At 29.9% G+C, this 144,179-nt stretch overlaps 12 protein-coding genes and 2 long non-coding RNA genes across 20 annotated transcripts; 5 read left to right on the forward strand and 9 right to left on the reverse strand.

The window, feature by feature from the left end:
• Positions 1-3,886: 3,886 nt before the first annotated feature.
• On the reverse strand, positions 3,887-5,214 carry LOC108485524 (transcription factor MYB123-like). Its single transcript, XM_017789378.2, has 3 exons — positions 4,973-5,214; positions 4,739-4,868; positions 3,887-4,645 (listed from the first exon to the last, which is right to left on the reverse strand). The coding sequence occupies exons 1-3, from the start codon at positions 5,178-5,180 to the stop codon at positions 4,033-4,035; spliced, it is 951 nt and encodes a 316-aa protein (XP_017644867.2). The 5' UTR covers positions 5,181-5,214; the 3' UTR covers positions 3,887-4,032.
• A 6,650-nt stretch (positions 5,215-11,864) lies between these two features.
• Positions 11,865-13,673, reverse strand: LOC128295173 (uncharacterized). The gene is made up of 2 exons (XR_008285504.1): positions 13,602-13,673; positions 11,865-12,235 (listed from the first exon to the last, which is right to left on the reverse strand). It is a non-coding gene; the product is annotated as an uncharacterized LOC128295173 (long non-coding RNA).
• An 8,458-nt stretch (positions 13,674-22,131) lies between these two features.
• Positions 22,132-24,376, reverse strand: LOC108469676 (trihelix transcription factor GTL2-like). The gene is made up of 2 exons (XM_017770661.2): positions 23,910-24,376; positions 22,132-23,822 (listed from the first exon to the last, which is right to left on the reverse strand). Exons 1-2 carry the CDS (start codon positions 24,374-24,376, stop codon positions 22,508-22,510), a joined length of 1,782 nt encoding a protein of 593 aa, XP_017626150.1. The 3' UTR covers positions 22,132-22,507.
• Positions 23,592-24,529, forward strand: LOC128295188 (uncharacterized). Its single transcript, XR_008285524.1, has 2 exons — positions 23,592-24,033; positions 24,133-24,529. It is a non-coding gene; the product is annotated as an uncharacterized LOC128295188 (long non-coding RNA).
• Positions 24,530-42,339: 17,810 nt separating this feature from the next.
• On the forward strand, positions 42,340-48,874 carry LOC108454800 (F-box/LRR-repeat protein 15-like). Its single transcript, XM_017753381.2, has 17 exons — positions 42,340-43,256; positions 43,345-43,567; positions 43,665-43,797; positions 44,117-44,216; positions 44,307-44,504; positions 44,590-44,860; positions 44,955-45,053; positions 45,152-45,240; positions 45,393-45,492; positions 45,582-45,752; positions 46,056-46,208; positions 46,330-46,490; positions 46,574-46,772; positions 47,523-47,977; positions 48,065-48,128; positions 48,341-48,427; positions 48,543-48,874. Exons 1-17 carry the CDS (start codon positions 42,811-42,813, stop codon positions 48,621-48,623), a joined length of 3,030 nt encoding a protein of 1,009 aa, XP_017608870.1. The 5' UTR covers positions 42,340-42,810; the 3' UTR covers positions 48,624-48,874.
• Positions 48,875-49,635: 761 nt separating this feature from the next.
• On the reverse strand, positions 49,636-53,892 carry LOC108470263 (uncharacterized). Its single transcript, XM_017771560.2, has 7 exons — positions 53,622-53,892; positions 53,485-53,524; positions 53,331-53,401; positions 52,199-52,296; positions 50,977-51,044; positions 50,050-50,160; positions 49,636-49,935 (listed from the first exon to the last, which is right to left on the reverse strand). The coding sequence occupies exons 1-7, from the start codon at positions 53,791-53,793 to the stop codon at positions 49,797-49,799; spliced, it is 699 nt and encodes a 232-aa protein (XP_017627049.1). The 5' UTR covers positions 53,794-53,892; the 3' UTR covers positions 49,636-49,796.
• A 4,109-nt stretch (positions 53,893-58,001) lies between these two features.
• Positions 58,002-62,365, forward strand: LOC108457422 (F-box/LRR-repeat protein 4). The gene is made up of 6 exons (XM_017756481.2): positions 58,002-59,517; positions 59,738-60,171; positions 60,252-60,413; positions 60,529-60,604; positions 60,815-60,970; positions 61,107-62,365. The coding sequence occupies exons 1-6, from the start codon at positions 58,219-58,221 to the stop codon at positions 61,248-61,250; spliced, it is 2,271 nt and encodes a 756-aa protein (XP_017611970.1). The 5' UTR covers positions 58,002-58,218; the 3' UTR covers positions 61,251-62,365.
• On the reverse strand, positions 62,002-63,639 carry LOC108457430 (ylmG homolog protein 2, chloroplastic). Its single transcript, XM_017756493.2, has 3 exons — positions 63,241-63,639; positions 62,936-63,150; positions 62,002-62,387 (listed from the first exon to the last, which is right to left on the reverse strand). The coding sequence occupies exons 1-3, from the start codon at positions 63,589-63,591 to the stop codon at positions 62,114-62,116; spliced, it is 840 nt and encodes a 279-aa protein (XP_017611982.1). The 5' UTR covers positions 63,592-63,639; the 3' UTR covers positions 62,002-62,113.
• Positions 63,640-77,334: 13,695 nt separating this feature from the next.
• LOC108489107 (LRR receptor-like serine/threonine-protein kinase ERECTA) lies at positions 77,335-84,664 on the forward strand. 6 transcript variants are annotated; one of them, XM_053030315.1, is made up of 28 exons: positions 77,335-77,603; positions 78,091-78,180; positions 78,501-78,639; positions 78,806-78,877; positions 79,029-79,100; positions 79,189-79,260; positions 79,359-79,430; positions 79,519-79,590; positions 79,725-79,796; positions 79,909-79,980; positions 80,072-80,140; positions 80,232-80,303; positions 80,392-80,463; positions 80,618-80,689; positions 80,854-80,925; positions 80,999-81,070; positions 81,160-81,231; positions 81,338-81,409; positions 81,484-81,555; positions 81,641-81,712; positions 81,791-81,862; positions 82,115-82,183; positions 82,272-82,343; positions 82,457-82,530; positions 82,818-82,946; positions 83,120-83,467; positions 83,587-83,957; positions 84,032-84,664. In XM_053030315.1, the coding sequence occupies exons 1-28, from the start codon at positions 77,486-77,488 to the stop codon at positions 84,401-84,403; spliced, it is 3,075 nt and encodes a 1,024-aa protein (XP_052886275.1). In that variant the 5' UTR covers positions 77,335-77,485; the 3' UTR covers positions 84,404-84,664. The 6 variants fall into 6 exon arrangements, with proteins under 6 accessions (XP_052886275.1, XP_052886274.1, XP_052886277.1 ...); XM_053030314.1 differs by having other exon boundaries at positions 77,335-77,554; XM_053030317.1 differs by having other exon boundaries at positions 77,337-77,988.
• Positions 84,665-85,493: 829 nt separating this feature from the next.
• Positions 85,494-86,913, reverse strand: LOC108489146 (protein OXIDATIVE STRESS 3 LIKE 1-like). Its single transcript, XM_017793455.2, has 2 exons — positions 86,262-86,913; positions 85,494-86,171 (listed from the first exon to the last, which is right to left on the reverse strand). Exons 1-2 carry the CDS (start codon positions 86,582-86,584, stop codon positions 85,727-85,729), a joined length of 768 nt encoding a protein of 255 aa, XP_017648944.1. The 5' UTR covers positions 86,585-86,913; the 3' UTR covers positions 85,494-85,726.
• A 9,246-nt stretch (positions 86,914-96,159) lies between these two features.
• On the reverse strand, positions 96,160-99,835 carry LOC108489121 (fatty-acid-binding protein 2). 2 transcript variants are annotated; one of them, XM_053030908.1, is made up of 11 exons: positions 99,610-99,835; positions 98,671-99,266; positions 98,342-98,564; positions 98,028-98,103; positions 97,816-97,918; positions 97,579-97,647; positions 97,362-97,398; positions 97,196-97,270; positions 97,069-97,120; positions 96,813-96,857; positions 96,160-96,688 (listed from the first exon to the last, which is right to left on the reverse strand). In XM_053030908.1, the coding sequence occupies exons 2-11, from the start codon at positions 99,141-99,143 to the stop codon at positions 96,591-96,593; spliced, it is 1,251 nt and encodes a 416-aa protein (XP_052886868.1). In that variant the 5' UTR covers positions 99,144-99,266; positions 99,610-99,835; the 3' UTR covers positions 96,160-96,590. The 2 variants fall into 2 exon arrangements, with proteins under 2 accessions (XP_052886868.1, XP_017648913.1); XM_017793424.2 differs by having other exon boundaries at positions 98,671-99,835.
• Positions 99,836-117,677: 17,842 nt separating this feature from the next.
• On the forward strand, positions 117,678-119,931 carry LOC108489138 (serine/threonine-protein kinase RIPK). The gene is made up of 5 exons (XM_017793443.2): positions 117,678-118,236; positions 118,314-118,449; positions 118,726-118,862; positions 118,950-119,073; positions 119,156-119,931. The coding sequence occupies exons 1-5, from the start codon at positions 117,847-117,849 to the stop codon at positions 119,635-119,637; spliced, it is 1,269 nt and encodes a 422-aa protein (XP_017648932.1). The 5' UTR covers positions 117,678-117,846; the 3' UTR covers positions 119,638-119,931.
• Positions 119,932-131,818: 11,887 nt separating this feature from the next.
• LOC108481172 (copper transporter 5.1-like) lies at positions 131,819-132,509 on the reverse strand. The gene has a single exon (XM_017784334.2). The coding sequence runs from the start codon at positions 132,372-132,374 to the stop codon at positions 131,958-131,960; it is 417 nt and encodes a 138-aa protein (XP_017639823.1). The 5' UTR covers positions 132,375-132,509; the 3' UTR covers positions 131,819-131,957.
• A 6,023-nt stretch (positions 132,510-138,532) lies between these two features.
• Positions 138,533-139,538, reverse strand: LOC108481135 (uncharacterized). Its single transcript, XM_017784303.2, has 2 exons — positions 139,206-139,538; positions 138,533-139,104 (listed from the first exon to the last, which is right to left on the reverse strand). The coding sequence occupies exon 2, from the start codon at positions 139,092-139,094 to the stop codon at positions 138,672-138,674; it is 423 nt and encodes a 140-aa protein (XP_017639792.1). The 5' UTR covers positions 139,095-139,104; positions 139,206-139,538; the 3' UTR covers positions 138,533-138,671.
• Positions 139,539-144,179: the final 4,641 nt, after the last annotated feature.

The following is a 144,179-nucleotide window of genomic DNA, read 5'->3' on the forward strand; positions in this document are numbered from 1 at the left end:
ATGCATATTCAATTTACATTTCATTTCCATTCATTCACCCACACATATATCAATTTATTGAGGCCACATTCATATATATATATATATATATATATATATGTATACCAAATTATACCCACACAAGCCATTCCAATCGCTAATTATAACAAAAACATTTACATGCCAACATTGGCCAAGTTAACCTATACATGCCATTATAACCAAAATGAGTTTACTATATATATACCGAAAAGGCCGATAAATAGTTTGATGTCGCTCTGACCAGCTTCCAACCAAATTGAGCTTCTGAATTACTATAAAACAGGAAAAATAAAACTGAGTAAGCTTTTAAGCTAAGTAAGTTCGTATAACGAAAAATTAACTTACTATCCATTTACATTTAAGGTAAGCATACAAAATACATCCAAAGCACTTTGGCGAATAGCCTAAACACATATCCTCATCAAACATGTTAGTCATGTATTCCATATAAATTTCAATAAACATGAATGAACTCATCAAATATCAAATTTCCATGTTCATAAACTTTCCACATCTTATGTTCATACATCAATTCCATATATTTCGAGTATATACTGGTATAATTCATTTCAATTTCATGTTATCTCATGTCAGAACTTTACCCGTTGAATCATTTAAAATATCGATGGATACACGGGTAGTATACACGAAATGTACAAATATGTAATCCGTCAATTCATATTTAGGAATGCTCATAAGAGCACATAACGGGAAGCTCAATTGAGCTGTATATTGGAAAGCTCATAAGAGCTGTAATCGGGAAGTTCAAGCGAGCCAATATCAGGAAGCTTCGGAAAGCCATTAATCGGGAAGCTCATAAGATCCAGTTAACAGGAAGCTCCGAAGAGCCATATATCGGGACGCTTATAAGAACTGCGATGTGTCCACAACATATGCAGGATCACAACCAATCGTTACGGTGTGTCCATAACACATGCAGGATCACAACCAATTGGGATGCTCAAAAGAGTTATTAACGGGAAGCTCGCAAGAACCATATAACAGGAAGCTCGTGGGCGCCAAATAAATGGATGCTCATGAGAGCTAATAACAGGACGCTCTTTTGAGTTGTGGTATGTCCGCAACACATGCAAGACCACAACCAATTCAGAAACCCTGTATCCATCGAATTTCATTTGTTCAAATAGGACTTAATATTTGTCGAACATTGTCGAATATGTGACTGACTTTCATAAATGTCAATTACATAATACACATACATAACATTCAATTCAAACATATAATTATACAATTTAGTTACACGAAGTTATCTCGACAAGAGTTCGTGTATGCAAAATCTACTAATCCGACACTTTTTCTTTTCCACGATCTAACTCCGTATTTGGCCCATCCGGATCTATACGAGTAAATTTAACTTAATTTAATCCAATTCATATTCAATTCAATCAAATTCACATCTTATGCAAAATTACCATTTTGCCCCTATACTTTTGATTAATTATAATTTCATCCTTAGGCTCGGAAAATGAAATTCATGCAATTTAATCCTTATTCCAAGCCTGGCCAATTTTTACATGTAACAATAACAGTCCATGTATTTCATAAAATTCAAAATTTCCAATGAATTTTATATATTTTTAATTTTGTCCCTAAATCATAATTTCATCAAAATTCCCTTAACAAAAGTTGTATATCTATCAACAACTTTTCATTTTCTTCCATAAAACTTCATAATTCATACATACTTTTCCATGGAAAAACCATAGTACTTTTATAACTTTGCAAATTAATCCTTGAGGTAGCTAGATTAAGCTATTACGGTCTCAGAAATATAAAAATCATTAAAAACGAGACAAAGATACTTACCCAAATAAGCTTGCTACCTTCAAGCTCTTCTAACTAGGGTTTCCATGTAAAAATAATTTGGGAAATATGATAATATGATTATATTTTCATTATCTAATCATTTATCATCTTTTATTATTTTACTTTCCAATTTAGTCCTTTTTTAAATAAATTTTCCATTGATAACTAATCATACTTATCATCTAACTCCTCTAAATGATATATTTGCCATATAAGGACCTCAAATTTTGAATACTATAGTTATTTGATAACTTTAGCTACTAAAATTCAACTTTTGCACTTTATGCAATTTGGTCCTTTTTATCAGATTAGACATGAAATCAGTAAAATTTCTTAACAAAATTTTTATATGATATTCCTATCATACTATAGACTATAAAATAATATTAAAATAAATTTTCTTCAGGACTTAGATTTGTGGTCTCGAAACTACTATTCTGATTTCACTAAAAATGAGATGTTACAAATTGAATACAGAACAGAATGAGTCCCACGATGCGTGTCCTTCACATTCATGAATATCCTTTACGCATTTTGTGGGACTAAGTATTTATCATGTCATGTCACACCAGTGGACAAGAAGATCTCTCCTATAAATAGGTTATAATGATATAATGTGATATAATCAGAATATAAAATTAAGTAAGTATGAATTGCGTCCTAGATAATTTTGATCTTAATTATCATTTTCCTTGTTAGGCCTACATAATAAAATAACTTGAATTTTCAAATTTCAATATTATTTGATTTTTAAAATTTTAAAATATGAAATCATACGATGTAATATTAACCTAATTCTCTTATGGACAAAACAATGATGTTTGGGAATTGCAATTGTTTTTGCATTACACATTTTTCATATACAATTTCTTTTGGTCCATTCATCATACCTTATTATGACATAAGTTTCCTAAAATCATCTACTTTGTTAATTATTTTAGTTAATTTAACGGGACATTTTCAAATTAAAGATTTAAAATTAAATTTTTAATCGAATCTTAAAGTATGATATATCAATCAGATTTTTCAATCAATTTTTTTTTCTGGGTAAAACGTTTATTATATTAAAATAAAAGTCAGAAACACTGTCAATCCAGAACAATTCCTAAAGATACATCACAAAAGGTAAAACCAACGCAACCTCAATCAAATACTACAAAGCAAAAATACACCATATCAAACAATATTTAGCAAAAACTCAATCCTATGGACACCAACATTCATCAAAATTCGATCTTTGGATGTCCTCGAATTCTAAAAATACATTAGATAATTGTTGGAGAAAATCTAAGATGATAAAGAGAAGAGGTACTAAAAATGGAATATTAAATTTATATGTACTTCTAGCTTTCTTTCATACTATGACTTCATTACTTACAATCTTTTATATACATGTTTCAGGTAAAAGTATTATGCAAATCTCTGTATTAAGAGTCAAATTGCATTTTGCTCTCTTTACTAAAAAATGAGTAAATTAATCACTGTATATTAGATCAAAGAGTAAACTGGCCATTTTGTTAAAAATTTCGTCTATTTCTATGGTTAAAAATTAGTCATTGTACGTCAGTATGAGATACACATGACACATCAATGGATGAAATTTTTAATAGAAATGATTAATTTGCCCTTTAATCTAATGTACAGGGACTAATTTTTTTTTTTATGAATAGAGAATGTAAATTGCAATCTAACTCTTAATACAGGAGCTTCCATGGTACTTTTACTAGATGTTTAGATTCATGCATCTTAATTAACATGACTATTTGGTCTAATACATTCATACATCTTAATTAAATGACTTTCCTAAATACATTCATCTTAATCACCTTAATTAAATACAAAATCTAATAACATCGCAAAAAGTTAAAAAAAACCTCAAATGCAAAAGCAATTATTGACTTAGCACCCATCATCTTGGATAAATGTCGGCTTCATATGATATAAAGACAAATTCAGAAACGCGTGATTCGCTTGAGTTAAAAACAAAAACTTCCAAAGATCAAATGGATGAACAATTCTAAAAACATCAAGGTCAGGATTAACCATACTCGTTTATGAGTTTATTATATTCAGCTTCAAATTTTACTCCAGATTTACAGCAATAACTCGTAACATGCAGCTTGCAACAAGCAAAGTAGCAGTATTTTCTCTAAGAATAGATACAACCAAAGATTAATTTCCACCCTATGTTTGGAAATTGATATTCCTATAAAAGCCATATTCATCCGTCTCGAGCAAAAAGGCCAAAGAATCAAAATCCATGGCGTCTTTGCCATTAAGACAAGGATTTACGGTCCAATTCTTGAACATTGCCTCATCAAAGGCTAAGGGCTGCATAAGGTTCTCCTCAAATTCAACATCGCTTTCCTTTAGCTGCTCATTTAACAAATCTGAGCCGCCACCATCACTGTACAACGAATCAATCATTTGGGTTCCATTGTGAGCTTCCACTGTTGCAATATCACCACTCATTTCTTGATTATTATTTGTTGACTTAAGCTGACCATCTCGAAGCTTATCAATTTGCTGAGCTGCAGGTAGCTGTGTTGGGATCCTGACCTTGCTGCTGGACCTAGTGGCTTTAGTTAGAATCACTTTGATTTTGGCTTTCGTAGCCCGGGGTGAACGCAACGGTTCACAGACTCCAGACTCGGTTGATAGCATTTTTTGTGTAGATTTGCTTGGAGGAGTTCCAATGGATGCTTGAGCTTTGGCTCTCTTTCTCAAAACAGTGTTCCAGTAGTTCTTGATTTCATTATCTGTACGACCCGGTAACCTTCCAGCTATTAACGACCACCTGCACAGCATCACACAATGAGAAGTAAGGAACTCTGTACCTCTTAATTTCGATTCCCATTGTAAAAAAGAAGGGGAGAGAGAGAGTAAAAACCTGTTTCCAAGAAGATTATGGAGTCTGATAATGAGTTCTTCTTCATCATGGGAGATGTTGCCTCTTTTGATATCTGGTCTAAGATAATTCAGCCATCTAAGTCTGCAACTTTTGCCACATCTTTTCAAGCCTGCATTTTGGGGGATAATAAACCATCCAAAGGCATCAATTGAAAAGCTTAATTACAATAATTTCACTTTGGGGTTTTATATATATATATATATATATATATACCAGCTCTCTTGGAGAGGTCGCTCCATTTGCCTTCCCCATGAGTTTTAATATATGATGCAAGTAATTTATCCTCCAATGCAGTCCAAGCTCCTTTGTTGAGTCCTTCCTTGGAGCAAGATGGACTCCTCCCCATATCTCTCGTATGTCTCTCTCCCTCTACCTTAAAACCATTAAAATGGAAGAGGACCTTTCCCCTTTTATAGCCCATAGTCTTTGTGTGTGCATATATATATATATATATATATACACAGGGTGGTGAATTGCACTAAGTTATCGCGTCTAATAAGAATTTTAAAATTTTAATAATTTTTTTAAAGTGAAGTTTAATTAAAATTTTGGTGAAATTAAATTTTCAAAATTTTGAGAGAGTTTAATTGAAAATTTTAAATATTTCAAAAATAAAATCTCAGGAGGCTAAATCCTCATGCCCTTATAATATATATTAGAAAAATTATGCCTATGATTTTAGTTAACTTTTAGAAAAGAATATTTAATTCTTTAGAGATATTATATAGTTGTTCACTTCATCATATGATTAAAAATTTAATCTCTATCTATAAAATTAAAATACATTTCATGATCAATTTTTTAAAGAGCATCCACAAGACGAAAATTAATCATTATCACCTATCATCAATATTTTGATTATGATAAAAATAATAATATGTAATTAAGTAGCATGGAGAAATGAATAAAGCCTAGTCCATAGGTGTATGATATGTTGCACAGTGAATGGCAAGTGGCACACACGATGAAGTCCCAAATCATTTGTCAATTTAGGATCTTTTCACAAGCATATTTTGCATTGTAGAATCATATCTTTAACTTTCGAATAATTATTATAAATATAATTATTTTATTCCAAAAGATAGAAAATTAAACTTTATGAAAACATTAACATGGAATACATATATAGAGTAAAATTAAAATGAATTTTTCTTATAGGGCCCCAAAATGAAATCAACTGTATGTTGAAATGAGAGAAAGAGATGGGTTCAACTTTATGTCTTCCAACTTTGTTTTATTTCATTAGTTATATTTATTTTATTATTAAAAATAGATATTTTTAACAAAATAATTAAATAATATTTTATATGTACGTCATGTTAATATACAATGAATATTTATTAACAGTAAAAATAGATAAAAATTTTAATAAAATATTATTTTATTCTTTGATAATTTGAATTTTCTATTTTCTTTCATTCTTCTCTTTTATCTTATTGCAGCAACATTCACCATCTCGGTTTTACCTTTTATGTTTTGCATTTGGACCACTAAGCATATTGATAATGCATGGGGTGGCTCTTATATTTCGAGCAAGTTGCTTTTTTCTAAACAATTATTAAAAGCTTATCAAGCTCTTAATTAATCATTTCTTAGCAGCTTTTTTTTCATCAAAATATTATAATCCTTTTTTAAAAAACAAGTTACTTTTAAAAGCCTACTACTGTCGGTAAACTCGACAATCATACCACTGCAAAGCAATTGAGATGTGACTATTTAAAAGCTGAGATCTGAAATATGGTTCGTAGGTTTTTAGAAATCTACGGTGGGCTCGAAGAAGAAACTAAAAGGTTAAAAATTTTAATATTGGAATAACGTTAGAAATTTTGTATATAAATGAGTTTAAATAACACTGATAGTTACATCGTGATGTTGGAATCTGAAAACAACCTTTTATCTCTCATAATAAAATTATTATTCATTAAGATTATTTAGCATATTATTGAATTTTTTTATCGAGTTAAATCATTGGCTTTTAATTTTGAATACTTTGAATTAGGAATATATGTTGAAAATAAGTTAATTTTTTTAAAATTTAAGAAAATAATTTGATTTTAAAAATAAGTTGTGAAAGTGCGCCTAGTTGTTAATTATATAGAAATTTTAACCGTTACCATTAAAAAAAAACGTGCTTAACTGAATATGCTTTCGTACACTCTTTTCAAAATTAATTTATTTTCTTAAATTTAAAAACAAACGGAGTATTTGACCAAATATTTTTTATTTTCGACATAAAACCATAATTTAGTCTAAAGATTTAGGTTTTGGACTTAGAACTAGTGACAATGTTTTTGAAAAGTGTTGTAGAAAAGTGCTTTTAAGAAGTACTTTTGAAAAGTTTAATTTAAAATTTAAATGTTTAGCATTACTGTCAACAAATGCTTTTGAAAAATAAAATGTTTATTTTAGACATGTTATTATCAAGTAATAAATATGCATTTAAATAAAATTTAAATTAGTTAATATTATTATTTTTTCGTAAGAATATAAAAAATTATTATAACTTGTTAATATTTTAATATATAAAATATAAATTTTAAATATTTTCAAGTAATAAATATTAATTATTTATAAAATTTAATTAGAATATATAAATTTTAAGGGTAAATTTGGATAGACGATACGATACGGTCGTTTAATTTATTTTTCATCTTGCGCTATAATATTGTTACAGTATTTAATCTCACTATCACCGCTATTTTTACATTAACCATAAGTAAACATACCGTCCATCTAAACTTACCCTAAATTAAAAAAAAAAAGTACAAGAACCTCTAACTTATTTAATTCTTTTAATAGTTTTTTAAAGATACATGGGTATGGCGGGCTTAAACAATTTTTTTCATTTTAAAAGTTCGTAATATTACACGGGGGCCACAATTTTAATAACTCAATTGAGTTATGACCAAGTTAATAGGTCACACGAACTCCCGACAAAAAATACATTCATATTAATATGTGTTATTTTATTAAAGAAAGGATTTTCAGTAATTGTTCAATCAAGTTGAGATCCTGATATGTGATACCAATTCAATCAGTTGTTTAAATATATCAAATTTTGTCACACTCGTGACATGGGTGAAAGAAATACATGTGTAGAAGCCTAAATTGCCCGGGTCTGATTTCATCAAAATCCAACCAAACCTCTAAACCCACTAAAACCTTTAACCCATATCCATTTACATCTACCCAAACCCATTACAAAACCCAAATATTAAACCCAATTCAAAAAAACCTAACCCCCCCCAAAAAAAACCAAGAAACCCTAGCCACCTAGCCACTTTCCCACTTGCCCCATTTTTCCTCCCATTTTTGATATCCATTGTCTACCACCATCACCTACAAAATAGAAAAAGAAATACTAGAAAATCATGTAAAAGATGGCTATAAAAAGCCATTCAAAAATCATGTAAAGAGAGGGGATTTTACAAAGATTGAAAAAGGAGACAAACACAAAAATCCCTTCAAATTTTGAACACAAAAGAAACATCAATAAAAATGTTGCATTTTTTCTTTTTTTCCTCTTCTTTCGAATCTTTTTTCTTTCTTTTTTTGTGTTGTTTTTTTTTCTTTCTTTATATATATACATATATTGTTAAGAAAAAAAATTTTTACCTTTTCCGGCCACCGTGGTGGTGGCTGGCGACGGCGGCGACCGACGATCGGCCGGTGACCGGCCCCCTTGGTCGGATTTCCTTTCCCCTCTCTTCTCTCTTCTTTCTCCCTTTTTTTTTTCTTTCTCTTCAAAATGATTTTTTTTGTCAAAAATTGGCCTTAAAGTATGTAGCGCTTTGCGATTTAGTCCCTCTTGCTATGTTATGTTTTGAGGAGAGGATTAATTGTGTTTTGGTCCCCACGTTTTATCGCATTCTAATAGGTCCTTTCTCCTTTATATTTTTTAAAAATTAGCCCCAAAGTTTTGATTTTAATCCAATTTTGGTCCTTTTTCATTTATTTTTCAGATTCACCTTGGATTTCATATTATTTTGCTATTTAATTCAACTTTCAATATTAATCATGTTATATATGTAATATTGTTATCACTATTATTTTATATATTGTTATTATTATATTATATTTAGCTATATATATATATTCTTTATGTTTCGTTTCTTACTATTATATGCATATATATCTATTATTATATTTATTATTAATATTGTTAGCATTAGTACTTTTACTTAATGTGTATATAGATATACATGTATATATTAATAGTTTTTTTATCATATGTGTATATTGTATATATTATATTTATATTATGTATATATTTTTTATGTACGTTTCCTAATATTTTCTTTTATTGTAGATATTATTATTATTACATACTTTTATTATATGCCTAAATATATATGTATATTTTTTTACATATTATTATTTTATATTATTATTACCAAATATATCATTTTTCCTATTTTATTATTAGTACATGATTTGTTTTTGTTTTTATTTTTGTAAATATCATTATTATTATTCTAATATTCTAGTATTCCATGTTAATATTTTCATTAATGATATCATTTTTTTAAGTCCTTCGTCTATTTTAATTTCTCACTTTAGGAATATATTTTTTCATGTTTTAATTAATTTCAAAAATAAGGCAATGTACCGATTTAATATTAAGCCATCGATTTCATCGCTATGTTGGGTGAAATTAAATCGCTTGTGTTAAAAAACGGACACCCTTTCTAAAAAAATCGAAAACTAAAATTCTCATTTTTCAATCGGATCACGATTAAATATTATATTGAACTCGTATTTTGAAAATCAAGTCAACACATGTTTATGAGATACCAATTTTGAGCGTCGCGAGGTGCTAATACCTTCCTCACAGAATCGACTCCGAACCCCAATTTTTCTCTCGGACTTTCACGTAGACCTAAATTTGGCCTTCTTTTTGTTTTAAAATAATTAGGTGTCCGATCACACCTATAAAAAGGATCGTGGCGACTCCTTTGTTAATAAAATCGAAAGTTGATTTTCAAATGTTTAATAAATCGCCACAATTAGCGACCAAGCGAAACTAATTTTTTTTTTACGTCGCTACAACATGTATCAAAATTTTATTTAAAAAAAAACAATAATTGAGTTATAAGTATACCTAAAATTTCTTTAGGTTTCGATTCAACCTTTAGGCATTGTATTTTTAGTTGTTTCATATAAAATTAGTAAAAGACAAAAACACCATTTATTAATATTATATTATTGGTTTCAGCATATCAAAGGTCTTTGAACTCTTTTGAAAATTTAAATTTAGTCCTTATACTTTAATTTTGAGATATAAAGTCCCTATCTTTACTTATATTAAAGAGTTATTTTATCTTTCTTATAGCAACCACATCATCAATTCTAATAACAAAATTTAGGGAGGGACTAAGATTTTAAATAAATAAAAAAGGAATAGGGACTTAATGTTTCAAAATTAAATAGAAAACTAAATTTTAAATTCTAGAAGAATACAGAGATCCTTGGCATATTTATACCTAAATTCTTTATTAAAAAGGCCTTTGAAGTAATTTTTTGTAATGACCCAAAATTCACGGTCATCGGAAAAGTACATTATCGAGGCTTCGTCTTAGTAAACCGAGTCCGTAAATAATTATTAGGAGTAATTATGAGTCTAGTTATGTGTCTAATTAAGTTTTAACTAGATGAATTTAGTTTATTTAAGAGAAATTAGGAAAAGGACTAAATAGAATAAGGTGTAAAATTGAATTATAGATTAAAAGAAAGTATAAAGGGCCAAAAATGGGAATTAAGCCAATTCATAAATATGAAGATATTACATGATATTTAATTAAAATTAAAAATTATAATAATTAGTATTATATTATGAGATAAGTTAAATAAAGACAAATGTATGGTAATGATTTAATACAAGTGTATTAATTAAAATACATACAATTGTAATACATGTATTATTCAAGTATAAGATATTTAATATTTATTTTTTAAGTAAAAGATAATTATTAGATAATTAATTGAATTATACATGTGTATGGTATAGATGATATTGTACATTTATGAATAAAATATATATGTACATTTGTAATATTATTATTTGTTGTTAAATAGATTTCTATTAAATAAATAAGATAATTGACAAATATATGGTACAAAATTTATACAAGTGTAATAATATAAATATGTACAAATGTAATTAAATAATTGATTTACTTAAAATTTAAGCATAAGATATTTTATATTATATTATATTAATTATTAAGTAATTAAAACAATAAAGTAAATAAAATAAAATAAATAAAAGAAACTAAAGAAATAAAAGAAAAAAAAATGGTAAAAGAAGCAAAAAGAACAACAGAAGCCATTCGAACAGGGAAAGAAAGAATAGGAAAGAAAAATAAAAGGGAAAACTAGGGATTTGAAGCTTGAAGTTTAATTGGTAAGTTAAATTAAGTCTTTTTTACTTAAATTTGATATTTTAGAAGTTTTAGAATAAAGTTTTGTTGAAATTAAGTTGAGGTTTTGGAAGTTTTTAGGTTATTGAACATAGTTCATGCTGAACAAAATAATTAATTTGTAACACCCCGTACCCGAGATCGTCGCCGGAGTCGAACACGAGGTGTTAATAGACTTAATTCATTACTTAAACAGCTCAAACAATTTATTTTTAAAATTTTCAGTCAAGCTAACAATCTGCGTCATAGTCGCTTAAAAATTTATATCTCGAGTTATGAAACTCGAAATCCAATTCCGTAAATTTTTCCTGAAACTAGACTCATTTATCTATTTACTAATTTTTTTATAGAATTTTTGGTCGAGAAAATTAGTACAATTTATTAGTTAAAGTCTCCCCTGTTTCAGAGTTTGACTACTCTGACCTCTGTGTATTACGAATCAAATATCTCCCTGTACAGAGTTTCAATGACTATACCGTTTGCTTTTAATAAAACTAGACTCAATAAGGAATCTGTAAATATAAATTATGACTTCTAATTATCTTTGAACAATTTATGGTGAATTTCCAAAGTCATAACAGGGGATCCAGAAATTGCTCTGGCCCTGTTTCACAAAAATTTAAACATCTCATAAAATATAACTCATATACCTGTTTTGTTCCATCCATATGAAAACAGACTCATAATTCTTCAATTCCATATATTATTCATCATATAATTGTATCTCTACTATTTGTAGTGATTTTTCAAACTCACGTCACTGCTGCTGACTGAATCTATTTTATGGTAAATTTTACCTATTTCATGGTTTCCATGGATTAGCTAGCAATTTAGCATACATAACACCAAATATGATCATGATTAGCCATTCCAATGGCTAATCATTACCGAGCATTTCCATACCACTCAATAACCATATCATAAGACCATATACACAAAATGATGATAAAGCTATACATGCCATACTCAAAATATACAAGCCATTATGCTAAGATGGTATACGGATAGTGTGAGCGTGCCTCTGACCGTTTCCGATTTCCGAGCTGGCTTGTCAACACTACAAGGAATGAAAAGGAGGGAGTAAGCATAAATGCTTAGTAAGCTCACATGCAAATAGCAAGTAACACAACTATATGCGCAAATATAAAACATCATTTGCATAATCATCACCGAGACATTCATATCACATTTTCATTTATCATCTTACCATATTGTTGTTATATCGAGTTTTCAACCCGAGGGTTAAGTACATACCTATTCAAAGTATCCATTTCACAACACTTACCAGTACGTCCCTTTCATCTCGAGTATTCCTCCATTTGAGTAGAATTTTACCCGTTGAACACATCGGAATATAATTCGGATACATAGAAAGTTTGCACGTAAGTGCCACATATGTAGCCAAGCTACCATGTAACCCGCCTATAAGTGAACTCGGACTCAACTCAACGAGCTCGGGCATTCGCATCCATAAGTGAACTCGGACTCAACTCAACGAGCTCGGATGCCTAGTTACATCTCTCGAACTCGGACTCAACTCAACGAGTTCAGACATTTGCATCCATAAGTGAACTCGGACTCAACTCAACGAGTTCGGATGCCCAAACATCCTAGTGACATGTCACTTGTATCCTAATCCATTCCTAAGGTTCAACGGGACCTTTTTCCCAATCATGTGTCTCAACCATCTTCTACGGAATGCTGATACCGATACTCGGTAGTATTTCACATTTTCCAAGTATATCACATAATTTGACATATTATCAAACAATTGTCACAAGTATGATATTTCATAATAATTATCATATCATTTAAATAACATTAAAACATTTAAAATAATAACTATGTTACCAACATTTACGAACTTACCTCGTATGCGAAAATGGCTACTTTTACCATTTCGTCCACAACTTGGTATTTTACCCATTTTAGCCCGAATTTTAGTTTTCCTTGCTCTATCATTTAAAATATAGTCTAATTAGGACTCACATTATACAAATTGACCCAAAATCATATTTTGGCAAAATTATATTTTTGCCCCTAAACTTTCGCATATTTACACTTTTGCCCCAAAGCTCGTAAATTAAACTTCAGCCTATTTTCTTATGTTTTATGACATGCTGATCATTTTTCCCTTCTATGGCAACTTCAAATTCTCACTCTAACATGTACTTATGACTATTAGGTATTTTTACCGATTAAGCCCTTTTGCTAGTTTTCGCTTAAAACCGAGTAACACAAGTTGTCTAACATAATTTAAAACCTCATATTCTATCATAAAACACCAAAATACACAAATTTCACCTATGGGTATTTTTCCAAATATAAACTCTAGGTTAAATTATTGCTAGCATAAGCTAAATCGAGCTACCGGGACTCCAAAAACGTAAAAATCATTAAAAACGAGGCTAGAACGGACTTACAATCGAGCTTGGAAGCTTGAAAAACCCTAGCCATGGTTTCTCCTTGCTATATTCGGCCATGGGGTTGAAGATGAGCAAAATTGGCCTTTAAATTTTGTATTTTAATTCTTTTTACCCCTAAATGACCAAAATGCCCTTACTACTAAACTTTCCAAAAATTCCATCCATGTCCAATTTTTGTCCATAGACTTAGAAATTGGTAAAATTGCTATTTAAGACCTCCTAATTAATATTTCAAAACAATTTCATACTAGAAACTTCTAGAATGCAAGTTTTGCAAATTATTCGATTTAGTCCCTAATTTCAATTTAAGCACTTTATGCATAAAATTTCTTCACGAAATTTTCACACAATCATGCAATCATATCATAGGCCTAAAAATATAAAATAATTATTTCTATCTCGGATTTTGTGGTCACGAAACCACTATTTCGACTAGGCCCAAAATTAGGATATTACATAATTAGGGGTTTAATTGAATGAATTATAAGTTAGAATTGATTAAAGGATTAAATTGTAAATTAGGCTATAAGTTTTGTGCTGTAGGGATTAAATTGAAAGAAGTTTTAAATTAGGATTCTATTATGAACATTAGATAGTTAAGTAGAATATGGAAGGAATTTGAATAAGAATGAAGTATAAATTAAGTTAGTAAAGTGAATGAGTTAGTAAGGACCTAATTGAAAGTAAGGTAGAAATTGAATAAAAATTCAAATTTTCAATACAAATTAGTGTTGTATTAATAATATAAATTATTTTTATTTTTATTTTTATTTTTATTTTCGTAGTTAACAAAGAACCGTAGACATCGACAAAAAAAGGAAAAGAGAAGGTTGACGAAGAGTAATCCGAGAATTACGGCTTGTATTTCTATAAACCGAACTTAACATTTAAATTTTTTATTTTATTATTTGATGTACATGGAAAGATATTAAGGTAAGTATTAGTGTTTTGATATTGAATTGAATGTATGTGAATTTGTGATTATTGTAAAATAGATATTGAAATAATTAATTACTGTGAATTGAGAAATGAATTGAATACCCTATTAACTGTATTGGGTTGAGTCGGATATAGTTGGCATGCCATAGGATTGGAAGTGTTCAGGAATACTTCGGCCTTCAGTCGATGAGGAACTATAAGTGTCGTACTGTTACTTCGACTTCGAGTTGATGAGGCACATTGTGTGTCGTACTGTTACTGTTACTTCAGTTTAATCCAATGAGGTACTAAGTACCGTACTACTACTGTTTACTTCGGCAAAGCCGATGAGGCACTGAGTGCCGTACTGGTTTGTTGGTTGGATTCATATATCTGTCTAAGTCCGAGTTATGTTAATAGGGGTAAACAATTGCACTGAATAATTGAATGACTTTATTACTGGACTGAATAACTGATTGATATTGATAGTTGGATACTGAATAACTGATTGTTATTGAATAACAATAATCAAATAATTGTTATTGAAAAATAATGATTGATACTGAGTTTGAATTAAAATAGAGCACTGGATTGAAAGTTGAATATTTAAATAGTTATTAAATTTGAGTAGTGTTATATATGTATTTTATAGTTATTTAAGTGTTGGTTTATAGAAATACCACTGAGTGCATACTCAGCGTATAGTTTGTTTCCGTGCGTAGGTTAGGTGCTAAAGTGATTAACGACTCAGCATCCAAGCCAATCCCGAACTCAAATACGTGGTGATGTACTTTTCTATTTTGAAAATGGCATGTGCCTAGGTTGTAATTTGTTGTTATTTTGATACATAAATATTAATGATAAATGATGATAATGGTTGCTCCATACAATTATATATGTCTTAAACATAGTATTGGGCAATTTTATTAAATGATAATCTAAATGAATCAATTAGACATTTTATGTTAGATTGTTATAAACATAAAAATGTTAGAACTTTATATTATTATTAGTTTGTTATAATTAGAGATGTATAAATTCATGAATTGATTTGTTTGGATTGGTCTTGATTTGAATTTGCAGGGAAAGTTAAATATTTATAAAGGGGTTATATTGAGTTCGCACAATAAAAAAATAAAAATCGGAGTTCCCGGATAAGTCCCGATTCAATTCTAACGTGCGAATTGGACCTTGAGGGTCCATTATAGGGACTTTATAATTAAATCAAGTTATGTATATCATTTATTTTGAATTAATTGTAAATTGTTTGATAGATCCGGTAATGCTTCGTAACCCTGTTCTGACGACGGTTTGGAGTTAGGGGGTGTTACAATTTCTAACTGAGTTGGTGTTAAGTTAACTCTTGACATCGATTTAAAACACTTTATATAAATATAAATATAAATATAAATAATTTACTAAAATACAATATTTATTTCTTCTTAAAGATTTATTCTTTAAAAATCCTCCAATTTCTATGGATTTAAATCATGTTCTTCTTAATACCATACCAATATATTTTATTTTATTTTATTTATGGATATAATTCATATTTGTTTATAGAATTTAATATTTAATTCCTATATTTTAAAAGTTAAGAATTCAATTTTTCAATATTTTTATTTTAAAAATTTCAGTCAAATTATTATCATTGTTGGTAGTTTTATCAAAATTTGTCAACTTATGTTTATTCCATTCACCATACGTAAACAATCTAATCAAAATTCCATGTTGAAAAATTTGGATAAAAAATATTTATGATTTTGATGATTGTGCTAAAAGTTTTAAATAAAAAAATTAGCTAGAGAATTTAATTTTCAACTTGTTAAGCATAATGACTAAATTTGAATTTCATTAAAATACAAGGGCTAATAGTATATTTTAACCTTGATTTTATTACAAATATAGGTTATGAAGAAAGAGAAAGAGATATTCACTTTGTGTACGGTGGATGAGGAGATTAAAAAGGAGTAGTACTTTAAAGAGCTTGGCAAAGGCGGATACTTGTTGGAGCCTTTTAGGTTTTGGCCCCTCAGTTTCTGAAAATTTTAATTATCTCTACCCTAAATTTTTGACAATTTTAAAATATTTAAATTAGATTCCTCAGCTCGTATGGTTCAAAAACATAGTCGTATGGTCAAATCGTGTAACAATCTATGCTCATGTAACTCAGGGTCACACAGTCGTATTCTGAAGCCACACGGGCTGAACTCTGTCACACGGCTTGGTCATACGGCCGTGTGACCCTTGTTTTCACTTTTAACTCAAATTTTTACAAAAAACTAATTTTAATTCAGAATTGTTCCCGATTTATTCTAAATGTTCTGTAAGTTCAAATTAAATTCCGTTTTGATTGAATAACATGGGAAATAATTGCAAATGAATTGTTTAGTTATTTTATATTAAATTTTGAACAATGTCAAAATTTTATCGTTATAACATTTTATAGCTCAAATTAAGCGGTTGACCGAATATAGAGTCACATCAATTCAACCTAACAATGGGATGAACTTCACAAAATCTAATCATGAAAATTTTACAACCCACATGCAACCTAACACAATCATCAATCTACCTCTTTATGAATGATTGGGTTTGAAGGAAATTACCCCCAGCTCTGGGAAGTTCTGCTGCATGCTAAAGAAAAATTTAAGAAAACATTCAATCAAATAAACTATTTATAAGTTAATATTAAAATTTCTAATTTGATACCACCGATTCTGATACGATATCAGTGTTTTTAAATTTTTAATGGATATTAAAATTCCTAACGTAATACTAAAATTTTTAACGTGATATCAATACTTCTAAGGCGATACCAAAATTTTTAACTAATACCAAAGTTTCTAACGTGATATCAATACTTCTAATATAATATCAAAATTTTATAATGGATATCAATATTTCTAACATGATATCCAGATTTCTAAGTAATACCAAAATTTTAATGGATACAAAGAAGAAAATTTACCAATACTAAAATTTTTAACACGATACCAAAATTTCTAAGTGATACTAGAATTTCTAATGTCATTAGAAATTTAAGAACACATATTATTAAAAAGTTAGAAAATTTATTAAAATTTATAGAAAATTGTAAAATTTATTAAAATTTGTAAAAAATTACTAAAATTGAAATTTTTTTAAAATGTAAAAGTTATTAAAAAATTTAAAATTGTAAAATGATTAAAAAGTATTTTCAAGAGCTTATATTACTCATGTTGAGTTTATGGGTTGTTGTTTTTGTTTTGCTCTATTTACGATTTGTAAAAATTATATATTTTTATAACTTTTAATAATTTTACAATTTTAAGTATATTTTAATACTTTTTTACATTTTATTATTTTTAACAAATTTTTAAAAAATTAAGAATATATATAATTAAAATATATTTAAAAGTTTTAGAAATTACTAAAAGAATTATAGAAATTACCAATTTTGTTTTGTATAGAACCGGAAATTAGAATTTATGTGATCAGGGACCAGATTGAAAACAGTGTAACAAAAGTCGAGGAATAAAAAAAATAGTTGAAGAGGTTTTGTTGAATACTAGAGAAAAAAAGGGGTATACCAAAAATTCTAAGTTAAAAGCAAAATTTCTATTAGCATATGCTTGTTTTTATAGAATTTCGCTGATAGCTGACCAGCTTCAGGGTATGTGGGCAAGGTTATCCAAAGGTTGAATTTTCAAAAATTGCTATTGATGGGTTGGAATGCATGCATGTATGGTTATGTGGAGTTAAAAGTTTGGTAGGAACAACAAGAAAACTTTGTAACCAAATATTCTTAATGCAAGACTTAATTTATGTTTGCAGAGTTTTATTTAAAGAACCAATTTATTAAGATTGACTCAGTACAAAGAATAATGATTTGAGCCTAACTCCAACACCAATAAGTTATGATCTTATTTTTGTATTTTTAAGTGTAACTCTCACTAACACAATAAGTAATCAATCAAGGATTACGAGATATTTTCAAAAAATAGTTCCTAATTTGAAAAATGTACGAGAAACTTAATGTTCTCTATTAATAAAGGAGTTATGTTATTTAAGGATACTTAAATTTAGTTTTATTTTATTTTATTTTTATGATTTTTTAAATAATTTATTTAATTAAATAAGATTAATCAATTGAAATGATTAAACCACAAAATGATAATTTGAATGGTTCAACCATCGATCTTTTTCTAGATACCTTTGCATTATTTCAAGAAAATTTTGCCTCACATTTCTTCATTTAATTAAGGATAGAAAAAAAATCATAAAACCAAGTAGATTTAACTCAATAGGGGCTGTTTTTTAAAATAAAAATTGGATTTCTAGAGAGGACGGGTTGAGTCAAGTTTAGTGTGAAAACTGCATCGAAATATATTTAATATTAATTAGGTTAAAAAAACCCTTAAAATTGATCACTAGCAACATTATTTTACCACCTTTACTCCCATTCACACCAGTTTATTTCCTCATCTCTTTTTAATTTATTTTCCCAAGTCTCCCTCTCATTTTCGTTCCTTATTTTTTCTTCTGTACGTGATGTATTTTTTTTACTTAAAGCATGCTCTTTGTTGTAAAGCATAGTTAGCTCAAAAGTAAACCATGAACGTAGCAAATTCAATATTGAAAATAAAAAAAAAATGTAAAAAGTTCAATGCGAAGAGATGCCAAAATATTTTTTTTTTTAAAATGAATTAATCACAATTTAAAAAAAAAATTAAACTCTGATATCAAATATACACTTAATTTTCAAATTCATGACAAGTTAAATGTTTTTAAAATCAAAATTAAGACGTGAGAATAGAACATATAATCAAGTTTGGGGCATGCAATAATCCGACACACCTTACCCCATTCAGCGTCGTTACCATCACTAGATTTGATCCCATCCCAAGATTAATCAAACTATGACATTTGTAGTTTGGTGGTTGATAATTGTGGGAGATTAGATCACTCTTGACTCAATATTTAATATTTTAAACAGATATTAAGTTAGATGGAATATGTCTGAATCGAACACCTTTTTGTATCTTTCTGGTAAAGCTGCAACAAAGAAATCTATATGCAAAGTGGTGGAAGTGTGAAACGAAATTGGTGTATGATGTTGTGCTTTCTAGGATAATTTGAAATGGTCTTTTTCCCCGTTGAAGGTGTCTAAATAGAAATCAAAGCCAAGAAGCTCATGGAGGGACCACTATAGATTTAAATATTATGCACTATCTTTTGGAATTTTTATATATTTATTAATTTGGCATATAAGATAAAATAATATTGTTTTTGTATGTTTTGTATGTAAATTATTACATATATAAAAAGTTAGATTATGCATCTCTTAATGATCATATTAGTAGGAATTAATTATCGTTAATGTTTAAAGGCGATTTTTGTTAGTCAAAAAAACTACTTGTTAAAAATTATCAATTCGAAGGTTTAATTAGATAATAAAAAAAGGCATATTTGATTTTTGACATAATGACTTCTGGCGTAGAATACATGTGGATTGCAACATGTATATCACATTAGCAATTACTTATTTTTTTATAATTTTTTTAAAAAATAATTTTTAAAATTCTAAAAATTAATTAATTGTTGACACGGATTTTCATATGGATGCAACGCCAACAAAGTTAACAAACGTTCACTTTTCCATTCATTTTGGGTAATTTGACAAAAACAGCAAGTTCAATAGTTAAAAGAGGCTAAAAATAAATGGAAGGCTAAAATGAAATTTTTTTTATAAAATTAGAGGGCCAAATAAATTATTATGCCTATATTTTTCTAAAATAAAAATTATATCCTTAATCTTGAATTGTAATTGAAGGAGTTTAAATCCATAATCACTTGAAATTAGACTAGAATATAGTTTGCCCAAAACTCAATTATTAGTCTTGAGAGTTCAAACCTGAAATGATAAAAAAATCTAAACCTAGAAAAACTACAAACCCAATATGATGAAACTGGAAATAACATAAGATCCAAAATATCTTATTAATGTTAATTAAATATGAAAACAAACACAAAAAAAAACTCTAAAAAATAGGCTAATTAATTCATAAATTATAGGCACAATTACAAATTATTGATACAATGATAAAAAATTACAAAAGATTACAGTTTTATTATTATATTCATTATAGTTAAAGGTGCTTATCGCTTTAAATGTAGATTGATATAAATTACACTAATTATGTTTATTATTTGAAGTTTTTCTTATAATTCACTAAAAACTAAAATAAAATTTGGGTAAGCGAACCTAGTTGAAGTTCAATTTTACCCAACTCTAACCTATCTCTTTTGTGTAAGGAAAAATATAAATAATGTTTTTATATCTTTTGAATTCAATAATGATAGTAATATACATTAAAATAACAAAAAAAAATATTGAAAAATGAAAAAGCCAAAATTTTGATAAACCCAAAAAGAAAATTATTGGCTGTTGAAGGCTGTATGAGTTTAATTGCTGCTGGATACAAAGCAATGGAAAGGAAAAAGCAATGAAAGAAGATTGCAGAAAAACAAGTGGAGTGGTCTGCTGGAAAAGTAAAATATCAGATGCAGGCAGCCATGTGAGAATCGGGTCACAACCGTTCGTGCATGCTCTTCTTACAACGTTGATGTCATCTCTCATCTGTTCATTAAAATCAATATATACGTACTCAGTTTTTTCAGATATTTCATTTTCAACTCTATAATGGAAGAGTGAAGGAAACCCCCCACCATTCTCATATCATTTCTCTTCTGTGTGTTGTCTTGTCCCATGCCATGCAGAAAATAGGCCCCACACACACACGTACTTTCCATTTGCATGCACTGTTCTTCGGAGAAATTTCATTATATGCTTCTTTTTTACCCCTAAACAAAACTATACCATCTACATCAAATACAATATTAATGACATGCTAGCTTAGCATCTTCTTTAAAGAGAGTGTTGTATAGGTTTTATAGGTAAACGTATCATTAAGATCCGTATCCGTGTATTAGAAGTTATATTATATTTTATTTTTTATTTAAAAGAATAAATAAATTAATTTTATATATTAGATGAAAGAGTAAATTAATTCTTTCAATTGAAAATTTTATCTATTTCTATTATTAAAACTCATGCAGATGACAAACCAACTAGACTTACACGTGTGCTACATATACCTCATTTTAAGATACAATGACCAATTTTTAATTAAATCATATGTAATTACATATCATTTTGTATTTAACATGATTCAATTTCATGTCCTAATTATCAATTAAATGAAACTGTTCTTATTTTTTAAGATACAAGGGCACTCCTTATTTAAATAATTCCTCCTCTCAAAATTATCAGTTTTTCTTTCTACTTTAAAAAAATGGACCATTTTACTCAATTTTTTTTAATTGACAAAAACCTTTTTGCACAATTTGAAAGTAGAAAGACAGAAAAAATGCACCCGTGCTATTACAATGACATATACAAATGCTAACTTCATTTGCAAGTATATATTGAGTAGTGTTGTTTCTCAAGACAGTTTATATGTATATATATTCTATCTGTTTCATTAGTATCATACAAGCACAAACTTCCAACAAATAATTCAACTTGGACAAAAATAGATTCATCATAGCAGCCAAAGCAACGACATTATTATTATGAAGAGAAGAGGGAGACAAAAGATTGAGGTTCAAATTTTGAAACAAAATCTTTAGACAAAAACTACCCATGGTCCATAAGCAGATGATACAAAAGCAAAAAAAAACAAAGAAAAAGAGAAAAAGCAATGGCTAACACATCAAGAAAAGTTCAGATGTCCCCATTCACTTTATTTCATCAACTATTTTATATGGACTGAATCTGAAAGTACTAAATTCATATCCTAATTCCTTATAGACAGTCAGTTTGTAATGAAATTTTAGTTCAAACCCATAGTTGATGGCAACATTGTGGAACTAAACGCACCATCATATGGAACAGATACTTACCTTGTAGCTGACTGCTTTTTACCATTTGACCACAATTCTCATTCTCCCTTATCACTGTCATTATCATCACCATCTAGTTCACTTTCATGGCTTTCATTGTACTTTACCTTGCTTCCTTCTGCTACATTCTCACCAACTATGCCATCAAAATCCAATTTTGGGATGTTCATTTCAGAATCTTTAAGGTTCCCACTAATGTTTACTTGTGCAGTGACAAGGTCTCTCTCAGGAAGATAGGCTTCTAAAAAGTCTGAATCACCTTGCTTTTGTACCTCAATGTCATTGTTAATCAAAGGTGTTGGTGAAGTGGGACAAGTAATGGGTATTCTTGAGTAAAGCTGACCCAATTGATCAAAATAACTGCATGTTTTTGATTTTTGAGAACGTTTCTTACCACTTTCTTTGCTTTTCCTGAAATACTTGTTTATGTTTTCCCACTTTTCTTTGCATTTTTGGGCACTTCTTTGATAACCAAAGGAAGACATCAAAGAGCTCACTTGTTCCCAAACAGGTCCTTTTAATCCAGGTTCTCGAAACTTTGATTCTAAGTCACATCTCACTTGAATCAAGGCCTCAACTTCAGCTATAGGCCACCTGATACTGTTATCAACTTTCACTCCATTGAAGGGTTCCATTGCATTTCCAGGTTGCTGTAATGGAGTCTTTCCAGGAAGATTGATGCTTTCACCTGTAATTTTCTCCAAATAGGAAACTATAAGAGCTTCTCTACTTGAAGCTAAAGCTTGTTCATGTGCCCTTGCAACGGCTTCCCTATTGTGTTTTTCAGCCTCTTGTTGCCTCCATGATTCTTCTTTCACTGACCTTTCTTTCTCCATTCTTTCAATAAATTGCAAGAACCTTTTATGGAGACACTCTTGATGGTCAGTCACTTGCTTCACCAAGCTCTCGAAAAACACAACCATTGAACTCAATTGCTCCTTCATTTTCATCTTCCTCTTCTTCTTTTGAACCTTCCTTAATGAAGCTTCTTTCCCAATAGAAGCTTCGGATCCATGATCAACCCCAGTAGCAACAACATTACCACCCCCACCATTGGCACCTACTACGTCATGCTCTTGAAACTTAGTTAAGTTCATGGAAGGGCCAACATTTGCAGGCGAATTCTCGCCTGTGAGAGCAGACCCTGAACCAGCTTGAGCAGCTTCTCCACGCTTTCCAAGTCCATAAATTGCTTCAAGCTCACCAAACAGTCCATATTTACTATCCAAATTCCTGCTTCTCTCACTTGTAGATTGACCAGGTTGTTGCAAAACTTTGTTGTACTTAGTCCCCTCTATCATTTTAGCTCCATCTGCACTACACTGCCTATCATCACATCTGTTTAAGGGCTTCCTGGTAACATTTTAACAAACACATGGCTGACAAAGAAATCAACTTTGAAAAGAAAAGAATAAAAAAAGAGCAATCTTTATAAATTACCAAAAGGGTTCTTTGATGGGAAAATCTTCTTGAGGAGGCAAACAACGGGGCAAGAAAAGGGAATGTTGTTGCTGTTGCTCATTTCCATGGAGAAAAGTAGCACCATTTTGCTGATGATTCAAAGGTAAAGCAGCCTCTTTTTTCCCACTGTTTTCGTTAAGACCCAACTTGAAATTAACAGCCAAAAAGGGTTGTTGTTGTTGTTGACTATGATGATGAACAGGTTCTGGGTGTTGAAATGGTTGAAACTGATGGTGGAAAAGCTGATGGGTAACTGGATTTTCATGTTGTTTATTATGTTGTTGAGAAGGGTAAGGGAAAACAGGTTGTTGTTGGTGATTATGAGGATTGGAAATGAAGAAAATTGAAGCGGATGAAGAAGCATCATCATCCTCCATGAATTGCTGTTGTTGTAGATGATGATGATGATGGTGGTGATGATGGGCACCATATTTGATGGGATGCATTTCTTTTGAAGGTTTTTTTTCTATTTTTTTTTTAATGTTTATTGAACAACATTAATCCAAGAAGGAACCAAACGAGGGTCTTTCTTCATAGAAATGTTGAATTAAACACTGATTTTTTTTTAAAGGAAAAAAAGAGCAGCTGTTTTATGGGAATGGGATTATAAATTGTAACATTAGATATTTCTAGAAGTGGTATAGGGTTTCGGTTTATACAAAAATAAATAAATAAGTAATTTTTAATATTTAAAAATAAAATTTAATATTTGAAGACATGGTTTTAGGTACATTAAAATTTTTATTGTAATGAGTAATTTTAGATATTATGTTAAAAAAATATATAATCAAAATTTATAATGAAATTATTCAAAAAAAAAACAATGAGTTAATATATATAATTTCTCTTTCAAGTGATGCAGGGCGGTTCAGCTCCAGCAATAGGTGGTGGATCCGATTAATAATAATAGGGAAGAAAGAACAAGGTTTATACCCTATGAAAACCGTGAAGTACTATTCAATTAACGCATTTGGAAAATAATTACTATTTAGTGGATGGTTATGCAAAGTCTTAGTTTTGGTCACTACTTCATAGTCCTACCTTAGTCATCTTTCTCTACGAGTTACATTACAGGAAATCAATGATATAGCGGGGTCTTTTTCACCTTTAGCGGCATTTATAAAAGCCGCAAAAAAACTTAGCGACACTATCAAAAATGCTGCCCAGAAAGCCGCTAATATTATCGTCTAATATAGCAGTGTTTTGATCACCTATAGCGGCGCTCTGAGACTGCCATTGTAAAATATTATAGCGGTGATATTTGAGTAGATCTTCTTATTAGTTAATTTATTAGTTTGAGTTTGAAAGTTTGTCTAAAATTTTAAAAAGTAAGCTCGTTTAATATATGGGTCGAATTTGAACTTAAACATTCTAAGCTCAAGCTTTCGAGCCCAGCACAATTCAACCCAACCCGTTTTTGTAAATTTATACTATTTTATATAATTTATAACATAAAATGTGAAGAAATCAAATTGCAACACACTTCTCGGTTTGCAAATAGGATTGTTGATAACCTAGCTAAGATAGCAAGAAATCACCTCATAAGAATGTATGTTTCCAATCATGCACTAGAGGATACCGCTTCGATTCTCTTGCAAAATAGTGTAGGGATGAACATTGATGCTATTGTTTAAATTGATTGGTTTTTTTCTGTCCAGCTTCTTTCTTTTAACAAAATATAAATAAATCTATAGTACTATATAACACTACTATAATATATATACATTTAAAAATATTAAGATGACTGTATATGAACTTTTAATAAAAAATATAAATTTATTAAATATTAACTTAAAATTAATATAAATATATTTTTAAATTTTGTTAAAAATGATATGAACAGATCAAAAATGGACTTGAGTTAGTTATTTACAAATATGGGCGGGCTTGGACAATATTTAGACCCATATTTCGGTCAGACCAACCTTAATAAGTTTAAAATGTGTTAATATCATGCCTAAATCCGACCAAAACTCAACCTAACCCATAAACACTTCTAAATATATTTAAACCAAAACCTTATTTTTAAATATATTTTAAATGTATTTTAAAATTTATTAAAATTAGTGAGATTTTATATCACTATAAAAATAAGAGAAACTCAAATATTTATACTATTGTTTAAGTGTCTTACTAAATTTATGTCACTTACCAATTGATCTCAACTCAATTAGAAAATTAAAAGGAACAATTATTATTATAAATACATTTTATATTTTTTATATAAAATCTAAAAAATACACGAACTTAATAAGATTTAAATCTAAAACATCGTAACTTTTATATCTTAATTTCACCATGTTAATTAAAACCCCATTTATGTTGTATATATATTTTTAATTTTATTATATAATTTTTATTCACGTTGAATTGCAATCTAACATATATATTAAACTAGATTTATGGTTTTAAGGTATAGAGAACACGTGGAAAATTATATAATAAATATATTTATTAAAAATATAAAAATTAATTAATACTTTAATTATATATTTTATTTTATTAAATTTTTATTGATTTATTAAATAAAAAACTAAGATACTTTAAAATATATATAACTTAAATTATAAATATAAAAATATTTTAATAATTTTCATAATTGAATTAATATCCGTAATAACGATTTAATAAAATAATTCATATAAAAAATCCAATATTACGAGACAAAGGTATGGTGGGACCCAAAAGAACCGTAGTATTTTGGAATTAAGAACAGAAAAGGTGACACGTGTTAGAGTGCAGAAATTAGAGACAACATGGAATTGATGTGCACGTGAATCGGGTACAGTAAGTTGTCGTCCTGTCCCACACTCATCTCCTTCGTTTTTGACATTTCATTCAGTATATTCCTATACTCTTCTTTTGGGAATTTAGTTTCTTATTATAATATATAATTACTATAAGTTGAAGTTAATTCAATTGAAAATTTATTGCAAAATAATTCATTTATAATGAGTTTAGAATTCTTTTATAATTTTTATATAGAATTTATAAAAAATTAAATTATGTCATTAAATTATTAATAAGTTTATATTTTAATATTTAATTTTAAAATGTTATAAAATAGTCAATGTCTGTTAAGTTTTTTTTTTTTAAAGTACAATTAATTAGCTTCAAGCGATAATTTGACGACCGGTAAAGTGGATTAATGCCCATTGATGAGTAGAAGAACATATCTTAGATTCAAGTTGATTTGGCAATCAGTATAGAAGATCGAAGAAGAAAATTATTTGAATTTTGGTTCGCAGATTCAAACATTCAAAGTTATTTCATAAAAAAAATAAAATGTAAAAGAGATGGGAAATAAGAACTTTCGATTGATCAAGATGTGGGAACAGAGAATGCCATACAACGGAAATTTTAACTGTCTTGTAACTTAAATAAAAACTTTTGAATAGTCTAGTAACCATTTTGAGTGACCAAAATATAAACTTACTATCATGTAATTTTTAAACCATCAAGTTTTCTTAATTTTTCTCCCCACTGATAATATGAGTAAAAATATATTTTATGTAAAAATATTCTTCCCGATTTACTCAACAATAATTATAGTTAAAGTGGTAAAAAGAATTATATATAAAATTTATTAAATATATGTTGATTTCTTTGTTTCTTTTCTTAAAGAAAATGTAACTTTATTAAAACAATCAAAATAAGATAATATACAAATACCAAAGAAAAGGATAAATTAGATTTCAATAAGCTTATCCTGTGCACATTTCTTAACGTCATTCATCTTCATTAGTGAAATCAAATGTGGTATCACAAAATAAAATTGGGGAAAATCATTCAGAGATCAACCTCATTCAATGTGATTCACATAAAATAATGTCATCTTCGCAAGAGAATAAAATATTTTATTAGTAACCCGGTGCATCCAACAAAAAAGCATATTATAAAATTTAAGTCTAACTATTAACATTGTTAAGATTATTTTGTTAAATTTAAGTTCATTACAACGTCATTTTTTAGTTACATTGTTACCAAGTGGGTTTTTTTTTAAATTTCAAAATGTCACACCAACAAAATTAACAAAAACATTAACAATGTTAATAGTTGAACTTAAATTTTAAATCCAAAAAATAGATTGACTAATCCTAAAAATAAAAGTATAGGAACTAAATTTCAAATTTATATAAAGTATAAAGACTTATAACATATTTAACCTTTAAATTTTTATTTTTTGAAATAAGTATTTCAATTCAGTATTGCCACTATGTATATTCATACATAGATATTAAAATTTAAATTTCAATGGCTTAAAACTTTTGTCATTGGTGAAATGAACTATTGGGTGACAAAAGATTTGAATTTAAGTCTTCATTTTCAATCTTTTATAGAAAAATAATTGTTGTTATTGGGTCAAGACGTTGTTAATTAATTGTAATTCGGTTTTAAATAATTATTAGGTCATAAATATGTTTTTATTAAAAAATAAAATTCATTATAAATGTAATTAGTTGTGTTGGATATAATGTAGTAGATTGTTGTTAGGAAAGCCCACAATAAGAAAAAGCTAAAAACTCAAAAAATATTGTTGCTTTGTGTATGGGACTGGACCTACATCATTGCTTGGACTCAACTTCTTTAAAAAAGGGGAAAAATAGCAATGCTAATCAATCAAGGGTTAGGCCCATTTTATACTTGGTTAAAATTAAGGACATATTGGAAATAAATAATTTACAAAATTCAGTAAAAGTATTATTGACGACTTTATATTAAGAGTAAAGTCGTATTTTGCTCACTCTATTTAAAAAAACCGGTAAAGTAGTTATTGTACATTAGAGCAAAGAGTAAATTGGTCATTTTTGTTAAAATTCCATCCATTTGTACTGTTAAAAACTGATATGGCTAACAGAATAATCGGACAATAACACGTTCGTGCCATGTGTAGCTCATGTTGATGTGCAGGGACAAGTTTTTAACAAGAGGAATGAATGAAATTTTTAATAAGAGGACCAATTTGCTATTTGATTTAACGTATAGAGACCAATTTACTATTTTTAATAGAAAAAGAAAAATGCAATCCAACTTCGAATACAATACAATGGCTTCATAATTGGATAATATAAGTTTTTACAAGTTACTGTTGCAATAAAAATATATTTAAATAATATAAGGGCTTTCTTACATTTAATTAAGTACAACTAAATTAAGGTTTAATTGCTTTGATTGAAACATTCACTTTACTCTTGCACTATTCATTCTCATAAATTAATGGGGTTTAGAGAATTATGTACATATATTTATAATAAGGGTAAATTGTGCTAATAGTCATTTAATTATATTTTTCTTTTTATTTCTTGATCACCTGATTATGAAAAGTTACAAAAAGTCATTCAACTATTTAATAGTCTTTTTGGTCACCCGATTCTTTTTTATTTTGAGTATTTCTATTTTTACGTTAATTAGTGACAAAAAAGATAAAATTAAATAATATTTTTTTATAATTGAAAGACAAAAAGAAAATAAAATATAATTACTACTAACATAATTTAGTCTTATAACAAAAACTAATATGTAAAGTTATTTGACATTTTTTTACTCAGTATATCATAATTTAATCATTATATAAAAATTATTTTAAGAACCTTTAAAATTCTTTCAACTTGTAATTTCTTTAAAGTATTTGCTTCATTTTGACGTGATAATAATATTTTAATTATATTTAAATAAAGTTTATTGATGATGCCAATTGTAAATTTTAAGAAAATGTATTAATTTGCACATTTTTGAATGGGATAGTAAGTGGTCGGCCATTTAGGAAGAGCAAAAAATCAAACATTGTGTCCGGATCTCTTCCATATCTTTTTTCCACCGTTGATTATAGTTATTGGGACCCACATGTCTCCACATCAGGTGGCCATAGAAAACCAATTGTTTCCTACTAATCATGTTAATTATGTAAGTTGTTTTAAGACGTTAATTAACGATAACTAGAATTCATCATCTTCATATATATATATATATATATATATATAACTAAATTAGTGGATTTTTTATAGATAATTATATTTTTATTCTTATTGATAAGTTTATTGTAATTAAATTTGTTTAGGGGAGGTCCACTCCTTATAAGAAATCTTTGAAGTGTTATTTGCACAAGGCTAACAAACATCTCAACGGGTTTGTATTGCTCTTAATTTAAGTTTTGTCTCCTAACCTTATGGAGAGTTTGAGTGTCTAAGGCTTTCTGAAGAGGCGGTGAGTTCAATAGAGTCAGAGCATCTCACCAAAACAAGTCGTGATAGCATAGTTGCTCGCAAGTGCCCTTTATGTTGTAGAGCACGAGCTCAAAATCTACCAAGCACATATGCCCATATTTTGATAGGTGGTCATGTGTCACGTACAATCCATTTTGTAAAAAACTTGATAAGACGCTCTCACTTTGTTGAACCTGTTGCCTTTTTAAGCAGCCTCAAGCATTCAAGTTCTCATTAGAGTAAAGAGACAAAACACCAACCGTGGACAATATCGCTTTTTTGTTAAGGGGGAGACTGACTCCTTCGGGAGAAGTCTTCTTGGGATGGGATTTTGTCTTCCAGCTTTATAAAGAGTAGAGTGTCTGAGGCTACTTGAAAAGAGAACGGGTTTAATAAAGTAGGAATACCTAGTTAAAATAAACCATGCGTAGTGCTAAATTACCTATCAAAGAAATATGGATATTTGCATTTGATAGAGTTTGAACCTATGCCATATAGCATATAAGGCACTTGCGAGTAAAACGGAGAGCCTAAGTACCTAAAATTGTTTGAAGAAGCAACAGGTTCAATAGAGCAGAAATTAAACTTTGACAAGTCAATATCATTTTTTACGAATCTTAAACAATATAGCATTTTTTATTTAGAATCTAAATAAGTTTCCATGTATAAAGTTACTGTGAGTCAAGTTCATAGAATAAAATTGTTGTTTTTTGTTAAGCAATATAAAATCTTAAAATTTTTAAAAGGGTGAGAAGATTTGTGGTAATTATAATGAGAATTTTTAAAATGAGAATCAAAATGATCTTAATCATTAGATCGAATGAATGGTTCTAAGACTTAGATCTTATATTTATCTTACTTTATTAAAATAAAACCAACAACACCGATCTTTCCCTTCATTTTTTTCTTTTACCGTGTAATTAAAGTACTAGTGTGGAAAAATATGGATAATTTTTATTTTCAATTTTTTTAGAACAAAATTGGAGTGGAAAGAAAAAAGAATAAAAAGATTGGGTGTTGTTAGTTTTATTATGATAATGTAAGATAAATACAATTTAAGACTTATAATCATTAAATTTGATCAAATGGTTAAGATATTTCTGTTATTATAATTATTAGAAAAAGATTAAAACAAAAATAGGAGGGAACATATTTATGAAATTAGGAAAGAAAGAAATAATAAATTGGCTAGTGATGCATCAAGTGTTTCCAAAATGGGGAACTTAATTTTTGAAAGCATGATGTGAGAGAGAGGTGGCCAAAGTGATGAGTTAGGGTGTTTGGGGAGTACTAGGATTCTTTACTACTCGTCCCAACCAAGCGTGGAGCTTTGATGTCATTGTCTTTTCTCTTTGTTTCCTTCGATTCAATAGGTGGTTTGTAGTTTTGTACTAGTATAAACAAAAACCCTTTTTTTTTTAATTAAAATTTTGGATTACTTGGATTTTTTTGATAAATCTATTTTTTCATTTTTTTCAATTTAGGATATTTGAACTTTTTAGTTTTTAAGTCAAAGTATATATTTTATTTAAGAATTAGTATTTGATATATCGACAATGTAATTTTTAAAAATATTATCGCCTATTTTTTAAATATTTAAAACACTTGATTGTTAATTAATGATTCTCACTAATCGTAAGGATGAGTTATATATTTTGGCTACTAAAAGTTAGATCACTTGATCATCATTTAAAAAATATTTAGTCTGTAGATATGATAAATTGATTTAACTTAACGTTCATTGTAACTGTAGTTAGAATGAAAACAAATAGTGTAAAAAAAAAAAGACACTATCAATCTTTGTTTATGCAGTTCATACAAAACGGTCTTTCATTTGCGGAGCCTCGCTCAAGATAAATCTTTAATCAATCTTTCCTTATTGGCTAAAGCTCGCAACTCCTTTCCCAAACAAGTATATGCAGCTCGTACTAAGATATCTACACTAAGTTTTCCCCTGAAAATTTAGTTTGTAAGATTAAACGGCTCGATTAAGTTTTACTTAAAAATATGTACTCTCAAATAAGTTCATCATTGAACAAAATATAAGTGCTGTCTCTCACACTTTTTACTTACAGAAGCCTTTATTATATAAGAGTTTAAGGCTTGCTAAGATTCCTATCAATCACAATCAAAATTTCACTAAAATAAATTTAAAAAGGGCTTTGCAAGTATCCTAATAAATACAATGATAAATGCTGAAATATTATTGATATACTCCAATTTAGCATTATCCACTAATCCAAGAATCTTGACAATCATTTCTTCTTCTCTATTTGTATCTTCCAAAGTTCTATCATCAAACATGAGCTAACTATCATCAAACATGAGCTAACACACTTCCACGAGATCAACAAAATCAATGGTAATTGTTTTGGTTCAAAAGATTGGCAACAACAAAAATAGTAAGTTATAGTTCTTGAGTAGTTATATACTTATTCATAAGCTAACTAGGCACCAACTCAATTTAAAAAATTACTAAAATGTCATTTCATGTTTAGAATAAGTTATATTATTACAATAACACTTTTATCCTTTTTTATATTTTTATTACAATCAATAAAATCTTTTACATGACAGGACTTGAACCTATACCATCAACATTTACAAAACTTTACCTTTACCATTTCAATTAAAGCTTTATTTATTTTTTGTATATTTTAATATTATTAGACAAACTTTTTCATCCACGTTGTTTGTATCTATACTATTTTATTTAAACCCCTAGCCGAGTTAATGTCTCAAGTCAACCAGACACCATTTCAACCCAAGAAATTACTAAAATGTACTTTCATTTTTAAAATAATTTATATTATTACAATGGTACTCTTGTCTTTTTGTCTTTTTAATAAAACCGATAAATCCATTGCATGTGATGAGATTCGATATTAAAATGTACAAAACAAATGAAAATAAAGATTTAGTTGTAATGGTAAAATTAAGGTTTTATTGTTTCTAATGGCATGGGTTCAAATTTTAATATTTGTACATTTTTATTAATTTTATTTAAAAAAGACAAGTGTGCCCTCATATTGATTGAGTTTGTGTCACAAGTCAACTCAATATTGAATTTTCCTTTCACCAATATGATACCATTTTGACGTGTTGTAGAGAAATGACAATACCATTATAAATAATTATAATGCAATTAAAATTATTAATTTGATGTATTTACCTATTTAAATTTCTTTTTACTCACAACTTAAACTAATTTTTCATTTTAATTTTATACATATTATAAATATAATAATATTATTAATTTCAAATCATATATTTTTTATATTTAATATATATTATTTTTAAATTTAAATACATAATTTCCATACCCTATGATAAAAATTTTAGTAGTATATTATATATGTATGCATTCATAGGAATTCCAACAGAAATCCACATTACTTTCTCAACAAAAAAAGTTACAATTTAATCATTAATATTTTAATTTTTTTATCATTATGTTAAGTAACACATTTTAATTGATATAATAATAAATTTAATATTTAATATTTAAATTTTATTTTAAATTGACTTTGGTCATATATAAAAATTATTAAAAACTCAAAATCATTTTAAAATAAAATTTCTATATAAAAATCTAGAAAAATAAAATCTTCAAAATGTTGTTGATTATTGAATAGGAGTTGGTAGGCCCAACCCTTAAATGGAAAATTTATTTTTAGTCACTTTATAATTTATACAGATTTAAATTAATAATGGTAAATTTGAACTTTGTTTCTCTAAATGATAAAAGTTGATTTAATCCTTTAAAATTATAAAGATATGAATTATTAAAAAAGTTACAATTTAATCATTAATGTTTTAGATTTTTTTGTCACTTTGTTAAGTAACACTTTTTAATTTGTATAATAACAAATTTAATCTTTAATTTTTATATTTTATTTTAATTTGAACCTGATCATAAAAATGGTGAAATTGCATTTTACTATCATAAAATATACAACTTAACTTTACCCCTAAAAATTAAATTTTGGCTTTGCCCTTGTTGTTGGAAAACTAATATGTATGGAAAATAAAAAAAAATTATCATTCAATAGAATCCAATAACAATTTAAAAAAAAAAGTTAAATAGTTACATGCTTCCTCAATGTTTCTCGAAACCAAATTGGTAATATCTTTAAGTCAAATTTCATGCCCTTGAATAACATCCATAATTGGTATTATGGAGACTTGTAAAATAGGCTTTGATGTCAATTTTTTTAGCCAAACATACAAAATGTACCACAAAATTTCCTTTTTTAGATTCAATTCTAATTTTTTTTTCAAAACCCAAATTGTAAAAATAAATTATACTTTGATTTTTTTCTTTTCTTATAATGAAAAAGTTATGTCACGAAATAGAAGAAGTAAAAACAAATAAACAATTTTTTTATGTTTTTAAAGAAATTTAGAGGGTTTAAAAACAAGTTTCCTTGATTTTCTCTCACTTTATTTATTTTTAAAATATTTATATACGTTTGTCTAACTTTTAATTTTAAAATTTTCTATATAATTAAGGTCAAATTAATAGAAAGTATAAAATTGAAGACTAAAATTATTATTATACCAATTAAAAGTGCCACTTAATAGTTGGGTTAAAAAAAACAACTTTAAAAATATTAGTGACCAAATTATAAATTTTTAATTACATGACCAAAACTAAAATTTACCTATAATTACTAATGATGTAATTTTACCTAAAATAAAATCCATATTTTCTAGTAATAGTATGAACTCAATATAATTTTAAATACCATTTTAGTTTTTGGTTTTTTAAAAAAAGTAAATTGAATCATAAAAAACATATTTTTATGAAATCATAAATCATATTCCTTTCTAATCACAAAAAATGCATGAGACGGCATAATAATTTAGTTCATCCTCAGGAATTTCACAAAATTTATAACATAATCATGTTAATTTGCGTATATAATCATCATAGGTAATAAAATCCTTCAAAAACCTTCTCATTCTTATATTTCACTATATTTGGATAATTATTTTATAAAACCAGATATAAAAATAAATAGATTTTTTAAAAGGTTTGATCTCTAGTAACATTGATTTATTTATTAAAAACAATTCATTATATATTAAAATAAAATAATGAACATTACACTGCCCGTGAGGAGCTCATATTATTAAAAGGAAAAGTCATAAAACGGGCATAAAAATATTTTAGTTTAAAAATTAAATAAATAAGGTTTAACAAATGCTTTTAAGTTTAGTTTCATGAGTTAATTTAGTGAAAATTACATAAAAATTATTTAAAAAATATTGGTGCCTAATTAAAATTTTAAAAATAAAAAATTAAAGGTATATTTTTAAAACGGGGAAGGTCACCCTTCACCATAAAAAATAATGATCCATTCCATAAAAACCCTCAGAAAATAAAAATAATAAGAAGGAATCCATGTGATGGCCTGATGGTTAAAGGTGTTCATTGCTTTAGGTATGGCCTAAGTTTGAGTTGCGCTGGTTGTTCGGGCATACATTAATTAATTTTAGTCATGGGAATGGAGCACATTGCATGGTCAGCTATTTATCTATTTGAAGAATATTTGCGATGAAGAGATTAGTCACTGCTACTGACGGTGGATACCCTAATTATGAAAAAAAAAAAGAGAATAATTTTAAAAATTTATTGAACATTTATATAGACATTTTAGTTCTTCTCTTAGAATTACATAACAACATCAATTTAAATGGCTTAATTTATTAATAATAATTTTTTTAGTGATGTAATTTTATCAATTAAAAATTTTGTAACTTGTATTGCGCAAGATGCGACGTGTCACATTTGTGGTCATATTAAGGAAGATACTCTTCATGTTCTTAGAGATTGTTCTCTTGCGAGGGAAATTTGGCATAACATCATCCCTGCTAATCATCTTGGGAATTTCCTTTCTGGTAATATTTCGGAGTGACTTTTCTCGAATCTACAACTTCTCTTCGCAAACAAGATGGGTGACTCATCCTGAGCTTGTCTTTTTGGGATCATTCTTTGGCGCATTTGGAATAATTGAAATTTGTACATCTTTCAAGGTCATGTTATCCATCCAAAGGACATTATCAGTGTCTCTTATAGCTGGGCAAAGCGCTTTCTCTCCATCTATAATGAAGAGATGGCTTCTTAGCTGAAACAGTTTTCAGCCCATCATAATTCAGGTATGTGCGTTTTCCTTAATACTGATGGTGTTGTTCACCTTGTGTCTGGTCTTTTTGCTGCAGGTGGTGTGATACGTAATGGCAAAAGGGAGTGGATCTTAGGCTACAATCGCTTTTGAGGGGAATGCTTAATTGCGACAGCTGAATTGTGGGGCATACTGGATGGATTACATATTCTTCAAAAACAAGGCTATGATGAGGTCATTATACAATCAAACAATCTTGAGAACGTGATCTCAATCAATGATAGTAAAACGGGTGATCCAAAAAACTCTTTGATAAGGAGAATTCAACAAATTCTAGCATTTAAAGAGAAGTGATCCTTGAATTATGCTCCCATAGATACTAATCGGGTAGCTGATGCTTTGGCGAAAATGGCTCTGTCAAGTGCTGAATCTTTGAACATTATTGAGGAACCCCCGTTAGAGATTAAAAAGATTCTGAAGAATGATAGTTCTTTTGTTAACTTGTTTACGATTTTTTCTTTGTAATTTTCTTTGTTTATTTAATCAAAAAAAAATTGTAACTTACATAAAAGTTAAGAAAATTAATAGTTTAATTCGATGAAATTAAAGATTTGTAACTTATATGAATATATGGTGTTAAGTATAAACGTAAATTACTCTAAAATCACCAATATTTTAAAAATTTTATATGTATATTTACCTTTTTTTTTTTAACAATTATGAGGCATAACGATTTTTATCACCCACGGTATTGAGATTTAAATAAGGTTAAAATGTGCCTATAAACTTTTCAAAAATTAAGAATTTAATTCTTTTACTTTTCATTTTTTAAAAATTAGGTCAAACTGTTAGTCTTCTTTAATTTTTTTATAAAATTTGTTATTGTAACATTTTGAAATAACAAAAAAAAAGAACATACACATTTGTTAAACACGTAATCAGAAAAAGATGTTTGTAATTAACTTGAATTTTGAAATTTAAAAAGTAGATAGATTGAAAATACAAGTATAGGGACTAAATTCTAATATTCAAAAAGTAAAAGGACTATAAGCATATTTTAACCAACTTTGAATAATTATAAAAGTATTATATTATATATTTAATAAGATTATTAATCCTATATAAGAATGATAAACATTAATGTTGATCAAATGCTTAAAAACATAATAATCATTGTAGTGCATATGGTTATTAACTTTTGACCAATCTGATGATAAAAGTAAAAAGTAAAAATGTAAAATAAATGTGGTTTATGTTATTTAATGTTTTTCATTGCATGAGCAAAATTATTGGATTTGGAGGGCAGTGTATGTAGGCTTGTAATAATGAACCTTAATTCTGCTGATGAAATTTTAATGCAAACAGATACTTAGATTAATTGAAGCCCACTTATTTATTACTAGAATATGTTAGATGAAAATATATAAATATTTTTACATATAAATTTTTATTTAAAATAACTAATATTTAAAGAAATAAAAGGTTAGATAATTTTTTATTTACCGGAACTTTCAGTTACTTAAACAATATCCGTAGTCTTTCTATTTTATTTTTGAGAAATTTAATTTATTATACTTTTTAAATTTTAAAACTTAAATAAAATAATTAATACTATTAAACTCGCTGATGTGATTGATGGAAATGTTATTGCAGAAAAATTATTTTATAATATTTGATATACATTTAAAAACTGATTAAAATATAGAAAAATTATTTTACAAAATTACTCTTATAAAATAAAAGATAATATTCATGAATTTTAAAGAGGTCAAGTTTATAAGGAGAAAGAAGTAAGTGTATTGTTTTTGAAGATGAATACAATGATGTTTCCTCAGCACATTCTTGTAATTGCTATTAATAATTAATAAAAAAATAGTCTACTATACTTGATATTGTTCAAGCAACAACTCTAGCTCAAGATAATATCATTGAACTTTCCAATCAAGTACTAGAATTTATTCCAAAAGAATAAACTTTATGATCTCAAGAATTAATTTTATTAAGAAGATCCATAGGAGAAAGGAAAAGTGCAATACCATAAAATTATGTTGTTTTTTCTGTAAGAATATGAAGTTGACATTAGAGTGATGAAAGATAATCCCATTTGTAACGCCTCGAAATTTCAATATTGGATTTCGTGTCAATCCGAGATAAATTCGGTAAAATTTTTGAATAATTTACATCATTTATTCATCAATATTGGTCGAATAAATTATTCTTAGAATTTCGAATGAAAGAATAAAATTTAAATTTTTAGTATTTTTATGGATTACGGACAAATTTGAACATTTAGTTTACATTCGTGACTGAATTGAATTTAAACTTTATTTTAAGGATTAAATTGAAGTTAACCCTTTTTTTTTTTTTCTCTTAGTTGATCACACCAATTTCTCTTTGCCACCAATTGGTTTCGAATTGTCGTTGCTATTCTTGATCCATTTGATGCTATAATTTCGCCCACATAGCTGTCGTCATCTTCTTCAATTCGCACCAAGTCCCTTCCACTTGCTTTATTAAATTGTTGCCCAATTCTTCAATTCCATTGTCGACCAACATCCCTTAAAAGCTGATACCTCCATCATCCCATATTTTGTTACCTTCTTCCCTCAATTTGCTGTTATTTTTTGCTATTGCTTGGTGTCTCCTCATAGCCAATATTTGCTTCAATTGTGCCACTTCTCATTCTTGCTTTATCTTGTCAAATTCCTTGAGTCTTGCTACTTCAGTTAGATGTGGTTTGCTTCAATGTTGTTGCCCATTGCTTCAATTGCTAGGTGTTGGATTATCCCCTAATTAACTATTACCTAATACATGTTAGTTCACTAGTTTATGCCTTTATTAAATGGGCTATTAATTGTCTTTGGTGGAGTTAGAAGATTTAGAATTCATTTAGTTTAAATTTATGTAGGCTTGATTTAACTTTAAAGATGACTAATTCTATTGATAAATTTTACACACATATATATAGGTTGTTTAAAATTTTAGTGCTAAGTCATGTTATGATGTCAAGTTGATAATAATTTTATGTTTTTAGTTTTTGTTTAATGTATAATTCTAGTTTGATGTTGTTAGTTTTAATTTCAAGGATACCGATTAAATTTGATTAATTTGATTTATAATTATTTAAGTTAGGATTAAGATTCAATTAACATCAATTTAGATATAGAATTAGATTAATTTATCTTATAATAATAATAAATTGTTTAAGATTAATTGTCATGGAGTTGATAACTTAGATTTAATTTTAATAAATTCGTGTGTTTTTCTATGTATTGAAGTGAAAGAGATAAGTAAAGTATCGAAAGTAAAACATGTTATTTTTTTAGAACTTTAGTTGGATCGATTTGGAGCTTTGTTATGCTACCTTTCTATGTGGGCCATGGGGACATTTTCTTTTGAAAACATTGGTTGTATTGGTTGGAGCATTCTTAGTATTATATGGGTTGAAAATGCACGTATAGTAATATACTTATGTACATATTTAATTCTGTTGAGTGGAATTTTCAAGTATCTGACTCTCGATTCACTAAGGTTATAAATAGCTAAAAAGGAAGAAAAATATTTAAAATGTTAATAAAGATGAGATTTGTATGAGATTTGTATAACGATATCCAATTTGGAAAAAAAAAACTTACAAGATTATGAATTAGATTTAATAATGTTTAATACCCCATTGTTTATGAATTGAATGATGTTAGTAACTTCTATATGGTTTTGTAAAATTCGACCTTACCTGTCATCTAAGTCTTTAGAATTATTTTTATGTTACTTTTTTTTTATATTCACATTTGTCTAATAGAATCCCTCAAAGGGTAAGATAAGTATGATAATTCACATTTGGACTTATTAAATATACTCGTGAATTGTTGTTTTTGCACGTAGATATCGACTCATTGGAAGTCTTGAAGCTCTACTCAACCTATGACATCACACTATCATCAATACTTTCAAGAGTATGATAGTAGCTATCATCTATACTCAGGATGTCTACATACATAAATATGCTACTTTCAAATGTATCATGATACTTGGTATATTTGTGCATGCTTTGACGAGTTGAAGGTTATTTTGATATCACAATCAAGAGACGTTTAAAAATATCATCTGCAAAGGGATTATGTATGTTTATAGTTGTTCTTTTAAGTATGTTTCGAGATTATTGAGGTTTCAAAGATAGATAACGAAGAAAGGCATGTTGGGATTAATACAAATTATAAGTTTGGTTATTTAATTAAAAATTAAAAGTTTATTTGACTAAAAATTGTGTATTAATTTTGTTTAAGTCTCAATTGTTTTTACTTACAACAATAAATTGATTATTTTTAAGGTTAGTACCAAATTGAAACTTTTAACGCGAAATAAAATTTATTTACCATAAAAATATTAAATTAACAAAATTAATTTTTGAAGTTATACTTTGAACTATAAATTAAATAATAATTCTAATTAATATAATAAATGTTTTATTAGTTAAAATATATATTATAAGTTATAGATGGAAAAACAATTATTTTATTAATGAATTTATAAATAACATATATATTAGTGAAAAAATTACATTTCATCAAGTTTTTCGGAAAGTGATAAAAATAAGAAATAGGACCAAAATGATAAATGCGTAAACATTAAAGATTAAATTTATCATTATACTAAAAATAATACATATATAGTAATTTTTTACTTTAACTTTAAAATTGACTCGTGAATTAAATCTTGATTCTTTTATTGGCCCTTACCTTTCTTTTGTCATAAGTAATCCCTATTGTTATCTTTCGTCAACGTGTTTTGGCCCCTAACTTAAATTCTGTTAAAAAAATCATTGTAGCACATTTCAACAATAAAATCGTAACACATGAAATTTTTTTAATTAAATTTAATATAATTTTTATTTTTCTTCTTCTTCTTCCTCTCTCCCTCCCCATAACAATGTTTTCTTTTTCTTTTCCTTTTCTTTTCCTTCCTCATCTTATTATATATGCTTTTTTTTGACATGATTCTTAAAATTATCTATAGCACTTATTCAATCTATAAATAGGAGAATAACGTGCTTCAGTGCATTCGAACCCACATTCTTTTACATTAATCACAATGCCTATGCTAATCGAGTTAAGATTCAATCAACTGCATTATTTAACTTACACAACAATGACTCTATTGCAAAAGTCTTACTAAACTCGTCTTGCTTGTCAGCATCTCCCCATGAATTGCTTGCAATATATCATTCAGCTACAAGAACTGGAAGACACTTCAGCTATAAGAACCTCATTTGGGTTGCTGGGGAGAGGGTGAGAGGCAGAAGAACAAGAATTCACGATTTCATTTGGACAAAGTGCCACATAGATTCTTTTAAAGGAGTTGCAGTTCAGGGGCCAAAACACATAAAGAATGAAACCTTAGGGACTAATTACGACAAAAAGAAAAGACCAATTTGAGAACCGGACTATATAATTCAAGGATAATTTTACTATTAAAGCCTCCATTTTTTTATCTCACAAAATATAAATTTTAAAAAATACCATCATTATATCAAGTATAAATTATTAAATTTATTAAAATTTATTTATTTCATATAATAATTACACATAATTCATTCAGTAATACATATTTTCTCTGTAAATTTTTTCTTTTTCGGATTTTACAATGATCTCTAACTATCATGTGTTTTTTTCTAATAAAGTTTGTCGAACGGTGTCGTTTAACACGTAACGGAAAGAAAGGCTACCCTACAAGAAAAGAAGGAAAAGAAATGTCAAATTGTTAAAAGTCCCTGTATGATATATCTTTAGTAGATTTAGTCCCTCTATTATAATTTAATATTTCTATTTTTATTTTCAGTTTTAATATTAATTTTAATCAATTAATTTAGCTATATAATTTTCTTAAACTGTGATATGTACATTTCAATTTATTTGATGTAATGAACAGGAAAAAAACTTTATATTCGGGACTGAAAAACATATTTCAAAAAATAAAAAATAATAGAGAAATTAAATCCAATAAAACATATAGTACAAGGACCTTTTATAGAATTTAGCCAAAAGAAAATGAAAGAAAGAAACAAAGAAAATGAAAAAAGTAGTGATTTTTTTTCCTCCCCTCAATAAAAGCACGAATTCCCTCGGATTATTTTCAACCCATTAGCGCCGGTCTATTTTTATTTTTATTTTTATTTTTTCAAGCTTTGCTCAAAAAAAAAAAAAGTTCCTTTCTTTAACAACTACGAGCTCGTAAGATCCGATCAGATCCGGTCATGTCCCTCCCTCTCTACCTCTAAAACTTTCAATTTCTCTTTCTATATTTGTTTATTTGTATGTATCGATCGATTGTTCTTTCAATTGATGAAAAAGATTGAAGTTTCAAGCCGATTTTTCCCCCTTAGGGTTCCTCAAAGGCCGGAGCTTTACTTCTGTTTTCTTTAAAATTTAGGGTTATTTTTTTCGTTTTCTTGGGGGGGGGGATGGAATGTGGAGGATCGTGAGCTAGGTTTTCATTTTTCATTTTTTTTTCTTCTTGTTTTGGTGAGGGGTTTGGTTTTTGACCTCCGGGTGTATGAGGATTTGGTGCTGCCTATGGTTTATCGACGACGAAGAGGAAGGTAATCGACCGGGAGGAAACATGAAGGAAGGTTTTTTAGCAAATGTCGACGGTTTTGAGGGGAATATCGTGAATGACGACGACGACGATGACCGCGAGGAACGAGAAGAAGGGGAAGAGGAAGAAGCCCCCTCTACTGTCGCTGTCTCCGCCGCGGCGGCGGCTCAATTTTCCTTAACCCTAAACAGGCGAAGACAAGGAGAAGAAGGGTCGTTGTTGTTTGAAGAAATGGTCTCCGCCATGAGATGCGGTGGGAGCTGGGACGATCCTACGTGGCGCCCTTTGAACCGGTGCTCGCGTCTTTCCGAAGGTGAGACTAGCGCCTCCGCTTCGACTGCCGTTGAAGTTTGTGACAACCACGATTCGTACCATAAGCGAGCCAAAGTGTACTCCGGTTTTCAGTGAGTCAACTTGAAAGCTACAGACAAATTTAATAAATAAATTCTAGAATTTTTTTGTCATACTTATTCTGCAACGTTTTGACTGCAGTGAGAACACGTCTTGCCCTTCGACAGGGAGAGATTACAACATTAGCCAAGGCTCTTCGAATTCATCTAATAATGGGTTATTTGATCATAATTTCATTTTGAATGATGGGAGCGATGGGCATCCTTTTGATGGAAATGGTGGGATAGATGAGAAACATGAGGGTGGTTTGAGGGCGGAAGATTTCGAAATACGAATGGATCTGACTGATGATTTATTGCATATGGTAGGTAGCTTGAACTATTTCGTTTCTATTCTAGTTACTATAATTTTTCACATTGTTCCATTGTGTTGAACCTTGTCTTTTGTTTTCCTTTTTTCAGGTGTTCTCATTCTTGGACCATTGTAATCTTTGTCATGCTGCTATGGTTTGTAGGCAGTGGCGAGCAGCTAGTGCTCATGAGGATTTCTGGAGGTGTTTGAATTTTGAAAACAGGAATATATCTCTTGAACAATGTGAGTCTTGTATTTGCTTAATATCTTTGCGTTGTTCTTCATTTGGTTGAAAAAGAGAACTCCAAAAAGATAATAGAAATTAGCTGTCAAAATGAGAAAGATAGTCTAAATGGCTTAGGATGTTAATGAAAAGAATTAAGCAAGCATGCAACTATATAGAAGCAGTCCTTTTATATTTATATATGTTGAGATTGCCTTCTACAATGCTGGTTCCTAGGCAAGAAGATACATGCATGTAGTCATTTTTGTAAGGCAATTGTCCATTGTTAGTAATATAGTTGGATTCATAACTGCTATAATTTTGCATTTTATTTCTCAGTTGAGGACATGTGTCAACGGTATCCAAATGCTACTGAAGTGAATCTCAGTGGCACTCCTAATATGCACCTGCTTGTTATGAGAGCTGTCTCATCTTTACGGTAATATTTTCTCATCAGAATTTTTTTATTCTTCTAACCAAATGAATATGTTGAGCTTGCTGTTATTCATTTGAGTGTTCTGAATGGTAGAAATATCGAGGCTTTAACATTGGGAAGAGGGCAACTAGGAGATGTTTTTTTCCATGCGTTGGTAGAGTGTAGTATGTTACGGAGTTTGGATGTGAATGATGCTATTCTTGGAAATGGTGTTCAAGAAATACCTATTAACCATGATCGATTGTGTGATCTGAAAGTAACAAAATGCCGTGTGATGCGAATATCTATCAGGTAAAACAAAAGCTTTATTTGAATATTAACTTTTATCTAAGCGTCAATGTGCTTATCCTTATGCTAAAGTCTGAAACTTTTGCAGGTGCCCACAATTAAAAAGTTTGTCTTTGAAACGTAGTAACATGGCTCAGGTGGCCCTGAATTGCCCTCTTTTAAATCTGCTTGACATAAGCGCATGCCACAAACTTACAGATGCAGCTATTCGTTCGGCAGTGACTTCTTGCCCCCAGTTAGAATCTTTAGACATGTCAAATTGTTCTTGTGTTAGTGATGAAACATTGCGTGAGATAGCTCACAGTTGCGCTAATCTCCATGTTTTGAATTCTTCCTATTGTCCTAACATATCACTCGAGGTTGGTTTCTTGCCAATGATTAATTTAGTTCTAATGAGGTCTACTCTTTTGGTTGAGGTGTATTTTGATGCATTTGCTTTTTTCTTTGTTGAAGTCTGTAAGATTGCCAATGTTAACAGTTCTTAAGCTTGACAACTGCGAGGGTATCACATCAGCCTCAATGGCAGCAATAGCTCATAGTTATATGTTGGAGGTTTGAGTTTTTTTTCCTTGTATAGATTGTTATTACCTGGATATTTGAGGTTCTCTAAAAACTTTAGCTGAACATGCTGATTCTGTTGCCTGTTGCAGGAGTTGGAGCTTGATAATTGCCACATGTTAACGTCAGTGTCACTGGATCTTCCTCGTTTGCAGAAAATTCGATTGGTTCACTGTCGAAAGTATACTGTTAATTCATTTTATTCCCCTCTTTTTCTTGCCAAACCCAAAAGGATCTCCTCGACTCTTGCTTTTGGATGGATTATTTGCTTTTTTTTTTTTGTGCCTCTTCTCTTTTTGGGGTTTATAATGATTTATAATTTTGCCCATGCAGATTTGCTGACTTGAATGTACAATGTTCCATGCTATCATCTGTAATGGTGTCCAATTGCACTGCTCTCCATCGCATTAGCATCAGTTCAAATTCACTTCAAGTATGTTTTTTTGATGATTTGATCTGTTGTTGCTGTCTTGGTTGTTGATAAAAAATTGATTTTGTGCTGTTGATTTTATTAAAATGCAGAAACTAGCATTGCAGAAGCAGGAGAATTTGACGATGTTGGCCCTGCAATGTCAATGTTTGCAAGAAGTTGATCTTACAGATTGTGCATCTTTGACAAATTCCATATGTAATGTATTTAGTGATGGGGGTGGTTGCCCTATGCTAAAATCATTGGTTCTGGATAACTGCGAGGTTTGTGAATAGGGCTTTTTCTTTATGCTAAACCATTGTCTCAGTTATGCATGTGTATGTAGAAAGCCCTTTTATATCGGACATTCGAGGATTGGGTGATAGAGATCTATGAGATTAGCTTTATCAGCTGATTGATAACTTCAAATGGGACCATAGATTTATCTGTCTTAATTCTGGTCTGCATCTAGCATTGCTTACTTACCTTTTGTTGCTACTAAATAAATAGAGCTCCTTGGTCCTGCATTGTTGCATGTTGTTTTTTTGTGCTTTCTGACAAATATTTCTTGTTTTCTTGTTGCCCAGAGCTTGACAGCAGTGCAGTTGTCCAGTACATCTTTAGTCAGTCTTTCTCTGGTTGGGTGTCGTGCTATTACTACTCTAGATCTTGCATGTCCTTGTCTTGAGAAAATCTGCTTAGATGGGTGTGATCATCTCGAAAGAGCATCATTTTGTCCTGTAAGTTTAGAGTGACTGTAGCACACTTTCACTGATATTAATTTGCTTATGTATTATCGACTATTTGGTTCGCATAATTCCATGCTGTTATGTAAAAGCTGATTCATTTTGCTCCTTTTAGGCTGCTCTTCGGTCACTTAATCTTGGAATATGCCCCAAATTGAACATGCTCAGAATTGATGCTCCATGTATGGTGTCTCTTGAGTTGAAAGGATGTGGTGTATTATCTGAAGGATCAATAAATTGTCCTCTATTGACATCTCTTGATGCATCCTTTTGCAGGTTTGTTGCAATTGTGCTACCTTCTTTTTTATGATTCTTTGTTTTGACCCATGGCTGACGCTTCTATTTAATTTTATATGCAGCCAACTCAAGGATGATTGCTTATCTGCAACCACTGCTTCCTGCCCTCTTATTGAGTCACTAATATTGATGTCTTGCCCATCTATTGGTTCTGATGGTCTTTTCTCTTTGCGCTGGCTTCCAAATTTAACTACACTTGATTTGTCTTACACCTTTTTGACGAATTTGCAGCCAGTTTTTGAGTCTTGTTTGCAGCTCAAGGTAACTTTAAAATCCTTGATATATAAGCATTGATTAACCGTACAACACATTGGTTTATTCATGTTAAGTTCATTGTACTCCACAATATAGGGTTGGGAAAAAAAACTGAAAAAACAATTTGAATCATAGTGTTTGGTTCAGTTTTATTAAATTTGATCCAATTTCAGTTCGTTTTATTAAATTTGATTTTTATAATATAAAAATAAATTTTATTTTATTTTATTTATATTTTTATTTATATTTATATTTTATTTATAGTTTTGTATAATATAGAAATAAATATTTTATACATAAATTAGTGAAAATAACTTAAGAAGTATATAGGAATTTTTTAGAAAGATTTTAAAAACTGATGAACCAAACTGGTCCAAATAATTGGAATTCGGTTCCTTTTTTAAGAACCAGAATACTACAAGGCAACGGCAATCCTTTTCCAAACCCATTTGAACTGTGAACTATTATCGCCCCTACCACAATATGTGTGTCATATTGGTTTGTGCTCTTAGTGATTTTGTATTTTGATCTAAATTTTAATGCCATTATATTTACTTAGGAGGAGAGTTTTCTCCCATAACAAGCATTGTGTTGCTTCTTTTTCTACTAGTAAAGCTTGTTTCAACTTTGCCGAAAAAAAAAAGATGCGAGCAAGTTTAAGAAAATTTTCACATTCTTGTAAATTGTCTCAATCAAGCTTCCAGTGTTTTCATGATTTACTGCTAGGTTCTTTGGCTCACTTTTCCTTTATTGTAGGTGTTAAAATTACAAGCATGCAAGTATCTGGCGGACTCATCATTGGAGCCCCTTTACAAGGAAGGTGCTTTACGAGAACTCCGGGATTTGGACTTGTCATATGGTACCCTGTGCCAGTCTGCCATAGAGGAGCTTCTTGCTTATTGCACACATCTTACCCATGTGAGCTTGAATGGATGCATAAATATGCATGACCTAAATTGGGGTTCTACTGGTGGTGGATTTGAATCACTTAACGGATCTAGCATGTTTCCTTTTGAGAACATGAATGACTCAATTGAGCAACCAAATCGTTTACTGCAGAACCTCAATTGCGTAGGTTGTCCAAATATTAGGAAGGTGCTCATCCCACCAGCTGCGCGTTGTTTCCACTTATCATCCCTAAATCTTTCTTTGTCAGTCAATTTAAAGGAAGTTGACCTTGCTTGTTACAATTTGTCCTTTCTTAACCTAAGGTATTGATACAACTCCTTTCATGGTTATTATCTGTTTTTGTTTTATCTGGTACTCTTCTCAATTTTTCTGCCTCTTTTGTAAATCAGCAATTGTTGCTCTTTGGAAATTTTGAAGCTTGGGTGTCCTAGACTGACCAGTCTGTTTCTTCAGGTATGCATTCTCGGTCTATAGAACCATAGATGTTTAACTTTTAGGTCCTTTTTGCCTCTTTGCTCTACTGGTTTTCTATCATGAGTACAAACTTGCAGATGACTATATTTTTTTGAAGGTTTCTGTGAGGTCTTTGTTATATTTGTTTATTTCGTCACAAGGATATGCTTCTCATATGATGCTGTTTTATTTTGTGTATCGGTGTTTTGAAGTCCTGCAACATAGAGGAAGAAACCGTTGAAACTGCTATATCACAGTGTAGCATGCTGGAGACTTTGGATGTTCGCTTTTGTCCAAAGGTGAGAGCATTCTTTTTCCTTTTTGTTCCCCCTCCATTTTTGCTCCCATCTGTATTCCCGTCTTATACCATGCTTTGCTTAAATCATGTTCATGAATTTTTCACGTGTATGATAGATTTGCTCGATGAATATGGGGAGGTTACGTGCAGTTTGTCCGAGTTTGAAGCGTATATTTAGTAGCTTGTCATCTGCATGATGAGAATGTGATAAAAAGAATTTTTATTTCACTTGGGATGTGGATATTTGCCTCAAATTAATGGCAGCAACAGCTTGGTATTTTTGTTATGGTAGGGCTCTGTTTGTATGTAAATGGTCAGCATCCTTTCCTCTGTTTGTTTTGAATATTTTATATATAAATATAAAAAAAATATACATATGGGTACTTGACCTACTTGCATCCTTGTGTAACAGTGTAATAAATTATTACCAATATTTCTATATTCGCTATATTGGTTTTCCTTTTTCTTTGGGTTAAGATTCAATTACTATTCTGGAGATATTAGGGTTTATAGTAAGATAATTCAAGTGCAGAGCACATAATTAACTTGTATATGTGAGAAATTCTTAAAAAAGGGTTACCTGAACTCTTTTGTACTTATAGGTATGTTACTAACACTATTAAATTATGTTAATATGACATTGATGACTAATAGTACGGTGTTTTATATTTAGACATGTAATTTTTTTTATTATAAATTTTGAACTTCTTTTTACTTTTTGTTACATGTTAAAATGTGAGGTTGTGTCATTGTGTTATGTGTCACTATGTTGTTAGTTGTTGGTGCTAGAGTATTTCAAACGGTAAAAAATAAATAAAATTTAGATACCAAATGACTATGTTATTGGTTGTTGGTGCTAGAGTATTTTAATTTAAGTATTTAAAAAATATCAAATTTGATTTTTAAATTGAGAAATTGGGATACATATGAAATAATTTTCTTTAAAGTGTAATTTTATCAAGAGGCAAAGTCAATAATATTTTGTTGGGCCGAGATAAAGATATAAATGGGGTGAGAGTTACAGCTAGAAATCATATGTTAAAAGAGGTCAAAAGTATAATTTCAATATTTCATTTGGGGAGGCATTGGATTCATTCTTAGTTGTACATGCTTTCTTATTAATATTTTAATCATCTAATATAATTCCATGTATATTGATCCAATATCATCATATAAATTCAGAATACTTCATTAATTTAACAGTTGAAGTTTTTATATGATATAAATAAGATATTTTTAATTTATTTAAAACTCAACATGCAAAATCTATATAAATAAACCATTGAATATAAATCATACAGAAGTTACATAAGTACGCAAAATTATTTTAGCATTACAGTAAGTGAAACCCTCTATGGGATGGGTTGATATTATAGAATTGATTCCAATTGCTTCAGATCCGGATCTAGCTCCTCAGGTTGCTTCATGTCTTCATCATCAGGGGCTCTATAAGCATCAGCAATTTCCTTGCCTTGATTTAATACATCGGATGGAACAGTTTGAAGCAGGCTGCCAATGGAAATAGCTTATAAGGACATGAATTTTACTTTGTCCTAATCTACATGTTCCATGCATGACAACAATGATATACATACATATATGGAAAGTGTAAAACAATAATACCTGTCGAGGGCATTGAGGGCAGTACCAATCTTTGCTTTCATGACTTTTACTGAAGCATCTGGTTCATTTCTTGATGCATGTAGAAACAAGGAATCTAGTTCCTCCAATGCCCTAAATCAATAACAGTAGGTTACAATACACTCATAAGTTTGCTCTTCTTTTTTTTTTTCTATACGATTTGTACTTCTACAAATAACACCACAAATCCGTAAATCAGAAGATAATATGCGCTTAGGTACATTCTTACCCACATCCTCTTGTATGTTGCAACAACAATAATACCAACTAAACTAAAGTTCAATTGCATCAATTTGTTTTTTTTTTTAATCAAATACTTGTAGGTCAAAATATGTTATTTGTCCTTGTCTGAGATTTTGCTCCTGTACTTAAAAAAAAAGTTAAAAATGAAATCTTCCTTTTTTTTCTATTTAAAGATTATAGTCCTGGTCAAATAATTGACACTGTTTGTATGTTTTTCAAAATTTTTCATAAACACACTCATGTAATAATATAAACTTTAAAAACAAATCATTATGGACCATCTGATGGTAGGTAAATTTTGACAGAAAATACCAACAATGTCAATAGTTGGACTATAATTTTTAAATAAAAAAAGTAATAGGATAAATTTTAACTTTTCAACTATATGAACTAAATTTTAAATTTTGCCAAAGTACAAGGATTGGCATCACATTTTGACCAAACTTGTAAAGGTAATTTATTAAATCTGGTTTTGTTATGATTTTTTCCAAGAAACCATTTTTCTTAAAGAATATGCCAAATTATGACATAACAAAGCACTTAATATCCCCAACGTCCAGCCAGTGAGTGAACCCTGTAATTGATCTACTTAAACAAAATGGCCTTTGCATCTTATAAATTGAATACAATTGTTTTAAATTTTCATCCATTGCTTAAATAGAGTACCTGAGACATTGATCCACGTCTTTGAAAGCGTTTTCACCATTTCCAGCATCAGAAGCATATTGTGCCACCTGAACTTCCAAACAAAATTCCCAATACTTCAGCAACTCCAGAGTTATATGCATATATATATATATATATATTGAAGGAGTCTATAAGTGCAAGTACAGTCACAAATAATACATGTTCAAATATAACTAGAAACAAATCAATAAAAAGCACAATCAGACTGAAAACCGAAATATATTCAGACAGTGCTAACACATGATGACTTAAACTCAAAATAAACCTGGCAGAGGATTCACAGGTGATATTTACACATGATGGGACTTGAATGTTAGACATTGAGGTTTCTTAGGAGCTCAACCTTGACATAAGGCCTTATTGAGTGGAAAGCAAAAATTCACAGGCAAAGCTAAGATGATAACACGATATATTTGAAAATAGTAAAAGTATATAGAGGCTCATATAGTAGGAGTTAGATTGCATTTTGCCCCCTCTATTCAAAAATGGGTAGATTAGTCCTTATACGTTAGATCAAAGAATAAACTAGTCATTCTGTTAAAAATTCCATCCATTTCTACAGTTAAAAATTGGTCCTTGTAGGTCAGCTATTTCGTCAAACACACCGAATTTTAACAGTACAAATATATGCAATTTTTAATAGGAATGATTAATTTGATCTTTAGTCTAATGCACAAGGACTAATTTGCCCATTTTTTGAGTAGAGGGGGTAAAATGCAATCTGACTTGTAGTACAAGGGCCTCTATAATACTTTTACCATTTGAAAATCTAAAAAAAATCATTCTAAATCTGCTTGTGGAAATTTTTTTCTATGTATATACTAGATTAAATTTGGTTGAAATGGGAAGGTTGAAAGAAGAGAGATCACGATATCTGGGGTTCAAATCCCTTCATGTTCACTTATTGTCTGGATTTTATATAAAAATATAAAAAATACCCTCCAAAGTTATAGATATAGCTGCTGTAAACTAAATAGAATGAAAGTGCAACTGCAGATGGTTTAGCAACAAGCATAACCTATCTGTCATACACCATTCTCTGATGAGCAGAATTTCCTTAGCAAGTTGATAGTTTCAGAAAATGCAAAAATCCTTTTTCTTTTTCGAAACACGATTGCTGTTAGGAGTAGGAACGAATTCTCGAATGTGCCAACAATTAATGTAACAAAGAAACGAGAAAAGATTGAACAACTCGACTTACAGCTCGTATATTTACACGAAGAGATGCAGCCGGACCAGAACGTAGCAGGGATCTGCAGGTTGCATATTCCGGTTTATCATCAACTTCTAAAGTTTTCTCTGCAATGGTTAGATGATTATAAATCTAAGTTTCACAATATTCTTCAATCTTCATTTGATGAAACCACAACATATTCAAGAATTTTAAAATGAAAAAGAAAGGGATTTATAAAAAATGAAATGGGAATTCATTTTGTAGGATAAACATAGGTCATCATTAAAAATAAAATAGGACCGAGCAAAAGTTAGTTCAAATCAATTTAACTGTATTAGGGGCGAGAACAGGTCTTGGTCCCCTAAATATTTATAATTTCATTCTAGCTCTTCAAAAATAAAAATAAAAATGATAGTCTAATCTTTAAAATATGCCATAAGTCTCTATACAGTTTGAAAATTTGAAATTTAGTCCCTCTACTTTTCAGATTTCAAAATTCAACTGTTAACAATGCTTTTTTTTTTTGTTAAATTTGTTAGCATTGCATTTTGAAATAAAAATATACTGACTTGGTAGCCATGTAACTAAAAAAATGACGTAATGAATTTGAATTTAACAAATTAATTTTAACGCTATTAACCATTGAACTTGAGTTTTGAAATCTGAAAAGTAGAGGAACTAAATTTCAATTTTTTGAGGAGTATAGGGAATCTTATGGCATTTTTTAACCAATGGAAAATTATATTTTGATCCTTTCAAAAAATTATAGTTAAAATTTGGCCCTAGAATGTATTTCTTGCTTCACCTGTGTGCAAGTTGGTTATGATGGTGAATTTGATTTTATAGGTGATTATATAGATTAAGCCGGTTGGTTATCGGTTATGAATTTTTATAATCTACTTAATTGATCAAACTGAGAATGTTAAGTTAGCTCGGTTAATGAGGTCGATCGGTTGAGTCGATTTTTCAATCTTCTAATCGAACCAACCAAACTGACCAAATACTCTCCTCTACTTATGTTCTTCATCTCAAACTCGAAACAAGAAACAAAATTATTCATCCAGCAAAAGAATAAAGTAAAGTAGAGCAAGAATGAGGTTTAATTATGGAAAATTCCCATTTCAAAAAATCAAGGATCAAACCATAATTTAAGACTTACCCAGGTCTTTAATTTGTAATTGAGTCAATATAACAGCAGGCACATAAACCTCAAGCGGATCCAGCTTTTTCCTGTTAAATTGCATATCATTTAATTATAAAATAAATAAAACCCAGAGTATAAAATACAAATTCAAAAAGATGTAAGTGATTACTTTTTCACGTATTTATCCAAGAAGTTACCTGCAATCGCATCTGCATTGGAAAATAAACTATGATTTTAGCTTTGAAACTAAGTCTTTTTAAAGTGATAGATGCATAAATGGAAGAAAAAAAAAACAACGAAACGTACGTTTAGGTGCAAGGAGCAAGTGAGATAGAAACAGAGATATAGAAACCGACCGCCGGCTCTCCCGCCATTCCGGTGGTGACACGGCGGACCTGATGGAGTATTGCTTAGGTTTGGCGGAGGAAAGCGAAGAAAAGGGTAGCCGCCGATTGTGGCCGGTCCAACACAACAACATCGGTGGATTTGTCCGGAGATAAAAAAAAAAACAGTGACAAAAAAAAAAAAGAAAATCTTATCCGTTCGTGTATATATGTATATTTAAAAGTTATTCATAAATCACAATTTTAACTTTCAGGTTTTTTTAATAATTTGAAAAAATTGGTTGCCACTAGTTTTTAAACGTTAAACTATGATATAAGTCCCTGTACTCTTAGTAAATTTAAAATTTAGTCTCTATACTTTTATTTTACGAATTTAATCCTTTACTTTTAAATTTCAAAATGTAGGTCCAAATTTTTAAAACTATTAAAATCATTTTATTAAATTGAGGCTTATTACAACACTACTTTTTAGTTATATGCTACCGAGTAAGTTTTTTTTTTCTTAATTTCAAAATGTCACACAACTAATTCAACAGAAAAAATTAGCAGCATTAGCAATTGGATCTGAATTTCGAAATCTAAAAAGGAAGATCAAATTCCTGAAAATAAAAGTATTGTGACTAAATTCCAAAGATGTATAACATATAACCTTTTTAATCCTTTGGTTTAGATCTTATTTCAAACTGAACCTGAAAACCCAAATGTTAACAAGGTCATACTTGTAAGTTACAATAGCATTAGAAAAAATTATTTGAATGGGTTTTTATTTTATAGTAGCGTTGAAAAAATTTTGAAAAATTAAAAATGAAAATAGTTAACATCATCGTAATCACTTTGGTTATTATCACAAGCACTATTACAAATATTAAAATCTATAAAGAATGGGAAGAAACATACTAGATATAGATGCACGTTTATTGGGAAAATAAAGGGTTAAAAATAAGGACGGAATGTGTGGGAAAAAATCGTCATACCGATAATTTATTATGATATAAATAATAAAGTAAAAGAACAAGAAAAGGGACAAAAAAAGTACATATTTTTATTGATGAATAGAGATATTTACGATACTTCTTTAAAATCTATATTAATAGACATAAGATGTATAAATGAAATAAAACTCTACCTTTAATTAAATATTAGAGTCCTAAAATACATTAAATTCATCTTGATATTAATGAACATCCACTTAATAATAAAATATTCATAACAAAATTAATTTTATCGATTCTTAAAAATTGTTCTGATAAGTTTTCTCCTTTTTTTTTTCCTCTCAATTTATATGATTGAATAACAAATTAGTTTGATTTTTTTTTTATAATTAAGGTATTTGTTTTGCTGTCCATAAAGATTTTTTTATGGGTAATAAAGTTGTGCATGGGCCGAGTTGAAATGTGGCTTGATTTTAAAATATTTTCAACCTAGACCCATTTTTCGAGCCAGCTTGTTCAGCCTAAAAAAAATATTTTACTATTAAAATTTAATAAAATATTTAAACATATTTTTATATTATTAATATTTTTATAATTAATTTAAATTTAAATTTATTATTTAAATTAAGACATAAAATTATTATTTATATCGACCTAAATCAAACTAAACCTTCGAACCAATGATTCATAATCAAATTTAGTTGATAATCGATTGATTTTTAAATCAATGGTAAAACCTCTTCTAAAACATCATTGCTAAGAAATGAAAAAGAGTTATAAATGTTAATATTAAAATTTAAATTTATTAAGTATATTTATACAATGTTTTAAATTATTTATAATCCCTACTTAACTTTTAAATAAAAGAAAATCGCGCTTTAATAAATTTGAATTACGGACGGACGATAATATTAATGGGAACCAAATCAAGAATCAAAACAAAATCTATTGAATATCTAATTGTACAAACAAATTTAATTAAACCTCATATTCTAATTTTAGATTAAAGTACACGTCATGAAATTTCATAAATATATAAAAATTAAATGCGTGTAATTTTGTAAGATCAACTATTTTTAGATACACGTTACATCAACTTGAAAACAATTGTGATTAACGACAAAAAGGAAAGAAGAAAGAACATGCTTTACACTACAAAGGATGAAACTTGTAAAGTTCAATTTAGTGGTCAAATTCATAAGTGCCATGTGACTTTTATAAACAATAATGTTATAAGGTGGAATGAAGAGGACATCAAAATGATGTAGTGAGGGTCGGTTTATTTGTAGAGGTTGAGAGTTCGAATAATGATAAGAGGAGATTAATTGAAAAGATAAATATTCAAAGTAATTCTAGTTTATAAAAAAGATTAATCCCTTACTTGTAGTAACTCTAGGGTATAAAAAGGGTTAATCCCGTAATTTAGTTTCGTTAAACGCATAATGGATGGTTAATCATGGCCACGTATTATGAGATTTTATTTGTATAATGTAGCTAAGCTTAAATGGTTTCCTTAAGTGTGTTTAGGATAATGTTCTCTTATAAACACGGGTGATAGGTTTCATTTGAAGTGAGTCGGATGAGTATGCTTAGAGGGTCTATGCAAAGTCAACGATACCTTTAAAGCTTGACACGTGCCTATTTTTTTGGAGGGATATAACAAACCTAATGCATATTTAACAATGTTAAATTTAGGTTTTACTCCTTACATTATGTCTAAATTTAGAATTTACGAAACGTATGATCTACAAAATGTAATAGTACTTTTAAGGTGCGTTTATTTCATGAAAAATAATCTAGTCAATAAAAAATAACTTTCAAGCCGTGAACACAATTACAAACACTTAAAAACATGATACTTTGATGCATACACAAGTGACACAAACAAATGACGCAAACATATATAACACTTTAAAACATGACAAAACAATATAAACACACTTAACATATGATAGTCCTAATGACACAACTAACATACTTGGACAAGAAATAAACATGACAATAATAAGAGCAGGATATAAAAGCATGAATTATTATCAAACACACATTAGGACATAGAACATTAATGAATCCCATAATATAAAGATTGAAATTGGGTTGTTTCATTTTCATTTGAGCTTCACATGAGTTCGAGCCCAATTATGTTGACTCGATCCATGGTTGGCCTTTTTAGGCCCAACGCCTTTAATTAAAACGAAAGGTTGGTTAAATATTTTTGTTGTTTCAAAAGCCCATCTTGGCCCAAACAAATATGATTTGGGTGATTTGATCTAACTCCAATTAGAGGTCCAATAACATGATGTGGCTGTGATCACATCAGTTAAGTAATATTACATTCCGGTAATCCTATTATCAAAAATAATCTTACATTTTGTGAACAAAATGCCCCTTCTATATTCTGGAATCTTAGCACTATTATGAATGAAAGATTACTAGCTCAAGGTGAAATTTGGAACCCAAATGTGGGAATGTTACCCAAAATCTAACATTACCCCCGAAAATGTGAGATTATTTAAAAGTAAATGCTCACTGATTTTTATATTTTAATTTGGTATAATTTAATCATTCTTCTTTTATAATATTATTAGCTGATGCAAATTTTTTTTTAAATTTCAATGTGTTTATAAGAAACTTTTTTTTCCTGATCAAATAAGAGAGTAAAAACTCTATAGAATTAACTAGTAACTAATCTCAGAAATGCTATTTGAAGAGCATTTGTCGGTAACAATTGGGAGCAATTTGACATGTGGTCAACTTATTCATGCCTCCAATTCACCGATCCAACCAATTTAATTAAAATTTTATTTAAAATTTAAAAAACTTTAAAAAATATTGATTCAACCAGTTTGACTATTAATTTAACTAATTTTTTAACCAATTCATATCAATTTTTCGATCCAACCAATTTAAAAATTGATCAATTTTCGGTTCAATAAATCTATGTTGAAATAGCATTGATTGGGAGACACCATAAGGTGGTTCAACAAACACAATGAAGTCGTTCAAAAATTGAATGCTCCACTTGGCAAGCCAGTGTGCAACACTAATTTTCTACCTTGGAACATATCGAAAGCAAGCAATTCTAATCTCGACCTATAAAAACCCAGAGGGAATTCTTTTTTCCAGCAAAGTCCTCACCTTTTTATCTTTAATTCTCTTTTAATTTGATTGGATTTTATTCTACTTTTGACCCTTTTCACATCCAAACACCAATAATCTTTCAAGCCTCATTTTCCTACAAAATGTAGTCTCACCTTCTCACAACTTTCCCCATCAAATAATGTGCTTCAATTTTCATCAAAAAAGCACTAGTCATTATCATCCCCTAACAACACCAGTATTGACTATAGCTTTTACACCCACCGATTGATCAAAAGTCAAATTCCACGTGGCATCATCATATCACCCCCAACACAAACAAAACTAAAAATTTATGTTCCTAATTAACAACTCTTACAAGATGAAACTTAAAAACCCACTCTTTCTTAAGGTTTAGGTTTAGCACGGAACTCGAAATTTTCAGTTAATTTATTTTCGCGGGCGCTATTTAAAGAGCTTGATTTTCGTTACTAGGTTTTTAAAATTTTTTTTTAATAGCGAATATCGAAGAAGAACGAGAAAGTGGGGATGGGTGATGTAGGGTTTTTCGAGAAAACAGATTCTCGGGAAAATGAAGGGAATTTGGAAGAAAGTGAAGGAAAAAATAAGGAAAGAAATGAACATGAGGAAGAAGAAGCTGTCGTTTTTTATAGGCAGCAGCAGCATCAGCATGCAACGTTCTTAGGTCTCGATCTTAATCTGCAGCCGCCTGAGGAAATTGATTTCGGGAACGAGTTTTGGGGGTTTGATTTTGGGTTTCCCGAGAAACAAACGGAAAATTTCACCGAGTCACAAAGTGTTGTTCTTGGTGTCGATTTGGAGAGAAAGGAAAGAAGCCCAAGTGTTGAAATCGTTAGTCCTTCAAGTATAAAGACGAAAAGAAGCCCCAATGTCGTTTTTGATATTGTGTTTCCCGAGAAAGAAACAGAAAACTTCACAAACTCAGGAAGTGTTGTTTTTGGTGTCGATTTGAAGGGAAAGGAAAGATGCCCAGATGTTGAAATCGTTAGTTGTTCAAGTAAAAAGAGGAAATTTTCCGTTCAAGAAAAAGGCAAAGCAAAATTAGATGGGTTTGGTATTGAATTAGACGAAAAAGAGATTCTTCATGATTTGATGCAAATAGACCCAGAGAAATGGGTTTCGATTTTGGATTCACCAGTTGAAGAAGAGAAGCCAAATTACATTGAATTTCAAGGTTTAACACGTGATAACACTGTTAACCATGAAAGGGCTGATTTATTGGAGGATTTTCAAGAATTATTGAAAAAGGAGAAATCAAAAAGACAGCATGAGATTGCTAAAGATTTTGCTCAAAGGCTTGCACGTGAAGTTGATTCTGAAGGAGACCTTTTAAAATCTTCTTCTACTAAGGATGATGCTTCGAAGAGTGTTATTGTTGATGATGATGATAAAGAAGAATTAGGAACTCCTTTTAGTATAGCAATGGAGGTGATTAAAACTCGAATTTCGAGTTCAACTTCAAGAAGGAAGAAGTTATCAAGTGAAGGATTGGGAGCTGAGTTCAAATGGGTACCTAAGAATGTTAAAAGAACCTCTTTTATGGCTCGTGAGGTTCCTTCGTTGCTTGACCTTAGTTTGTGTGCTCTTGCGAAGAATGCCGAAGCAATTGTATCACTCAACCATGTTCCTGATATGCTGCGGCACAAGCTTAGTCGATCGGTGTCCAATTCTAGGAAAATGGATGCCCATTTTTTACAACTTCTTGCTAGCGGATCACCAACAGAGATTCGAGTCAATGACTGCTCCCGAGTCACTGAAGACGAATTCACCAAGATATTTGGTTGCTGTGATACTAAAAACTTGATTGTAAGTAAATTTTCTCACATTTTGTTCTATTTCTTACCATCTTGATTTGAATCCAAAATTGCCAGATGATCAATTGACTTAGAGGCATCATTTGACCCTGTTGTCCTGCATAAGTCCTGTTGCTATAATTGAAAGAGTAGTACTTAGCTTTTTCTTGCTTCCGCTATATATATATATATTAGAGAGAGAGATACTTATTTATACCTGACTCTGGAGGCAGGTGTTGCAGCTTGACTTGTGTGGATCATGTATACCGGATTATGTTCTACAAGATACGTTAGCTCATTCATCGAAAAGTCTTCCTGCTTTAGTTACCTTGTCTTTGAACGGTGCATATCGCTTGACGGACCAAGGGCTAAATGCACTCGCATTGTCTGCACCTGCTCTGCAGTCAATAAATCTGAGCCAGTGCTCCCTTCTCACATCATCTGGCATCAATGATTTAGCTAACTGCTTTGAATCTACCTTAAGAGAGCTTTATTTAGATGAATGTCATAATATAGAAGCCATGGTTGTATTGCCTGCACTGAAGAAGCTTAAATGTCTGGAAGTGCTGTCTATGGCTGGAATTCAGACTGTTTGTGATGACTTTGTCATCAAAATGGTCGAAGCATGTGGCAAAAATATGAAAGAGCTAGTTTTTGCTAGTTGTGTGTAAGTTCTCCGAGATCTAATTGATTCAGAGGTATATCTATCATCTGATGTAGTAACAAAAAAGTGTTTTTCTGATGCAGGGAATTGACTGATGTATCTCTCAAATTTGTGGGGAAAAATTGTTCCAAATTATGCGCCATTGACCTATCTTACTTGCGGAAGTTGACGGATTTATCAATGAGATATCTCGCTAATGGTTGTCGATCAATTAACAGGCTTAAACTGTGCCGCAATGGTTTCAGGTTTCCTTCTCTATATATATCTGTTCATTTCCGAGCCTCTGTAAATAATGATATATTTGTTTCAACTTTGAGGGAAGCGATACCTGCAATTGACGAATTTCATTTTGTGCCACAGCGATGAAGCTATTGCCGCCTTCTTTGAAGCCTCTGGAAGTTCTCTAACTGAACTTTCCCTAAATAATATTGCCTCGGTGAGATATGCCTTGCCTTCTTATGCTTTTGGACCTATTATCTTGCAATGATTGTTGATTGAATGACTCACTATTTTGTGCTTAAAGGCAAATGCTTGTATTGACATTCATGTTCCATCTCTTGAACCGTATCGGCTTCTCATATTTCATATTATGATCATGTGGTAACCGGTAAACAATTCATTTACCGCATTGAACAACTTGAAACAGGTGGGACTGAACACTGCTATATCGCTTTCCAAATGTTCGAGAAAATTGTTCAGTTTGGACTTATCATGGTGCCGGAATTTAACCGATGAGGCACTAGGGTTGGTTGTAGATAGTTGCTCGTCACTGAAGCTGCTAAAACTCTTCGGATGTACACAGGTAAACTTGCCGCACTTTCTCTGTCTCTCTAAAACTCATCCCATCACCGCAGGATTGCCGTAGTTTAATGCTAGATTTCTGTGTTTCTGCAAATTAAAACGCGCTTCTTATCATCGACTTTTTGAGTTCAATGCAGATCACCGACGTGTTTCTAAAAGGGCATTCGAATCCCCAGGTCCAGATCATTGGACTGAAGATGGCAACATTATCGGAATTTCTCAACGTGTTTGAACCCCGAGAAGCTCCATTGCGGTATTCACCGGTCGATAATCTCCACTAATTAGTTCCAGCTTGAATAACCTCAGTTTGCTAGCTTCAGCTTCATTCATTGACATATATACAAAAGCAATACTGATTCATTCAAAGCCTTATCAGAACATACCCTACAAAAATAATTACCATACACCAGACCAAGCTAATCTCTGTAGAGATACATACATCTCACTTCTTTTTGGTGTCCTATTACATTCACAATCATCCAAAACCTGTATAATGCTCAATGAAATGTTTTGGATAGTTCACATGATATGAATCAAATTGAAGAGATAGAAATTTTCTCCATTGTTGAGACTATTTCTGTTTATTCTATATGGTTGTCTTCTATTTTCATCTCAGCTGTAAAACTATGTAACTTGGACTCGGGTGTGAGTACCCAACACCAATATGGTTAGATTTTCTTAAGTTTTTATAGTATGTTGGACACGTGTCAAACATGGTAACTTCAAAAAGAATGAATTTCTTGTGGGGAGAGATTGGCTCCCCCAAGAGAAGTTTTCAAAGTGTCTCCTTGAGGATACGACTTGATCCTTCAACAATGGAAAGTATTGTTCCCTTCCATAGAGAGCTGTGTATGGTTCACAGAGGGGTGCCTCAACTGTACATAGACATATGGCCACCCACCCAGAGACGACATAAGCCTCTCGCTCTTCATGGATTTGAACCCCTGATCTATGAAATATAAGTCACTTGTTGAGAGCAACATAGTTGCAAAATATCCTTGATCCTTCAAGATGATTAAACAAAAAACAAAATGAACAAAATGGAAAATCGACTAGTTTTATAGCAAAAGAATTTCCAGTGATAAACTGATACAGAGTAAGAGGTTTAAAGGACCTTTATTTAACTCAAAAGAAAGTGCTAAGTTTAACTGGTGGCATTCGATTTGGAGCTCTTGGACCGGCTCTCGTTGAGTCGTCTCATCCATTTCTTCTGCGACGACGTTAAAGCAGTGAACAACGAAGGAGATGAAGCTCTTCTCAGAGGTTGTCCAGCCACCGGAAGCTCCACCGGGAGTGCTGCGGCGGTACTAGTAAATGCGTTGAGAACCAGAAATGCAAGTATTGGAGATAGATCCAATGTTCCTCCCAATGGTGGAATTATTCCCCGGAATATGTTCAGGTACGGATCACATATAGTACTGATCAATAATCAAAGTTAAAAAGCTTTAAATTAAAATATTTTATTTGAAATTTGATTGGTAAAAAGTATCTCCGGTCCCTTTCAATTTGAAATTGTGCGTTCCTCTTAAAAAAAAACCGTAATTTACTCCTGATAATTTCAAAAGTGAGCAATTAAAGATAATTAAGCACTGCATTAATATCTTTTGTCAATTGGACATAACTTTGATTAGTATAATGACAAATTTAATTACATATTTTATCATTTTAACCTCAATTTTAATAAATTCAACAAATTTAATCTCAACATTTACGTATTTACACAAATGTTACGGGATAAATTTGTTAAATTAAGATCAAATTAACCAAATGTGTTAATATTAAAGGCTAAATTTATTATTATACCAATCAAAATCATGTACAGTTGATGACTAAACCCTAAAAACATTAAACGTTATGAACAGGATTAAATTGCTTTGATTTTTTAGAGGGACTAATTTGCCAAATTTCGAAATTGAAAGGACTGAAAAGGTCTTTTTACCAATTTGATTATAGGGAGTAGAAATACCTGAGGGGACTAACAATGGCTGGAGGTGAGTTAGGGAACCAAGTCAAAACCAGCCTAACGATTAACAACGTATTGTAAATGTTTAAGAAATTTAGGATTCCGTTAGCAACCACGACCCCTGCTACTGAATCACCAGGCAAAACCGCAGCGAAATTGTGATTTGAAACTGGAGAATAATTCATAATATTCACGTACTCGTTTCTGCAAGTTTTCACCTGCCGAAAAAGAAGAGAGTAGAAATTAAAATCAGTAGTCAACTAGAAGTTGTAATTAAACAAAGTAGACAGATGATAGAGATGGGTTACCTCATTGAAGAAGCTTTGGAATTCAGTGGACAATGAGATGATGTTTTTGAAAACCGGATTTTGTTGGAGGGAATTCAAGAAGTTATCGGCGGTTGAAACGATTGAATGGTGAAGGTCACGAATTAGATTTTCGGGGACGAGATTGGGCTTTGATGGCTTCAAAATTGGAGGTGCGAATGGCGTTTGAATAAATGCCGAAGAGAGTAATAAAGATGTAGGAAATGAATTTAGGGATTTTGCTTTGGGGGTTTGTTCAGTAAGCTCGGTGACGGCCATTTCTTTTTGTAGCGTAACTGAGAGAAGCTTTGCTTTGAGTGATGATGAAAAAGAAGATAGCGTTTTCCCCTCCATTTTTTTAAGTGGATTTTGTGGATTACGATTTTTTTTTTAAAGAGAGATTTTTTGTCTCTCACGTGGCACCAACTTATTTGCTGGTTTGGACTTACTACAGGAGAAAAAAATAAGTTAAAATATGTAATTAGTCCTTATACTTCTTTAGAATTTGAGATTTAGTTCTAGTACTTTAAAATTTGAGATTTAATTCCTTTCAACGATGTTGTTTTTAAGGTCTGAATCAATATTTTCTTTTTAAAATGCAATATTACCACTACACTGAATAATGGTGGATTAAAAAAATTGAGAAATGAATTATTTATATGATTTTTAAATATTTGAAAAGACCTTACTTTCATTAAAAACATTATAATTTGAGAATTTTTACAGTTTCATCCTTGTATTATCTTCAAATTGAATATTTAATCCATATATTTTAATTTAATATAATTTGAGAATTTTTACAGATATAGGGATAAAGTTTTAGGTTTAAAATGCATATTAGCTTGATTGCACTGAGGATAGCTAGACAAGGATTAAATGTTGGGATTACATTTGGATATTTTCTAAATTATTTTTAAGAAGCATTCATCATTTATATGAATGGATGTTGTATTTCAGGATGGCCTCTAAGGATGGAAGCAATATCCACAGGCTCCAACTCAACTATTTCTAAGATTGTACGCATGGTTAGTGCCCTAGTGGACCTTTCTTATTGGTTTAATCATACATTCATGTTTTCACATCTGGTGCTTAATACGAGTCACTATGTATAAGCTGCTCAGGGTATAATTACTAGTAAATGTGCAACATCTTTTTCCAGGTTGAAGATGCTCAAGGACAATAAGCACCCCTACAAAGGCTTCCTGATGCAATAGCTGGGCCATTTGTGTACTGCATAATGAGTCTTATCAGCAGCAACCTTTGCCTTTTGGTACAGGGTTTGTTTCTTCTGATTGAATAACTTTGGATAGAGTGGTTGCAGTTAGATGCTTAAATTACATGGAGAAAACAGGATTCTAATTTATTTATTCAAGATGCATAACTGGTAGATGCTTTAACGAAACTAAAATGGGCAGTTGTTATTCATTTGAAATCTTATCTATGACCCCAGCATTCCTTCTACTATATACGTGCTTGTAACATCTGGGCCATTAATTTAAGTAAAAGATGAACAAGGTTTTTTCCTCCCAAAATTCTTTCATTCTACAAGTGTCATTCCTGCATTTACTGTGTTGGAATCTCAAGAATTGAGAAGTTCATCCATATATTGTTCATACACAGTATACATATTTATACAGCAACTGATTACAACTACTTAGTGACTGCATTATACCAGAGGCTAACTAAGACCATTAGACTGTTATTCTAATATTCCCCCTTCAGCATCTTGAGAAAGAACACCTGCAGCAACAACATGCATGCGTCGGCGACAGCGAGAAAAAACACCCACCGTTAACGGTTTAGTTAAGACATCAGCAATCTGATCACAACCAGGTACAAAACACACATGAAGCTGATCACTAAGAACCTTTTCATAAACAAAATGCATATCTAATTCAACATGCTGACTTTAGCATGTAGAACCGGATTTGCAGCTAAGGAAACAGTGCTAGCATTATCACACCAAATGACTGGTGTACCACTCAGCTTGACACTGGTCTCATCCATCAGCAAGCAAAACCACATCAACTCAGATGTGGCATTTGCTAAACTTTGATATTCTGCCTCAGAAGTAGACCGGGATACAACACTTTGTTTCTTCAACATTCAACCAATAAGATTATCACGAAAATACAAACAAATCCCAAGGTAGACTTGCGATCTTCTAGAGAACTAGCCCAGTATAATGCAGTTACTAAGTAGTTGTAATCAGTTGTGTATAAATATGTATACTGTGTATGAACAATATATGGATGAATTTCTCAATTCTTGAGATTTCAACGTACTGTACGTATTTCTTTAACCTCCCTTTTCTCCATACTAGTTTGTCACTCATTTCCTAGTGGCTTTTTGTTTTAGTAGCTTATACATAGGACGATGACTTCATCCTCACATCCTGATGATTGTGTGTAAGCTTACTTTTTTTCATCTTTCTCCTTGTTCCGATATTCAGGTACGATGCTGGAGATGTTTTGCTCGATGATATTGCTGGCCCTGATGGAGATCCCTTGGTACTAAAAGAAACAATTCATATCATCTTGGAAAGAAGGAAACAGGTTAAGAAGTTTTTCAATTCTGCTTTTTCCTGTTAAAAGTTTCAAATCACATTTGAGGAAGATTTTCTTGTAAGAATGGCTGCAGCCAAAATGCAGAAAAGATACATTATGATTAAATATTGAGATTTATAAGAAATTTCTTAGAGAATTGTCTTCCAGAATGATGTGTTTTATTTGTAGTTCCTCTAAATAATCGAGCAAAATAAGCTATTACTATCAGTTTGTGATGCTAGTTTTCTTTTCCCAGGTAGTTTCTTGTCCGTGTGCACTGCGTCTCAACATGCCAACAGCAGTCCTTGTTGGCATTGTCTAGAACTAATTTAGTGAATGTACTTTTTGTTGAGGGATTTTGACTCTACAAAGTATTGTTTGTTGAGAGTCAATCGACCCTTCAATAGGTCTAGTATTAGAATTGAATGTCTTTATTCGATTTTATTTTTGAGTTTTATTTATTGACAGATGTCTCTGGATTCTTCTGAAAGTTTAAGAAAATGAAAGGTTCACCGAAATAATAACTCTTCACCTGCCAAATAAATTTTAACATTTGCCTAGAACTCATACCATACATGGCATTTATTGGGCAAAAGGGTGCCATTTGATTTTAAGTGATGAAGAACGGACTCGTGAGTGAGGATGTCTTAAACGTCCTCATTATGATAAAGATTATAAATATCCTTATTATTTGTATGAATAAAAAGGTGGGACAGATTTTATTTTAAAAGGGTTTTAGAGAAAGTGAGTAGGACTTCAAAAAGTGGGAGCAAACAATTTTGTTTTACCTTTGATGAATTTTGATCCACTCTGATTAATTTAGCTTTTTTTTTTGCTTTTACAATGGCAAGTAGATTTGAACATCTTGATTGTTTACGATTGGATTTTTCATGCGAGTATTATAGTTCCGAGAATTCAATTTCAAAATCAATTTTGTTTTTAGTGATATTATCAACTTTTCTCTTTTGTTTAATTGAGATTACTTATTGTTAACTTTATTGGAGTTATATGCTTGTGATCTTGTAGCAAAAACTTTGAATACAGTGAACTTTTAATTAGATTCTCAATTCTGTGATTTTTACCCTTTATTTTAAAGGGATTTCCACATAATAATCATAATATTTCTCTTCTTCTCCTTTTTTTATTGTGATTGTTCAAAATATATTGTATTATTGTATTTGATATTTGTATCATATATATTTGGTCATGAATACATAAGTAAGGAAATTTAAGCATATTAGTATCCTATACATATTTTTTAGTCCAGGTGATAAAGCATTTGAGTTAGCTTAACTAAATAACTCCAAATTAAGGATTAATTTTAATTAATCTCTAAACTTCAAAATATTTTGATTGAATTTTCAAATTAAAGTATTATTTCATTTGTATCCTTCTATCGGTTTAGCTATCAACTTTAGCATTAATGTTGATTTCGATTCAATGCTATGCTTTTTAAAACTATTTGATTGATTACAGCTATGGTTTTATGTTGAGTTAATTATGAGAGCAATGTCATAAGCTGTTCCAATTACAGTTGACACTAAGTTAGTTTTATAACTTCCCTTATTTGTTGAGATATTTAACTAAAATATTTTGTTTATTTGCTTACATTGTTTTGAGGGTTTTGTGAAACTAATCTCGTGATCATAATTAGAGATGAAATTGGAATATATGTGCTGACTTTATGAAGATTTATATCAAACCTTTGTATTAATCAATTTGATGAGATTTGGACAAATTAGGATGAATTCAACTTTATTGGATTCTAGCTCTATATATGAAAGTCTTGTTGGAAGAGATTGTTGAGACAGTTACATGAGCGGTGCCAACTACACTTGGTGGCACTATGTAAGTCACGTAACTTGCTTTATTTGAAGTTGGTAATCTTTTAAACAAAATTAGTCGAACCATGACTTAGATGATTTTGTGAATGTGTGTTCACTCATATTTAAATATTGACCTTATGAAATAATAAATCTTTGAAGATTCATTTGAGCCGGATCAAGCAAATCGAATCTCTTGATTTATGAAAATTGATTTGAAGACATATTTTATAAATTTTTATATGTTCTAAACTTTAAAAAAATGTCTGTAAGCCTTTTATAAAACTAATTTAGTGGGATTGTAATTGATTGATAAATTAGCACTTTAATATGTTCTATTAAGAACCATTTTTCAGTACATTTAATTTGTAAATAAACAAGTGAATTATGTGATTTATAAATTAATTTTAATAGCATACTTAAAGTAGAGTGATCGGAATAATATTTTTTAACCTTAGATCGGGACTTACATTAATTTCTCATTCTCTTTCTTTTTAATTTAATATTTTGTATCAACAACATAAATTGATTTAATTGGTGGAATATCCATTAACACTAAAATTTCAATCTCATTAACAATCCGAATAAATAATCAATAATTATCAAAAGTCGATGGCATATCCTAACTTTACATCCCCTGCCTAAAGTTTTGGAAAAAAAAAAAACAACATTTATAGCATGTACCTTGACTGGTTCCTGTAAAAACAGTCCCCCATTGCAGTCCACCGATCACGCAATTGTTTGGTTCAATTAGTTTCAAAACAGATAGATGCCTTGATTCAGAGAATGATGATGGTGGTTGCCAATTTGCATAATAGATAAAGGGATCACATTTAAGTTCGAGGACAGAATGCTCCATTATTTTCTGGTAAGTTTTACAGGTCCTTTCTTTTATCTTTCATTAAGCTATCTGCCACACTATTGGTTTTGTCCCCTACTCCTGTTCCTGCTACCTAGTTTTAATAACATTGAAAACATCTTTCTATCGTTTCATCCCTATCAAGCCGCCCCCACATTAAAAACAAAAACACCCAGCCGATTTAATTTTATAGCATTAATGGCTATTAATTCTTGCATTGTAACTCCAACTTAAAATTTTAACCCGGGTTTATTTGATTTTAAAAAGTTTAATAAATATTGAGTGCAATGGTTGAGTCTTGAAAGTGAAGGTAAACTTGAACTTAAAATTATTCGAATCCGAAATAATTTGAATGGTTAGACATAAATTCTGAATATGAATAATATAATTGACATGAAGAATACTAAAAAAAGTTTAATAATTTGAACTCCAAATATTCAAAATAAGTAAACTTGGTAAACTTGAAAAATGAGGTTTACTCAATTCAAAGAACTTGATTGACATACTTGACTCAAACTCAAAATGATTCAATCTGAAATAATTTAAATTTGAAATTACACAAACAAGTAACTTGATATAACCAAGGGCAAAATCAAAAAATCATTTTTACCAGGCTAAAAATAAATAAAAATTTGTGAGGATCAAAATATAATTTTACCGTTATGCTAATTTATGAATTGCCTATATAAACAATTTTTTATTTCGGAAAAACTTGACTAACTCAAATAATTTAAATTAAAAAAATTACTTGAATTCGAGTTATTTTATATGTATTAACCACATGATATAGATAAATAAATAAAGGGATTCATATTTGAAGCAGTGTTATTTGTATCTAGCAATATCCCATAAACAGTAGAAAGAAAACAGGAGCTTTTTCATCATAATAGAAATTTTCTGTCCCAAACAGTGAAATTTGCTTTATATCCATGAAACAGATTTCAGGATATTCCCCCACTCTTTTTGAAAATTGAAATTAGATTGGGAGTCAGCTGGGCTGGGTGTTATCAATTCATGAAGAAAGAAAAAAGTAGGCCAGGCCTACCCCAAAAAAACAAAAACAAATAAAAATGTAAACCCTAATAATAATAATATACATTAATTAAAGGGGCACGTGATTGGGAAGTTATTTTGTTGGAAGGACTTTCATGCAAAAACGCTTTCCATGTGATTGCTGGCTCCACCTTACCCCCTCCACTCTTTATTGACTATACTTGCTATCCATTTCTTTTATTTTTAATAATTCGATTTTTTAGTAAAATTGATTTTTATGTTTTATTTTAATATTTTATAATAAATTTTTACTTATAACGATAATATTTATAGTTATGAAATATGTTATTAATTAAATTAATTCTCTATAATAATATATTATCTAAATTTTTAAGTGAATTTATAGTTTTTTCATATAAGTAAGCTTATTAATTATCATTTATTAAATAAAAATTATCTTAATTAAAATGTTGTTTTAATAAAGTGATTAAATTTCACGTGAAAAATAATCTACTTATCATATTTTTATTAAATGAAAACAATCTTCAATTAGTGGAATTTAATATATCAATTCAATAAATTGTTAAGTTCTCTAATTAAATATTCTACTATGAATTTGGATCATCGTAAACTTATAAATTGATTACTTGAATTTTGTAACTCGTAATAAATTAATTAATTTAATTTGATAAGTCATATTGATTAATTGAATTTATTAGATTTATAAACTTTATAATTAACCATATAAAATAATGTAAAATTAAAGATGCATAAAACCAATAATCTATGCACCGTTTTACGTTTTTTAATTTTGTTGATTTGATTCTCATTTTTCTTCTTCTTTTTAACATAATTCTCACTTTTTTATTTGATGGAAATTCACCATGTGAATTCAATGATAAGTTTACAACGATTATCTCCTTATAACAATATAGTCTATAGGTGAAAACCACCTCTTTATAATAGGCAAAATCTGGATAGACAAATAGAATGTTATAGAGAGAATTATTGTATTTGTAGGTTTACTTTAATTCTATAGTCATATTAAGTCTTGATTAAATTTAAAATTAAATTAGAAGGATAAAATTTTTGATACTGTTTTTCTATTCATAATACTCAATCCAATATATTACTTAAGAAATAGAGACAAATCCGAATTTTTTTTAACGAGACTAAAATTGAATTATAATTTTTATGTTAAAATATAAATTTTAAACATATTAATTTATAATTTTATTATTTTTAAAAATTAAATAATTTTTTATTTTAAAAGATAATTTTACTATATATTAATTTATAATCTAACCATTTATACGAAGTTAGAAGTGCAATTTTGTTTTTGAAGAAAAGATCTCCTTACCCTGAATTCACCCTTATTAAAAAGGACAAGTTTTAATTACTTGCTCTTAGAAAGAACAAAAAAAAAAAAAACTCATATAGGCACGAGGCCACGTTTCCACTCAGATTTGATATGTCGTGCATGTATATTATGACTTGAATTTACATTAATTATATGTTCAACATTAATTGTATACAAATAACTATAATAATTTACGAAAAGATTGGCATAAATCATTTAATTATGTTAAGACGGTTTTATATGGTTTAATACATTTCGTTTAGTTTTTTTCTGTCTCATGTTATAGTATTTAATTTTATTATTACTATTATTTTTATGCTAATAGTAGGTATATGTACTGCCATCTAAAGACACCCAAATCTTATTACGAATGTGATATATATGATATAAATTGTATTTGTTATATTTTCTTAATTTTATTAAATTAATCATACTTATATCTAATTTGGTTACTTATGTGGTCCTTACTCTTTCTAATTATGGTGGGGGAGTTAGAAGTAGAATTACTCTCAACAAGTATTTGAAGCTACAATATTTTAGTGATATTTTTATTTGAATTGATCCAAATTAGATTTTAAATTTGATGAATTGAAAATTTAAATATTTAATTTCAAAAGTATTGAATCTAAATTATAAAAATTATTTGGATTGTTGTTAAAATTGATATCCTATATTTTTATATTTATATTCAACACTAAATTTTATCTTATATTTTTACCATTAATTTTAGTTTTAATACAAAAATATAGGATAAAATTAAAATATTAAATATAAAAAATCATAAAATTAAAAATAAATATTTTTAACAATATCGAAACTAATAATAAAAATAATTAATTTAAAATATTGTGAATTTGATTTGATAATATAATGTAAAAGGAAAACAAAATATATAAATATAAATGGACCGAATATATTCTCCATTAGATATTGGAAGTTACCCTTCATCTATTTAATTTTTTTCGGTAAAAAACTGTCTGCCTTTTCAATTTTGATACGGAGTAAATTAGTTTCTCTTAAAAAATTTGAAGTAATTTAAATATTTGTTAATTTCGAACGGGAACAATTAGGAACGGTTAGTCTTAATGTTAATGTTTTCCATCAATTGTACATAAGTTTGATTGATATAATAATAAATTTAACTCTTAAATTTTAGACACTCTACCAATGTGGTCCCGATTTAACAAATTTAACCTACAACATTTGTCTAAATGTCGAGGCTAAATTTGATAATTTTTTTTATAATTAAAACAAAATTAACAAAACATGTAAATATTAAAAGCTAAATCTATTGTTACACCAATCAAAATAATAGCATTGTGATTAATTTCTTTAATTGTACACTTTTAAAATTGACCGTAATTACATTGCTCTGATTTTTTTCAAGAGGATCAAATTGCTTAATCTTGAAATTGAAAGAGACTAGAGAGGTCTTCTTACCTACTTTCTAATGATTTTTTATGAAAAATTCTATCAAATAAATTATTTATTTTATGAAACAAAGTATCCTTTCAAAGATGCATGGCCCCTTTAAACATTTAATTCAACAAACTGATCGGATCAAGTAAAAGTATAAAACTTCCCATAAGTGATAAAAGCCAAATTTGTTGGGTGGTATTTGTGATTATTGGATCCTAAACTAAAGCTGTCAATAATATTAAATTGATAGCACCAATTTGTTATACTTTGCTAGAAGTATACCTCACTCAAAGCATATTTCACTATAGTTCTCCAATTTAGACAATCACAAGTAATCTCATCACACTAGCTCTATCTCGCTAAGGAGCCATATTTTTCTATACATAATTGATGTACTTCACCACCTTTTTTGCTATTGAATTTTACTTGGTCCCATCACGATTTATTCAAACGAACTTATATAGACATAATCATTCATAATCATTAAAAGCACGTGTCTAAAGGACACCATGGCTCACCAAGCTTACTATATAGAAGACAACTAACAATATGAAAGCCACAAAAAGAACTCATAGATAATCAATTCAAAAACTTGTACATGGGACATGCAACCTCTCTCTCTATCTTTCTAACCTCTATAAATATTTTTCTCCGTCTTTCCAACATCGAGCATCTCTCAGTGTGCTTGCCATGTGAACCATTGTCAATTGCCATATCCAACTTTGTACCTCAACAAACTTCTTATGTATTTTAGTGAGATTGTAATTATTTAGCTTTGTACACTTGAATATGTCATCTAATTGTTATTACCTTGTTCTATAAAGTTATGTCCTTGATATTTTTCTTAATTAAATCACATAGGAATTTAATATAATTTTAAAAGTACCACATTAACTATCAATTATTGTATCCATTTAATGTAAAATGTTGTTATAAGGAATACAATAATATATCTTAACTGATCACTCGCCAACCAATTGAGCCTCTTCAATTAATGGTTAGCTCTGTAGTTCATGGCCTTTTATAATACGGGGAGTGGAAAATTTGGGTCATAGGCATTCTGGGTCCTTTTCCTAACATTCTTACATAAAAGAAATTCACTGTAATTGTTATTAAGTGTTTCACGAAATGGATGGAGGTCGAAACTCTAATTACTGCCACTAAAAATATCAACGGAGAATTTTGCCACTAAAATTATCAACGGAGAATTTTGTTTGAAAAAACTATCATATAATGGTGCAATGTTCACTTATTAATAATTGAAATTTGAATAAAGTTTGGACAAAAATTTAAAGAGATTTACAAAAAAATCTTTACATTTCTCTTGCTCATAGCTCAATAAAATTCCCCACCAACAAATTGGTTAGGTAAAAGCCACAAACAAGAATATAGGTTTGGAAATGTGCATGGCTAGATGAGTTTCCAAATATACTATAACCTATTAATTTGAACTACTTCACACACACGTACACATTGGTGAAACACTTTTCAATTTGATTTTTGGATCTAAAGCAATTATCCCAACGAATATAGGTTTGAAAACACATAGAGTGTTCCCTACGCCTGCGGAGACTAACTCAGAGAATGATTTTATTAAACAATTCATTTGGTACAACTATTTGTTTAAGCCCAATGTATCTATTCACAATGGATAATTGCAATCCTAAAGTCGAACTTAATTTGACACAATTACTCTCCCTAAAGCCTCATAATTCAATTAATAATTAATCTCCAATATATTCCCAAATACACAATAATCTACTTTCAATTTCTTAAGAAAAACACCCACAATAAGCACACCCTATTACATGAAATCAACATCCTATAAGTAGTCTTCAAATTTCTTCATCTCTAATTCAAACTAAGATAGCTCAACAACTTTCAATAAGTTCAATCCTACTTGAAGTAAATATAATAAACTCCTTAGCAAATAAGTCTCCCATTTGAAATAAAATTGATTAGCAACTTATCCTTTAAGATAATAAAGAGTCTTAGTTAAAGTTGAATTTCTAATTCCTTCAAGATTGTCACCATATGAAAAAGAACTCAATCAATGATTCAAACTTTTTTGAATCCGAACTTTTCACATGAATTATCTTGAATAATATTCAAATAAAACTCTTCATAAATCAGTTTCTTATCACATTAAAAACTCTTCTAAGAGATAAGAATAATAATACTTAATCATCTCAAACTTCCTTACTTTTTTTCTCCATATCGTTAGAATAAATGATAATTTAATTAATTTCATCTCAAACGTCCATAGCTATTCATTTGTTGCTTAACAAGATAGAATCAAAAGCCATGTAGCTAAAAAATTAAACATGCCAACACCAAAAGTATCACGATATTGTTCAATTATTGTTCCAACATGAAGTGCAACAAGAGAAGCAGCCAAGTTACTAACACTTTTCATTATGCACGAAGATGGATATGCTAAGATGGAAAATATTATTGATAGGCTGTTTAGGTATTCATGTATTTTTGAAATCGAGTTGATAGATTATAATTTTTGTTATGGAAGTAAAAAAAAAAATTACAATTACGCGTTTTCATAAAGAATCTTTGTTTTATTTCATCAAGATAATTTATTTAAAATTTTTTTAATTTAAAAAAGGAGACCTCATTAGAAAAATCAAGTAAAACACAAAGAGGAAAACCAACGAAAGGAGAGAACTAATCTAAACCCAAGCCAGTAAAAGGGAAACAGTTACAGTAAAAAACCAGGAGGACAATGAAAAAGGGTAGATGCTAGGAACGTTAACGGCGTGAGAGAGAGAAGAGGTGACGGCGTCAAAAGTGTCAGTAAAAGGTAGGACCCAACAAACGCTTCTATCATCAAAGCGAAGAAGGGGTTGCTGTCAGAGATTGTGAGGGGAAGGCGACAATTGACCTTCCCCAGGTTAAAAAAAACCACTTACAAAAATAATAATAAAATAATCGATTCGGTAAATTTTATTTTTTATTTAAAAATAATTTTAAACTATTTTCTTCCCTACTTCAGTGTACGAATTAGCCTTTTCTTGTGGCCCTTAATTTATTCTTTTTCTTACCATATATAATAATTCAATCTTTTTTTTCAAGATTCTGTTTTCCCTTATGATTGATTTTAATTTTAAAATTCAAAGGTAAATTTGTTTAATAATAAAACAGTTAAAATTAATTTTAAATAAAACTAAAGGGATATACATAATTGAGATGATGATAAGTATATATAATGTATAAAAAATTATAAAAATTAAATATACTTTACATAAAATTTAAGTTAACATTTAATGCATCAGTTAATAATTAGATTATTTTCTGACAGTCATATTTTAAATGCTTAATTAAAATATTTTAAAATACTTAAATAAACCATGGATGATATATTTGTATTGTTATCCGCTATTTTGATTTCTAATATAGGTTCGTAATCGTCAAAAAACGCCGAGTTAAACTAATAATACGGCGATTATTCTTTAGCGGGAGAGCAGTTAATAACGGAAAGTAACTTGTAACTGCCAAACAGGATATTTAAAATTATAAAATAAAAACAATCCCTATTTGTTTTACTATAAACAGTACACGCTTCCCTACATAAACAACATATACAAAAACCAAATATCACACTAAAAAAAAAAATCTAAATTTACACATTTTGATGATATAATAATTTTGGGTATATTTTAATTTCAAGTCAATGAAAATATTTTATATTAAAAATATATTTTATAGAATTATTTTGATAATTGATTTTTATAGAGTTATAAGAGATTTTTAAATAAATTTATTGATTTGGTATTCGATTTTTAAATAAAGTTTTTCCGTTGTTTTATATAAAAATTTGAAAAGACAAAAATATCATTATAATAATATTTTTAAAAATTTTATTATAATAACTAGTATTTCTACCGACGTAATATGGTATTGTCATCCATCTTGAACTAGTGTCAAGTTTACTTGTGACATCAACTCAAATAATAACATTACAATACTAGAAACCATATATTTAGAACACGATGCATGTTTAGAAATAACATACAATAAATAATAAGATGTATGCTTTGAAACTAATTAATAATAACACATGAAATATATACGATATTAAAATAAAAATAAATTAAATTGTCGGTAAAACAAAATTTAAACACATGAATACACGAGACTAAGAATATCTATATACATATTTCCTATTGTTCTTTTGTAAATAAGAGACTAAAGTATTATCAAATAATATAACTTATTTTAACTACAAAATGTTATTCTATAATTTTCTTAACCGAATTGGTGCCCAATTGATTCATGATACCAACTCATTTAGAGATTTTGTTAATAGTAATATAAATATACAATTATTAGAGGTAATAAAGTGTGCATAATAAAATTAAAATGTATAAATAAATTAAAATAAAACATTGGTTGAGTGATAATTTTAAAGCTTTTCAATGAAATTGACATGGGTCCAAATCTCGCATATTTTTAATTAATTTTAAATTAAAAATAATAAATTATCCTTAAATTATATAATTTATTTTAAATACAAAAGAGTTATTTTTGTAATTTTTCTAATTGACTTGATATCTGGTTGACTTATAACATTAACTCAATCAGATATTTATTAATAGTATAGATATTGATTATCCTTCAACATGACGGATATTTTTCAAGTAAAAGTACCATGAAAGTTCCAGCAGTAGAAGTTAGATTGCATTTTACTTATTTACTAAAACAATATCAAATTAGTCTTTATACATTAGTTCAAATATTATATTAGTCATTTTCGTTAAAAATTTCATTCATTTGTACCTTTAAAAACTTATGTTGTTGACGGAATAAGCTGACTGTAATATGTGATATGTTGTTGATGTGCAGAGACTAATTTTCTAACTGTAAAAATAAATAAAATTTTGAACAGAAGAATCAATTTACTCCCTAATTAAACATATAAAATTAAAATATTTAAATTTTAAATAAAAAGACAAAATATAATTCAACTCTTGTATAAATTGTTTTTATTAAATTATTATTGTTTTTATTAATAATTCATTATTATTTTTATTAATAATTCAAAATCTTACTAAAAGTAATGATATTTTTACTACTGGATCCAATGATACTAATCTTGAAAACATGACAAATAAGAAAAAAAATTAAAACAACCCCTTGATTGGTTTCATAATGTAAGAATGAATTAGTCTATTATTATTCCCTTAAATGGAGAACAAAATTAAAAGAAAGATAATAAGAGAGAGAGGGAGAGAAAGAGATGGGGTGTTTTTGCAGTATGCAGGGGAAATGGCAGAGCAAAATGGCAGAGAGTTTTTTAACTTTATATGTGAAAATAATTCTTCTTCTTCTCTCTTTCTTTCTCTATCTCTCTCTGTGTATGTGTTTTTTTAACAGTTTGTAAGTATTTTTTCCCTTTAGGAGGGAACTGTATAATGTACATAGGGAAGAAAGAGGGTGTGTGAAATGTGGCAGAGTGATGTGATATAACGAGCCAGAATCCCTCAGTCCTTTGCTGTTCTTCTTCTTCTTATCGTTTTACCTTGTAAAAGAAAAAAAAAATTGCATAAAATGAAAAAATAAATAATAACAATAGTAGGGTACAATATACTACAAGATCAACTATAACAGTGAAGTGTCATAAGAAAAAAATAAAGCTTTTTGTTCCTCTGTGTGTGTGTATTTTTTGGTTCTCCATCATCGTTTTCCATGTCGGTGAGTTCAAAAAGAAGAGGTTTTCTCCTCTATGGTTTTTTCAAAGTGGTTTATTTCCCTCTATTTCTCTCTCTTTGGCTCAGATATGGTGTTTTTGGGTGGTTTTGTTTTGAAAAAACTAAGGTTGTTTTGTTTTTGTGTTCTCTTAAGGTGAAATGATGACATCGGTATTTCATTTGGAGTTTGTCTTCTTGGTTTCTCTCTTTTGTTTGGGTTTTGCTTTTGTGGATTCTGAAGATGGTAAGTGTTCTTTTTTTCTTTTTCATATAAAAAGAATGTCTCCTTTTCTGGTTTTGTTTGGATGGTTTGAAAATACAAGAAAATAATGGCTAGTTAAGTCGAACTTTTCTTATTCAAAATTTAAAGATTAAATTTGCTGCTTTTTTCCTAACGCTTCAGGCTCATGCTTGCAGCAACAATCTTTTGATGTTTTTTTCTCTTCCAAAAGGTTTTGAACATGGATTGATTGTTTATGTTGTCTGTCTTTGTATTTAATTTAATTTTTTCTGCAATGAAACCAACATTTCTTGCTTTGGCCTATGTTATGTAATGTAATAAAGGAACAACACTGTTGGAGATAAAGAAGTCTTTTAAAGATGTGGACAATGTTCTATATGACTGGACAGATACACCATCTTCAGATTACTGTGTTTGGAGAGGGGTCACTTGTGACAATATGACCTTCAATGTCGTAGCACTGTAAGTTTTGATACTATAATTCATTTCTCTTTTCACTTGTTAGCCTATGTTGGTCATTGACATTCTTTATGGTAAGATATTTTCTTTCTTGGTTTTGCCTGAAAAGTTTAGTTTTTTTTTTTTTTAAAGCTGATCCTTGTTTTTTGTTTGGTTTCTGGTACTGTAGTAATCTGTCAGGTTTAAATCTTGATGGGGAAATCTCAACAGCTATTGGAAAGCTCAAGGACCTTGTTACAATGTACTGTTTATTTTTCATTGCCTTTTCTCTTTGAAATCCAATCTTTGTTCTATAATATGAAAAATTTTATATAAACTGTAAGAATATCAGTTGCTCTTATGCATGAAATTTGATTGAGACTGATAAAGGTTGTGTCTTTTTTTATTATCAGCGACCTTAGAGGAAATCGTTTGTCTGGTCAAATACCGGACGAGATTGGAGACTGTTCATCATTGAAAAGCCTGTAAGTAGTTTACTAGAAAAGAGCTCAATTGAAGTTTAGTTAAGTATCTTGTAAGTTAAACTGAACATTGTTTTGTTGGAGTTATTAGGGACCTGTCTTTTAATGAGTTATATGGAGACATACCATTTTCGATATCAAAACTGAGGCAACTGGAATTCCTGTAAGTTAATTCGAAGCATTTCTCACTATATATCGCGTCACTGCTAATTCTCGGATTGCTCAGTTCTTCTAATTTGAAACTTTTAAATGACTGTTCAGAGTTCTGAAAAACAATCAGTTAATTGGACCGATACCTTCAACATTGTCGCAGATTCCAAACTTGAAAGTTCTGTAAGTTCTTTCTTCTTATTACTTTATATTGCCTTATAATGCACCTGATGTTTTGATGGAATTTTCTTGCCCTGATATTTGTTTCCAGGGACCTATCACAAAATAAACTGAGTGGAGAAATACCAAGGCTTATCTATTGGAACGAAGTGTTACAGTATCTGTGAGTGTAAAATAGTTACTGCACCTTTTCTTTCACTGTATGACGGTCCGATTTATTATGTCTATCTAATCATATCTTCTCATAAATTCTTAGCTTGGATGCTTTTAATTCGTCTCTTTTCTTCCTCTTTGTAGTGGTTTGCGAGGAAACAATCTGGTAGGTACACTCTCTCCAGACATGTGCCAGCTAACTGGTTTGTGGTACTTGTAAGTTTCCTTACTATTCTTCTTCTTCTTCTTCTTGTTCATGACTGACTTTCTATCTTTTGACACGTAAGACTCTTTTCCGGTTTTAACTGAAACTCAATATTGTTTGCAGTGATGTGAGAAACAACAGTTTAACTGGTAACATCCCTCAGAATATAGGCAACTGCACAGCTTTCCAGGTCTTGTATGTACTCATCATTTAGTTCAATGAGGTTTAATGCTTTCAAAGTGCCTATATAGGTTAACCAAAAACATCCCTTTCTTCTGATTGGTAGGGACTTGTCATACAATCAGCTAACCGGGGAAATTCCTTTCAATATTGGGTTCTTGCAAGTAGCTACATTGTACGTGCCTGAAAATCCCTTTTGTCTTCCATCCTTTTTAGTGACAATGTATCTACAACCTATTTAGTTTCATATCCAATTTCCTGGTCAGATCTTTGCAAGGTAATCGTCTTTCTGGGAAGATTCCATCTGTTATTGGCCTTATGCAAGCACTTGCTGTATTGTAAGTGCCTTTAACCATAATTTGAATTGTCTCTTTTCATAGTGTTATCAATCTTATCTATGGTCGTTTTCTCGTGTATACTATCCAGGGATTTAAGCTGCAACAAGTTAAGTGGACCCATCCCTCCCATCTTAGGGAATCTGACCTACACAGAAAAATTGTAAGTAGGTACTTAATATATGTACATTTCAATATCATTTGTTAGTCCTGATTGCAACTTGTAAGTTTTAGAATACGGAACGCAAAGTATAATGACACAGCTGCTCGTATTATCCTTGAACAATGTTTTGATGGCCATATACCATATGCTGTAGATATTTGCATGGTAACCAACTGACTGGATCAATTCCTCCTGAGCTGGGAAATATGACAAAGCTTCACTACTTGTAAGATTAATTTTCTTTGTTTACGTTTCATATTTCTGGTGCTAAGTGGCCTCTGCCAAATTTCTTCTCTATGTGATATCTCAACCGTCTGCATAAAACATCAGTTATGTCGATACCTATAAAAGCAATTTTCAGCATCTCAAGCATCGGTTTACTTTGTGCAGGGAGCTGAATGATAATCATCTTACAGGACTTATTCCGCCTGAGCTAGGGAAGCTAACAGAACTGTTTGATCTGTACGTTAGTCCTACTGGTTGTTCAAATGTATAAGTTAAGCTATGCCGTAATCACTGATGCAACTTTTTGCAGAAATGTTGCCAACAACCATCTTGAAGGGCCTATTCCTGAAAATCTTAGCTCCTGTACAAATCTCAACAGCCTGTAAGCATTGATCTCATTTCCATAATTTTAATTCTTTTAAATTCGAAACAGTTTTAAGGTAGTTATCGATTGATTGATTTTGATGACAGCAATGTGCATGGAAACAAGTTGAATGGAACCATTCCACCTGCTTTTGAAAGGCTAGAGAGTATGACTTATTTGTAAGCTTCAGCCTTGTCATACCAAAATGCACGACTCAAATGCTAAGCATCTTGCATAATGTACCTTAGAAATATCATCGCTGTAATCATGAATTTTTTATCTCAGGAATCTCTCCTCGAATGATATCAAGGGTTTTATAGCAATTGAGCTTTCACGTATCGGGAATTTAGATACATTGTAAGTATTAAGTGCCATAAGGTCTTCCTGTTTGTTGATATTTTTTTCTTCTTATTTGTTAGTTTGGTTTTTAGGGACATTTCTGACAACAAAATTAGTGGCTCCATTCCTTCATCCCTCGGTGATTTGGAACACCTTCTGAAGCTGTGAGTACATCGGGAAAATCATATGCAACCTTCTAGTTTAAGTGATTAGCAAATATTTTTATCATTGCTTTATTTGTTCTTGTAGGAATTTAAGCAGAAATAATTTGACCGGAGTCATTCCAGCAGAATTTGGTAACCTAAGAAGCGTTTTAGAAATGTAAGAAATCTTGATTTTTCTGCCATGAAAATAGGTTAGAGCCTTAAGAAGTACTTGTTTTATGCTTCTACATTGCAGAGACCTTTCAAATAATCATCTCTCAGGCATTATTCCTCGGGAACTTGCACAGCTTCAGGACTTGTACTCATTGTAAGTTACTTTTTCAGCACCAATTCCGAACATTTTAAGTGTTGGAAAGAACATGCCGGCATACACAACACTTCCATTGATTGTATCTGTATTAATGAGAACATGTTGGAATAAATGGTGCCATTTTATGGCCTTCTCAAAACCTTAGAACCCTCTAGCAGAACACCTCATGTGGCTAAATATCTTATATGGTCTTGACTTAGAATAGAATATTTGCTCTTGTTTATAAGCTGCTGGTTCTATATAATGCAGGAGAATAGAAAACAATAATTTATCCGGAGATTTGATGTCACTGATCAACTGTATTAGTCTTACCAACTTGTGAGTTGACGGTTCACTAGATTTTGTACTTTATTTTCGGTTTAGGGTTGCAATATATAATCCCCTAACTTTCCTTGAAACATTGCAGGAATGTATCCCATAACAATCTTGCAGGTGATATTCCCACAAGCAATAACTTTTCAAGATTCTCACCAGACAGGTAAGATTTCGCTAGTTTGCATTCTAAACAAATATTTGTGAACTGAAAAGCTATATTTAGCTGCTACCCTTTTTTGCAAGAAAAGCTGAGTTCAAACTGCCATCTCATTGCAGTTTCATTGGAAATCCCGGGCTCTGTGGCTATTGGCTTTCTTCTACATGCCACGGGTCTCATCCCACGGAAAGAGGTATTGATTACCTTAGAGAGTGAAGTATTTTTATCTTATATGTTGATACTATGAGTGGCTATAAGCTTTAAGGCAGATGTTAAAGTTAGAAACTGAAAAGGCATTAGGACTAGAAAACGGATATCAAAACGATGAGCTACCACCTCATCGTTTGTTTTGGCACCTACACATGGAGTTCTTGGCAACTACCATTCCCTATTGTAGTTGGTCAATGTTTTCTTGGTATGTTTAATCTGTTGGTTGTCTTTGGTTGATTATTCATTTGTTTTGCTCACTTGTCTATGCAGTTTCAATCTCTAAAGCTGCAATCCTCGGCATTGCACTTGGTGCTCTTGTGATTCTTCTAATGATCTTGATTGCCGCATGTCGCCCGCACAATCCTACACCTTTTCCAGATGGATCACTGGATAAGCCAGGTGCCCTGCCTTCTCCTTTTATGTGTAAACCTATGAAGTCCTCTTGATTTGGAGTACATAGTACATAAAAATACCTATTGCGAACTGTTAGTCAGTTTTTGTTCCTTTTTCTTAAAGATACCTTATTGAAATTTATGGCCCTTGTTATTGATTCATGGACTTCTTGACGGCAGTTACTTACTCAAGACCGAAATTGGTGATCCTTCACATGAATATGGCACTTCATGTATACGAGGACATTATGAGGGTGACTGAGAATCTGAGTGAGAAGTATATAATTGGTAGTGGTGCATCAAGCACGGTCTACAAATGTGTTCTTAAGAATTGTAGGCCAGTTGCCATCAAGTGGCTCTACTCTCACTATCCACAATGCTTGAAGGAATTCGAGACAGAACTCGAGACAATTGGGAGTATTAAGCACCGAAATCTGGTCAGCCTTCAAGGGTATTCTCTCTCCCCGTCTCGGAACCTTCTCTTCTATGACTATATGGAAAATGGCAGTCTCTGGGATCTCCTCCATGGTAAGTTTGTTTCTAAGAACAAACCAGTTCCATGTGTTAGAATATGTTTTGGTGTTTCTTTAGCTTCTCTCTATGCTCATTTACGCGTCATGAATTACAAGTTTGTTATTTTCTTGCAGTTTCTACCAAGAAGAAAGTTCTCAGTTGGAACATTCGATTAAAGATTGCACTGGGAGCTGCACAAGGGTTAGCGTATTTACATCATGACTGTAGTCCACGAATCATCCACAGGGATGTGAAGTCATCAAATATTTTGTTGGACAAGGATTTAGAGGCTCATCTTACTGATTTTGGCATTGCTAAAAGCTTATGCATATCAAAGTCTCACACTTCTACATACGTAATGGGCACCATTGGTTATATAGACCCTGAATATGCTCGCACTTCTCGCTTGACTGAGAAATCTGATGTTTACAGCTATGGGATTGTTCTACTTGAGTTACTAACTGGAAGGAAACCTGTAGACAATGAATCCAGTCTTCATCATCTGGTAAGTTTTTATATCCATCTATATTTCGGGTTTGAAGTAGTTTAAAAACTATATTGATATCACATTCTTAACAGATTCTGTCAAAGGCTGCTACTGATGCCGTCATGGAAACCATTGATCCGGAGATCACTGCAACTTGCAAAGATCTTGGAGCTGTTAAGAAAGTTTTTCAGCTTGCCCTTCTATGCACCAAGAGACACCCATCGGATCGACCAACAATGCATGAAGTGACACGAGTTCTAGGAAGCCTAATGCCATTGGAACCCCCAGCAAAGCAACCAACCACAATCCCACCGGCACCACTTTCATCTACCAAGGTCACTTCTTACATGGATGAGTATGCAAATCTCAAGACTCCACACTTAGTCAATTGCCCATCTATGAGTACCTCAGATGCACAACTTTTCATCAACTTTGGAGAGGTTATATCTCGAAACAGTGAGTGAAAGGAAGTCCAATGTCGTCAAATTTAAAATCAAAATCAAAATATTTCATGAATGTGCATTAGATGATTGAAAGATAAAAAAAGATGATGGGAAATTGTGTATAAAGACTCTGGTAGACTGGTATCAATTATTGCAGCTTAGAGAGAAAATTAGCAAAAAGCAACCCCAAAGATGCTAGCTAGTAATAGTACTACAAATTCATATGGTTGTATACTGTACTATATCAAATTATGGTAGTAATTTTTGGCTTTTTTGTCTAAAGTGGGACCTCTGGCATTTAACAACCAAGTTTCTGGCATGGTGGGGGAAAGGTGTTGGGTGCTTTCAGCTCTGCATAAAAACCCCATTATATGTGTGACCAGCAATAATGCACTGATAAGCCCTTAGCTGTGTTCTGCCTCCTTAACTGGACCTTATCAGTTCCATGTCTTTTAACTTCGAATGCTGTGAGATAGGTAGCCATTGACTTGCTTTAATGTCACCATCTTACTAACCTTTTTGGGGTTTGTGCCTTTGTCCCATAGGTGGAAACTTACTGATCAATAAGTCTTAACCAGCCTAGGGTTTTTCCTTTACAGATTGGCACCTCAAAAGAATAATATGGTGAATTAAAAGATCCATCAAACCGGTAGTAATCACTACTCATCTTTAATTTTGTTTATGGTACAAGTCATCATATGTTTCATGAAGGCTTAAAACAAATACTTGTAGAAGATTTCACATGGTAAAAGTTTAAAACTTCATGGCATTTAGAAGATCTCACATGGTAGCTGCCAGGATTTTAGTAACTCTTGTACTAAGAATAAAAGATTACATTATATAAGGTTAAAATTTTCATTTATTTTAAAGATTAAAAATTTTTTCACCTGAAAATGATATATGTGAAAATACTAATTTAAAAGATAAAGACAATTTTATTTAATTTTCAAGTAAATAGAATAAAATTCAATTTAACTCCTATGATTATCTTTTACCCACTTTTGCTCCTTTTCCTTCTGATTGGCAAATGTGCTCTACTTTAAAATGAATCATTCCACTGAACTCAAAAACAAGTTTCATTGTGTATAAATACAACAAGCTAACAGGTTAATTCATGAAAAGCTAGTTCAATTGATTTATAGCTAACAAATCAAACACATTGGAAATCAATTTCAAGAAATCAAAGTTTTGATTCAAAAAAACTAAGCTACCGATAGGAAAATGAAATCGACACTTCATTAGCATCATATGATCTCAAAAATGAAAACTACAGACTAACAAAAAAAACCTTGTGGAGGAGCCAATCATAAAAAGTATATCAAACTCCATGTAAAACTATAACAGTCAGTTATATTCACGTACATCAGCCAATGAAAAAGACCGCCAGTTAGAGAAATTCCGGCCACCACTCGACGGTGATGAAGAAGGGGTAATACTAATACTATTATTATACAAAGAAACCATTTTCGTTTGTGGGTGTAATGGAGGTAGTAATAACCTAGGACTGGAAGTTGAAGAAGAATCCTCACCAGCGCTTGAAAAACTATCAGTCTCTGAACCACTCATTGCAACAGCAAGTGCTAATGTGCTTTTACTTGAACTTATTGGTCTAATGAACTTTTTGCTCCTGTTTTTATCCCATATATGATTGATTGCTAATAAATTTCTCCTTCTTCTAGTATAAGCATTTTCAGGTTTCGCTATGTCTTTAATGGATGAAGCTGATGATGCATCGACTAAACTCGTGTAAGACTTTGATTTTCCATTGTAGAAACTCGAGATGCTTCTCCTGCAAGAAAACCCAGATTTTTTTTTTTTAGCATATTAATCAATAAATTATAATAAAAGGAAATATATTATTTTTTTTGTTTTTTTTTACCTCATAGGCAAGACCTGTTCAAGGGAATTCATCATATCTAAAGGACCATTATAAGAGCTTTGAACTTCATTTTCCTCGCAATCACCACCGTCCGATGATATTCCGGATACCTCATCACTGTTCCTCCCGATCGAAGACGACGTCGTAGTAGACGACGAAACCCTCCAATCATCTTCCTCCTCTTCAACCGCCGCCGTCTCCGCCAATAACAACCGTTTCGTTTCCTTAACCGGCGGAGGCGATTCGAATTTAGAACTATCGCAAGCGCAGTTCATGACCCGCCCGAACCCCGCCGATTCTATCCGTTCCAACGCGATCGACATGATCAAAATTCTTCAATCTTTCACCACCCAAAATAGCAAAAGGATCAAAAAGAAGGAAAACCCAAAGAAAAAATCGAATGACCAAACGTAAAGAAAAGCAGATATGAATGAATGAAGGGATGGGGGTTGATTCGATTTGGGGATTTGTTTGTTTGTTGTTAATTATATATATAAATGGATTTATGAATTGAATTAAAGCAAGTGGGGGACTCTTATCCTCATCCACTCATTGTCAGAAAATTTTCCTTTTTTTTAAAACATATCGATTGAAAAAAAAAAAAGAAAAAGAAAATTTAGCTGGTTTCATCAGGTGTTTCCGTGTGCAGAATATCATGTCTGCAGTTGGCACCAAACCTTGCTTTTCTATATATAAGAATTTTGATTTTATTCTAGTTTTAGTCCCTGTACTATGCTGAAATTAAAGATTTAGTCTCTATTTTAATTTAGGCTAAATTCCATAAGTTATCGATTTAGTCATCATACTTTCTAATTTTTGAGATTTCAATCATGATAAGACGGTAACCATTATGTTCATCAAGCTAAATAATGTTGTCTCTATAATCTTTACAACAAATATATTATCACATTTATAATGTCATGTCAATGTTCTATTTTCACATAATACTCATAGAAAAAGTTACACTATTTTAATTAATAGATTTAACGACTATTATTTGAGCAAAGATTGAAATTTCAAATTTTAAAAGAGCATAGGGATCGAAAATGATCAAATTGGAGATTAGAGGCCAAATTCACACCTTATGCATGGTACGAGACTAATAATAATATTTATCCTAACAGATTTAACTACTATTGTTTGAGTTAGATTTAAATTTCAAATTTTAAAAAAAAGTACAGAAAAAAAAAGTTGATCAAATTAGAATACATAAACTAAATTTAAAACTTCCATTCAATGTCAGTAGCTACAATTAAAACGATGAAGTAATTTTCTAAAAACAAACTTAAGTATTCGACTAACATATAAATTTATTATTGGTTCAGCATGGTAGATTGGATTTTCACTTTATCTTGACTTGACCATGTGATCGAATAATAATATTCACATAATCATTTTAATGGTAGAAACTAACAATGTTATCGATTTGGACCTAATGATAAGATTATAAAATACAAGGACCAAATTATGTGAAACAAAAATCTAAGAATCAAATTGCATCATAGTAGAGTGACTAAAATCGAAATTAGACCAAAATCTCAATTATTGATTAATTATTTATCTGATAAAAAGAAAAAAGTGATAAAATCAAAACAAATAAAAACTGCATTAATTGAAAGATTATTGGTGATGTGCGTGCCACGTGGAATAGTATTAAGAAACAAGGTGGTGGATAAGGATATATATGACGTGGCAATGATGAGGGTCTTTGGGTATGGCGAGCCTTATCCATATTTGTGGGACCACGCGTTTAACCTTTTTTTTTAGATAATAATTATTTAATTTAATTTAATTTAATGTGTATGGAAGGGGGAAGGGATTGGATAAGAATATAGAAAAGATGAATGTCTCCCTTATGTCTAATCTTCCTTTTTGATAAGAACATTTGCAATCAATTGCTTTAAGGATTTGGTTTAGATATACTTAAATAATTCCTTCATCCTTGTTTGTATACTCCTTATTTTTATTAATTAAAATGAATTAAATAAGATTATTTTAGAATTTTAATTTAATCCTTAAAGTAATTTTTTTTACTCAACGAGAAAATTTATTTACTGTAATACGATCTATTTCTCTCAATCATCGTTCTCATTCATTCTATAGTATCAAATTTACATGCAATTCGTTTTGAGTTATGTTGAGTTAATGGAGGGATCAATTGGAAATATATAATTAGGACTCAAATAATTTGTGATTAAGTTTTGATTCTTCATCTATTAAGTGCAATATCATTTAATTATAGATTCATTCAACTAAAGTATCATGACTGAACTCTCGTTTATTATATACCATTACGAAAGCAACTTATAGATACTTGACAAATAACCTTGTCATAAGTGTGTTATTCCCACAATATATGTTTTATCTCTTTGGGTTAAATATGTTCATCTAATGCGATCTTATTGTATCTCGTGGTAATTAGTACTGTAACGCCCCTACCCGAATCCGTCACCGGAATAGAGTTACGGAGCATTACCGGAGTTACCGATTCATTTATCAGATATTTCATTAATCCGATATCTTTTCTTTTCCACGTTCAAGTCTCGTATTCAAGTCATTCGGATCTTTATAAAGAAATTTGATCGTCGTTTTCATTTATTTCATGTTATAATACATTCAACTAATGCTCTAAACAAAATTATTATTTTACCCCTAAACTTTTAATTAATGACGATTTCATCCTTAGGTTAAAATAAAATAAAATTATTGCAATTTAATCCTTATTTCCAGCTGTTATTCTCACACAAATTGATAACAACCTATGAATTCTATAAAATGTCAGAATTTTCCATAATTTCAACACTTTTCAATTTAATCCTTAAAACATGTTTTTCCGATCTTGAGCTAAATTAATAATTTCATTCAATTTTTAATTTAAATAATAAAATAATCCATTTCATGCAAATTGGTCATTTCTAACATTTTTTTAACAAAATTACCCATAAAATTTTACTTTTATTCAATTTAGTCCATGAGCCTAAAACATACAAATTAGCCATGCTAGCTGAATATTCATACATATTTTCCTCCTCCTCCTCTCCATTCCACATCCTTAATTTATATAACATGCAACAAGTAACATTATCAATAATTTCACTATTTACTTATGTATATTCAAAACTGTCCATTTGCGTCATGTCACTAAATTATTTATATCTTAAGATACAGAACTTGAAATTAAGATCCGCTAATTTTCCCTGAAACTAGACTTACTTATCTTATTACCATAAAATTTTCAGAATTTTTTGTTTAGCCAATAAGTACAGTTTATTCTTTAAAGTTGCCCCTGTTCTACTGTCTGACAGTTCCGACCCTTCTTCACTAAGAATTAATTATCTCATCGTACTAGATTCGGATGATGTTCCCGCTTATTTCTATTGAAAATAGACTCTTTAAGAATTTTAAACATATAAATTTAATCCTTTAATTATTTTTCTCCAATTTTTGATGACTTTCCAAATTCAGAACAGGGAAACCCAAAATCATTCTGACATTGTCTCACAAAACTTATTATATCTCATGATTTACAATTCCATTACTTACACCGTTTATTCTATAAGAAACTAGACTTAATAAGCTTTAATTTCATATTTTATTCATCCTCTAATTAGATTTTTAAAATTTTTGGAGATTTTTCAAAGTTAGACTATTGCTGCTGTCCAAAACTGTTTTAGTGCAAAATGTTGATTTTCATTTTGCCACAAATTTCACAGATCATACAATTCAGTCCTTACCTAATTAACCCCTCAATTAAACTAATTTTCTCAATTAATACTTTTCCTAGACATTATAAGTTATTTCATAACTATTGAAATTCAGAATTTTCACATAAAACTCTAACTTCAAACTCTTTTACAATTTAGGTCCCAAACATTCACTTTCTATTCAATTCTTTCAATAAAATCAACATATAAACAATTTAAAGCTCTAATTCTATGTCAAATCATCATATAATTCCAGCACATATTCATTGAAACTTTCAATTTCTTTTATAGAATCAAGAACTAATGAATTCAATAAATGGACCTAGTTGTAAAAGTCACAAAAACACAAAAATTTCAAGAAATAATCAAGAATTGAACTTACTTGCAGTAAAAATATGAAAAACCAGCTTAAGGGAACTCTTCCATGGTGCTTTTTCTGATGAGAATGCAGAAAAATAAAGAGAAATCTAGATAATTCCACTTTAGTCCTAGCTTTATTAAGTAAATTTTGCAATTTTCCAATTTTGCCCTTAATTCCCCTTATTTTCTTGGTGATTTCATGCTCTTGCAGTCCAGCCCAAATAGACCTTGGGTCTATTTGCCTTTTAAACCCTCTTTCTTTTATCATTTAAGTTATTTAATTATTTCTCACAATTTTGCATTTGATACAATTTAGTCCTTTTTGTTCAATTAGCTATCAGTACTTTAAAATTTCTTGACGAAACTTTAATACTAACTTATTAACACTCCATAAATATTTATAAAAATATTTATGGCTCGATTTAAAATTCCCGAGGTCTTGATACCTGGTTTTCAATTTTAATTATTTTAATATATATATATATATATATATATATATATATTAGTACATTTCACTATTTCAAAATTTTTCCTAACTTCACATTTAACTTATACTCACTAAATTAATAATATTTCCTACTCATTTGTCGGATTTAGTGATCTCGAATCACTGTTCCGACACCACTGAAAATTAGGCTGTTACAAGTACATCTTATTTAACTTTTTCATCTATCATGTAATGTTAATGAGAGGATATAATTTACCTTCAATTGGACTACGAATTTCACTATTGTAAATGAAGTTATGTTATATAGAAGTCGTATACCCAATGTATCAGCTTTTGATTCTTTAGTTATTTGAACTTAGGCTTTTAATACATTAAGGTAAGTCATAAGTGAATTAATCCATAAATGAATCTAGGATTAATTCCACTTGGATCCTGTCCAATGTATTGTTAATATAAACAATTACATCTTTATCTCTATCTTTCAGGAGTTAACTACTTTGATACCCAAAATAAAGTATCTCCCTAATTGGATTTAATAGGCGACATAATAGCCTCTTAACCAAATTGCTCAATTTCTATTAATTAAACTACAATCTTTTTAGGTTACTTATTAATATAAGTTGTCTTCTCGCATTACGATTCAACCACATAATTTAACTTAATATTAATTAAACGTTAAGTACTCAGTGAACCCAATTAACTTACATTCTGTTTTGTATGAAAAAATCGTTAAAGATAAATACAAATAATATTAATGTAAATAATTTAATTTTATTAAATAAATTTATTTAAAAATTATAAGTACAAATGACAAATAAATTACATTTAAGATACTTGATACTAATAGAGGCTAAGATTGCCCTTACCAATAGTGTGTGTTATATAAGAAATGCCTCCATGTGCAACATTTATGTTGCTCGCGACTTCTTTAACTTGCTTAGAGTTAATTTGAGTGTAGCACGTAACATTCTTTAATCATTCGATATTTGTTTTCTTTTTAGGGAGAGTTAACGTAGAGTCTTTTCTGTAAAAGAATATGATATCTAAAAAATATTAGTACAATTTAATTTTCTTGACTATAACAATAATATTTTTATTGTAAAATTAGCCAAAATCATTGAAAAATCAAATAAAAAGATATTTTTTTTATTTTCATATAAATGCTAAATAAAAAAATTTGATAAAGCATTATTAATATATATTTATCTAAAAATAAAGAAAAAAGTCAGCTGGAAGTGGAACTCAGTTATAGTAGGCGGCTTGCTTGAGGCACGTACCGGCCAATATGTTTAATACTAATTTAATTTGTAATTAAAAATTAAAAAAAAAGAAAAGGAAGACGGTAAAATTTATTATTTTTTGGGGGGCACTGACGGGTGACGGTTAATTTTAAAATCAATTGCATTAACGTCTTATTCTTTTGTCCGTCACGTGGTGATGAGTCACAGTCAATGTACGTTTACCCTATTCACAAAATGTAATAGTCACGCGCATTAATAGTCAATTTCTTAACAAATGTTGAATCAACAAAATATACAAGTTATTATGACGTAATATATCATTCTGATATTTGACTTGTTTTAGTCTGATAATTATATTATTTTTATTTAATTTCAATTATATATTTTAAGAATAAAAATAATTATGTTAAATTTTTAGTATTTAATTTAAATTTTAGGAATGATTTGATAAAATTAATTACTTGTATAATTAGGTTTGAATTTTATGATTTTGTTAATAAAATAAAATTAGTGTTAATAGTGAATTTGTTTAATTTTACATCTAATTTATCAAATATAATCTAATAATTGTTATTTATTTCAGATTTTAAGGTTGATTGTTGATATTATTAGTTAATTACGTATTTTATTAAATCAACTCTATAATTTAAATTAAACACTAAAATTAATATTATTATCTTTGAATATTAAAGTATATATTTTTATTAAATATTTAAAAAGGTCATATAAACATTAATATATATAAATATAATATTAATGTAATAATTATGAATATTGGCCTATGGGAAAATTTCCCTTCATAGGTGACAAAAGGAATAGAAGCAGCCACCTTTGATATTTAAAAATAAAAATAAAATAAGTTCCCAAATCCCCAAACATTATCTTTAAAATTTAAAGGTTATCTTCTTCATATATTATCAAATACAACCAAACATCTTATCCACTAAGGGTCTCTGTCCACATCAAACATACCCTTTTTCGTATAAAAACATGATAATAATAATAATAATAATAATAATAATAATAATAATAATTCAAATACAATATTAAAAAATGAAATGTATTTAAAACACTATATTTATTATATAAACTATTTGGTTGTTACATGTTAAAAAAAATGTTAGATGATTGAATCTTTAATTCGATTGGTATGAGTGTTATTGTCAATAAATGAGGATGTGAGTTTGAGTGTGCCGAAATATCTTATTTTCTTATTTACAAGTTAAAAAGGGACTATAAATATTTTTAAGCATTGTGTATTGAATTTGACAAAAAATAGAAAAATGATAAAGTAATTCTCAATAGAAAAAAAGAAAGAAAGTAATAAAGTAAAAGGAAATTATTTAATATATCGTTTATAGGGTTTTTAAGACCCTAATACGTGAATTGAGGGTTTTACAAGTGTATTATAAGATATAGTAAAAAGTTGAAAATAAATATATAAGTAAATTAAACATTTGTCATACTCTCAACCCATTCGTGGAGTCTAAAAGAACTTCGAGCGATATGTCAAATAATTACCCTAATATTTATATAGTTAAATTATGGACAATTAAAATTAGATCAATTGAAAAATCACAGGGTAAACTACACCATTAGTCACTAAATTATGGATAAGTTTTCGTTTTCGTCACTTAACTAAGAACAATTACAAATTGGTCATTGAACTATTCAAATGTTTTCATTTGAATCATCAAGTTATTAAAATCGATGCTATATGGTATTCTCTGTTCGCACTGATTGTAACAACCGAAAGCTCTCTTTCTTCTTCTCTTCAAATAACTTTTTTTTTTTTATCTTCAGCACTAATCGTTAAATCAACTTAGATCTAAGATATGTTCTTTTACTTGTCAATAGATACTAATCTATTGTATTAATCGCCGAATCGTTGCTTCAAATTCACTAATAAAACTTTAAAAAAAACTTAATATTTTAATAACTAAAATAAAAACTTTTAAATAACATAATAATTTAAATAAAAATTTTCGAATAGCTTACGCATACTAGCGGTTGAAAACCTCCTTTGCTGATAATAGAGGGCCATGGTGTAAAGAAGATAAGAGAAACCCTATTTAAGGAAACAACAAATACATTATTATGTGGACATGGTTGTATGTACGTTTTTGTTGAGTTTAATGTGATTTAATTAGACTTTGTATTTATTTATTCTTATTATTTTTGAAGTTAATTATCTTCAACATATGTTTTAATTATAATTTATTTCTTATAATTTTGGTACATTTCAAATTTAATTTTTAGTTTTTATTTTGATAATTTAGTCATTTGATTTGAATAAAACGTCTATTCGCTCTCCACGTATGTAATATTATATATTAATTATATACATGATTTTTTTATTATTTTAAAGTTACCGTATAATTCAATTTAATGGTAGCCACTTGATAATATTATCAACAGGATTTCAATTATTAAAAAAATTTAAAAATTTGAAAGTTAAAGTAGGATTAAGTTTCAAATGACAAAGAGCACAAGGACTAAAAGCAAAATAAGACCATGTTATAAACCATACTTAAAATTTATATTCTCGAAATGAGTTAATCCATGTTGACCCACAAAAGATACATCCTAAATTGGTAAAATTGCATTTGAAAACCTTCTAAAAACGCCGTAGTCTTTTATCCACGTCCAAATTTTCCATTTAAACCAAATGAAAATATGTGAACTGTAAAGAAACTTTCTTCTCTTCTTTTTTTCCCTAATAAAAGAATGGTTGAATTAATTATAGAAATTAATTACAGTACAGCAACAGCATTTACAGCTAAGTGTCGTAATCCTTACAGCTATGATTTAAATTAAATTAATTTATTTTATATATATTTTTAAAAAATAAATAGTTTGCTTTACAAAGCACGAAGTGGTGGGTGGAATCAATCAAAGTGTCTATTTTTGTCTCCCGACATTGAAACCCTTTTGGTTCACTCTCTTCAACCAAAAATCACTTTAGTTGCAAATTAATGGTAAAGTTTGGATAATATGAGTGAAACAAATCACTTATTTTCATATATATTAAATTATATATTGTATAAAAAAATAAAGAGGTAAGTTCCACTCAAAATAAATTTATGTTTTAATTACTTTATTTTAAAAAGTTATAAAATATTTATTGAATTATTCGATTATTTAAGTCGTTGAATTATTCGGATATTTTTTTAAATTATTGGGATAAGTTCCATTAGAAAAAAAAGTTCAGCATGCGAGCTTAGTGAACTTTAAGTAATGATTCGATAATCGATATGGTGGATCAAGTCTTCATCAACAAGTAGAAGAATATATCTTAGACCGAAGTTGATTTGACGATCAATGTAGAAGATTGGATAAGAAAGCTATTTGAATTTTGTTTCACAAACTTGTGATGTTCAAAACTGTTTCATGAAAAAAATAATTTGTGGAAGAGAAAGAGAATGATAGCTTTTGATTGGTGTAATAATAGAGAATGTCATATAACAATAATTTCAACAACACATTGACTCAACTTTCAAGTAGTTTAGTAACTATTTTATAACTTTTTGAAGTTAAGTAGTCAAAAATATAAACTTATTAATAATTTAGTGACTTTAGATAAATTTACCCAATATAAAAGCAAATTTAAAAGTTTGACTTATGCTTCCATCAATAGATCTAATAATTTGACCCAAATCTTCTCAAAATGAAATATCAAATGAATTTTAAACTTGAATGAATAGATGGTACATTTCATACACATTTGCTACACAAATTAATTTCAAAATTATGAAAATCCAAATAATTAACACTTTAATGAAAGAATGCAAGTAAAGTAGATTTGAAACTCCTTTATGAGTTAATATCTAAATTTGAGGTATTCATGAGTGGAATTCGGTTCGAACTAGACTTATATGTAATAACACACTTTATGTTTGTCTAAAAAATAACACACTTTATGTTTGTCTAAACCCAACTTAAAATATAAACTTAAAATTCGTTAATATTTGTAAATAATTAACGCAAGTCTATTTTAAATAAACTCATTATTTTTAAAAATATTTATATTATTTTAATTTAATATTAAATAATTTATTTTCTCATTTATTAAACAAGCAACTTTAACATTTTTTAATATGTTTATATTTTATTATTGTACCTTACTATAAATTTAATCTCATGTGTTATAAATATTATAATATATGAAAGTATCATAATATAACACACTATAATGTATTACAAACCTCAAAAACAGACTGAGCCATATTTGAGCTCAAAATCTACCCATATTTTAAATAGATTTGAATTTCTTACTTAAACCCATTTCTCAAACCTAATATTTTTACCTAAATTCTCGTAAATTTTGACTTAACTTTAGGGTTTAAGCTAGCAACTTAATAATAACAACATGACTGTGTATAAAGAAGAGAATGGGGATATACATATCTAATTGATGATTATCCTAAAAGCTACAAAGAATATGTTTCGTATAATTCTCCAGCAAACCCATTGCGTGGTTCCCACGGAATTTTCCACTGTCCCGTTGTGCTCATGGTAGTAGCTATTTGCTCATTTTAAAGAATTTGAGACAATGGCTGTGGTAAACAAAGCCATCTCAGCATCTCCTTATAATGTTTGCAACATTTTGCCCAATGTTTTCTTTAGCTTGTTCCGATACTGGGAGATCTCCTATGTACATACCGAAGAAAGCCCCTGGAATGGAAACCAAGTGTTAGGATCTCGAGCTTTTACTGTTAAAATCATAGTTTATGGTATAGAACTAATCGACACCCTTCAAAAGTGTAATGAAAGTGCTAACACAGAGACATTTACTTACTGCACAAATCCTTGCTTTGAACCACTCCAATGTGGTTACCTCCAACTGCACAAATATTTCTTTCACTATAAGATGTATGTCTACGGTATAGAGCTAATCAACAAACTTCAAATTTGTACCTCACAAAGAAAAAGAAGATACGAATCGGATCACTTTTTAAAACTCATTTTGCATGGAACAGAAAACCAAAGATAGTAGTATGATTAAAAATGGTTGTTACTGTTGCAGAAGGGATACAAAATGAGAGAGAACTTACTTTTGGTAAATAGTTGTCCGTCAGCTGTCCGCTGAAAGTCGATCACTGTTCCCTGCATATGCAACAGAGTTAAAGAGAGTTGCTGCTAGGTTAGATCATAATCATCCAAAGAGATACAGGGGGTTACCACAGGCAATGCGATATCTTGAGTGAATAAGGAGCCAAATGTACTTAGGCAATGATAATCGGTATCGGGATTAGCCTACGAGAAGTTAAGAACTTTGTCACAAGTTCAGCAGATAATGAAGAAATGAACAAGAGCGGCAGGGGACCTGCTAACTTCGATCACTTACCTTTACTAACCGTGCACGAAGGGATTTTTCAAATTCACTGAAACATACACAATTAAGCCAGTTAATGAGAAAACCAAAATGCAGCCTGTCCAAAAGAGCCAAGCACCTAATCAAGCGTATGGCTCTCATCAGACGCAGTTTCAAAGGAATGGTTCAATCGGGACAATCAAGTTGACAAAGTTTTCAAGGGTGTAATAGATGGGGAAAAAGAACTTACTCTCTTACTGCACTGGCTTTCATCCCATTGCAGTTAACCACTAGCCTAACAGTCATGCCAATGTCCTCTCTGCACACTCATATAAGAAAAGATTTGTAAGAAAATAGACAAGAAAATACAAGAAAGGCTGCAAAAACAAGAACAGAGGACAGAAACTAAAGACATAAACCCGACTAGCATTTGGTGGTAAGTAAAATTTCTAAATAAATTGCTAGCAGCATGAAATTTCTAAAGTACCTAAGAAGATCCTGATAAAAGTCATTGTGTTTGTTCGGTTCATTCCCAGGAATAGAAGCATACTTTGGTCCCAGTTTCTGGCATACGGAGAATGGATGAATATCTATAAGGGGAAGAAGAAAAATCAAGCATGAGTAAATGAAGCACTGGGAAAACCACATTACTAATAACAATAAGGTAAGAGGAACGATGCAAAATCAACTAGTACTTACAAAAGCCAAATGCATACACCTCTAGAGACTTGATTTTGATTAACGTTATGGTAATTGATCCAGTACCAACAAGCACCTGAGAGCATTAAACACTGTTACTGAAAAATAACCCCCAAACACCCCAACAATGTCAAAAAAAAAAAAGGTGGGATTATTTTGAAGTGACGGATGTTCCCTTTTCAAGTTTGGCCTAATAATGTTTTGTGTGTAAGCATATCGAACTGCAACGTGAATATTCAAAACATAAATAAGCTGCTAAAGGAATAAAGGCGAACAGATAGAGGTGTATAAGCAGTAAGGGCACAATGTTTTACCTCAGAAGCTAAACTGGAATTAATCTGTCTATCGAATACGTTGTCCAATGTTGTTGGGAACTCAATGCCGGTTCGGGGTTCAACAGCATGTTGTGTCCAATTTAAATCTAGAAAAGATGGACTACCATATCCTTGATGGCCAACTTCACAAGCCCTTCGATCCTTGCGTTCTTGCATTTGAACATCCGTGTTTTCCCGAGGAACAGGTAGCACCTTTGAACATCTGATCACAATAAACCAAATGGTTTAATAATAGACAAACTATGCGATTACACAACACGATCAGAAAGGTAAACGACTATGCAATATGGAAGATAAAAGAACCTTACAAGTTATCAAATGGCGGTATAAGAGCAACAGATAATGAAAGCAGAGGAAACGAACGGAGCACTTCCGCTTCTCCGAAGAAGTGTAATGATACATGTGTGGTGGCAGATCGACCTTTCGATTCGCAAGCGAAATGAAATCCCATAAGGTTATTCTTATAAGAAGCAATGTGCTTAACCTGAGCTGAAGATTTACAACTTCCAGATTTCAAACCATGTTGATTATTAGCCAATATATCCCTACTCAAATTGGAAGTCGACATACTAGAGAACCAAAAAAGCAGTGAACCGGCGAACTTCGACACGCAACTAAAACCTTCTCGAAATGCAAGACTACCAGGTAAATACAAGTGTCTAGAATAGTACAAAGAGCCATCAACAAATGAACTAAAATGTGAAAACAAATGAGTTCCCAAACCATTAGATACAAAGGACTCCATTGGAAAAATACATGGAGATTCTCCATCTAAATCCATGAAAAACAACCAATTATTTCCCCAATTTGGAAAACAAAATGCCTAATTCAGAAACCTTTTTACCTTTTCCCGAACTAGGGAAATTGGGGGTTCCATTTTACCACCCAAATTGATATAATGTACCTACAAAGAAAATTTGATATTCAATTCATGATCCATATAGTACAGAAAAACAATAATTGATGAGAAGAAATGAAATGATATTGAAAATTATTCAGAAAATAATTGATCCTTGCAATTAACCATTGTTATCATTCGATGCAAATGAAAAGCTAATTATTTCCTTCTTATAATTAAAACAAAACAAAAATAAAATAAAATATAGCCAATAAAGCTAATCATCGAAAAACAAGCTTAACATTACATTAATAAAATGCGATAAAAACAATTAGAAAATAAAAATTTCATGAAAAAGATCAATTAAACTACAGAAACAAAGCAAAAAAAAAAAAAACCCAGAAATTACGTGAAAAAAACTTGCACGTCGAGATCAAGAGATTTTCAATATACAAAATGGAAGTTTGAGTTTTTTTAAAATTATTATTCTATTAATAGATTTAGAGAAAATATTATGCTCTGAGACTCTGTAATAGACGATGGAGAACGAACATATTGAATGATTCAAAGCTACTTGAGGAACAAAATTAAAATTAAGTGATTTTGGGAGGATTTTAGGATAATAAACGATTTTAGGTGTCGATTTTATGTTTTTGTTTTGAGAATATTTTAGAAAATTCAAAGTTACTTAATTTGTTTAAAGTATTTTAGAATAATAAATTATTTAACGTGTCGATTTAGACTCGTGTTGTCTTAATTTGTTTATATATATTTTTTGTTTGTTTTTCTATTGTTTAATAAGTCTTCAGTTTTAGAAATTTTTGTCTGTTCTTGTAGCATGTTTCTTAGTCTTGTTTATGCATGTAATCTTAATTTTACGAGATTTAACAGATGATTTTATTGTCATTCTCTCTAATTTGGTGAATGCTTGAATTTTTTGTCGATTTTTGCTCACCGCTTTGGACTAGCCGGGGTTGATTTCCTTATCGTATTAAGTACTTGCAATCACTCCAAACATGTCGTGCTTGAGTTATGACAAAGTCAATTGTGAACGTGTCTTAATGTTCTATTGATATTAAGGTTAAAACATTTGTTCTGTTGATAGAGCTTATGCTTCACCATTTATGACAAGTGTTTGCTATTTTTTTTCTAAATTGTATAGTTTCATTCATTAAATGAATTAATGAGTTTACCTTTCAAAAAAAATTTAAAGATACTTATTTTAACAAAAAATTATTAAATTCAAATTTTATGTATAAAACATTAAAATTATAAAAAATTATATAAAATTATACATTAAATCAAAGTTGATTTATTCCTAAAAAAGTTAATGTAATATTAATATTATTATTGTTTTGTATCTTATCGAATTCGTTAAATACCATTTTAAAAAATTGATTCACTTTTGAGAAGGCCCAATTGCATATTTATTGGGCTTTAGCCCAATGGATATTTTCTAATCAAGGGAGGGAGAAGTTTTGTCCTTAATTTTAATCTCTCCAAAAAATTTTACAATTTCATTAATTCTTTCCAACTTTTGATAAAAATTGTCCCTAATTGTTAATTCTCTAGCTTCATCAAACTCAGCTTTGTCACAACTTCATCCGCTACACTTATACTACTCCAAGTTTTCTTTTATTAAAATATTTATTGTAATCATATTTTAGTTAAGTCGAGTTGGTATTGAGTTTAACTCAATATTTTAATCAAGTTTTCTTTTATTAAAATATTAAAAATAGTTTCAAACTCAAATTGACTCTATTTTTTGAATTTCAGGTTAATAGAATTTAGTTCTTCGGTTTTTTGAAGCAACTTAAATAAGTAATTTGGTTTTTATATTTGAGTTGAGTTGAATTTTACAACTCAAATAATTTGAATAATTCGAATAAAAATTAGTATAAATACCCTTATGTCCCTATAAATTTCAAAATGAACAAATTAGTCCCTTTCAAGAAAAATATAAAAAATTCAAAATATTTATAACAATTTACAAAAAATTAAAATATATTAAAATTTTAATAAAATTCTAAAAATCATATAAAATTTAAAATTTAAATTTCAAAACGATAAATTTAAGGCCTTAAACAAACAAATTACCAAATTAAGTTTACGATACAAAATATTGTTTTTTTTATCTCTTATTTTGCTTTAAAATTGTTTTCAACTATATATTTGGTCTCAATTTATGTGTTCTATCTTGGAATTAATCATTTTGTGAACAATAATTTAATTTGACCTGTTTTTCTTCTTCTAATTTTACTCAATTCTACTTTAATTTCATTTCATTTGATTCAATTTGAAAAACTTCAAATTAAACTAAAATGATAATATAATACTCATCAACTCGATTAATTCTATACTCGAAAAGACATGTTTAGAGTAGTATAATTCCATAACACCAATGCAAGTGATTTGGTTTGCTATTTATTTAACCATTGATGTTTTTGCATGTTTATTAAATGCTTTAATTAGTTTTCAAAATAAGACAGCATTCTTACGTTTAGAGAAATCTAGTGACATATTTGTTAAAACGTCCATGAAGTAAACCAAAAAACAAAAAACTTAGGGATCATATTTAAATATTATTTCATCTATTTATTAAGAATTTTGTAAAAAAATTAATTTAAAATCTATATTCTTAAAAATTTAAAATTTTCATATTTTCTAAAATTAATCAACCTATTTTAAAAAATAATTTCGAACATATTTAAATAAAAATAAAAATATACCAATGATATGTTATTTAAAATTCATTATCATTTTGATTTTGTCACATAGTGTAGGGGAAAGAGGTCAAATAAGAACAATATAATCACCAAAACACACAAGTGAGATATTGTTGGTCAAATTAGCAATAGTTTTGGGTAGGCAAGCTTGCTTGACATATAAGGAACAATGAACACTTTTTCTTATTTGTTCATTTACGGTCTAATTATGCTCTCAGTCAGTATATTTATTGTTCATTTAAAATTTAGTCCCCTACTTTTAATTTCATGAATTTAATTCTTCTTTAATAATTAAAGTATGAATTTAAAGTCCTGCAATTCATGAAAGCAAAAAAAGAAAAAAAAAATCAAGTTCTTTGAAATAGTGTTGAACCCTAGATATGATATTTCCATATTAATCATGTAATTTTTTTTTTTAATTTTCAAAATGCCACGTGAACTATTTTAGTGGAGTTCCTTGACGTCATTATCAATTGGATTTCCATTATTAAAACAAAAGAATAGTGGAACTAAATTCCTGAAATTAAAAATAAATGGACTAAATTTCAAATGTACAAAACATACAAGGGTTGAGAGAAGAATTAGACCAAAATAAGCCTGCTAAGACAAGACATGACAACATTCATTTCTTGCCCATGCAGCAACAACAAGATCTCAATAATTGAACACATGAAACATGTTCTTTGTATCTCTCCATTCACTGAATTTAGAAACTCAACAACCTTAGCTAACTACCTAACCATAATGTCTTTCGATCTTTGGGGAAAAATAATAATAAGAGAATATATATATATATATATATATATATATATAAATGTATAAATAATTTAAAACGATAATGTGCCTTCAATCATGTCTACTGATATATCAAAACCAAAACAATATTAAAAATATTGTATGTAATTTAAAACGATAACAAAGAATGTTTTTTTTTTCTTTTGTAAGAAATAGATAACAAAGAGTATTTAGCTATGCAAAGTCTGTTCTTAGTTTTCTGTTTTGAGAAAAAAAAAAGATGTGTAAGAGATAAGGCATGTCCTAAAATTTAGGGTTTTTAAAACGTGTCATGCAAAAATTTACTATAATACATATGTTTATCATACATAAGTGAGATACTTTTAATAAACACGTATAAATGTTTTTTTTTTTTCACCTCAGTCATTAATCTAATGTTAAATATTAACCAACCATTAATCTTGTTAAATTAGGGAAGAGATAAGGAAAAGACGGTGATGGTACGAACGATGTTGGTTCATCTACTTAGGCGGAGAGTTGGAAAAGTATAAGGAGGTAGAGAATGAGAGGCTATATGTTGAGGATGACAGAGGATGAGGGATAGTAAGAGCGTCCAGGATTCGATCCTTTATTCGTCATTCTTCGGCGTATTTATAGGTGTCGGGAGAAGGGGGGTCTTTGTCCATTTAAGCCATATCACCAACAATCTCAGAGTGAGGGTGAACATGTGATCGGCCAGGTGATAGGTTGGTTACACATTGGTTGTCGACAAATGTGTTGTATTGCTCTGACATTCTCCTTATTAAGATAGTACAAGGTTGTTATGCTTCACTAGTGATCCCAAACAAGGAGAGTGTCAAAGTAGTATCGCACTTGATGACAATCAAGATGTAACTAACCTGCCACCTAGTTGACCACACATTCACCATCACCTCGAGATTGTCAGTCATGACATGGCATAAATGGATAAATAACATCCTATAAATACCCTGAAGAATGAGAAAGAAGGGATCAAATCCTAGGCTCTCTTACTAGCCCTCATGGTCTTCCTTAACAAATAGCCTCATTTTCTACTTCCTTATACTTTTTCGACTCTCCTCTTGATTAGGTGAACCGACCTTTTTTTTATACCATCACCTTCTCCTCCTTAATTATCTCTTCCCTTGCTGCTACTTAGTATCAACAAGTCTCATGCTTAATATTAACCACTAGCAGATAATGTTTTTCTTTTTGTGGGTAAATCAAAATATTCTCCATGTTCGTTTTACGATTCATAGAGACTAATCATTTTAGGATTTGTGGTTATTTTTATAGCAATGTCTATTACAGATTTTTTATTAAACTAACATGAAACCACTAAAAAAGAAAAGAAGAAAAAGTTTTTAATACAACATGTTAATGTGTTATTGTTTTCCTCTTTGGTAACAGGCGCTTCCATCTTGGCTGCTGAGGAATTATTTTGTTTTTTAATATTAGCATTGATTTCAACATAATATTTATTAATATTATGTTAAAAATATGTCAATAATTTTTGTACTTTTCAAAAATTTACGCTTTAATCTCTGTACTTTTATTTCAGAAAGTTAGTGTTTTTACTTTTCAAATTACAAAATTCAAGTTCAACTGTACATGATAAATCTTGACATTAAGTTTTGGATGAGCTTAACTAAAACTTTTAAAAATTTTAAGGGTTTTAGTGAGGTTTTTAAAAAATGTTGGTCAGTTTGATTAAGACTAAAAAAATTTAGAGGTTTTTATGAAAATTTACAAAAAAAATTAATAATTGAAGAGCCTAATCGAAATCTTTAAATTTTTTCAAAAGTTTAATAATAATTTTAAAAAAATTAGGGGGCCTTGGTGAGGATTCGTCTCTACCAACTATTAGCACTGTTAAGTTTTTTTTGTTAAATTTGTAAGCGTGACATTTTGAAATAAAAAAAATACTCACTTGGTGGCAATGTAATTAAAAAAAATGACATTTAAATAACTTGAATTTAATAAAATAATAATAATATTAACAGTTAGACCTGAATTTTGAATTTTTTTTTGAATCAACTGATACTATTATTGATTTGAAGAATCAATAAGTGCGGTTACCAGCTTTAAAAGAAGGAAACAATAGCTGTCAAAAAATAACCGATCACCAAAACGATGCCTTGAAAACGCAAAAAGGAAACAGAATTAAAAACTGTTCAAAAGAACTTGCAAAGTAAAATGAATCGGCAAAAATGAAAGCTTAGCTCTGGTAACCCTTCTTCTTCAATGTTTGAAACCAAAAACACCCTTGTATCAGCCATTGAAGAGACCGATTTTCTCCCAAAATCAAACCTTTCCAGAACCACAGTCTCTGTTAAGATCACGAGTTCATCGGGCAGCCAAAATTCACTGAGCCCGAACTCTACCTCAGCATCTAATCTCCATAAACACCGTTTCTTCTCTCTTGATTCACTAGAACCTCCACTACATAGAAAAATTAAATTCATAAAAATAAAAATATATGAAGTATATTTTAAATTTTCAAAAAATACAAAAACTTATCGCCTATTTTAACTTCAACACAATGTTTGCCATTCCAATAGGAAATTTTAGGGCTATAATTTTCACCTGCATAAATTCAGATAACTTAATGTACAACTTTAAAAGAAATTAAAATTTTTATTTAAAAAATTATATTATCAATATAGATTTACTAATATTTATTATTTATTTTAGAATTTGAGTTCCATTCTGTAACACTCCTTACCCGAGACTGTTTCCAGAATCGAGCACGAGGCATTACTAAACTTATTCTATCCCTTAAATAGGTTTAAATTGTTTATTTAAGCATTTCGGAATGTGCTGCCATTCTGCGTCGTAGTCGCCTAAAAATTCATATCTTAAGTTCGAAACTCAAAATTAAGATCCGTAAATTTTTCCTGAAACTAGACTCATATATCTATCTACTAATTTTTTCATAGATTTTTACTTGGCCAATTAGTACAGTTTATTAGTTAAAGTTTCCCCTGTTTCAAAACTCGACTGCACTAACCTCTTGTTACTACAAACCATGTTTCTTCCTGTACAAAATTCATATCACTAAGACGTTTGTTTCTATTAAAACTAGACTCAACAAGGATTATAACCATATAAAGTATACCTTCTAATTAGTTTTGTACAATTTATGGTGAATTTCAAAGGTGAAATAGGGTTCCAGAAATTGCTCTGACCCTATTTCACTAAAACTCAGATATATAATGAAATATAATACCTTTACCTATTTTTCTTATTCCATAAGAAAATAGACATAATAAGCTTTAATTTCATATATTATTCATCTTCAAACTATGTTTATAAAATTTTTAGTGATTTTTCAAAGTTACGTCATTGCTGTTACTTGAATCTGTTTTTAGGTTACTTTCACATTTTCATAATTTTCATGTGATAATCACCATTCAATCATACATATTAATAAACATGCATATCATCGGCCATTTTATTAGCTAATCACTAGCAAGTATTTACACATCATTCATTGTTCATATTATACCAAAAGTGGCTAAGTTTCTATACATGCCATACACAAAACAAAACGTCTAATTATACCGAGTTATTTCTTTGATAGTGTGATCGGCCTCCGACGCTTTCCTTCGATCCCCGAGTGGCTAGATAAGTACTATAAGAAGAAGAAAATAAAGAGATTAAGCACTAGGCTTAGTAAGCTTACAAGCAAATAAATCACAACATTCAACATAATGGATAATTATGCATAATATCATCTAACATCATAAATTTCTTTACTTCTCAATTTCTATCTTCTTCTTTATTCCCTTACCTTCTTTCTTACGACCTTTCCTTTTCATAAGTATAATCTACTTTTCCTTTGCTGTTAATTCACTGTAATTTAACTCAGATCCTGACCCGTTGAACCACTCGGAATACTAAGGATACTAGGGTCGCTCTCGCTCTATCAATATCTCGCCAATGCCATGTCTTTGACATGGACTTACATGAATTATTCTGCTCCAATGCCATATATAATATGGACTTACATGGCTCAATCCTGTCTCCAAAGCCATATTTCTAATATGGACTTACATGGCTCATTTCGTTCATCTGTCAACCCTAATATCCTAACATTCCTAGGGTTCAACCGGCTTTCTAACACTTTTCCTCTCACTTCACCTTAAATTCGACTTTAAATATTTTCATAACATAAATATATAAATGCTGGAAATTGACAATAATAATGTAAAATAAAAGAATATTGCATTTATTTACTGTAAACTTACCTCGATACAAAATGTGACTAAACTTTACAATTTAGTCCTTTACTTTTTCTTTTCCCCGATCTACTCTCGAATTTCGCTCTTCTTGATCTATAATAGCAAATTTAGCTTATTTAATATCAACATTTATCAAAACAACCCTTTACTCAAACTTTGGAAAAATTACATTTTTGCCCCTAAACTTTCACATATTTGCACTTTTGCCCCAAGGCTCGTAAATTAAACTTCATCCTATTTTCTTATGTTTTATGACATGCTGATCATTTTCCTTCTATGTCAACATCAAATTCACACACTAACATGTACTTATGACTATTAGGTATTTTTACCGATTAAGCCTTTTACTCGTTTTCACTTAAAACCAAGTAGCACAAGTTGTCTAACATAATTTAAAACCTCATATTCCATCATAAAACATCAAAATACACAAATTTCACCTATGGGTATTTTTCCAAATTTGATTCCTAACTTAAATTATTGCTAGCATAAGCTTTATCGAGCTACTGGGACTTAAAAACGTAAAGATCATTAAAAACAGCCTTGGAATCACTTACTATGAAGCTTGAAAGTTGAATAAACCCCAGCTATGGAGAGAGGTAAGGTTCTGCTGGTAACTTGAAGAAGATGATACAATTTTATCATCTTTTTCACCTTTTTATTAATGTTAATAACCAAATGACCAAAATGCCCTCCTTACTAAACTTTCAAAAATTCCTTCCATGTCCTAATTTTGTCCATGAACTTAAAATTGGTCAAATTACCATTTAAGATCTCCTAATTAATATTCCAAAATAATTTCATACTAAAACTTCTAGAATGCAAGTTTTGCAAATTATTCGATTTAGTCCCTAACCTCAATTTAAGCACTTTATGCATAGAATTTTATCACGAAATTTTCACACAATCATGTAATCATACCATGAACCTCAAAATAATAATAAAATATATATATATATATATTTTTTTTACCCTAAATTTGTGGTTTCATGACCACGTTCCGCTTAGGCCCTATTTCTAATGTTACATTTCTCCCCCTTTAGGGATTTTCGTCCCAAAATCTTACCTGTGAAGAGATATGGGTATTGTTTTCGTATAGCCTCTTCGGGTTCCCATGTAGCCTCGTCTACCCCATGTCTATTCCATAGTACTTTCACAAGTACAATACTTTTGTTCCTTAATTGCTTTACCTCTCGAGCTAGAATCTTTACCGGTTCTTCACCGTAAGTCATGTCTGGCTGAATCTCAACCTCTATTTGAGAAATCACATGTGACGGATCTGAACGATAATGACGTAGCATAGACACATGAAATACATTATGAATCTTCTCTAACTCAATCGGTAAAGCTAACCGATATGCTAATGGTCTGACTCTCTCAATCACTTCAAACGGTCCAATAAAACGTGGACTTAGTTTGCCTTTCTTGCCAAATCTGAGAACTTTCTTCCACAAGGATACTTTCAAAAAAACTTTGTCACCATCTTGATATTCGATCTCTTTTCTTTTTAAATCTGCATACGACTTCTGCCTGTCTGAAGCTGCTTTTAAACAATTTCGATAACTTTCACTTTTCTTCCGTTTCTTTAACTAGATCAACCCCAGAATCGGCTTTCTTTAAGCTCATCCAATATAAAGGTGTGCGGCATTTACGTCCATACAAAGCTTCATAAGGTGCCATCTTCAAACTTGATGATAACTATTATTGTAGGCAAACTCTACCAATGGTAAGTATTTTTCCCAACTACCTTGAAATTCTAATACACAACATCTAAGCATATCTTCAAGTACGAATAACTCTCTCCGATGACCATCGATTCGAGGGTGAAAAGTCGTACTAAAACTCAACTTCGTACCTAAAGCCTCTTGTAACTTCTTCCGAACCGTGAAGTAAATCTTGGATCTCTCGTCGAAATGATCGATAATGGCACTCCATGTAGTCTAACTATCTCTGAAATGTATAACTCGGCCAACTTGTCAAGTGAATAATCCATATGGATTGGGATAAAATGAGCCGACTTAGTTAGCTTATCAATCACAACCCATATTGCATCTTTCTTTTTAGTGTTAACGCAATCCTGTCACAAAATCCATAGTAACTCTGTCCCATTTTCATTCCTAACTAGCACAAAGTTGCAATAATCACGAGGGTACCGATGTTCGGCCTTTACCTGTTGACAAATCAAGCATCTAGAAACAAACTCTGAAATATCTCTTTTCATTCCTACCCACCAATACAATTTCTTCAAATCATTATACATTTTTGTACTGCCTGGATGAATAGATAAAGAACTGCTATGTGCTTCTGTAAAATCTTCCGAATAAGCTCATCATTCTTTGGTACACAAATTACGTCTCTAAACATCAAACAACCATCGAACCAATCCGAAATCGATTCTATGCCCGACTCACATTGAACTCTTTTAGCTTGTAACTCATTATCATCTTTCTGAGCTTCACAAATCTCTTCAAGAAATACCGGTTTAGCTCTAAATTCAGCTAAAATAGAACCATCATCTGACATGGCTAAATTGGTATTCAAAGCTCGCAATGTAAATAAAAGTTTCTGCTTAAAGCGTCAAGAACTACATTTGCCTTACGGGTGATAATCAATCACTAACTCATAATCTTTAAGCAATTCCAACCATCTTCTTTGCCTCAAATTCAAATCTTTTGAGTCATCAAGTATTTCAAGCTTTTATGATCGGTAAATATCCCAGCACCTTTCACCATACAAATAATGTCTCCAAATCTTCAATGTAAATACAATAGCAACTAGCTCTAAATTATGTGTCGATAATTTTTCTCATGTGGCTTCAATTGTCAGAGGCATAAGCAATTACCTTTCCTTCCTGCATGAGTACACAACCGAGCCCATTCAAGGATGCATCATCAGAATCACAAATTCTTTACCCGGTTCCTTGTACTAAGATAGGAGCTTAGTCAACAATGCCTTTAACTTGTCAAAACTTTGTTGGCACTTCTCATCCATTCAAACTTAACATCCTTCCGTAGCGGTCTCATCAACGGGTAGCTATCATGGAAAATCCTCCACAAATCGTCTATAATATCCGCAAGACCAAGAAAACTTCTAACTTCTGATACATTTCTAGGAGGCTTCCAATCAACAATGGTTGAAATCTTACTCGTATCAACCTTAATACCTTCACCTGAGACAATATGTCTAAGAAAACCAACTTCTCGTAACCAGAACTCACTTTTGCTGAACTTGGCATACAACCGATTATCTCTCGAATTTGTAAACTGTTCTCAAATGCTCGCATGCTCGGTCTCATCATGAGAATAAATCAAAATATCATCAATGAACACAACTACAAACTTATCTAAGTATGGTCTAAAAATTCGGTTCATTAAGTCCATAAAATGGCAGGAGCATTAGTCAAGCCAAATGGCATCACAAGGAACTCATAATGACCATACCTAGTCCGGAAAGCGATCTTCAGACATCGACTCTTTAACTCATAATCGATAGTATCCGGATCTCAAATCTATCTTGAAAACACAGTAGCTCCTTCAGTTGATCAAACAAATCATCAATTCTAGGCAATGGATACTTGTTCTTTCTTGTTACCTTGTTAAGTTGCCGATAATCTATGCACAATCTCATCGATCCGTCTTTTTTTTCACAAATAGCACTGGTGCACCCATGGTGAACTCTGGGTCTTACAAAGCCTTTATCTGTTAATTCACAATCGAGCTTTCAATTCTTTCAATTCCAATAGAGCCATTCTATAAGGAGCAATAAAATGGGCGTGGTACCGGAATCAACTCAATACCAAACTCAACTTCTCTAACAGGAGGCAAACACGTAGTTCTTCCTAAACACATCGGAAACTCACATACCACGAGCATCGATTCAATTTTCAATTCGGATCTTTAGTGTTCAACACAAAAGCAAGATAAGCTTCATACCCTTTTCTCAAGTATTTACGAGCGGACATATAGAAATTATAGGAAATGAACTATCGACTCTTCCGAATTAACCCAAGAATTTCACCATTTTCACACTTCAACTCAATGAATTTCTTTCCACAATTCACTATCACATCATGTGTAGTCAACCAATCCATACCAAGAATCACATCAAACTCATCAAATGGCAATAGCATGAGATCGGCCGAAAAACAAGAGCCTCTAATCATTAAAGGACAATTTCTACATACCTTATCTACTAATACATGCTTGCCTAATGGATTCGATACTTTAATCACAAATTCAGAGATTCTATAGGCATACTTATACTAGGTATCAATTTCATACAAACATAAGAATGAGTTGAACCCGGATCAATCGAGCAATGACATTAATATCATGTAGAGAAAATGTACCGTAATCACATCGGGAGGATGCCTCTTGGCGTGCACGAATAGCATAAGTCCTTGCAGGGCTCTAACATCCGGTCTCACAGCCGAATCTCTAGAGGTACCTCACATTTGCTCCTACTCCGGTTGCCTCGGTGATCCGCCTCTAGTAGGAGCATTTCGGATCTAGCACTCTATGTTACCTCTCGGCTAGCCACTTCGGACATTCTCGTACAAAATGATCCGAGCACCACATTTATAGCAAACATTTTCGCCTTGCGACAAGGACCATAATGAAGTCTACCACACCGTGGACACCCTGATCTACCCTGTCTGACATTACCTACACTCATAGTCGAGGTGGTCTGAGCCTTCGGATCCTTAAATCTGCTACCTCTATTCTGACTAAATTGCCCTGCCGAAAAGCTAGATCTGGTAGAAAACTCTCTGGGCCTCTTGGATGTAGCCTGAAATGATCTGCTCATCTGTCTCTTCTTTGTATCTTGTGTCTCTGTCTCAACTTTGCCTTTTCTTTTTAATAGCTCCTCGCCTTCAGTGCTCTCTCAACTAAAATAACGAACTCTTTTATTTCTAGGACACCCACCGACAATGGATATTATCATTTAACCCATCCTCAAACCTTTTACAGGATAGCCTCTGTGGACACACATTCTTGAGCATATTTATGAGCGACAAATTCACGCTCATAATCGGTCACCGCCATATTGCCTTGTTTCAATTCCAGAATTCCTTTCTCTTACGCCAATAAACCTCTCGATGATGTACTTTTTACAAAATTCTTCTGAAAGAAATCCCAAGTGACCCTCTCTTTCGGTACAACCGATACAAGTGTCTTCCACCAAGAGTAGGTCGAGTCTCTAAGAAGTGATACTACACATTTCATACATTCCTCGGTGTACAAGATAATTCGTCAAAGACTCGATAGTATTTTCTAACCAAAATTCGCTCTTTCGCATCATCATCTTTTGTTACTCGAACTCTTCGCCTTTGTTTCTGATTCTATCAATGGTGGTTTTCTCTTACCACCGCACTGTGGATCGGGGAAGCTTGAGCTACATGGGTAGCCCGAGAATCATGAGGGGTGGAGGTCTAATCTGGGATTCGTGCGAACGAACTCGCAAATAAATCATTCAAAGCTCGGAAGAGAGCTTCGAGTCACTCTCCCGATCAACTATTACTGGCCTATTCTCGATGGCGCTGCCCTTCGTGGAAGCAAGCATTACTTTCTACATCATCATCACCGGCTGCCGGATCCATTACTATAAAACAAAATATTTAAAAAAATCGTCGAGTCGTCACACTATCAAAATACAAGTATGGCATGTATAGTTAGACTTTTCTCACACTAACTGCTCGAGAACCGACTAAACCTGCTCGATACCAATAAATGTAACACTCCTTACCCGAGACTGTTTCGAGAATCGAGCACGAGGCATTACTAAACTTATTCTATCCCTTAAATAAGTTTAAATTGTTTATTTAAGCATTTCGAATGTGCTGCCATTCTGCGTCAGTGAGTCGCCTAAAATTCATATCTTGAGTTTCAAACTCGAAATTAAGATCCGTAAATTTTTCCTGAAACTAGACTCATATATCTATCTACTAATTTTTTTCATAGATTTTTGACTTGGCCAATTAGTACAGTTTATTAGTTAAAGTTTCCCCTGTTTCAAAACTTGACTGCACTAACCTCTTGTTACTACGAACCATGTTTCTTCCTGTAAAAAATTCATATCACTAAGACGTTTGTTTCTATTAAAACTAGACTCAACAAGGATTATAACCATATAAAGTATACCTTCTAATTAGTTTTGTACAATTTATGGTGAATTTCCAAAGGTGAAACAGGGGTTCCAGAAATTGCTCTGACCCTGTTTCACTAAAACTCAGATATATAATGAAATATAATACCTTTACCTATTTTTCTTATTCCATAAGAAAATAGACATAATAAGCTTTAATTTCATATATTATTCATCTTCAAACTATGTTTATAAAATTTTAGTGATTTTTCAAAGTTACGTCATTGCTGTTACTTGAATCTGTTTTAGGTTACTTTCACATTTTCATAATTTTCATGTGATAATCACCATTCAATCATACATATTAATAAACATGCATATCATCGGCCATTTTATTAGCTAATCACTAGCAAGTATTTACACATCATTCATTGTTCATATTATACCAAAAGTGGCTAAGTTTCTATACATGCCATACACAAAACAAAACGCCTAATTATACCGAGTTATTTATTTGATAGTGTGATCGGCCTCCGACGTTTCCTTCGATCCCAGTGGCTAGATAAGTACTATAAGAAGAAGAAAATAAAGAGATTAAGCACTAGGCTTAGTAAGCTTACAAGCAAATAAATCACAACATTCAACATAATGGATAATTATGCATAATATCATCTAACATCATAAATTTCTTTACTTCTCAATTTCTATCTTCTTCTTTATTCCTTACCTTCTTTCTTACCGACCTTTCCTTTTCATAAGTATAATCTACTTTTCCTTTGCTGTTAATTCACTATAATTTAACTCGTATCCTGACCCGTTGAACCACTCGGAATACTAAGGATACTAGGTCGCTCTGTCTATCAATATCTCGCCAATGCCATGTCTTTGACATGGACTTACATGAATTATTCCTGCTCCAATGCCATATATAATATGGACTTATATGGCTCAATCCTGTCTCCAAAGCCATATTTCTAATATGGACTTACATGGCTCATTTCGTTCATCTCCATCAACCCTAATATCCTAACATTCCTAGGGTTCAACCGGCTTTCTAACACTTTTCCTCTCACACTTCACCTTAAATTCGACTTTAAATATTTTCATAACATAAATATATAAATGCTGGAAATTGACAATAATAATGTAAAATAAAAGAATATTGCATTTATTTACTGTAAACTTACCTCGATACAAAATGTGACTAAACTTTACAATTTAGTCCTTTACTTTTCTTTTCCCGATCTACTCTCGAATTTCGCTCTTCTTGATCTATAATAGCAAATTTAGCTTATTTAATATCAACATTTATCAAAACAACCCTTTACTCAAACTTTGGAAAAATTACATTTTTGCCCCTAAACTTTCACATATTTGCACTTTTGCCCCAAGGCTCGTAAATTAAACTTCATCCTATTTTCTTATGTTTTATGACATGCTGATCATTTTTCCCTTCTATGTCAACATCAAATTCACACACTAACATGTACTTATGACTATTAGGTATTTTTACCGATTAAGCCTTTTTACTCGTTTTCACTTAAAACCAAGTAGCACAAGTTGTCTAACATAATTTAAAACCTCATATTCCATCATAAAACATCAAAATACACAAATTTCACCTATGGGTATTTTTCCAAATTTGATTCCTAACTTAAATTATTGCTAGCATAAGCTTTATCGAGCTACCGGGACTTAAAAAACGTAAAGATCATTAAAAACGGGGCTTGGAATCACTTACTATGAAGCTTGAAAGTTGAATAAACCCCAGCTATGGAGAGAGGTAAGGTTCTGCTGGTAACTTGAAGAAGATGATACAATTTTATCATCTTTTCACCTTTTATTAATGTTAATAACCAAATGACCAAAATGCCCTCCTTACTAAACTTTCAAAATTCCTTCCATGTCCTAATTTTGTCCATGAACTTAAAATTGGTCAAATTACCATTTAAGATCTCCTAATTAATATTCCAAAATAATTTCATACTAAAACTTCTAGAATGCAAGTTTTGCAAATTATTCGATTTAGTCCCTAACCTCAATTTAAGCACTTTATGCATAGAATTTTATCACGAAATTTTCACACAATCATGTAATCATACCATGAACCTCAAAATAATAATAAAATATATATATATATATTTTTTTTACCCTAAATTTGTGGTTTCGCAACCACTGTTCCGTTTAGGCCCTATTTCGGAATGTTACACATTCTTTCTTCTAATTAAATTAATATTACTTGACTCCCAACATTAAATTTACTAAAAATATTATTAATAATATAATTCAATAGTTTTTAGTAAAATTTAGTGTTAATCTTGTAATAGTTTTTAGGTAGTTGCTGGTAGGTCGATTTTTTCTTTTGACCTTTTTCTTTTCAAAAATAAAATGAGAAAAACATGTTTTTTCTGGATTTAATATTATTAAGTAGAAAATATATAATATTAGTGTAACTTTTTACAAGTGGATTATTAGGATAACATGTGTTGAAAATTTTAGTCTTTAAAATTGGTATTTTTTTCTTCATCCTTTAAATTTTTTTATCCACATTAACTTTTGAATTTGATAGTTTCTTTTAATTTGGTTCCTAAACTTAAATTCTTTTAAGGTTTGATGTGAAACTCTAAAAGTATACCACGTCATCGTCAATTTTTTTTTATAAATTTATTGTATTTATTAGAATCTATATAATTTTTTTAAAATTTTTAAGGGATGACGTGGCACAATATTAGTACCACATCATTGTTAATTTGGGTTTTTTTAGTCAAATTAAACTCGTTATTATTATAATCAAACAATGCCATTGATCATGAAATAATTTGCATTAATCAAAGTACTTAGCTAAATAAACAAGTTAGCTAGTCATGCCAAACATGTTTATTCAATAATTTTAAATATATAATATGATATAATGTTAATTTTATGTTTATCAACATGAACCCATTGATGCATGTCACAGGACCCTTTTATTATATAAATTAAATTACATGATTTGTTTTAAAATTAATTAGGCGAATAATGAAATGGTCAAAATGTTCTAGAATTAATTTTGGAACAATTGTGTGATATAATCATATTCTTGGAATTTCTTGCCTGTCCGGTTGGTCACCATAATCCAATACGTTTTAGGCACCGATCAATTTATTTATTTATTCAGGATGGAATGAATGATGTCAATTATTGGAAAAATCTAATTATGATACATATTTATCTTAATTTAAATTTATTTTATTTTAAGTTTGGAATTTAGTTTTTTAGTAATTTTGGATTTAGATAATTGGAGTCAACATAGGATACAGGAGTTTCAATTATTTTGAAAGGCGAAATTTTGTAATACATTAGTACATCTCATTAGTAAGCCGAGGTGAGCTGATTCCTTTGATTATAATATTATTGATCGATTTATGCGTATTATCACAGTGAATTAAAAAAAAAAAGTTTGTATCGAATAAAATATATATTTCGATTTTTTTATGTTAAAACTTTTGCTCGTAAACACAAAAGTAATATATGTACTTTTTTGAAAATATTAAGTTCGGAATTTTTGGATTATTTTTTTAAACTAATAAATCATGATAGGATTTGGAAAATTATACATTTAACTCTGAGGTAAAAGTATTATGGAAATTATTGTATTGAGAGGCGGGTTGCATTCTGTCTTCTCTACTAATAAAATAGATAAATTAGTCCTTATACGTTAAATTAAATATCAAACTGGCTCTTCTGTTAAAATTTCCATCCATTTAAATGAATAAAAACAAGTTCTTGTATGTCAATATGAAGTATATATGCATGGCAGGCCATATGTAATTGTCTGATTATTAATTTTTTAACAAAAAGAATTGATTTATTCTTTCATTTAACGTACAATAACTAATTTACTCATTTTTAAAATAAAAAAACCTCTATCTTCACTATATTTTGAGATTCATGAATAAGTTTTACCCAACAACATACACTTGGAGTTTGTCTAATTACTTGCAGACAAAAATTACTTTTCACTTTTGATTTTTTCTTTACAGTATTTAATGTTTAATTGCCACTTTTGACACCCAAAAGTGAAAATTTACGTTTTTTAACAGTCTTTTTCAATGTACCTGATAATAATTTACAAAACTTGAAATTAAAAGAGATCTATTATTTAATTGAGATTCATGCATAAATTCTAAATTGTGGAAAACATTTTTGATTGAGGCTTAATTATTAAAATAGATAGAATTTTTTTTAATTGAAGTTGAATGTCAAGAGGTATTCTGGTAAGGAAACATAAAAAGACAGGCTTTGCATTCAGAATATATTTATCTTCTAATTTTTCATATAAATTATAAACATCAAATCTTTAATGTTTATAATCAAAGATAATCAAAGATATGAAGTGGGAAAAACATTTAATTCTGCCTCCGATCCTCTACTCTTCCTACTTTTGATATATAGCCCTCAAATCTTTAATGAATTTAAATATGTTGTATTTTAATATTCAAAGGTATAATTATATTCAAATTTGATAGAACTCAATTGAACTTTAATTTATAAATCAAACAAGTAGAGGAATTAAAAATAGAGGGATTAACTTTTTAAAGCATAAAGAGTACAGGGATGAAGACACAATTAGACCAAAGAAAAAGAAATGATTGGAGACTTTTATACGTGTAGGATATGAGAGTGGTAGGTAACTGAAAGAATCAATGGAAATACTATAAAGAGTCCCATAAGCCCACACCAAAGTCCTTAACACCCTGGAAAATTTTCCCTCATTTTCTTGGATAAAAGGTACCGTTTGTGTTTGTTTCCTGAGAAAAAAGAAAACCCCAAATTTTCTCTTTTGTTTTAAAGTAGAAAATGACCGTGAAGAAGAAGATCACATGGAAATCACTAATGCCAAGCTGTTACAAAAGCAAAGACTCATCAGATTCGGGGGAAAACAGATTGAAATTGAAACCATGCCAGTTCCAAAGATTATCACTATCAGATGTGAGTGATCCAAGTTCACCAATCTGTGTTAATGGTCTTTCAACATCACTCTTTGGTTCAAATCTTTATGTCTTCACATTAGCCGAGTTAAGGCTAATAACCCACAATTTTGCACGGTGTAACTTGCTTGGTGAAGGTGGGTTCGGACCAGTGTACAAAGGGTTTGTTGATGATAAGCTTAGACCTGGTTTAAAGGCTCAACCTGTAGCCGTTAAAACACTTGATTTGGACGGCTTGCAAGGTCATAGAGAATGGCTGGTTAGTTTTGGCCTCTTAGTCTTATTGGTCTCCATTTATGGTTTTATTATGTGCTGAAAAATTGTGTTTATTTGCAGGCTGAAATTATCTTCCTTGGACAACTTAGGCACCCTCATTTGGTTAAATTGATTGGTTATTGTTATGAAGACGAGAACCGGCTTCTCGTCTACGAGTATATGCCGAGAGGCAGCTTGGAGAATCAACTCTTTAGAAGTATGTAACCGTGATTATAAGTTCGTTCCATACCATGGAGGCTGATATACTAGGAGTGAATAATATTTTGTCCTCTCTGCTAAAAAACAGTACAAGTGGATAGAAATTTTTAACATGAAGGAGCAATTTGCTCTTCGATCTAAACCACAGGGACTAATTTGCCTATTTTTTGAATAGAGAAGGCAAAATGCAATTTGACTCTTAGTACAGAGGCCTCCATGGTTATTTTACCAGCTATATGCATATTCTGATATATTTTTTTGGTTCAATTTGCAGGGTATTCAGCTACTTTGCCATGGTCAACTAGGATGAAAATTGCTTTAGGAGCAGCAAAGGGATTAGCTTTCCTACATGAAGCTGATAAACCAGTGATATATAGGGATTTTAAATCATCAAACATTTTGTTAGATTCTGTAAGGACTTAAAAGTTTCAGTTCAATGTTTTTAATATTTTATTGAAGTGTTTTAAGAAATTACTGAGAGAACAATGTTGGTTTCAGGATTATAATTGCAAGTTATCGGATTTCGGGTTAGCAAAAGACGGTCCAGAAGGGGGAGAAACGCACGTAACGACCCGAGTGATGGGCACGCAAGGATATGCTGCGCCGGAGTATATCATGACCGGTAAGCCGAATCAAATGTTATTGGTTGGAAAGTAAAAAACCATGCGATGTACCTAACCCAAAATTTCATATGCTATTTTCAGGTCACTTGACAACAAGGAGTGATGTTTACAGCTTCGGGGTCGTTCTCTTGGAGCTATTAACAGGGAAACGATCGATGGATAACACCCGCCCGAGTCGAGAGCAGAGCCTTGTGGAATGGGCAAGGCCATTATTGAGGGACCCAAAGAGGCTTGACAGGGTAATAGACCCCAGGCTTGAGGGACAATATTCCAACAAAGGGGCTCAAAAAGTGGCTGCATTGGCTTATAAATGCTTGAGCCATTACCCCAAACCAAGGCCTACAATGGGTGATGTGGTCATAGTCTTGGAATCACTGCAAGGGTTTGAAGATGAATTTGTTGGACCATTTGTATATGTGGTGCCTAATGAAACCGAAAATAGCAACGAATTTCTCGCCAAGAAAGGGGAAAACGAACACGATTCGCCTCTTCGTGGTTGGAGAAATCGGATCAAGTTGCCGCCTTCTTCGGTAGCTAATGCCGAATCTCCATGTAGTATATGAGAATTTGAGACATAATATAGTTGGTTGAAATTTACCTATATATATGGTTGTAAATATTGTCAAAGGAAAACAGCTAGAGGAAAAACACAAGTAGAAAAATTGAGTTGAAACAGCATAAACTTGTCTAGTATTTTGAAAATAGTAGTTGAAGAGGGTACTTTGAAACAAACCAAATGTTCTTTGGTAATCATTTTTCTAAGATTAAGAAGAATTCGAGTTAATTGTATCAAACATCTTCAAAATTATGATTCAGATTTTAAATTCCTTAATAAATTTTAAAATATTTTAATTGAATCTTTGAAGTATCAATATTGTATCAATCACGTCCTTTTATTACTCTACGTATCAATTTAGTCCTTGAATGCCTTTTTGGAAATATCATGAAACTGGATAAAATTGTAAACACATGCATAACTATTCTATAAATCACTTGAATATAACATGTTGAAAGAAAAAAAAAAAAAAAAGAAGACAATGTAATTAAAATTTAGAAGGGTTACTTTTTAGGCTTAATATAATATTTGGTATTTAAATGTGACACTTTTACCTAATTTGGTACTTGAACTTGACATTTTTTTTTCTTAATTTGGTACGTAATCTTGACTCGTTTTCATAATTTGGTATCTAATTTTCTTTTGTGTGTGTGAGATTTGGTATCTGAACTTCTTAAACGTTATACAAATTATTTCAATATATTAACAATGTTATTTTTATGAGGTAACAAAATAATCAATTTATGATTGGCATGTGGTAGATGACATGGTATTTCTTTTCTTTTCTTTTTTAAATGTTCAAATACTTTTAGTTTAATTTATTTATTTCATTTTATTAATTTAACATAATGAAAATTTTATTTTAGGTTCTTTAATCTCTTATTAATCTTAATTCGCTAAGTATATATCGATTGCATAAATTTTTAATACTGAATTTCCTCTAATATTGATGATATTTTTGTAGCATAACATGAATTTTTTAACATCATTAGTGTTTTGGGTAATTTGTATTAACAAGTTTAGGTACCAAATTGAACTTAAAAAATATAGGTACCAAATTAGGGAAAAAAATGTTAAGTTTAGGTACCAACTTGGAGCAAAAAACATTTCAGTACCAAATTAGGCCAAAAAAGTTTTAAGTACCAAATTAGAAAAAAAATGTCAAGTTCAGACACTAAATATTATATTAAGCCTTTTTTTAACATGTCAAATCCAAACCAATAATAAGTACGAATATGTTTGCAATTTAATTCATGTATTTTAAATATGTTTCACGTAAATTTGAGTTGCTAGTAGATGCGAAGTTAATGATAAGACGATAAAAGAATTTATTGATAAAAATCAATATTATGATAACTCAATTAAAATATTTTAAAATTTTAATAATTAATTTAAAATTTAAGTCATAGGACATTTAATACAATTAATTAAAAAAGAAGAAGAAAAATCGAAACAACCTAACACGTAAATTTCATATTAATTGTTCATAGCTTGAGAATAGACAAAAACCTAACCAACAATTTAAAATAATATATGAGAGAAAATTTTCAACAGTAGCATAGTAATAGTAAAGAAAATTGCAGTGGCTTTGTATTACAACATTACAAGAAACGAATATTAGAATTTTCAACAACCACTCACCCGCCCACCCTCTAAACTATTACTTTTTATTAATAAATTTTCACATTCTTTTTAAAAATTATTTTCTATTTATTATTAGTATAATAAAAAGAGATAGTAAATTATCACTAAATAAATTTTTATTTTAGTCATTTAATTAAAAAAATTTACAATTTGATCATTGAATTATTCGAAAGTTTTTCATTAAGTCATTAAGTCATGAAACAATTTTGAACCTCACAAATTTGAGAACTAAAATTCAAAAATCTTTTCTCTCTGATCTCCGACAGTAGCTATCAGATCGACTTAAATCTACTATACCGATCGTCGTTTGGATCTTATTGGTAGAACTTTAAAAAGAAAAAAAAACTTAACAACTTAGTGACTTAAATAAAAACTCTTGAATAATTTAACGATCAACTTGTAACATTTTTTAATTAAGTGATTAAAACGAAAATTTACCCATAATTTAGTGACTATTGACGTAATTTATCCTAAAAGTTTATAAACATATTTAAATATTATCATATCGATATATTAAAAAAAAAAAAAAAAGGAACATATATCAATATCTTGATTTAAATTAGCAGTAGAAAATATATTTTATTTCTAATAAGAAAGATAAATTTGAATCTTGAACACCATCTTATTGAAAAGGACTTAATTTCTTTAAAATTATTTATTATTTTTGGAGGGGCTGAAATTTGAAAATTGGTTGCAAAATTTTTGTTAACGAAGATGGGAATTTGGACTTGTCTAATGGAACTAATAATTTGATTTGTAGTAAGTTAGTGGGTCGTAATCATCATTTATCAATGATAATTAGTGATTAATTAACAATCAAATGATTGCTTCACAAATACAGTCTTAATCAACTTCTACAGATATTAAACTTCATGGACAAGCAAAACCCCATTTTTCTTCATTATGAGTTCATGATTAGAGAAGTTAATGGTCGACTTGTAGTCGGGCCTAGAGGTTGTTTTTTCTTCTTTTTTCAAATCTGATTCCATAATTATGATTTTTTATTATATTTAAATCTGATTTATATTTTAAAAATCAGATACAACTAATTCGTTTATACTTAATTTATTAAAATTTTCAAAAGTTAAATTAAAAATTATTAATAGTATATATTTTATATTCATTAGAAAAATTAGAAAATCTATCATACGTATGTATATATATATATGGAAACCACATATTTTATATATTATACTACTTAAAATTGAAATTATTTAACACAATCTAAACTAGAGCTGTTCATGGGCTGGGTTAGGCTCAACAAAATCTTATGTCCAAGTTTGGTCTGAAAAATAAGTTTAAAATTTTGTCCAAGCCCAACTTGACCCACTCGTATTAATTTTTTTATATAAAATTTTAAAATATATATAATGCATTAAAAATACTAAAATTAAAATAAATATTTCCCAACAAATTAAAAATAAATTAAAAAATATGTATACTCAAATAATACTAAGATAATTGCAACTTAACAAGCAAATGCCTCTAACAAAATTAACAATAAAACAAGAGATGCACAATATTCAAATAACAACAACAAAATAGTAGCAACATAATAGTGAAATTGTAGCAAAATAGTGAGAAAACAACAAGAAAATAATTTTTTTTTTACAAATTTAGGTCGGGCCAAAAAAACCTTACCTAAGACTCGACTTATTTTCTAAACGAGTATTACTTTTTTACTCAAACCCATTTTTTAAACTTATATTTTCACTCAAACCTTCTCATTTTTCGGATGAGACCAAACCCAATCATCTACTGATCTAATCTAGAGGTGTGTATGGGCCGGGCTACCCGGGCCGGCCCAAAGGCCCGTCCAAAAAATAAAAGGGTTCGGGTAAAAATATAGGCCCAAAATATGGGTTTGGGTAAAAAAGGCCTGTTAGAAAACGGGCAGCTTGATGAATTTTTTGGCTGCCCAATTTTAATTATATACTAAATATATATATTTTTTTATTTTTAATTATTTTTACATTTTATTTTCAATTTTAATATAATCACTTTTTATTATATTTTCAATTTGTGTATTATTTTAAGAATTGTTTTAGTATCATTTTTTATTTGTTTCTTGTTTTAATATTTGTTTTAATATTTGTTTTAAATGTATTTGATTTATTATATTTTAAAATTTTTATTTAATGAAATAAGATAAAAAAATTAATATAGGGCAGGCCCGACTTGGGCTTAACAATTTTATTTCGGGTTAAATTTGAAAAAAATTTAAGCCCATATTTCGGGCCGGGTCGGGCCCAAGCTTAGAAAACAGGCCTAAAATTTTGTCTGGACCCAGCCCGGCCCATGCACACCTCTAATCTAATGTAAACTTTATGATTTTCTAAAATGGAGTGAACCAGTACCTATACCACCAAGAATGATTTTATTAAATTAAATTAAATTAAATTATAATTTTATAATAAAAGAATTGGGGATGTTTGCCAATTGTAGGGATAATAAAATAATCTAAATCAACCGTGTAGGATCTTATAGGATCTTAAAGAAATTGGGTTTTTGAGGGATTACAATTTTTAATAAAATTATCAATTTTGGATGGTGATGGATTTGATCTAAATTCATTTATCTTGCTGTAAAAATTTTATCAAATTATATATATATATTTTAATTTTATAACTATTTTAAATTTTAATTAGAAATTTACAAAATTCTATAATACTTTTATATCATTTTAATAGATTTTAATTAGATTTTCTTAATTTTTGTGAAAAATTTTCTAACATATACTTTATTTAATATTGTAAAAATTAATATAATACTAAATACTAAAATAAACTCATACCTAAAAAAGCTTAAATAACCAAATATGATATTAATATTAAGGTATGATATAAATTATACTCTTAATGATTACGTGTTTTGTTAATTTGACTCTTATTCTTTTTAAATTGAATTTGGCAATCCATGTATAATTCATATTAATTATTTTCAAGCTTTTTATTTGAATTTTGAATATATAATTTAAAATTATTTGTTGACGTAATATATAAGATAAATAGTATCATACTAGTATGAAGTACACATAAACCGTTATGTGGGTTGCCATACCAACATTGTTAAAAGGTTAATGCTTTAATCAACATTTTCATTAAAAAAATCATTAAAAAAACCTAATGACTAAATTTAACTTAAAAATATATATAAATTTCAAATTAACAAAAAAAAAATATAAACGTAGGTTGATAGATGAACTTCACCTCAAAATATGCCTGCAGCATGCTCCATGCAATTCTGGATTAACAATGGATGTCTACGTGTTTAAAGAAAGCTGACTTATGAAATAAATTTATTGGCCATCTTCAATTTCATCACGTAATTGCAGCATCTTAATGTGGCTGGTCTAGGATTAAGACAAACTGAAACATGTCGAGCAAAAAAAACCTAGACAAATTCCTTGTTGTATTTTACAAAGTTAGGTGTTCAGTTTTTATCCACCATGTCTTTGGACATTTTCATGCATGTTGTTTTGGTTCTTCAGGTGCTCTTTCTAGTATTTTTTTTTAGGTAAATTATATTTAAGGTTATTAAACTATTAAGTATATATTTTAGTTATTTAATTTCAAAAAGTTACAAAATGGTTATTGAATTATTCAAAAAATTTACGTTTAAGTCTTTGGATTGTTAAATGAAAGCTCACTATTAGTTCAATGATTATTTTGTAATTTTTTAAAATTGAATGAGCAGAATATAAATTTACTAATAATTTAGTAACATTAGGTGTAGTTTTTTTTTTTTTTTTTTGGTGATGGCAACATTGATGTGTCTTGCCCATGCCAAACTGTGGCTAATAATCTATGATGAATCGTTGGAAATTTTGACTACCTTATTCAAATAACAATTGGGACGTGTTGTTTGGAACAATCAAAGTTTTTGGTGTTGGCATTTTTGACATTTAATGGCTTATACTTTAGGGTAATCTATAAAAATAGTCACTTTTATTTGCTTCAGGTTACATTTTAGTCATTTATGTTTGAAATGTTACGTCTTAGTTACTTATGATACTATTTTGTTACGAAGTGATCACTCTACTGTTAAGTTTCGTTTTCTCTCTAATGGTAATCCTACGTGGCAGTCCAACTAGATTTTAGATGCCAACTTAGATTTCTAAATGGGATGAAAATAGATTTTTAATTAATTAAATTTTTTAAACCTAAACTTTAATTAAAAAATCTGTTCATCTCCTCTTTTTAATTTTTCTTCAGTCTCTTCTTTTTTTCAATGGTTTTTTTTTTTCATTTGATTGGAAAAACTATTATTAAGATCAAAATAGTTGAAATCAAATTGACTGCTTCATAAAGATGGATTCAATGGAGGGTTCAGGAATGTCTTCTTTGTATTCTTCTATCTCTTTTATTCAATCCTGAAAAACAAAAGATTAGATTTTTTATTGTTTAATAAAAACCCTAAATTAAAATTCTTGATATGAATATTAACAACTAAAAGAATTTCAAATCAGAAAAAAGGGATACCCACAAAGGGATTGTGAACAAAAAAGCTGATTCAGATAAGAAAAAATCGTATTGAGAAACTAATTATTCAAGAACTTGAAGAATTGGAAAATAAAATGATTAGGAACAAAAACGATTACCGTCTTTTTATTTGTCGACAACCACTTCATTTTAAGTTTTAGAACATAAATTTGTCGGTGAAGAAGACATACATGGACCCTCCATTGAATCCTCTTTTGTTTTTGTACGTGAATAAATTTTTTTGATGATAATAGTTTTTTTAGTCAATTGAAAAAGAAAACTAAAAAAAAAAGGGAGATGAAGGGTTTTTTAACTAAGATTTGGGGTTTAAAATTTTTAATTAATTAAATTTATTTTTTGAAAAATCTATTCTTATTCCATTAGGAAATCCAAGTTGGCACTTAAAATCTAGTTGGACTGCCACATAGGATTACAGTTAGGGAGATAACGGAACTTAACGGAAGAGTGATTACTTCGTAACAAAATAATAACATAAGTGACTAAAACGCAACATTTCAAACATAAGTGACTAATGTAACACCCCTTCCCCGTATCCGTCGCCGGAACAGGGTACGAGGTATTAACAAATCATAGTACATACTATTTAATAAAACCGAGACAAAAATATGGCGTGCAATTAGATCATGAATCATTATAACATATGCCTTTAACAATACTAGCCAATTTCAAAGGCTTCGTACAAAATAATCGGTCAGATACTATAATTAATATTTTAAACCTAGACAATTATGACACGTAACAAAATAACTAAGTCTACTATACATGCCATAATTCAAAATGTTCAGTTCAAATACCCAAAAGTATTGATAGTGTAGGCAGATCTTCAACGATCCTTGACTCCTGTGCAAGCTGGACGACACTATAAGACAAAAGAGAGAAAAGAAAGTAAGCTTATAGCTTAGTAAGCAAGTATATAAATAATGAATAAAGAATTTAATATGTTTACACAATAACTCAAGTGTATCTACTTTTTAATTTTACTATTTACTCCACTTTGGTCAAGCTATCTCTCCTGCGTCATATTCACCAAATAAATCATAACTCGAGTTACAAAACTCGAAATTCAAATCTGTAAAATTTTCCTGAAACTATACTCATATTAATTCTTACTAAAATTTTTATAGAATTTTTGGTCCAGCCAATTAGTACAGTTTATTAGTTAAAGTTTCCCATGTTATACATTTCGATCGATCGACCTCTGCTCACTACTTAATTGAATTTCTCCCAAGACACAATTCAAATATCCATGAAATCTGTTTCATTTAAAACTAGACTCAATAAGGAATCTAGACAAATAAACTATATTTCTTAATTTGTTTTGTATAATTTTACTGATTTTTCAAATTTAGAACAGGGGATCACATAGTCATTCTGAGCGAGTCACACATAAATATAAATATCTCAAAATATAGAGTTCCTTTACTTGCTCTGTTTCTTTTACATGGGAATAGACTCATTAAGCTTTAATTTCATATCCCATTCAGCCTCTAATTAAATTCACTATTTTGGTGATTTTTCAAATTCACGCCACCGTGATTGTCCAAAACAAGATTATTGCTAATTCACTCTTTCACACTTTCTTTGTATTAACCTCATTTTAACATGCATATCACAATTCATTTTCACCACATTTCATACATCACAAGTATAGGTCCATGATTACAATGTCACCTTAAAACCATCCCGTTGAACAATTCGGATCAATCTCGATACTTGATGGTTTCAAAGACACACCCCACCATCATATTTCATATAATTGGCTCTTTTGTACACATGGTGAACACTTAGTACCACCCATGTGACCTAGCCAATTTATCTCATAGCTCTCTTGTCTACATGGTGTCCTTCACTTGGAATCACACATGCGACCTAGCTACATTTATCTCTCCTGTAGCTCTCTTGTCTACATGGGATACATCCCGTATCACACATGTGACCTAGCTACTACATAGTATCTCGTAGCTCTCTTGTACACATGATGTGCACTCAGCACCATACATGTGACCTAGCTACGCTCCATCTATATTATTCAATCTTTCCAATGTTCAACCGGATTTTCTCTCTATTACTTATTTCCATTCTTCCAATAGTCGATTTATGCTTCAAAATCAGCTAAAATATATATAATAGGCTGAAATATAAAAATGTACATGAAGTTAATGTATTATTTACATAAAAACTTACCTCGGTGCAAAATATGGAAATTTTGCAATTTAGTCTAAAACCTTTTCCTTCCCCCGTTCGAGGTTGATTCCACGCCTTTCTTGATCTATAACAACATATTTAGCTCATTTAATACTCATACTATTTATTTCAATCCAAAAATCACATTATGGAAAAATTACATTTTTACCCCCTAACTTTTACAAAATTACGATTTTACCCCTAGGCTCGGAAATTTAATTTCATTCCTTATTCTTATGTTTTATGACATGCTGATCATTTTTCTCTTCCATGAAAACATCAAATTCTCACTCTAACATGCACTTATGAGCATTAGGTATTTTTACCAATTATACCGTTTTGCTCGTTTTCGCTAAAAATCGCTTAGAAAAGATCGTTCTCGTTCTCCTAACCTCAAACATTCATATTCTACCATCAAACATCAAAATACATGCATATCATTCATGGTTAAATTTTTAAACATAAATCCTAACTCAAAATAATGGTAGAAATAGGTAAACCGAGCTACAAGGATTTCAAAAATGTAAAGAACATTAAAAACAGGGCTTGAATGCACTTACTATTGAGCTTGAAAGCTTGAAACAAACCCTGGCTATGGAGAACATGCAAGTTTCGGCCAAGCTAAATGAAGATGAACACATTTTTGTGTTATTTTTCCTATTTTATTTCATTTATTATGCAAATGACCAAAATGCCCTTACTACTAAACTTTCTTAAAATTCCATCCATGTCCAAATTTTTGTCCATATAAAGTATAATGGTCTAATTCCATTTAAGGACCTCTACTTAAAACCCCCATTTCAATCAAGTACTTTATGAACAAGAACACACACATTTTTCACCTATTTCAATTTAGTCCTAAACGTCAAATTAAACACCCAATCGATAAAATTTCGCAACGAAATTTTCACACGATTATGCAATCATAATATAAACACTAAAACTTAATCAAAATAATTTTTTTTCAACCTCGAATTCGTGGTTTCAAAACCACTGTTCCGTTTTGGCCCTAAATCGAGCTGTTACAACTAAAATGTAACTTGAAACAAACAAAAGTGACTATTTTTGTAATTTACCTTATATTTTAATATTAGTTAACAACAAATGATAAGGGAATTTCGTGGTAAATTAAAATATGATCATCATCCACTCGATTAGCCTTGAAGAGGAAGGAGAGGAGTTGGAACTTCGGATGATACTCATCCTTATACTTATCTTTCAAAGAATTTGAAGTTGTTGGGGAATTTGTTTATAAAAGATTTAATGTGATAAATACTCGAGATAATTAATGGGACAAAATTAACTTGTAAATGAGTGTTTCAAGCATATCAAAATATTGTTGGTTGATCACTTGAAGAGGCCTATAAATAGGTTGTTTGTGCTACACTTGTAAATGAGTGTTTAGCTTTTGTAGTTTGCTATGTTATTGGGTAATTTTGTGACACTTTTAGGTATTGTTTAGAGAGTTTTATTAAATGTAAAAAGAGATATTTTGGAGAGTAATTTGTAACAATCAAAGTCATTGTTTGGGCTGCAAAATATCTATTGGTGAAAGGGTAGATTTCCAAGCATTAGCCCACATTTTGTCTTTTGTGGACCTCATATCATGTCCTAATGCTTTTTGAGCACTAAATAGTGAAAAAATGCATGTAAGGAATGCAATATGTAAAGTGTCTTGCCCTATTGTGTCCTTTAAGGGACATGTACCTGCTATGTGCAAAAATACGTCTTGTAATAGAGCTCTTTAAAAAGTATTACATTTCCAATTATCATGATCATCCATCATATCTCTAACAACTTAATGCAACTCAGTCTTAGAGGGATTGACTATATAATTTTAAAAGTAACCTCCATACAAAAGAGCAATTGCTACAATCAATGCTCACAGAAAATTCCTTATGCACATTATATTTGTTCCTCAACACTTGTACTCAATGAACTTCCGTATTAGTAATAAGATCAAATCTTAATTTAATAAGAAGACTTAGTTTTGATCTTTAAGGTGCCTCATGCCCATCCCCTTTGCTTGATCAATTGGCAACATTTATCCCACTTCACAAGTGTTGGTTTCCTTTTCCCATTTAATGCTTCCCATACAAAATTTCTTGCACTCTTTCTAATTTCATCACAAAATACCTATAAGAATCAAGGCAAATTGCATGAAGCAATTAGGAATAAGATAATAGTGTCAGTTTAGCTAGTGTTATCTGGTTATTCTTAGAAAGCATCATTCCATTCCATTCATTAAGATGTTGTTAAACTTTATTAATATAAAAATTATATGTATCTTCTATGACCCTTTTATGAAAATAAGGGATATTAAGTCCAAAACTCTTTCAAACCTCAATCTACTGTTGATGCAAGTTACAAAACTCATCAACTTTTATAGAAAAGATAATCTATGTCTTTTTATCCTTTATAATTGATCATCAATCATGATTTTAGAAATCAAAGGGTTTCTTAAATCAATACATCGCACCATTCTAGCAAGATGCCCAATATTGTAATCTATTTTCATTACTTTTCTGATAGCACTTCCCACAGCTTTTAGGATACTTCTCTTGCACATTGCTCCTGAAAGACCCGGAAGGCGAGTCCAAACCATAACTCCATTAAGATGATCTTGTAGGGTCGGGAAGGAAGATGACCACAATTAGAACGTTAAATATTAGCCAAGCACCATTCATGGTCCCTCCTAAAGAACTTTAGTATAATCTTCCATGGATTGGGATTTGAGTAAATAATCGTTGTTTTCTAAGTTCATCAAATGCCATTTGGCTACCGTCTTTCATATGGTTTGTATTGTTATCATAAGGATACTAAAGTCGGTTATCCTACCTAACAATTTAATGATCACAACTTATGCCATACTTTGCTCAATTAGATGATGAATATGATTCAAAATTTTGATAGAAGTAATTCCATCAATGTAACCATTAATGGACATCCCCATCTAGTAGATTGAGATCCTCTTCCTCCATTCCTTCATCGACCAAATAAGGGATTCCAAATTACTATAACAACTTATCTTTGAAGGATCTGCGTTCCACCACTAATAAATTTACGTTTACATCACTCATAGTCGACAACTCATTTTTTTGATGGTAAACTTTTCTTATTTCCCTTCCACCACCATCACTAGGTGGAATGGATAGCTTTCCAGTAAGATCATTAACAATCATGATTGTTTGAACATATTAGTCAAATCAATTAGATCGGGAACTTTGAAGGGAGGCATCAAACCAATTGACTTACGAACCAGCACGGACTGGTTGAACTGAGCTAAAAAATTAGTTCAATCGATTCTTTTATAACTTTTTAAAATAATTTATTTAATCAAACAGGTCAGATCAATAAATCGATATCTTGATTGGTTGACCATTATTTTAATTCTAAAAACCTTATTCACAATAGAGAAAATGAGAAAAGAAAATGAAATTCTTTTATTAAAATTTATAATATATTTTTATTTTATTTTTATTTATTATGTAATTTATATCTTATTCAAATTAAGTATACAACATAAAAGTAAAACAAAAATAATATATTATATTATATTTCAAATATTTTTAAATTTAATATCTTTCTTGCGAAGTTTTGAAATTTTTAATTAGATCTTATTTAATTGAGCCTTGTAAAAATTTAATTAGATCCTCTAATATTTTTTTAAAATTCTTATTAATCTCCTTAAAAATTTAATTAAACCCCAAAACTAATCAATTTCTGCTTTAATTCTGGCAATTCTAAGTGACTGGGCATTAATAACTAACAGTTCAATTCCAGGTTGAATTATATCATCAAATCAAGCAGAATATGAGCTAAATATATAAACCAAAAAAAAAAAAAAAAACAAACCAATTTCAAGAAAAACCCAGAAAAATGCTTGAAACAATTACAGGGATTTCCATATAAACACATACAATCATCAAATTCAATCCCTAAATTCCCAAACCCCGAAAACAACAAATAAAAAACTCAAATCATCAATCAAATTCCATCAAGCACAAGCACAAGAGCTATTAACACCAGCAATTTCATCTTCATCCTTACTCCTCAACCACAAAAACCCAATCGTTAACCCCAACACGATCGCCAAAAACACGCCTCCGTTGAACGACATAACCGCCAGCATCAACAAATAACCCAAACCCGAACTCAACCCAAATAGTAACCCATCGACGATCTTCTTCGCCGACCACTTACCTGCGGCTCGATTCGGCTGCGACAATAACGGTTCTCCCGCCGGCTTCCCAGATCGCCTTACACGGTACCTTACGTGCTCCAAGTACTGGTAAAAAACGGAAGCCAAAACACAAGCGAGAAGAGTCAACGCGTAACTCGGCCATGAATCGGTCCGCCATGAGCTGAAGAGGAGAGTCACCTGCCGGCTCCAGTAAAAGGTCATATGCATCATTTTGATTGAATTGAATGTTTCTATTTACAGAGAATTAAAAAACAAAAATTGGAACTTAATTGATTAAAGATGAAGAATTTAGGTTAAAAATAAATAAATAAATAAAGGTTACAACTTTGAACGAACTGTACTGTACTATATTTTAAAGTTAGTTTGTGTAGTACAATACGTAGAAAATACGATCTTTTATGTTTGGAAAATGCCATTCAATTATGTTTTATTTACAATTTTGCTTCCTTACTATTTTGGGACTGTTGAGGATATTATGGGCAAAACAGGAAAAAGAAAAGGTTGCTTCTTGGATTAATATTTAGTAAAAAGTGGGATATTTCAGAAATGATCCTTAGAGATTTTAAATTAATTTTAAATTTCAAATTATTTTAATTAAATCCGCAAAGTATTAGAATTATATTAATTAAGTCCTTCCTTCAGCTTGAGTGTTTAATACAAACTCCCTAACTTGGACTTAACATGGAGTAGAGCTATCTATGGGTTGCGTGGCTCACTTGGTCTAGTCGACCAGACTTAATTTGTATCAACCACGAAATAAAATTTGTTTTTCAAGTCAATCCGAATTTAAATTAAATAACTTTAAAATATTTTTTATTTAAATTTAATTATTACAAGGTATAAATATTAATATAAAATATACATTTTAAAATTTTATTAATTTTTAAACAATGATATGGGCTTTTTGACCGATTGGGCCTGTAATTTGTTTAGAATTGAGCTTTGGTTAAACTAATAAAAGATTTGATTGATATGATATGAATCTGTTGAAGGCTTGATTAGAACTATTAGAAGTTTAGGATTAATTTAAAATTTAAGTTATACTTGAAGGGGGTCTGACGAAATTGAGCATAAAAGTACTGAATTTTACAAAAATGTGGTGAGGCCAGCTGGATTAGAGTGTCGGAATATGGATTAAACATTTCATGATTAATTGTAGGCACGAAACAAAAGAGTTGGATGAAGAAATCTTAATCGCTGTCTCATAATATAAATTGTAATTATTTGTGGTGCATTAAAATTAAAATAATAATTAAATTAGCTTTTAATAAATATTACACACGTCAATTGGGTTTTAACTTAGTATTAAAATTATTATAAGTATAGGATAGTACATGTTCGAACATATTAAATTACATTTATTTTTTATTTAAAGACTAATGAGAAGTTATGAATAATTTTAGACTTACGATTTTTATATATCTATTAGGAATTATGGTTTTAGGGGGTTTCAACTTCTTGGAGAGATTTGATAAAACTTTGGTAAGCCTCTTGGAGCTTCTCCTCGTTTTGTGATGGAGTGGGCTTTTATAAAAAAGAGAGAGCTTTGACGTGTATCTCTTTTAAATGATACCTTAGTACAGTGGTGGAGCTAGGGAGGCAGGGCTCGATCTCTCTAAAATGAATTTTTTTATTTAAACTCTTTATAATTTATAAAATTTTAATTTAGTAAAAATTATACTTTACACCTTAAAGATGATAAAATTCTGATTTAATCTTTTAAAATTATAAAGATATAGACTATTAAAATGATAAAATTACATTTTTACTATCATAAAAATATATAGTTTAATTCTAGCCCAAAAATTTTATTTATAAAATAACTAAAAGTGGGTTAAATATAATGTAGAAAATAACTATGTATTATGAGATGAATCTATTATCAAATACCTTATTTAATATTGCTTTTGAAAGAAATTTTATTTATTTTTCACTTTTTAATAAAAAAATAAGAAAGGTCAACATAAATATTTTGTTACTACACTATTAGCAAAATAATGTTTTAGTCTTTTATATCAATTAACTTTTGGTGAATTCGGTTTATTGATTAAGGGCGTTCACCATATCTTTAAGGTTTTGGGATCGGTTCACAAAGAATGCTTGTGTGGTAGTTTAAACAGGTGTGTTTGTGTTTGTGTTTGAAATATTATTATTTTCACATATTACTTACTAAAATATAATTAATATATTAACGATGGTTATTCGTATCAAGATTAAAATTTCAACTTTCAAAAATATATGGAATTAATTATAGTAAAACAAAGAGACTAAATCTATAACTTTTGCAAAGTACAAAATCAATAACAAAATTTAACCCTGATTTTCTTTTTTGTACGAGATTTTTAATGTTTAATAATTACATTAAACTTCGATTAAATGTAAAATTAATTTAAATCAAATTCCTAAATAAAAGATAAATTCTAACAACATTATTTCTCCGGCCGCAATAGTCGAATCCAAAATTTTAACTAAAACTTTTTACCACTTCACTCCACAAACGTTACATCAATTACCCTTTTTAACATATTATGTTCACTTGACATGATCAATGACTCAGAAAGCACTTAAAAAGAAGAAACACTAAATTCATTTAGAGGACTATGATATTACTTTAAAGGTAATGATAATTATTAGGCAGTCCACGTATATCTTTTTAGAAAGAAGAAGAAATACGTCTTAAATTAAATATCAATTATAGAAAATTAAAATATGTTATTAGTTTGTATATTTAGACAATTTAAAATTTAGTCCCTAAATTTAAAAAGTTAAAAATTAAATCCTCTTATTTTCTTATTCAAAATTTTAATCTAATCATTAACATTATTAGTATTTTTGGTCAAAATTTTATCACCTTGACATGATGATTAAATTACCCTCAAGTGACGTTGCATATGATTGACGAAAATTAAACATGTTAAAATAAATTTTGACAAAAATTACAAACAATGATAACGATTGGATTAGATTTTTTTAATTTGAAAAAATAAGAGAACTGAATTTTTAACTTTTTACCGTGCTTGGATCAAATCTCCATTTTTGAATTAGTATAGTGGCTAATAGCATATTTTAACCATTATAGAATTCCAACTTTCTTTTGCCGCATTTTTATCAACATATTTTTCTCTTTTTTTCTCTAAATCGTTTCCATCTTCTTTTATGTTTTGCCCAATAGTAGTGTCAGCCTTCGGATTGGCTACTGTTTGTCTTTTTCTTCCGCTCACTAATCTTCTCTTTCTTTCTTTCTTTTTTTTTCTCATTCACTCCATGTGCTTTGTGTCTTTTCAATTTATAAATTTATTTTGTAGGTATCTTTACTGTCTTTACAACTTGTGATGGACAAATGACGGTATTTGTCGTCGTTGAAACTCCACTAGCCAACGACAAGTTCTCTTGAAAAGTGGGTGGCTCTTCATCGGCGTCTTAGTATTTTTCTCTTTTCTTTTTAGTATTTCAAAATAATGAATAATTTTATGAGTCGGTTTGGACCTATCTTGTTTTTAAGTTTTATATGTTTTGTTTTTCATTATCTAATAAGTATTTATTTTTAGAAGTTTTTGTCTATTATTGTAGCACTTTTTTAGTCTTAACTATTATTGTAGCACTTTTTTAGTCTTACTTATGCATATAGTCTTGCTTTTGCAAGTGATTTTAGGGATGATTTTGTCGTTGTCCTCCAGTTTGGCGGATACTCAGTTTTTTTGCCGATTTTTGTCTGCCACTTTAGACCATCCAGAGTTAGTTTTTTTATCGTATTAAGTTCTTGCAATCACTCAAAATATGTCGTGATTGAGTTGTGACAAAACTAATTGCCAACATGCCAAAGTTACTTATTATTTGAATAGAGAAAGGATTGTATGAAATACAAATATTATTTCTTTCCAATAGTTTAATGCTACATCAATAATTTTACCCTGAATTTCAAGATTTTTATTTGGATTTGATTTTTTTTTAGGATGAAACTATTGAAATTCAAGATAAAAATACTGATGTAATATTAAACTATTAAAAAAGAGATATAGATGAGGTGACATTCTGTTTCTAACAATCTGACCCTATTTGAATATATCTAGATCGATTGAGTTTAATTTTTATTTATAAATTAAAAACAACTATTAGAAAAACAAAGCTATATTTTTAGTTAAATTAAAATTACTTTTATTTTTATAATATAAAAGTAAAAATTTTATAGTTAAATGAATGAAAATGACTTCACAGCATACTATATAAAAATTATTTAAAAGAAATCTGTTGAACAGATAAAATTCAATTTTAATTTATTTTTTCCAAAACCAAACTATTATCACTTCGATCAACAATGGTCCCATCAGGTTCTTTTTCCTTTAGTTTTTATTTTCCAACGTTGTTTTCCAATTTGGTCCAACCATTTTTGTTCTCAAAATTTAGCCACGATGTTCATGTGTAAAATAAAGACAGAGGGACCAGAGACTGACCACATTGAACTATTGCCAATGCTATGTAAGGTCGCACTCTGAGGTACAAATCTTCAATGCAAATCCTCAGATTTTGTTTGTAGACATGCAATCCCCTTGTGTGCAAAAATATCTAGATTTCCATAACTTTTTATTTATTTAATATTGAAAGTATTTATGTACTTGTTTATATACTTTTGTTCCATGTTTCTAATTTGTTTACATGAATTATTTTAAATGTTGTTTGTCGAGTAGTTAATTAGACCTTAAATAATGTCAGATATTATCTTTTGGTGAGAGGTTTTGCACCTCCTACTTTGACGATAGCCAATGTGCCTTAAGAAGCCTGGTTCACAGAATCTAAAGCATCTTAATTAGTAGAGATATAATTTACAAGACTTAGTGGAAAGGTGTTAGTATAATGCGTAAAATTAATTATGGTAGTCACCTACATGCAGGGAAACTATAACCACCAACCTAAGGCACTTAAACCACATACTTGCAAGTATGTTATCACTTGGTACTAGGGTAGCAGGTAAGTGGTTACTATTACGCTCCATATTGACTCCTCTCCTATGATCTTTGCAAGTGTGTGGTTTAAGTGCTTCAAGTGAGAGATGCATTATAAAGTGTAGAATTAATTATGGAGGCCACTTGCGCGTGGGGAGATTCAAACCACCAATATAAGGCACTTAAACCACATACTTGCAAATATGGTGGTACCATGGTTCTAGATAAGTAGCCTAGATATGTCTAAGGTTGGTGGTTTAAGTCCGCCCCTCCCATGGGCTAAGGTCAAGCTATTTACATAGTTACTATTACATCTTATATTGATACCATTTCCTTGAGCTTTTGCAAGTCATATCTTTGCCAACCAAGGCACTATTGTTTCTGTGAATTAGACCTTTCAAGGCATGTTGGCTCTCTACAGAATTGAGAGACAATACATTGACATTGTTGGGGTTCAACCTGTCCAACAAACAGCATTTTAAAGACCTCTTTCGAATGATTCAACCTCCCTCAACAATAAATTTAACTTTTTGAGTGACAATGCTCGTTAACAATGGTTCAATAAAGGAAGTGGAAACATCTTTAAAGGAGGCGTCGTCTAGGGTTTCTAGGTGGAAGGGAGAAGATGAAAAGAAAAATAAAGAAAGAAAAAAGCAAAATTAAATAATAAAGAAATAAAAGATGAATTAAGAGCATTTCGTTAAATTTAATAATGGAATAATAAATTTGGTTTATTTCTTTAATGTCAGTGACTAAATTAACAAAAAAAAAAATTTTAACTGACCAAAATAGGAACAATCTAATTTTAAAGTGACTAACGGAATAGTTTACCCCTTTTTAGAGATATATTTAATAAGTTGATGTTCAAACTTAAATTTTCTTGAATGTGCAACATGTCTCGTCATTACATCCGACTCTTATTTTTATGAATTTGAGTTGGACCAATAGAGGCCTTCCCTCTCTCAAAATGAATTTTTTTTTAATTTAGTCTTTTATAAATATTAAATTAATATATATTAAAATTACACTTTCACTCTTTTAAAAATAACAAAATTATTTAATCTTTTCAAAAATAATAAAATTATAAATTAATACATAATAAATTTATAATTAAATTTATACTTTTATTTTTATAAGAACATTAAAACACATCATCCAACAAAGTAGTGAAAGGGCTACCGATCAAACAGTTGTATACAACTAGAACACTAGTAAAAAGAAATTCCTTTTTTACGAAACTTTCAATGGTTTTCAAGTTCATCCTTTTATTTTCATTTTCAGAATTTAATTTTATATTAAAAATTAATAAATTAACAAAAATTAACTGTTAAGCAATTTATATTTAAATTAAAAAGTTTATGTATTTATTAATAGCTTAATTAACTTTTTGATAAAATAAAAGATGAAATTCTCAATTAAAACATGAAATATTTGAAGCAAATTTGTAATTAATTTGATCATAAATAAACCTTAAAGCATAACTAATTACTGTCTTTATTCGAAAGTATTCCAAATGCTCAAAATAGATTGGATAATAAATATAGCATCATAAAACCTCATTCTCTTTTTAAGTCCTAACTTCTTCATTCGACAGAGTTGAGAAACAGTTCTTGGATCGAGAAAACGACGTCGACGGCGATGACTTGTTCTTCCTTGGCGATTCCAAACTCCTCCGAAACAAATGTCTCATCGCAGAGATCAAGTCCTCGGCGGGATTCGCCGGTGGACTCGACGATTTAAACTGCTCACAAAACTTCATGTGCCGATCCATTGCTTCGTTAGTCGTGATATCTTCCTCCGATCTAACCGTCTCGTCGTTAACGGCCTCCGAACAAAGCCCGCAAAGCCACCGCCCTTCGAATTTTTCTCTTACGCTAGCAATGTAAGCTTGCGTACACTCCTCCGTTAAACCGCAACAATCGCACTCCGCAAGCTTCACAATAACAACGGACTCCGTTTTTTTACCTTCTTTCATAACCGATGCCGCCATTGGAGTCCACCTGCAAAAAACCTTAAATTCAGCTCAAAATATTTCAAAAAAAAAAAAAAGAAGAAGAAGAAGAAAAGGAGCAGTTTATTTTTTTTTAATTTCGTTTCGAACCTAGATGAGGAACTTTGTTTATCTCTCTTTTTCCCACTCCCTTTCTTGGAATTTAACTTGATTTTCAGCAACAAGCATCAGAGGAAGAACAATGAATTTCATATACATCTCAGAGCCTAAATTGGCTCTCTTTTTTCCTCTTCTAAAAGCAAAATTTAAGTGAAAAGATGAAAGAAAAACACAGTTATGAATCTCAATTGCATTTGATACTTATTTCTGCCTTTTTTTTCTCTCTGATTTGTTTTCTATATGATTCATATCATATAAATAGAAGATTAGGAAGAAAAGTCGAGAGAAGAGATAAAGCCCCCAATCATTGGGCGATTGAAAGCCAATGGCTCTCCACGGCACCGTTTTTTTAACCCCACGGTCATTTTTTGGTTAAATTTTTCAATAAATCCTTGTACTTTTTAAAATTTTGTATTTCAGTCTCTTTACTTTTTAGATTTCAAAATTCAGGTCAATTGTTAACACTATTAAATTTTTATTTGTTAAATATATTGATATGATGTTTTAAAATAAAAAAAAAACTTCACTTGGCAGCCATATGATTGAAAAAAGACGTAATGAACTTGAATTTAACAATATTGAAAATTAGACCCAAATTTTAAAATTTAAAAAGTAGAGAAACTAATTTTCAAAAATAAAAGTACAAAAACAAAATTCTAAATATTCAAGAGTACAAAAACTTATGGTATATTTTAATTTTTCTTTCTTTTGAAATTTTCTAATTCGTTGCTATCATATTGAACTCCAATTAAATACAAATCAAGTCAAATTAAACTCTTACACAACAACAAAATCTTTTAATGTTGTTTTCATCGTTTACAATAATCAAACTTGAAACCTTATATAAGGATACCGAGCTTCTTTATTATTTGACTCAACAAACATTGATTTTTATAGTCACTAATGTAAAACTCTCTATGGTACTTTTCTTTAACAGCCATGTTTATTTTAACTCTCCAATGTTCAATAGTTACATTAAAGTCCAACTAAATTTAGAATCAAGTCGAATCAAAAAAATTTTCATTGAAATTATTGAAATGTTCAAAAAAATTTTATTTAAGTTATTATGTTTTAAAGTTTTTTTTTAAATGTTTGACTAACGAATTCTAAAAGACAAATTGAATGGATCAGTACATATTGATGAGTAAAAGAACAAACATTATATTCAAGTTGATCTGATAGTCAGTGTCCGAGATTTAAGAAGAAATGTATTTAGATTTTGGTTCGTAGATTTGTTACTTTCAAAGTTGTTTCATAAAAAATTGAATTGTAAAAGAGAAAGGAAAGAAGAGCTTTCGGTTGATGCAAGTGATACTCAGTGACTTAAATAAAAACTTTTAAATAATTTAGTGATCAAAATATAAATTTACTAATAGTTAAGTGACCTTTGATATAATTTACTCTTCTTTATTTAAGAGTAAGAAACTTTTAGGCTACTCTAGTTTCCACCATGACTTAAACGTTACATCCAATATGATCATTGCAATCCCACGTGTGAAATTCTAATTGGTTAGGTTTATATAATGCGATGATTCGTGTAGGAGGGGAATTTAGTGGAGAAATGCGGCCTGGATAAGGACAAAAGCAGCCAGCTGTCAAGACAATTACCGATCTCATATGTTGTCCAAACGGAAAATAGTAAAACGTGCAATGTACTTATTTAGCGATTTATTTCTTTCCGCTATATTAACCTTCCCTACGACCTGTCAGAAGCGCGTGTCGTCTACTACTGTTTGGTTAAAAGAAGTAAAAGCATTGTCCACGTTCTCTTACGGTCTTACCATATAGTCAGTCCGAGGTCTAGCATAAAAATTAGAAATCGTGTGTAAAAATTACAAATTTAAAATATAGATATATATTTAAAAATAATATGCAATAAATAATAAAATTTATAATTTAAATTTAATTAATCATAATAATAAATAAAATATGCATGATATTAAAATAAAATATTAGATTAAATTGTGAGAATAACAAAATTCAATATATAAACGTCATATTAACAATACTAAATGTACGGCAATCGTTTATTATAGTGTTGTCACCAATCGTGAGTTAGTGTAGACTTGTAACACCAACTTAATTAACAACATTATTGATACATACAACTAATGGGTTCGAGTGGGTTCAATCACGCTTATGCACGTTTTATTCTCCTATTTAAGGATTAGAGAGGGATTACGGGTAGTTTTAGGCATTGTATAAAAAAATTATTTTGTAACCATTAAAATAATATTAATCTTATGAGATTAATTTAATTAAATAGTGGGTAAATTACATTGTAATCACCCAACTATTGGTAAGTTTTTTTTGTCACCCAACTATTCAATTTTTTTTTTTTGGTCACCTGCCATTAAATGCCTGATGCAAAGATAACATAACAGTTTTTAAATTGATATAATAGTAATTTTAACCCTCAACATTTGTACATTACGTCAATTAGTCTTGATTCTAAAAAACTTAACTATAAATATTTACACATTATGTAATTTGGTCTTTTTTTCTTTCAATTTTACTTTTCATTGTGACTCTTTCATTTAAATAGCTAAAACACAAATCTATCAACTAAATTTAGTCGAAAATATACAAAAAATAGAAACAACAAAAATCTAAGATAATAATTTTCATATTTTCTCATTTTTTTTAAAATTAACCTTCAATGTCACAATAAAATTAAAACTATAAAAAAGAAGAAGAAGACCAAATAACACAATGTGTAAATGTTGAGGGTTAGTTTTTTTGGAATCAAGACTAAATTGACACAATATATAAATACTGAAGGATAAAGTTATTATTATGCCAATTTTAAAAGCTACCAAGTTATCATCCTGTTATTTGGCTTTTTTTTATTTATAAAATGAAGTGTAATGTTGATCTGAACTATTATAGCTTGAAAATTTGAACTGTTACATTTAATAAACAAAAACAATTTTTTTTTTGTATTCTCCATTTCTATTTTACTGTATATGTTTAAGATTTGTGTTTGTTTCTGTCAACAATGTCATTTCTAATGTTCAAATATGTGTTCTCTCTTTATTAGTGCAATGTGTCTTACCACATACACCCAACACTTTTCGGTAAAATGATTTAATTGTTTAAAGTTACAATAAATTGAATGTACATAATATATTATTTAAAAATGTCATGTTATATTTTAAAATAATATCACATGCTCCTATAAAAATTAGGATAAACTATACTAGCAGTCACCTAACTATTAATAAGTTTCTTTTTTGATCACCAGTTGTTCAAAGGCTGATAGAAAGATGACATGGTTGCTTTTAAAACTGACATAATAGTAAATTTAACCCTCAACATTTATACATTATGTCAATTTAGCATTAATTCTAAAAAAATTAACGCTCAACGTTTACACATTTTGTACTTTGATCTTTTTTTTTGTTGTTTTGCTTTTCTTTGTGCCCCTTTACCAAAAAATCAAGAGAAAAAAAAACAAATTTATTAGCTAAATTTTATAAAAATATATATACAAAAGTAAAATACCAAAAAATTTAATATCTTAATTTTCACCTTTTCTCATTCTTTTCTCTTGACACTTGATTCTCCACCATTGGATTGAATGCTAGAGATTGAGATGACTAGGTCTCCATCAATTCACTCTTCAGTGATTTGAAATATAAGGAAAGAAATGTATTTGGAGATTATATAGTTTAATTATAAACATATTTTTTAAAAATATTCTTTTTAATTTCTAATTTACACATTGTGTACTGAATTATATTTTATGTAAAAAATACAATAAAATTAGGGAATTGTAAACATCTACGGCTAATTTAAAAAAAACTTAAATTGACACAATGTATAAACATTGAGGACTAAATTTGTTATTATAGCAATTTTATTATCATATAATTGAATAATTGAGTAACTATTTTGTAATATTTTATAGTTAGATAATAAAAAAATTTTACTGATTGTTAAGTGACTATTTATATATTTTACCCTAAATTTAATATTTTTTATAACGTGAAAAACACATTTCCAGCAATTTTAAAAGATATAAAAATGGGAATATAGTTAGGTCTTATATAATAAAGAAACATGTAAAATAGTTGTAGGGGCACTTAAAGACGGCAGCGTGTGTTTAAAACAGGTTTGGTCCCTCACAAGAACGTACCGCCACAGAATCTGACATGCGCGTTCTACTGCTTTGCAAGTATTTTTGTCCTTAATCACGCGCGCCACCTTTGATTGTTTAATAGTAAGTTACCGATAAGTATTAGATACAATGATGAAACACATTGTATTAAGAGAAAATGTATATTTAAACAGTAGAGATTACATTGTTGAGGGAATTAATCACAAATTTTAAAAATAAAAATTATAAAATTGATATGAAATATTAAAAAAAATGAAGATACTAAATATGACATTTCATATTTGACTCGATCGTCGAATTCGAATGTGTGATGTTACATTACGTTGTTAAAGCAACTCAAGTTACTATAGCACAAATACATTCAATTTAATCGTCAAAATAATTCATATGCATGTATTTTTATACATTCATTGATTTCATTTTATCAATTTATGGGGTTACAAGGGTTAATTTCAGAGTTAGGACTCAAATCCTAACTCAGAAGTCAAATTTCAAATTTATATCCGGAGACACTACATGTTGTGTCTCAAGGCAAGGTCTTCATGGTCTCGAGACCAACCTCATATGCTTTCCTATTTTTGCTTCAATGTTTGAATGTCTTGAGATAAGGAGTTCCTATCTCGAGTCTTGGAGCAGGGCAAAATCTATTTAACTCGGATGTTCTTTTATCTTGAGACAAAGGCTACTTGTCACGAAACTATACAAAAATGTCTAGAGACCTCATGCTCTTGAATGTAAAATTTAGATGAAATTTGTTCTAACGATCTCGAGGCATGTTCTTTCTGTCTCAACACTCAGTGATCAAATAGTCAAAATTTCGTACCTCTAAGTGTTCAATGACTTAA

Source organism: Gossypium arboreum, chromosome 7 (genome assembly GCF_025698485.1).
Source record: "Gossypium arboreum isolate Shixiya-1 chromosome 7, ASM2569848v2, whole genome shotgun sequence".
Classification (NCBI taxonomy): domain Eukaryota; kingdom Viridiplantae; phylum Streptophyta; class Magnoliopsida; order Malvales; family Malvaceae; genus Gossypium; species Gossypium arboreum.

Excerpts from the sequence above, each read along its gene's own strand:
- LOC108485524 (XM_017789378.2), bottom strand. The coding sequence starts at position 5,180 with ATGGGCTATAAAAGGGGAAAGGTCCTCTTCCATTTTAATGGTTTTAAG. Across the intron at positions 4,869-4,972 it reads CGACCTCTCCAAGAGAGCTG|GCTTGAAAAGATGTGGCAAA; the intron begins GTATATATATAT and ends CCCAAAATGCAG. Across the intron at positions 4,646-4,738 it reads CATAATCTTCTTGGAAACAG|GTGGTCGTTAATAGCTGGAA; the intron begins GTTTTTACTCTC and ends GATGCTGTGCAG.
- LOC108454800 (XM_017753381.2), top strand. The coding sequence starts at position 42,811 with ATGAGGATTTGGTGCTGCCTATGGTTTATCGACGACGAAGAGGAAGGT. Across the intron at positions 45,054-45,151 it reads CTCATAGTTATATGTTGGAG|GAGTTGGAGCTTGATAATTG; the intron begins GTTTGAGTTTTT and ends TGCCTGTTGCAG. Across the intron at positions 45,493-45,581 it reads TCAGTTCAAATTCACTTCAA|AAACTAGCATTGCAGAAGCA; the intron begins GTATGTTTTTTT and ends ATTAAAATGCAG.
- LOC108489121 (XM_053030908.1), bottom strand. The coding sequence starts at position 99,143 with ATGGATTTAGATGGAGAATCTCCATGTATTTTTCCAATGGAGTCCTTT. Across the intron at positions 97,271-97,361 it reads TTCGTGCACGGTTAGTAAAG|GCTAATCCCGATACCGATTA; the intron begins GTAAGTGATCGA and ends AACTTCTCGTAG. Across the intron at positions 96,689-96,812 it reads TCAAAGCAAGGATTTGTGCA|GGGCTTTCTTCGGTATGTAC; the intron begins GTAAGTAAATGT and ends TTTCCATTCCAG.
- LOC108489138 (XM_017793443.2), top strand. The coding sequence starts at position 117,847 with ATGACCGTGAAGAAGAAGATCACATGGAAATCACTAATGCCAAGCTGT. Across the intron at positions 118,863-118,949 it reads CAAACATTTTGTTAGATTCT|GATTATAATTGCAAGTTATC; the intron begins GTAAGGACTTAA and ends TGTTGGTTTCAG. Across the intron at positions 119,074-119,155 it reads GCCGGAGTATATCATGACCG|GTCACTTGACAACAAGGAGT; the intron begins GTAAGCCGAATC and ends TGCTATTTTCAG.
- LOC108469676 (XM_017770661.2), bottom strand. The coding sequence starts at position 24,376 with ATGCATCCCATCAAATATGGTGCCCATCATCACCACCATCATCATCAT. Across the intron at positions 23,823-23,909 it reads CCCATCAAAGAACCCTTTTG|GAAGCCCTTAAACAGATGTG; the intron begins GTAATTTATAAA and ends AAATGTTACCAG.
- LOC108470263 (XM_017771560.2), bottom strand. The coding sequence starts at position 53,793 with ATGTTGTTGTGTTGGACCGGCCACAATCGGCGGCTACCCTTTTCTTCG. Across the intron at positions 53,402-53,484 it reads TTGGATAAATACGTGAAAAA|GAAAAAGCTGGATCCGCTTG; the intron begins GTAATCACTTAC and ends GCAATTTAACAG. Across the intron at positions 50,161-50,976 it reads GACGTGGATCAATGTCTCAG|GGCATTGGAGGAACTAGATT; the intron begins GTACTCTATTTA and ends TTATTGATTTAG.
- LOC108457430 (XM_017756493.2), bottom strand. The coding sequence starts at position 63,591 with ATGGAGGGGAAAACGCTATCTTCTTTTTCATCATCACTCAAAGCAAAG. Across the intron at positions 63,151-63,240 it reads TCCAAAGCTTCTTCAATGAG|GTGAAAACTTGCAGAAACGA; the intron begins GTAACCCATCTC and ends CTTTTTCGGCAG. Across the intron at positions 62,388-62,935 it reads GCCATTGTTAGTCCCCTCAG|TACTATATGTGATCCGTACC; the intron begins GTATTTCTACTC and ends ATTATTGATCAG.
- LOC108481135 (XM_017784303.2), bottom strand. The coding sequence starts at position 139,094 with ATGGCGGCATCGGTTATGAAAGAAGGTAAAAAAACGGAGTCCGTTGTT.
- LOC108489146 (XM_017793455.2), bottom strand. The coding sequence starts at position 86,584 with ATGTCGATCGCGTTGGAACGGATAGAATCGGCGGGGTTCGGGCGGGTC. Across the intron at positions 86,172-86,261 it reads GAACAGGTCTTGCCTATGAG|GAGAAGCATCTCGAGTTTCT; the intron begins GTAAAAAAAAAC and ends GTTTTCTTGCAG.
- LOC108489107 (XM_053030314.1), top strand. The coding sequence starts at position 77,434 with ATGGAGAACAAAATTAAAAGAAAGATAATAAGAGAGAGAGGGAGAGAA. Across the intron at positions 78,878-79,028 it reads CTCAAGGACCTTGTTACAAT|CGACCTTAGAGGAAATCGTT; the intron begins GTACTGTTTATT and ends TTTTATTATCAG. Across the intron at positions 79,101-79,188 it reads TGTTCATCATTGAAAAGCCT|GGACCTGTCTTTTAATGAGT; the intron begins GTAAGTAGTTTA and ends TGGAGTTATTAG.
- LOC108481172 (XM_017784334.2), bottom strand. The coding sequence starts at position 132,374 with ATGATGCATATGACCTTTTACTGGAGCCGGCAGGTGACTCTCCTCTTC.
- LOC108457422 (XM_017756481.2), top strand. The coding sequence starts at position 58,219 with ATGGGTGATGTAGGGTTTTTCGAGAAAACAGATTCTCGGGAAAATGAA. Across the intron at positions 59,518-59,737 it reads GTGATACTAAAAACTTGATT|GTGTTGCAGCTTGACTTGTG; the intron begins GTAAGTAAATTT and ends CTCTGGAGGCAG. Across the intron at positions 60,414-60,528 it reads CTGTGCCGCAATGGTTTCAG|CGATGAAGCTATTGCCGCCT; the intron begins GTTTCCTTCTCT and ends TTTGTGCCACAG.